Source organism: Heteronotia binoei, chromosome 13 (assembly GCF_032191835.1).
Source record: "Heteronotia binoei isolate CCM8104 ecotype False Entrance Well chromosome 13, APGP_CSIRO_Hbin_v1, whole genome shotgun sequence".
In the NCBI taxonomy this organism is placed as follows: Eukaryota; Metazoa; Chordata; class Lepidosauria; order Squamata; family Gekkonidae; genus Heteronotia; species Heteronotia binoei.
This window is the reverse complement of record NC_083235.1, coordinates 11,868,726-11,991,808: the sequence shown is the minus strand read 5'-3', so window position 1 is coordinate 11,991,808 and position 123,083 is coordinate 11,868,726. Positions and strand designations below refer to the sequence as shown.

Genomic DNA, 123,083 nt, shown 5'->3' with positions numbered 1-123,083 from the left:
CCCCTGCCCCCACCTGGGGATTGGCAACCCTATCCCCTGGAGAAAATGGCTGCTTTGGAGGGTGGAGTTTATAGCATTGTACCCACTGAGATCCCTTCCCAAACCCCACGCTCCCATGGCTGTACTCCCAAATAGGGTTGCCAATCCCCAGGTGGGGACAGGGGATCCCCCGGTTTGGAGCCCCCCCCCTGCTTCAGGGTCGTCAGAAAGCGGGGGGAGGGGAGGGAAACGTCTGCTGAGAACTCTATTATTCCCTATGAAGATTTTTCCCCATAGAAAATAATGGAGAATTGATCTGGAGAGGAGTGACAAGTGGAGTGCCTCAAGGATGTCCTTGGACCTGTTTTGTTCAACATCTTTATTAATGATTTGGATGAGGGAATAGAGGGAATGCTTATTAAATTTGCAGATGATACTAAATTGGGAGGGGTTGCAAACACAAAAGACGACAGAAATAGGATACAGCAGGGGCGGCCCACGGTAGCTCTCCAGAAGTTTTTTGCCTACAACTCCCATCAGCCCCAGCCAACATGGCTAATGGTTTGGGGCTGATGGGAGTTGTAGGCAAACACTTCTGGAGAGCTACTGTTGACTACCCCTGGGATACAGGATGAGCTTGACAGGCTGGAAAACTGGGCTAAAATCAATAAAATTAATTTTAACAGGGATAAACGTAAAGTTCTGCATTTAGGTAGGAACAATCCAATGCATGGTTATAGGATGGGGGAGACTTGTCTTAGCAGTAGTATGTGCAAAAAGGATCTAGGGGTCTTAGTGGATCATACGCTGAACATGAGTCAACAGTGTGATGCGGTGGCTAAAAAGGCAAATGCAATTTTGGGCTGTATTAACAGAAGTCTAGTACCCAGATCATGTGATGTGATGGTATCGCTTTACTCTGCTCTGGTAAGACCTCACCTGTATTGTGTTCAGTTTTGGGCACCACATTTTAAGGATATAGACAAGCTGGAACTGGTCCAGAGGAGGGCGACGAAGATGGTGAGGGGCCTGGAGACCAAGTCCTATGAGGAAAGGTTCAAGGAGCTGGGCATGTTTAGCCTGGAGAGCTACCGTTGGCCACCCGATATAGAGGATGGTGTGGAATTGTTTTCTGTGGCCCCGGAAGGTAGGACCAGAATCAATGGGTTGAAATTAAATCAAAAGTTTCTGGCTCAACATTAGGAAGACCTTCGTGACGGTTAACAGCGATTCCTCAGTGAAACAGGCTTCCTCGGAAGGTGGTGGGCTCTCCTTCCTTGGAGGTTTTTAAACAGAGGCTAGAGGGCCATCTGACAGCGATGAAGATCCTGTGAATTTAGGGGGAGGTGTTTGTGAGTTTCCTGCATTGTGCAGGGGGTTGGACTAGATGACCCTAGACGTCCCTTTCAACTCTGATTCTATGAAAACTTTGTTGGTCTTAAAGATGAAATTGACTCCTACTTTGTTCCAATGAGGAATTGCTCTGTCATGAAGTTCTTCCTAATGTTGAGCCGGAAACTCTTCCAATTTAAATTCAACCTTTTGGTTCTCATCCGACCTTCTGGGGCAACGGAAGACAATTCCACACTATCCTCTCTATGACAGCCCTCCAAGGACTTGAAGATGGTGATCCTATCACCTCTCAGCCACCTCCACTCCAGGCTAAACATCCCCAGCTCCTTCAGTTTTTCGTCATAGGACTTGGTCTCCAGACCCCTCACCATCTTCGTCGCCCTCCTCAAACTCAAACCTGGTTCTCCAGATTAGAGTCCGCCACTCTTAACCACTACACCAGGGGTGGCCAAACTCGCTTAACTTAAGAGCTGCACAGAATAAACGTCAAGATGTTTGAGAGCTGGAAGGAAGGGAGGGAAGGAGGGAGGAAGAAAGAAAGAAAGCAACTTTAAATGCATTCTCCAAGCCACTGGCTGGCTTGGCGAAGTGATTTAAAAAGAGAAATGCCTTTTCCAAGTCAGCTGACAGGGTGGTGGGGCCAGTTTGGCCACCCCCGCACTACACCAAACTGGCTCAGCATCATCTTCCATCCCACGTTCAAACCAGCCCTTCCTTCCCAACTGACCGCCCCCACCCCGCCCCGGAACAACCACGAGGGAGCCAAAAATAGACGAAGTGAATTTATTATTCTTGAGACATCTGAGCAGCTGTGGGGCAGAGGGAGCTGAGCACCCCCCCTCCGACCCCCTTAAAAGTTACAGACAGATTGTTAACCATAAAGCCAGCTTCAGGAGGGGGGGGGAGGCCTCTGGCAGAGAGCGGGCCCCCGCTTCCTCCGCTCCCGCTGGGGCCGAGCCCCTCGTCCGCACCTCGTTAAATTTGTCAGGAGTGTCGACAGACGGTTCGGACCTGCTTCATTAATAAGTTACAATAAGTTACAGCAGGTGGCAGCAAAGTGGAAAGGGAGGGGTGGGGGGACAGAACCGCCACCCCTGTCCCTATGGTCCAGCACACGAGAGACACATACACACACACAAATCTTCTCACGCTTGTAGGCTAAAAGGAACTAAGGGGAACAAAAACGGATGCAAGACGAACAGAGAGAGAGAGAGAGAGAGAGGCCTGTGGGAACCTGAAGTGGGGTGGGGACTGGCGTGAGGCGCCCGTGTGGCTGAGATATTCCAAAAAGGGTTTCTTCATGCTCTCAAACCCTCATGGCTAAGAGAGGTCGCCATCCCAGTCTCCTCTCGCTACGGAGGAGTCAAAGGCTCGCGACATGAGCGGGGCTAAACGAAAGGAAAAGGCTTGTTTTTACAGACGTTGGTCGAGAAAAGGGGCTTGCCACCGGCAAGGGTGGAATTCTAGCAGGAGCTGCCTTTGCATATTAAGCCACACCCCCTGATGTAGCCAGTCCTCCGAGAGCTTACAAGGTTCTTTTTTGTAAGCTCTCGGAGGATTGGCTACATCAGGGTGTGTGGCTCAATATGCAGAGGAGCTCCTGCTAGAATTCCACCCCTGCTCACCGGTAGAGGAAGAAGCTGGGATACTTGGGATTGGATTTGGGGGGGGGGGGCGGGAGAGGGGACTGAATTGTGAGCTACATAATAAGGAGGCACATCAGGGGTGCTGCGAGGTGAGTTTCAGATCGGCCGAGGAAGCGAGGACCGAAGGATACTTTGACTGCGTTTATCGCCAGCAATTTCTCTTTCTAGTGAGGGGTGGTTTTCCCTGCCCCTCGCTTCTGTCCTGCAATTAATCCCCCAGCCACCCGTTCCGCATCTGTTTAGAAATGCAACATCCTTAAAAACGTGCGTCTGGAATGCAGTAGGGAGAAAAGCCAGGCGGGAAGGAGGGTGCCAAAGTTGGAAAGCAAAGATCGAGGGAAAATTTATCATTCTACTACCCCCTTTCTAAATCATCCTTTTTTTCCCCTGGGGGGTAGAGGTGGAATTCTAGCAGGAGCTCCTTTGCATATTAGGCCACACACCCCTGATGTAGCCAATCCTCCAATAGCTTACAGGGCTCTTTTTTATAAGCTCTTGGAGGATTGGCTACATCAGGGGTGTGTGGCCTAATATGCAAAGCAACTCCTGCTAGAATTCCACCCCTGATGTAGCCAATCCTCCAAGAGCTTACAAGGCTCTTTTTAAAAAGCTCTTGGAGGATTGGCTACATCAGGGGGTGTGGCCTAATATGCAAAGCAACTCCTGCTAGAATTCCACCCCTGATGTAGCCAATCCTCCAAGAGCTTACAAGGCTCTTTTTAAAAAGCTCTTGGAGGATTGGCTACATCAGGGGGTGTGGCCTAATATGCAAAGCAACTCCTGCTAGAATTCCACCCCTGATGTAGCCAATCCTCCAAGAGCTTACAAGGCTCTTTTTAAAAAGCTCTTGGGAGGATTGGCTACATCAGGGGTGTGTGGTCTAATATGCAAAGCAACTCCTGCTAGAATTCCACCCCTGATGTAGCCAATCCTCCAAGAGCTTACAAGGCTCTTTTTAAAAAGCTCTTGGAGGATTGGCTACATCAGGGGGTGTGGCCTAATATGCAAAGCAACTCCTGCTAGAATTCCACCCCTGATGTAGCCAATCCTCCAAGAGCTTACAAGGCTCTTTTTAAAAAGCTCTTGGAGGATTGGCTACATCAGGGGTGTATGGTCTAATATGCAAAGGAGCTCCTGCCAGAATTCCACCCATGGGGAAAATGGAACTGTCGGGGATGGCAGGAAAAGACGTGGTCTGGCCCTAAAGGATTCGGGATTTTACCAACTTGGAACCAGCTCCAGTCATTGGAAGTCTGGCTCCCGGTGGCAGAAAAGACCCTGGGGGGCGGGGGGGGGGCAAAGGGGCAGGAAGAAAAAGCAAGCTGGGAATGTGGCTCTTTCCCCACGGTTTAAAGTGACTGGTCCCAGTTGAGAGGTCTGGCCTGGCTGAATGAGGATCAGGGAATGGCGGGGAAGAGTCGGTTCTCAGGGTGACGCATGGGACAGAGCCAGTCCAGAGTGGGGGTATGGTCCCTCGCATGGTTAAAACTGGGGGGGGGGGGGAGGGAGGAACAGATGGGGTGTGGTCACTGCTCGTCCTCGCCAAAGACATCGTTCTGGCGCCGCTTCATGCTCTCAAAGTCAAAGGGGGCCCCCGCCATGCGCCGGTAAATGTCTTTGATGTCGTCGCACGTCGTCTCAAAGTGAGTGGTGGCGTCGTACGATCGCGAGCAGAATATCTGTGGGGAGGGGCAGGGGAGAGAAGAACAAAGCCGGGTGTATGAGATGGGGGAGAGGCCTGTGAACGGGAGGGACACGTCAAAGAAGACGCAGGAACCGACACTTATAATCTGTCCATCACAGTCAGTATCGGGGCTTTTTTGTAGTGGGAGCTCCTTTGCATATTAGGCCACACACCCCTGATGTAGCCAATCCTCCGAGAGCTTACAAGGCTCTTTTTTATAAGCTCTCGGAGGAATTGGCTACATCAGGGGTGTGTGGCCTAATATGCAAAGGAGCTCCTGCTAGAATTCCACCCCTGGGCCACACTCTCCTGATGTAGCCAATCCTCCAAGAGCTTACAGGGCTCTTAGAACAGGGCCTACTGTCAGCTCCAGGAGGGCTGGCTACATCGGGGGGGGGGGGGGTGCATGCGACCTAATATGCAAAGGAGTTCTCATTACAAAAAAAGGCCCTGGTCTGTACTGTCTACTCCAGGGGTGTCAAACATGTGGCCCAGGAGCCAAATCAGGCCCCCCAGCAACTGGCTGTCATCTGCTTCCTTCTCCCTCTCTCTTGCTTCCTTCTGCATCACAAGGCTTGCTCAATTGCTCAGGAGCTACAGATCAACTGGCTCTATTGGCTGAGGCTTCTCCCCCTCCTCATCCTCTGACGAGGGAGGGAAACAGTCAGACCTTCCTTTGCCCAGTTCCCTTGATCACACAGGAGATACAAAATCTTTAATTGTGTTTGTCTGTGTCCTTTATAAAGACTGCAGATTTATACCCCACCCTTCTTTCTGAATCAGAGACTCAGAGCAACTTACAATCTCCTATAACTTCTCCTCCCACAACAGACACCCTGTGAGGTGGGTGAGGCTGAGAGGGCTCTCACAGCAGCTGCCCTTTCAAGGACAACCTCTGCCAGAGCTATGGCTGACCCAAGGCTATTCCAGCAGGTGCAAGTGGAGGAGTGGGGAATCAAACCCAGTTTTCCCAGATAAGAGTCTGCACACTTAACCACTACACCAAACTGGCTCTCAAAGTTTATATCTCTGCTACCTAATCTTAAATAGGTATACACACGGCCTGGCCCAACAAGGTCTCATTTATGTCAGATCCGGCTGTCATAACAAATGGATTTGACACCCCTGGTCTACTGAGACCAGCAGCAGCTCTCCAGGGTCTCAGGCAGAGGTCTTTCCCATCATATTCTACCTTGTCTTTTTAACTGCAGTCATTGGGGATTGAACCTGGGGCCTTCTGCTTGCCAAGCAAAGGTTCTTCCACTGAGCCACAGGCCCAATGCAGAACCTCTACCTGCGATGCTCCCCCTTCTCCAAACCTCCTTCTCCTCCCCCGGGACTCACCTGACTGTCAGTCCCATCGTCAGTTGGTTCATATATGTCACTGATGGCCACGAACCTACAGGGAGGAAAAGACATGTCAGAAAATCAACCATGCGGACCTCCCTACCTTTTGTGCCTCTTCAGCTTCTGCTTAAACATTACTGTAATCTAGCAAGGTATACAGATGGGACACTCTGTCTAGGGCAGTGATGCTCTGTCTTCTTGGTGCTTCGGGAGGGGGCAGCAGTGGAAGGCCTTCTGAAGTTCTGGCTCCACTGGAGGACCCCCTGATGGCAACAGGGTTTTGGCCAGTGTGTGACATAAGTGTTGAACTGGATGGGCCATTGGCCTGATCCAACATGGCTTCTCTTATGTCTGGGGAAGTGATGCTCTGTATTCTTGGTGCTTGGGGTGGGGGCACAGTGGGAGGGCTTCTGGAGTTCTGGCTCCACTGGAGGACCCCCTGATGGCAACAGGGTTTTGGCCAGTGTGTGACATAGTGTTGAACTGGATGGGCCATTGGCCTGATCCAACATGACTTCTCTTATGTTCTTATGTCTGGGGAAGTGATGCTCTGTATTCTTGATGCTTGGGAGGGGCACAGTGGGAGGGCTTCTAGTGTCCTGGCCATACTGGTGGACCTCCTGATGGCACCTGGTTTCTTTGGCCACTGTGTGACACATAGTGTTGGACTGGATGGGCCATTGTCCTGATCCAACATGGCTTCTCTTATGTTCTTATGTGACACAGAGTGTTGGACTGGATGGGCCATTGTCCTGATCCAACATGGCTTCTCTTATGTTCTTATGTCTTGGGCAGTGATGCTCTGTATTCTTGGTGCTTGAGGGGAGCAACAGTGGGAGGGCTTCTAGTGTCCTGGCCCTGCTGGTGGACCTCCTGACGGCACCTGGGTTTGGGCCACTGTGTGACACAGTGTTGGACTGGATGGGCCACTGGCCTGATCCAACATGGCTTCTCTTATGTTCTTATGTGACACAGAGTGTTAGACTGGATGAGCCATTGGCCTGATCCAACATGGCTTCTCATATGTTCTTAAGTCTGGGGCAGTGATGCTGTTTACTTGGTGCTGGTGGGGGGGGGGAGGAGCGACAGTGGGAGGGCTTCTGGAGTCCCGGCCCCACTGTTGGACCTCATGATGGGTTTGGGACACTGTGTGACACAGTGTTGGACTGGATGAGCCATTGGCCTGACCCAACATGGCTTCCCTTATGTTCTTATGTGACACAGAGTGTTAGACTGGATGAGCCATTGGCCTGATCCAACATGGCTTCTCTTATGTTCTTATGGGACACAGAGCATTGGACTGGATGAGCCATTGGCCTGATCCAACATGGCTTCTCTTATGTGACACAGAGTGTTGGACTGGATGAGCCATTGGCCTGACCCAACATGGCTTCCCTTATGTTCTTATGTGACACAGAGTGTTAGACTGGATGAGCCATTGGCCTGATCCAACAGGGCTTCTCTTATGTTCTTATGTGACACAGAGTGTTGGACTGGATGGGCCATTGGCCTGATCCAACATGGCTTCTCTTATGTTCTTATGTGACACAGAGTGTTGGACTGGATGAGCCATTGGCCTGATCCAACATGGCTTCCCTTATGTTCTTATGTGACACAGAGTGTTGGACTGGATGAGCCATTGGCCTGACCCAACATGGCTTCCCTTATGTTCTTTCCCAACAGCAACCTATCATGGAGGAAGGCAAGTGCTGGTGGGGCTACCAGGTAGTGATGGCACCAGTAGTGATGGCACCGGTTTGCTCAGGTCCGCAGGCCCCAGCTACGTCTGTCGCCTCCTCCCACGTTCCACTGCTGGCCGGAACAAAGACAAGCTACAGCGGTGCATGCCTGTGTATGTGTGTGGGGGGTGGCGGCTTGTGGCAGCTAGGGAGCTGTGTACGGAACATGGGCGATGATGGAGCTCCTGCATCACTCACTTCTGGTCCACGGGTTCCAGCAGTTCGAGCGCTGGTTGCACTTCACTCTCGGGACAGTCCGTCTCCACCGTGGTGCTGGCGATGGCGATGTACTTGCCCTGGGCTGCCACGTTATGGGCAGAGGAGATGAGGCAGACGTAGATATCTGGGACAAGGGGGGGGGGGGAGGGAAGCGTCAGAAGCCTCGAGGAATGCTCCTGGCCCTGCTCAATGTTTGCCTTCTAATAAAAGTCAGATGGATCAAGAGTTTTGAAGGGGATCAAAGAAACCCAGGTTCACATTCTGGATCTGCCTAGAACTGGTTGATCCAAATCAAAAAAATAAAAAACAGTCTACAAACAACGCTATAATAATGGGAAGGGAAGGTGGCTCAGTGGTAGAGCATCTGCTTGGGAAGCAGAAGGTCCCAGGTTCAATCCCCGACATCTCCAACTCAAAAGGGTCTAGGCAAATAGGTGTGAAAAACCTTAACTTGAGACCCTGGAGAGCCGCTGCCAGTCTGAGTAGGCAAGACTGAATTTGCACAATGGACAACAAAGGCGAACGAATAATTTGGAAAGCATTTGAAAAGCACATCCTTCAATTGGACTGCGTTATCAATAGATCGTTCTATTATTCTTCTTTGGACTTTGTACATTGGGAAGTTTCTGATATTATTAGATATTTGCATGATTTGATACAGAGTTACAGCGTTGTTTTTACACAGTTTTAAAGTTTTTTTTAATTTGGATTATCCATTACTGCGTTCCCCTTTCTTGTTTTTCAGCAAAATTGGTTGATGGCGCCCGTCAACATTTAAATTTTTAAAAATTTAATTTTTCAATTTATACCCTGCCCTATCCCACCGCAAGTGGGCTCTGGGTGGCTTACAACATTTAAAAGACCTTACAAAAACATTTCAAAAAAACCTCACATCCAAACTAGCCAATATCATAGTTACAAAACCTGTAAAATTACAGAATCACAGAATTAGCAAAATAATATCCAACATAACTTAAGGACCTAGATGGAAAGGTGCTGGACATCTTTTACAGCACCCACCCCAAGTGGGCGTGGCCAGATGGGGGCAGCTGCCCAGCAGAGCTTCTGACTGGCTGAGCAGATCAAGATAATGTTACTCCAGCACAAGTTGCCATCGTAGTGTTTGTTTTATTCTCTTACACCTTCCCAGTGCATTTTTAAAAAGTTACTCCCCGGTCTCCTGCTGTCCTTGGACTTCCTGTGAGCGTGTGCTTCTCAGCCTGCTGCAAGCCATTTTGTGGCTGGCTCCGCCTCCTCCAGCAGCCATTTTGTGGTTGTGCTCACCACCCTGCGTCAGAATGCCCGACGTGCCTACAGGCTCAAAAAGTTTGGTGACCCCCCCCCCCATCCTCAGAGCCGGTGCGTGGGACTCGGCAAAGTAGTGGCAGGGCCGGTGGGCGCCCCCTCCCCGCTCGCGCCGACCTGAACGTGCGCTTCAGAGGGAGTCGGGAAGAGGCCGCCTCCTTCTTTCTGAAGTGCTCAGCAAGGATAGAAAGAAGGAGGCCTCTTCCCAGCTCCCTCTGAAGAGAGAGAGGTCTGGGCAGATCGCAACCTGATGATGTCACTTCTGGCAAAAAAACTTAAGAGGAGGGGGCAGAGCGTGGCCAGAAACCTTCGCGCCTGGCCTACCTACCCTAGAAGTTCACCTGGTCCACCTGACATCCTCGACTGGGTTAAAAGACATGAACTATCAAGGCAACTGGTAATGCCACACCCGGGGTGGCCAACCTGCAGCTCTGGGGCCACATGTGGCTCTTGCGTGACTCTCAAAGACCCCACTGCCCTGTCAAATGGCTTGGAGAAGGAGTCTGTCTCTTTAAATCACTTCTCCAAGCCGAGCCGGTAGCTTGAAGGAGCAACAAGGGGGGGGGGAAGCCAGCGTACAAGCAAAACTACAAAAAGGAGGAAAGAAACCATCAGCTATGACCACTAGATGTCACTCGCGCATCTTAAATATATCAAAATACAATCTGTTCCGAGACAAAAACTCCAGTCTCTGTCTTGTTTGGTTTGTAGTCACGGCCAAGATGATATTTCAAAAATCCAATAAAAAGCCCTTTCTACGGAGGCCCAGGTCACAGCTGTTGCACGATCTGCCTTTTACCATCTTCGGCAGGCCAAACAGCTAGCGCCTCATCAGGCCCCTCGGGACCTAGCGACGGTGATCCATGCAGCAGTCACTTCCAGGCTGGACTACTGTAACTCGCTCTACGCAGGCTTGCCCTTGAGGCTGATCCAGAAAGCTCCAGCTGGTGCAGAATGCGACGGCGCGATTGCTGTCTGAATCACCTGTACGGGCGAGCAGTCGGCCGACGCTGCGCAGTCTGCGCTGGCTACCATTCGAGAACCGGATTCGCTTCAAGGTTTCCGTACTGACGTTCAAAGCCTTGCGCAGCCTGGGACCGGCATACCTGCGGGACCGTCTCTCCCCATATGAGCCCCGGAGGGCGCTACAATTGGCCAATCACCATCTTCAGACCATCCCTGGCCCAAGGGACGTCCGGCTTGCCTCGACCAGGGCTTTTTCAGCACTGGCCCCGACCTGGTGGAATCAGCTCCTTACGGAGATTTGGGTCCTCCCGGATTTGTTATCAGTCCGGAGGGCCTGTAAGACGGAGCTGTTCCGCCAGGTCTATGGCTGAGGCAGACGGGCGTCCTGACCGTCTAAACTGGCCCCCCCTGCACTGATCGGTCTCCACCATCCATGCCGCCTCAATGTGAGCCGTGCCTTAATCGCTTAATTTTAAATTGTTTTAACTGTCAAAGCTGTTTTTAGTCGTTTTAAACTGTTTGATTGTTTTGTTATGTCGGAAGCCGCCCTGAGCCCATTTATGGGAAAGGGCAGCCTATAAATCTGCAAAATAAAAAATAAAATAAAATATATAAAGAGAAAATGACTCAGTCAGTGAATGGTCTCAGTAAGGTATCATCCCAAAGTTTCAATAGTCTCACTCTAGTTGCAACACAATTTCCAATGTCCAACTCAACACGCAGTCATGAAGGGGAGTGGACTCGTGCAGTCTCTTGAAAAATCCATAAAGCCAAAGAAATAAGGCGCAATCTCTGGATGAGAAGTGCCGCATTTTGAGTAGCTCCTTTTCAAACCCAAAAGGCTAATGGGACCCAATCTCAGCAGTTTGTTCATGTAGGAAACAATTCATTCAGTCATGGTAGATCTTGGGCCCTTTCTTTCCACCTCTACCTCCCTCCTCCATCTATTTTACTTCCTTCCTTCCATCTATTTTCCTTCCTTCCCTCCCCCTCCCTCCTTTCATCTATTTCCCTTCCTTCCTTCCTTCCATTTCCCTTCCTTCCCTTCCCTCCCCTTCCCATCTATTTTCCTTCCTTCCATCCATCTATTTTCCTTCCTTCCTTCCCTCCCATCTTTCCTTCCTTCCATCCATCTATTTCCCTTCCTTAATTCCATCTATTTCCTTCCTTCCTTCCATCCATTTCCCTTCCTTGCTTCCCCTCTTCCATCCATTTTCCTTCCTTCCTTCCCCCTTCCTTCCATTTTCCTTCCTTCCTTCCATCTATTTTCCTTCCTTCCTTCCCTCCCATCTATTTTCCTTCCTTCCATCTATTTTCCTTCCTTCCCCTCTTCCATCCGTTTTCCTTCCTTTCTTCCTTCCATTTTCCTTTCTTCCTCCCATCTTTCCTTCCTTCCATCCATCTATTTTCCTTCCTTCCTTCCTTCCCTCCCCCTCCCATCTATTTTCCTTCCTTCCTTCCATCCACTTTCCTTCCTCTCTTCCATCTATTTTCCTTCCTTCCCTTCCATCTTCCCTTCCTCCCTTCCATCTATTTTCCTTCCTTCCTCCCAACATCTGATGTTCCTTTCTTGCGGCTCTCAAACATCTGATGTTTATTCCACGTGGCTCTTACGTTAAGCAAGTCTGGCTGCCCCCTGCCATACACCATCTTGCTAGATGTCCCAGAAGCCCCCAAACACTGCTGATGCATCCCACCCCACCCCACCCCACTGGCCATCTCCACACTCACCTGATTTGCGCCCGACCTGATTCTGGGGGATGATGATTTGACAGGAATTAGCATCGTTGGTGCCTCGGATCGGGTGGCTCAAGATACAGATGACGCGGACCACCTTCCCCGCCGGGCGCACTCGGTCTGGCACGTAGCTGGGGTCGCAGATCAACTGCTTGCAGCGTGCCACCTGGGTGAGAGAGCGGGCGTCGTTAGGAGAGCTACAGGAAAGGCCTGGCCTCTGGCTCTGCACGTGACCCCCATGAGGTTCTAGAAAATAATCAAGAGCTCTCAAAATGGCCCATCTGGAAAAAATGCTACACTAGAGAAGACAAGAAGAAAAGAGCTTCGCTTTCTGAAACAAATGCATAAATTCCATTGCATTGGGAGCCATGTGCTGGGTGAACTTTTTTTTTTAAATCCGCAGGAACAGGAAGGTGGTGGGACAGAAAGAACAAACATGAAGCTACCTTGGGCTGAATCAGACCATTGGTCCTTCAAGGTCAAGACTGTCTTAGACTAGCAGCAGCTCTCCGGGCAGAGAGGTCTGTCCCATCAGCTCCTTTTAACTGGAGTTGCTGGGGATTGAACCTGGGACCTTTTGCATGCCAAGCAGAGGCTCTGTCACTGAGGCAGGGTCTCAGGTCAAGGTCTTTTCCATCCCCTCCTGCCTGGTCCTTTTAACTGGAGATGCCAGGGATTGAACCTGGGACCTTCTGCATGCCAAGCAGAGGCTCTGTCACTGAGCCAGGGTCTCAGGTCAAGCTCTTTCCCATCACCTCCTGCCTGGTCCTTTTAACTGGAGATGCTGGGGATTGAACCTGGGACCTTCTGCATACCAAGCAGAGGCTCTGTCACTGAGCCAGGGTCTCAGGTCAAGGTCTTTTCCATCACCTCCTGCCTGGTCCTTTTAACTGGAGATGCCGGGGATTGAACCTGGGACCTTCTGCATGCCGAGCAGAGGCTCTGCCACTGAGCCAGGGTCTCAGTTCAAGTTCTTTCCCATCACCTCCTGCCTGGTCCTTTTAACTGGAGATGCTGGGGATTGAACCTGGGACCTTCTGCATGCCGAGCAGAGGCTCTGCCACTGAGCCATGGCTCTTCGCAGAGTCAAAGAAAGCTAAAAAGGAAGGCTTTCTGCACCTGGAAGCTATCCTCAAGAGGTCCGTCGAACAACACTGAACTAACCCCTCTAACTATTAAATAAAGGCTCAAAGGGGCAACTTGGAGGAAAGTTGGACCCCATCTAGTTTATCCCAGTATCTTGGGGAAACAGCTACATCAGGCTTTGGGATGAATGAATCGTGGCTTCTGAAAGGGCAGGCCTCTCTGTGACCTCGACCAGCTCACAGGATTCACACAGGAATGGGCAACAGGAGGGCCGCATGGGGGCCATTAAATATTGGTTGCGCATGCTTTTTAGAACAGATGATGGTTGTCTCAGTGCTCTGCATGGCTGTGCAGCATGGAGGACAAAATCAATTCAATTGGGATTAATATTGGAGATCTATTTCTATATACCCAAAAATCCGCTTTCTTATCGATTAGACAACGATCGTTGATACTGAATTGAGGGTTCTCGAAAGCCTTGCTAAAGGCAGATGTTCACCCTTGAGTTTGGGGTTTTTACCTCCTGGGTATAGGGCTGAGTATCTCACCTGCCGTCTGCCCCTTGGCAACGCAGAGCCTATTCGCTAGCTAGGTTCAAAGTGCTACCATCTGCAATCCTTCTTGGAAGATTCCATAAAACTCCCTATGCTAACAGACTGTGCACTTGTGCATGTTTATTTATATTTCAATGTATTTCGATTTACTTCTCTGCATGTGCAGAGATCAAAGCTTTAGAACACGTGCTCTTAAACTGTACTTTTTACTCTGACCTGCGCTCCATACTCATTGAGCCCCGTTTTGAGTGAGCAAAAAAATTGTCTTCTTGTTGTCAACTCGGAACCAACTGGTAATTGAAACTGTTGCAGATTTTTCATATCTGGCATCTAGGAGGCGCTTAATGTATTTGCGAATTGCCATTTGATGGATGGACTGGTTCCCTGCGATGTTCGATATCATGCCAATAAAGGTTACTGAATTGAATTGAATGGCTGCAAAGGCATCAAGCAGTGGTAGATCAAAGAACTCTTCAGACAGGAAACAGTTCTTTTAAAATGTGGCGCTCTGGCAGACTCCGTGGCCAGCCCTCCTGCTAGCGTCACTCCCGAGAGCGATGCCTGGGAAGCAACCGGCAACATCCTAGCTTTTTGCTAACCGCGCAGGAGGGAAGAGCACCGTCCAACCACCCTCACCTCGCCTTCCGATTTGACCCCGACCACCTTGCCGCCCTTCCATGACGATCTCGTCCACCGGTTTGTTGAGCATGTAGGTGCCACGTAAATAGCGCTGAGCCTGTTGGGGAAGCGGGTTAGTGAGACGATATTGGTCAGACGGGTTCCCGCAACTTCAAACGCAGTATACGAAGCTGGCTCAAATAAAATTTGAACTTCTTGCAAAAAAGGTGTAGTTCAGGGGTGCCCAACTCGCAGCTTGAGGGCCGAATCAGGCCCCTGAGCAACTGGCTGTCATCTGTTTCCTTCTGTCTCGCTTCCTTCTGCATCACAGCTTGCTTTGCCAGGCTCGCTCAATCGCACAGGAGCTACACTGCAAAACCTCTATTTTCTCCATTGGCTGAGGCTCCCCCCTTAGGGAGGAAGGGGGGGGAGGCAGAGCTTGTTTTTCTAAACTTTCTCAATTGCACAGCAGAGCTTCTGAGCGAAGTCTCTCTTCCTTCTATTGGCTGAGGCTCCTCCCTCCACCAGTCCCTAGGAAGGAAGGAAAGAGCCAAAGCTTCCTTTGCCCAGTTCCCTGGATCCACGGAGAGATACAAAGAAAGCACCTTTAAGACCAATGAGTGCTAACATTTTAGGTACCGTATTTTTCGGACTATAAGACGCACTTCCCCCCCCCAAAAAAAAGTGGGGGGGAAAGTGTGTGCGTCTTATAGTCTGAAGGTACGTACCTTCGGGGAAGGTGATCTGCTGCCTCTTCCTCCGATCCGGCGCTTCCCCGCGCCTGCTTGCCTGGCTCCATCTTCTTCAGGCAAGCGCTGGATCGCTCCACGTGGCCCCAGCGCTTTGCAAGCGCCGGCTGCGGAGGGGGCAGCCTGCTTCCTACTTCCCTGTGTGCCTGCCTTCAGCTGTGATGTTTAAAGCAAGCGCTGGGATCGCTCCCCTCCCCCCCTCCGATCCCAGCGCTTGCTTTAAACGTCACAGCTGAAGGCAGGAGCACAGGCAAGTAGGAAGCACGCTGCCCCCTCCGCAGCCGGCGCTTGCAAAGCGCTGGGGCCACGTGGAGCGATCCCAGCGCTTGCCTGAAGAAGATGGAGCCAGGCAAGCAGGCGCGGGGGAAGCGCCGGATCGGAGGAAGAGGCAGCGGATCGCCCCCCAGGAGGAAGGTGCGTCCTATCCTCCGGAGCGCCTTATGGTGCGAAAAATACGGTATGTTTTACATTTTTAAAAAAATTAATTGCGTTTGCGTCCTTTATCAAGTCTGTATCTCCGCTAGCTAATCTTAAATAGGTACATACAAGGCCTGGCCTAACATGGCCCGGCCCAACAAGGTCTCATTTATGTCAGATGTGGTCCTCATAACGAACCAGTTCAACACCCTTGATGACTGTTTTAGCCATTTAATTAAAAACCTGAATTCCTCAGCACTGGATCTGGACGAGGAAGAAAGCGAACGCTAGTAAGAAACACCCAAGTCCAAAAGACGTTGGAGACGAAGTACCTGGCAAACCCCTGCGGGAGCTCCCCCAGACCGTAGAGCGGGTAGAGGTAGGGGCTTTTGCCGTAGCGGGCCAGGGATTCGCTGTACAGCTTGATGCGGTTGATGGTCTCCAAACAGGGCTGATCCAGGTAGCTGGAAAGCAAAACAGAAAGGCTGACTTCAGTCCGGCTCAACAGAAAAGCGGGCAGATGGCAGGAGAGGGAATCGGACATCTCCTAAGGGCAGAGTGTGACTCTCCTCTCGTCTGCCCAAGGGCAGCCGACAGTCCACGCCCTTGAAAGAAAACCTCTGGTCCCTGTACAAGGGGACTTTCCAAGTGCTATGGAGGAACTGTAGATCAGTGGAAGAGCCTCTGCTTGGCATGCAGAAGGTCCCAGGTTCAATCCCCGGCAATCTCCAGTTAAAAGGACCAGGCAGGAGGTGATGAGAAAGACCTTGACCTGAGACCTGGCTCAGTGACAGAGCCTCTGCTGGGCATGCAGAAGGTCCCAGGTTCAATCCCGGCATCTCCAGTTAAAAAGACCAGGCAGGAGGGGATGGAAAAGACCTTGACCTGAGACCCTGGCTCAGTGGCAGAGCCTCTGCTTGGCATGCAGAAGGTCCCAGGTTCAATCCCCAGCTTCTCCAGTTAAAAGGACCAGGCACGAGGGGATGGAAAAGACCTTGACCTGAGACCCTGGCTCAGTGGCAGAGCATCTGCTTGGCATGCAGAAGGTCCCAGGTTCAATCCCCGGCATCTCCAGTTGAAAGGACCAGGCAGGAGGTGATGAGAAAGACCTTGACCTGAGACCCTGGCTCAGTGGCAGAGCTCTGCTTGGCATGCAAAAGGTCCCAGGTTCAATCCCCAGCAACTCCAGTTAAAAGGAGCTGATGGGACAGACCTCTCTGCCGGAGAGCTGCTGCTAGTCTAAGACAGTCTTGACCTTGAAGGACCAATGGTCTGATTCAGCCCAAGGTAGCTTCATGTTTGTTCTTTCTGTCCCACCACCTTCCTGTTCCTGTGGATTTAAAAAAAAAGTTCACCCAGCACATGGCTCCCAATGCAATGGAATTTGTGCATTTGTTTCAGAAAGCGAAGCTCTTTTCTTCTTGTCTTGTCTCTAGTGTAGCATTTGTTCCAGATGGGCCATTTTGAGAGCTCTTGATTATTTTCTAGAACCTCATGGGGGTCACGTGCAGAGCCAGAGGCCAGGCCTTTCCTGTAGCTCTCCTAACGATGCCCGCTCTCTCTCCTAGGTGGCACACTGCAAGCAGTTGATCTGCGACCCCAGCTACGTGCCAGACCGAGTGCGCCCGGCGGGGAAGGTGGTCCGCGTCATCTGTATCTTGAGCCACCCAATCCGAGGCACCAACGATGCCAATTCCTGTCAAATCATCATCCCCCAGAATCAGGTTGAGCGCAAATCAGGTGAGTGTGGAGATGGCCAGTGGTGGGGGATGCATCAGCAGCGTTTGGGGCTTCTGGGACATCTAGCAAGATGGTGTATGGCAGGGGCAGCCAAACTTGCTTAACGGAAGAGCCACATGAATAAACATCAGATGTTTGAGAGCCGCAAGAAACGAACGTCAGATGTTGGGAGGAGGGAAGAAAAATAGATGGGAGGGGAGGTCCATCAAAATCAGCATTGTCTACACAGACTGGCAGCGGCTCTCCAGGGTCTCAAGCTGAGGTTTTTCACACCTATTTGCCTGGATCCTTTTTTTCGTTGGAGATGCCGGGGATTGAACCTGGGACCTTCTGCCTGCCAAGCAGATGCTCTACTACTGAGCCACCGTCCCTCCCCAAAGTCAGTATTGTCTATTCAGACTGGCAGAGACTCTCCTGGGTCTCAAGCTGAGGTTTTTCACACCTATTTGCCTGGATCCTTTTTTAGTTGGATATGCCGGGAATTGAACCTGGGACCTTCTGCCTGCCAAGCAAATGCTCTACTACTGAGCCACTGTCCCTCCCCAAAGTCAGTATTTTTCTACTCAGACTGGCAAAGGCTCTCCAGGGTCTCAAGCTGGGGTTTTTCATGCCTAGTTGCCTGGACCCTTTTTAGTTGGAGATGCCGGGGATTGAACCTGGGACCTTCTATTTACCAAACAAATGCTCGACCACTGAGCCACAGTCCCTCCCCAAAGTCAGTCTTGTCTACTCAGACTGGCAGCGGCTCTCCAGGGTCTCAAGCTGAGGTTTTTCACACCTATTTTTGCATGCATCCTTTTTAGTTGAAGATGCCGGGGATTGAACCTGGGATCTTCTGCCTGCCAAGCAGATGCTCTACCATTGAGCCACCGTCCCTCCCCGAAGTCAGTATTGTCTATTCAGACTGGCAGAGACTCTCCAGGGTCTCAAGTTGAGGTTTTTCACACCTATTTTTGCCTGGACCCTTTTTAGTTGGAGATGCTGGGGATTGAACCTGGGACCTTCTGCCTGCCCAGCAGATGCTCTACCACTGAGCCACCGTCCCTCCCCAAAGTCAGTATCGTCTATTCAATCTGGCAGCGGCTCTCCAGGGTCTCAAGCTGAGGTTTTTCACGCCTATTTTTGCCTGGATCCTTTTTAGTTGGAGATGCCGGGAATTGAACCTGGGACCTTCTGCTTACCGAGCAGACGCTCTACCACTGAGCCGCCGTCCCTGCCCCTAACGTGGGCAGGAACTGCAAAATAGCCCACCTTCCTATCCACTCCCCCACCCCCACTCTGACTGAGTTCTTTCCAAAAAGATCTTTGCAAACCAGACTTGGGAAAGATCGAAGCCAATCAGCAGTCAGGGGACAGCATTGTGCGGATCCTAACCCACCCCACCAAATGGGAATAAAAACGAGTGTGGGGGGAAGGTGACTCGTTTGGTCTCAGTCGCGGGAGGCCACTGAAAAGGCCGAGCGAAGCCGGGATGCTGGCAGAGAGAGCCAGGGAGAGAAGGACCCCCCCCCACCCCAAGGCTACAGATCCAAAGGTCACTCACTCATCAGTGCGGTAGAGCGCCAGCGCGTGACCCGTGAAGTCGATGACATCCTGGCCTAGGTCGAAGCGTCGATAGACCTCGCGCATGGTGGTGCCGTGTGGATCCACCCCTTCCAGTGTCTTCGGGTCGTTCTCATCGAAGTTCGCCACGAAGACCAGGAACTTGCGGAAGCGGCGCTTCTCAAACATGCCCATGAGATCTGCAGGACAGAGAGGGTCATGGGAGTTATGACAGCTGGGAGGGAGGGGAGGGGTGCGCTGGAGTGTCAGGGGAAGAGTGTGCCCTCAGACTCACACAGCAGCCAACCAGTTCCTGTGGACAGCCAACAAGGCAAAGAGGCTGAGGCCTTCATAAGAACATCAGAAGAGCCCTGCTGCATCAGACCAGTGGTCCATCTAGTCCAGCATCCTGCCTCACACAGTGGCCATCCAGTTCCTCTGGAGGGCCAGCAACAGGGTGTAGAGGCAGAGGCCTTCATAAGAGAGCCTTGCTGGATCAGACCAGTGGTTTGCATATTTCAGCATCCCATCTCACTGGCCAGTTCCTCTAGAGGGCCAACAACAGGGCATAGAGGCCGAGGCCTTCATAAGAACACCAGAAGAGCCCTGCTGGGTCAGACCAGTGGTCCATCTAGTCCAGCATTCTGTCTCACACAGTGGCCAGCCAGTTCCTCTGGAGGGCCAACAACAGAGCACAGAGGCTGAGGCCTTCATGAGAACATCAGAAGAGCCCTGCTGGGTCAGACCAGTGGTCCATCTAGTCCAGCATTCTGTCTCACACAGTGGCCAGTCAGTTTATCTACACAGCCAACAACAGAGTGTAGAGACCAAGGCTTTTCTAAGGACATAAGCGTGCTTATCGGAAGGATATCTGAAGAAGCGTGCATCTGCATGAAAGCTCATACCCAGAATTAAACTTTGTTGGTCTTAAAGGAACCACTGGACTCAAACTCTGTTCAGTTCTGCATAGTTTGTGGAGGAGGACAGTGTCAATTCTCCCCGTCCCAACATCAGTTCTCGGTGGTGGTCCAGTGGCTTTAGAATGGTGTCTTTGGTCTCAGAAAGGAGCAGGCGTAAAGGTTAGAATCTAGTCGCTTCTTGGATTTCCAAATCCCAGACCACACACTCGGGATAAATAAAATATGGAATGAACTTTTCTGTTTAGGCAGACCGCTGTGACCCTAAGACAGCCCTCTGCAAGCTGCCAGACTTATGTTTGTGAAACACGGCTGCTGTAAATGCAAGAATGCACCCGCAGTGTCTCTGCATGATTCAGGGCTCTGGCCTGACTGCCTTTGAGTTAGATTCAGGGCAGCTAATTCTGCTGTGTCGCTTCATCTCGGGGTGACGGTACTTTGTACAGAGATACAGCAGAATCACTCATCCTCGGAAAAGCCATGCCCCGAACAGTGATTCATGCAGATATATACAAAGGGCTTCTCTGGGATGGGGGAGACTCTTTCTTTTACCCATTCCAAAAGTGTGAAGTTCCAAAAGTTACTTTTACACATTCCAAAAGCACCTTTGCAGGTGGGAGAATGAAGCCTCATTGGGGGGCGAATCACAGAGTTGGAAGGGGCCATACAGGCCATCTGGTCCAACCCCCTTCTCAATGCAGGATCAGCCTAGAGCACGGCTGGCCACACTGGCTTCACTTAAGAGGCACATAGAATAAACATCAGATGATTGAGAGAAGACAGGGAGGGAGGGAAGGAAGGGGGTTAAGGAAGGAAGGAAGTTCAGGGAGGGAGGGAGGGAGGGAGGGAGGGAGGGAGGGAGGGAGGGAGGGAGGGAGGGAGGGAGGGAAGGAAGGAAGGAAGGAAGGAAGGAAGGAAGGAAGGAAGGAAGGAAGGAAGGAAGAGAAGGAAGGAAGGAAGGAAGGAAGGAAGGAAGGAAGGAAGGAAGGAAGGAAGGAAGGAAGGAAGGAAGGAAGGAAGGAAGGAAGGCGGGCAGGAAGGCGGGCGGGACGGAGGGAAGGAGGGAGGGAAGGAGGGAGGGAAGGAGGGAGGGAAGGAGGGAAGGAAGGAAGTTAAGGAAGGGCATTAAGGAAGGAAGGAAAGAAAGAAGGAAGGAGGGAGGGAAGGAAGTTAAGGAAGGGCGTTTTAAGGAAGGAGGGAGGGAGGGAAGTTAAGGAAGGAAGGAAAGAAGGAGGGAGGGAAGGAAGGAAGGAAGGAGGGAAGGGAAGGGAGGGAAGGAAGGAAGGGAGGGAGGAGAGAGAGAAAGAAAGAGAGAAAGAAAGAAGAAAGAGAGAGAGAGAGAAAGAGAGAAAGAAAAGAAAGAAAAGAAAGAAAGAGAGAGAAAGAGAGAGAGAGAAAGAGAGAGAGAGAGAAAGAGAGAGAGAGAGAGAGAAAGAGAGAAAGAGAAAGAGAGAAAGAAAGAGAGAAAGAAAGAGAGAGAGAGAGAGAAAGAAAGAAAGAAAGAAAGAAAGAAAGAAAGAAAGAAAGAAAGAAAGAAAGAAAGAAAGAAAGAAAGAAAGAAAGAAAAGAAAGAGGGAGGGAGGTTAAGGAAGGGGGTTAAGGAAGGAAGGAAAGAAGGAGGGAAAGAAGGAAGGAGGAGGGAGGGAGGTTAAGGAAGGGGGTTAAGGAAAGAAGGAAGGGGGTTAAGGAAGGAGGGAGGGAGGGAGGGAAGGAAGGAAGGAAGTTAAGGAAGGGTGTTAAGGAAGGAAGGAAAGAAGGAAGGAGGGAGGGAAGGAGGGAGGGAGGGAGGGAAGGAAGGAGGCACACAGAATAAAATCAGATGTGGGGAGGGAGGAGGCACACAGAATAAAATCAGATGTAGTTAGGCAGACAGGGAGGGAAATGCCTTCTCCAAGCCAGCCAACAGGGCGTTGGGAGCTTCAAGAGCTATGTAATATATGTGAAAGAGCCGCATGTGGCTCCCAAGCCACAGTTTGGTCACCCTTGGCCTACAGCATCCCCAACAAACGTTTCTCCAGCTGCTCCTTGAAGACTGCCAGTGAGAGTGCGCTCACAACCCACCCTCGGTAGCTGATTCCACCGCTGAACAACTCTTACTGTAAAGAAGTTTTTCAAAATATCCAGCTGGAACCTCCCCCACCCTTAATTTAGGCCCATAACTGCGAGTCCTCTCCTCTGCTGCCAGCAGGAACAGTGCCCGGCCCTCCTCTAAGTGACGGCCCTTCAAACATTTCAAGAGAGCCATCATGTCCGCCCTCAATCTCCTCTTCTCCAGCTGAGAAACTGCACAGGAGGGAAGCCCAGGAAAATGCATCCGTTGTGCTTTTTATACTTGTAACAGAATGTACATTTGTTCCGTTTTTTAACGTTGGAATGGCCATCCCAGGCGGGTCTGTACAGCGAGACACGCACTTAAAAACCATAATAATCGATGCATTAGAACAAAGTTGGGAGTCAAGTTGCACCTTTAAGACCAACAAAGTTTACGTTCTGAATAAAACTTTGTTGGTCTAAAAGGAGCCACTTGACTCCTACTTTGTTCTACTGCTTCAGACCCACACGGCTGCCCACTCGGATCTATAATCAACGCACGCAAACATAAAGAGCATCAAGTCAGACAGGCAGCTTTGTGTCGCTTGTCATGCTAGGACAGGCCCACTCACTGGATGCGAGAGCCTCGGTCTCGGTCGACGGCACCTTGTAGATCTTTCCTGCCTTGTAGACGAAGCTGCCTTCCACCACTTTGAAGTCTAGATAGCGGGTCACCTCTGTGTACAGCAGCATCTTCACCAGCTGGCCTGCGGGGGAGAAGAGAAGCTTTGTCTGGGCCTGAAACCCTCCTTGTTTGCTCTATGGGTGATACTCCAGATGGGAGCCCACATTTCCTTGTATAAAAGTCCTTTCCTAAGAAGCTGCAGGGATGAGGTTACCAGCTTCTTGCACAGAAATGTCCGTCAGGACAGAAGAGCGTGGGAGGAACTGTGAGGTGTAAGAGAGCTTCAAAGACAGCAGAACAATGTTCAACCCCACACTGGATAGCCACAGAAGGTCCTTCACTCACGACAGATGCTACTTCTCTGCCCTTCAGCATTTTCCCCCGGCTCTGTTCAAGCAGACTGCATCTGGAACTTGTACGGCTGCATTCTTTGCAACACCTCTCCCACCACCAAACTCAGAAGAGAGCCAGTTTGGTGTAGTGATTAAGTGTGCGGACTCTTATCTGGGAGAACCAGGTTTGATTCCCCACTCCTCCACTTGCACCTGCTGGAATGGCCTTGGGTTAGCCATAGCTCTCGTAGGAGTTGTCCTTGAAAGGGCCACTTCTGGGAGAGCTCTCTCAGCCCCACCCACCTCACAGGGTTTGATTCCCCACTCCTCCACTTGCAGCTGCTGGAATGGCCTTGGGTCAGCCATAGCTCTCGCAGGAGTTGTCCTTGAAAGGGCAGCTTTTGGAAGAGCCCTCTCAGCCCCACCCACCTCGCAGGGTGTCTGTTGTGGGGAAGGAGATAAAAAAGATTGCAAGCCGCTCTGAGACTCTGATTCAGAGAGATGGGCAGGGTATAAATCTGCAGTCGTCTTCTTCTTCTATAAGGACTCAGGGATCTCCCTTCCCACTGAGAGTCAGTTTGGTGTAGTGGTTAAGTGTGTGGACTCTTATCTGGGAGAACCGGGTTTGATTTCCCACTCATCCACTTGCAGCTGCTGGAATGGCCTTGGGTCAGCCATAGCTCTGGCAGAGGCTGTCCTTTTAAAGGACAGCTGCTGTGAGAGTTCTCTCAGCCCTACCCACCTCACGGGGTGTCTATTGTGGGGAGGTGGAGGAGATTGTGACTGCTCTGAGACTCTGAGATTCACAGTATAGGGCGGGATATAAATCCAATACCTTCTTCTTCGTATCTGATTAAAAGAGCTTTGGCTCTTGAAAGCGCACACTACAAAAAACTTATTGCTCTCTAAAGCACTACTGGACTCAAATCTAGCTCCTCAAGGACTGCAGAAAGACTTATCTGGACGGTTATTTGCCAGGTCTGCAATTTGTTTTGTCCTGCTGTTCTTCCGAAGAATTCAAAGCAGTACGCGTAGTTCTCCCCTCCTTCGCTTTATTCTCATAGCAACCTCGTAAAGGAGGCTAGCCAACAATCTACAAAACTCACGCACATGCATCTTAAGGCGCTGCGTCGTAGGTCTGCCCTCCGATCTGGCCGCTCACCCTCCCACAGAGATGCTCTTCCTTCGGCTCATCCCTGTCCACCTTTAACAAAATGGGTCTTTGTCTTGAGGGGCCAGCTGACCAAGAGTACAAACCCCAGCTGGACTTACCATTGGCCATGAGAAATTTGGGAATCAGGTCAACGTTCCAGTCGCGGCCACGGCCCATCGATTCAGGGGGGCCCTCGGCGATCTCAAAGCGCTTGTAGAGCTGGGGACCGAGGAAAGACAGCGGATCGCACAAATGAACGGGATGTTTCGATGCAAAAATGCCTCGCTGGCATGCAGTAACCTGTCAGTGCTGCCTAAATACAAGAAGCGGCCCAAAGAAATCTGACAGATCAGCTGGAGAAAAGTTTTTACCTCCCTTACAATAGTGGATGTAGCTAATTTTCATTCATATTTACATGATTTACAGTCCATGATATATAATCCGTCTTTCTCACAAGGACTCAAGGCGGACTACAGAGAGTCAGCACAGCCAACAAAATGGGACTTTCAAATAACCAACATGTTCCCATTTCAGAAACCTGGAACCACCAGAAAGAACGGAAGCGGGTCATCAGCATTAATACGGCACACTCAGCGCTACAAGATCTGCACAATAGGATCTTCTGTACAATAAGTTATACAGAACAGTCTGGAACACAGTCCCTAAACTTCTTATCCGAAGAGTGCCGGCCCTAGGGTGCAGGGCGCCCCAGGCAGGATCCCGAGACGAATTTCTTAAAAGAAAGCCCTGATCAATAAGGGAACTCTCCCTGACCCCCAAACTCATCTTAGTTTAACCACTGCTACAATTTTGCACACTCCCTGGTGCAGAATACATAAATTATTTTTTTTTTTTTGCCATCAAGTCACAGCTAACTTACGGCGACCAGGGGTGGGATCCTAGCAAGAGCTCCTTTACATATTAGGCCACACCCCCTGATGTAGCCAATCCTTCAAGAGCTTACAGGGCTCTTTTTTGTAAGCTCCTGGAGGACTGGCTACATTAGGTGTGTGTGGCCTAATAAGCAAAGGAGCTCCTGCTAGAATTCCACCCCTGATGGCGATCCCGTGGGATTTTCAAGGCAGATGTTCAGAGGTGGGTTCCCATTTCCTGCCTCTGTGGAGCAGCCCCGGGCTTCCTTCAGTGGTCTCCCATTCAAAAACTAACCAAGGCTGACTCCACTTAAATTCCGAGTTCTGACAAGTTCTGCCTAGCCTGAACCATTCAGGTCAGGCTGGAATATAGAACAAGAAGATCAGTTATTCTTCACATTAATAATATCTAGCACTTTAAAGGTGAAAATGGTGTGCAATATACACTCTGCTTTCCCTGTGCCACAGAAACCCATCTGTTCAGAAAAAGGATCCTGAGAAATCTAAACACCGATATCACAAACTGCCACTGTTTAAGCACATAGGTGGTGCTTCCAAGTGACCAGAATCAGGGCTCTTTTTTTTTTTTTCAAAGAAAAAGCCCAGCAGGAACGCCTTTGCATATTAGGCCACACCCCTGATGTCACCATTGTTCCACACAGGGCTTTTAGTGTACAAAAAAAAAGACAAACAGGAACTCATTTGCATATCAGACCACACTCCCTGATGTCACCATTGTTTCGCGCAGGGCTTTTTTTGTGGAAAAAGCACAGCAGGAACTTGTTTGCACATTAGGCCATGCCCCCTGATGTCACCATTGTTCCACACAGGCTGTTTAGTGTAGAAATAGCCCAGCAGGAACTCATCTGCATATTAGGCCACACACCCCGGCGCCAAGCCAGCCGGAACTGCATTCCCGTTCCTGCTGGGGAAAAAAAACAACCTGCCCACAGTGCTCCAGGTAAGTCATCACAGTAACACCAACAGAAATCCTATGAAAAGGGAAGCTGGTCCTATTAGCCAGCAAATACATTGCAGTTGAGATGACTCAGGTTAAAAGACACAGGCTTGTCTCTTAGCGAGTTCCACCTAGCGAGGTCATGGTGGAAAAAAACAGTCATGCTCTTCATCCTTGCAGCATGCAGCTTCTCAGACCTGCGTTCGAAACTGACACACACAAAGCGCCGCTGGTCTCTCACCTCTTCCAGGGGGGTAATGGAGGAGCTCTCGCCCCCGTAATACGGGTTCCGGTCCATGTGCAAGACCTTCTTGCCGTTCACGGACATAATGCCCGAAAGGATACATTCCTAGGACAGAAGACAGCAGGATTATGCGTTTTGCAGAATATGAGATCAAAGTCAGGCACGGGATTTCTCAACAACATGCCCTCAGGCGCCGTGTCACTAACCAACGCCTCTCTTGGTGCCTGAGTATTTTCAGAAAGTAGGTGGGGCTTTTTGAGTTTCTATTGTTAATAATGATAGCAGCTTTATGTAAAGAGTTATGTGTCGCCTCACTCCATAGCATTTTGTGGTTGGCTCTGCCTCCCAAGGCAAGCCTTTTTGTGACCACGCCCACTGCCTCCTATCACAATCCCAAATGTGCTCTCAGGCTCAAAAAAACCCAAAAAAGTGGAACCCTTGTTTCAGGCTAAAAGCATATGCTCCCCAAACCCGCAAGCAATGTTTGGTATAGTGGTTAAGTGCGCGGGCTCTTATCTGGAAGAACTGGGTTTGATTCCCCGCTGCTCCACTTGCAGCTGTTGGAATGGTCTTGGGTCAGCCACAGATCTGGCAGCCATAGCTATTGTCCTTGAAAGGGCAGCTTCTGGGAGAGCTCTCTCAGCCCCACCCACCCCATGGGGTGTCTGTCTGTTGTGGGGAAGGAAGGTAAAGGAGATTGTGAGCCGCTCTGAGATTCGAAGTAGAGGGTGGGATATAAATCCAGTATCTTCTTCTTTAATGATCAGACTGGGTCTTTGCAAGCTCACACTTTGAGACTTAAGGCCTGCTCCCCTTAAACTGGATCACACTTCTCTGGTAACAGCGGCAGACCAAAAACCATACAGCAAGGGTGGCCAAACTTGCTTAACGTAAGAGCCACAGATGTTTGAGAGCCACAAGACACGAACGTCCCATGTTTGAGAGCCTCGACACAGAAAGGAAGGAGGAAAGAAAGCAAATAGACGAAGGAGGGAGAGGTGGAAAGAAAGCAACTTTAATTTTAAATGCGTTCTCCAAGCGGGCCGACAGGGTCTTGGGGGCTTCGAGAGCCACACAATGTGTGTGAAAGAGCCACATGTGGCTCCCGAGCCACAGTTTGGCCACCCCTGCCATATGGGAAGCTCCCATGGCAGTACCATTAGCTGCTATGGAAGGGCAGACGGGCACTTGAATTTCCCACAAAATTCATTCTTTGCAGGTTATAGCAATTATTTTTTTCTAATACCAGACTAGCAGTGGATCCAGTTCAGGGCTTTTTTTTCCCTGCAAAAAGAGGTGCTGGAACTCTCAAGAAGGAAACGAAGGGGAAACACATGGATGCTCCTCATTAACTTTTAAACATTTTTCGGGAGTTTTGTTTCCATGAAGAGGAACTCTGTTCCGCTGTGTTCCCCCCGAGAAAAAAAGCACTGATTCAGTCACGGAGGAATAGCAATCATGCTAAACCTGGAAGGGAAGAAGAGGCCTTATGCTGAAGGTCTCAATCAAGCTCCACTTGAAGGATAAGCACCAGTCACCGTGGGATCAGCATTTTGGAATGAGTGGGAATTGTGGCATTCGTAATCAGTGATGCCACAAACGCTATCCAATAGCTTCCTGTGGCATTCGCGCCGCTATATCCCTACCCATCAATCCAAATCACTACAAATGTTGCCGGTTAGAGAAACTATTGCAATTCCCCAGCAAGAATAAATTGCTTTTTTTTTTAGTACAGAGAAGTCAGCAGGAGCTCCCCGTTAACAGAAGAACTTCTGTGAAAGAACATGTCTGGATGCTCTCGGCTGACAAATTAGAAGTAACAGCACGTATGTTTTGCTATCAACAACTAAGCTGAACGGGCCCTTAGGACAGCTCTACACTACAGAATTAAATTGGATTAATAATTTTTCCTTCACCCCAGGTCATCCCAGCAGCCAGAGTTTCACGAGAGGCTCTAGCAACCTCAGTCCCTCTTTGCCAAATGACAATATCGGGGATTTTGGAGAATAGTTACAATGGTACAAAACTAATGTGCTTAGTACTACGAATCCGCGGTTAACAGACTATGCTGAAAGCAACAGAGAAGACAGTTTCCAGTGTAGGAAATCCCTATCCCTGAAGCAATGTGGAAAGAGGGGGCAAACCCAAACTGCCAGATCAGACCCAAGGACGTTGTGCAGGGAGAATGGAAAGAAATGCAAGGTATATTGAAGCTTGCTTAACGTAAGAGCCACATAGAATAAATGTCAGATGTTTGAGAGCAGCAACAAAGGAAGGAAGGTGGGGAAACGGGGGGGGAGAGAGGTGGAAAGAAAGCAACTTTAAATTTAAATTTATTGTCCAAACTGGCCCCTAGGCTGCATGTTTGACACCCCTGGCCGAGATACTTCTCTATCTCACTGGTGGGGGCTTTGAGAGCCACACAATGTGTGTGAAACAGCCACATGTGGCTCCTGAGCCACAGTTTGGCCACCCCTGGTATATTCATTTCTGCGGCAGGTCACAGAGGACGCAAAACTCAGAAGAGAATCACAGAGTTGGAAGGGAATTCCAGGGTCATCTAGTCCAAACTCCCAGAACAATGCAGGAAATGCACGAATACTCCACACACACACACACACCACAAACCCCCAGTAACCCATGCTCCATGCCCAGATGGCCAAAAAAACTCAAGGATCCCCAACTAAACTGACCTGGAAAAAAATGCTACCCAATCCCAAAGTGGCGATCAAGATTTCCCTGAGCCCTTCCTGCCTTCCTTATCTTCTGCCCAAGAAGCAGCATGGCTGTCAGATGGCCACCTAACCTCTGTTTAAGAAGAGGCCAGCACCTCCAGAGGAAGCCTGTTCCACTCTAACTGTAAAGATGTTGGCAAGAAGGCAAGAAGGCTAGTGAGATATACTCACTGTTGTCAGCTTCCTTCTCCTCTCTTGCTTCCTTCTGCATCACCGCTTGCTTTGCCAGGCTTGCTCAATCGCACAGGAGCTACAGAGCAAAGCTCCTCCCTTAGGGAGGAAGTGGGGGAAGGAGAGCTTGCTTTGCCAGGCTCTCTCAATTGCACAGCAAAGCTACTGAGGCAAGTTTCTCTTCCTTCTGTTGACTGACGCTCAACAAGCCAGTGAGGTGGATTAGGCTAAATGTGTGTGTCTATGTTCTTTATAAAGTTTATATCTCCCCTATCCGGCATTACGTTTTATGACACACATGGCCCAGCCCAACAAGGTGAAAATACGGCCCTCATAAGAAATGAGTTTGACACCCCTAATCTAGGCATAACAGAGACCACAAAGACTAGACCAGGGGTGTCAAACTCATTTGTTATGCGGGCCGGATGTGACATAAATGAGACTTTGTTGGGCCGGGCCATGTGTGTACCTATTTAAGATTAGGTAGCAGAGATATAAACTTATAAAAAACACAAACACAATTTAAAAAATTTAAAAAAACTTAAAACATGCTTACAACATCAGCACTTGTTGGTCTTAAAGGTGCTTTCTTTGTATTTCTCCTGTGGAATCCAGGGAACTGGGCAAAGGAAGCTCCGGCTCTTTCCTTCCTTCCCCAGGGGGAAAGAGTGTCAGTCAAAAGAAGGAAGAGATGCCTGGCTCACTAGCTCTGCTGTGCGATTGAGAGAGCCTAGCAACACTGCCTCCCCCTCCAAGGGAGGAGCCTCAGGCAATGGAGAAAACAGAAGTATTGGTCTGTAGCTCCTGTGCAATTGAGCAAGCCTGGCAAAGCAAGCTGTGATGCAGAAGGAAGCAAGAGAGGGAGAAAGAAGCAGATGATAGTCGGTTGCTCGGGGGCCTGACAGGAGCCCCCAAGGGCCTGATTTGGCCCCCGGGGTTGCATGTTTGACACCCCTGCACTAGGCCTTTCCTAGACTGCAAAGATCTACTTGGGGAGACACGAGCTACATTTTGCTAGTAGCAAAAGAAATGATCAGTAACTCACAACAGCTCATCCTCGGCCACGAATTGTGTTAGTTTTTAAGGTGCTACTGGACTCCAGCTCTTCAATATCTTTAAAAGTGAAAAGTGATTCATAAAAGCTCCTCCCCTGCCACACCCTTTGTTAGTCTGTAAAGTGCTGCTTGACCCTTGCCCTTTTCTGCCGCTACAAACAGACTTTCACGGCTACCCATCTTGATCTATCTCATGGGCGGCCAAAACTGTGGCTCGGGAACCACGTACGGCTCTTTCACACATATTGTGCCGCTTCGAGCCGGCTCTGTCGGGCAGCTTGAAGAAGGCAATTCTCTCCCTAAATCATTTCTCCGAGCCAAGCCGATTGGTGGCTTGGAGAATGCATTTAAAGTTGATTTCTTTCCATCTCTCCTTCCCCCCCCCCATCTATTTGACTTCCTTCTTTCCTTGTCTCGTGGCTCTCAAACACTTGATATTCATGTCTTGCGGCTCTCAAACATCTGACGTTTCTTCTCCGTGGCTCTTCTGTTAAGCAAGTTTGGCCACCCCGATCTAGCTGAAGCAGCACCTACCCTGCAAACAATGTTCCCTCTAAGCTGCAGAGTCCCGTGAGCAAAAATTCTACTTTGTGAACTACTGACATTAAAGTTGTGAGCTCCTGGCATTAAAGTTGAGCTACTGCATAAATCACTGTGCTCTGGGGTCATCCTTCCTGAGCGAAGACAAAAATGTGCGAGGTGGAGGCTAAAAATGTGTTAACTCAGCTTATGAACATATGAACATGAAGCTGCCTTATACTGAATCAGACCTTTGGTCCATCAAAGTCAGTCTTGTCTACTCAGACTGGCAGTGACTCTCCAAGGTCTCAAGCTGAGGTTTTTCACACCTATTTGCCTGGACCCTTTTTTGGAGATGCCAGGGATTGAACCTGGGACCTTCTGCTTCCCAAACAGATGCTCTACCACTGAGCCACCGTCCCTCTCCTTAGAGGGAACACTGCCTGCCACATATGTTGTTAATCCTTAAGGTGCTACTCAACTCTTCCTCTTTCCTACCAGTGGCACAAGACCTTTGATGTGCAGTCAGAAAGTTCGAAGTACAAAATGCACCGGTGTGGGAAGGTGTTGCACTCATGGAGGGTGACACAGAGGGGGGAACGGAGAGCCAGCTGGCACCCAAACATCTGTACCAGCTGCAGCGATGCTCAACAAAAGGCTGCTCAACATGTGCTGCTAACCTTCCCCTCCTCACACACAGATGGGAGCGCGCTGGGGCTGCAGAACTGACTAGGGATACTGCGGGTGGGGGCTCGACCACTATGCAACGGGATGGCACCGCAGAAGCGCAAATACCACTGAAATTCAAACCGGCCGGGACTGCCAGCTGACTGGGGAGGCGGGGTCTGCCCCACCGTCTTTACAGCCCCTTGAAACCATTAAGGAACTGGTTTTTGTTTTTAAAACAACCCCATACATACCATGCGATAGTTTTTGCATGCATCGCAAAGCCCACCCTGGGGGGGCACAGGGATGCAATTCAATCGGGAGGGGCCATCCTATCCCGCTGTTAAGGAACTCCGATGGCGTCGGGTTGCATCAGCGAAGCTGCAACCCAGACTGAAGGGAAGGGTGGGGGGGACGGGCAAGGAAAAGGAAGAGCCGCTTGGAGGAGTGACAGCAACGCTCGGGGATGAAGGGCAGGGGCAAAATGGATGCTGCGGCACGGAGGAGACGAGGCCGCCGCCAATACGCCGTGCATTAATGCACCGTGCACTAATGCAACGCACCGTGCACTAATGCACTGTGCAAGGAGCGGCCGGCGTCTGGACCGCTGCAAGGCAGCGCAGCATTGCGGGCACTTTGAGCAGGACGTGGGCCGGGGGACGTTGCAAAGGGCGATGCAGCCCTACCCGGACAAGGCAAGGCAATGCAAGGCAGGGAGGGGATGGGCGATGCTGATGCGAGGCAGGGATGTAGGAGGGTGGCCGGAGGGACTCACGGTCAGGCCGGTGCCCAGCACGATCACGTCGTAGGCCTCGTCCATGATGCCCGGTGCGGAGCCGCCGCCTCCTCCACCTCCCCCCGCCCGCCCCAGCGGAGCCAAGATGGGCCTCGCCACTCGCCGCCCCGCCAGATCCCTCCGCCGGAAAGGGGATCCCTCCGCCACCGGGGAGCCGCCCGCTCAACGCGCCGCTAGCGAGGGGCGGCGCGTGAGCGCATGCGCACTCCGTTTCCCCTTCCACGGTTTGGAGGAGAGAAAGAAGTTCCGGTCCGCTGCTCCCTTCTTGGGGAAGGGAGGCCGATCTCATGCCAGCCTCCCCCTCCCATCTTCTTCTTCTCCTTGGCAACGGTCGTAGCACCGTCGGATCCTTTTACCAAATAAAATAATCCCGTATTTTCTTTCCTAATTCTCTCTCTTTCTGTCCACACATTTTAACGCCATTCCTCTCTTCTTGGTTTATTCTGAGCTGCCTGATAGGGGGGGTGTGTGAGGCAGGGGAAAAATCCTGGTTTTCATCAATCACACCCACTCTAAAATATCTCCCCCCCCCCAAATACTATGGCAAATTCATTAGAAATGCGGCTTTCAGATACTTCCGCCATGAAAAATAGGGCCCTTTTTATGCTCCTCATAAATCGCCTTGTCAGGGTTGGGAGGAGAATGGCGGCTATTTTGTTCCACCTGTGCTATAATACCTTGCTGTCCACTCCTGAGTTGTGTTAATTCCTGTGTCAGGAGTTAAGTCCCACACTGTGTTGCTGTGGAAGGGAGATGGAAGCCATAAAGCAGAAGCTATTCTTGTCACCTCAAGGAGGGTGTGGACACACAACACAAAATAAACTTTTTTTTCAGGACTGGAAAGCTCAGAGTGGCCCGACTGAGAAAGGTCCAGTTGTTTGGTGGCTTTTATTCTTTCATAAAATGCCATGGACCCTGGGGACTAGCAATGTTCTTTCTAATCTGTGGAGTCTTGTGAGCAAAAAATTCTAATTTGTGAGCTACTGGCATTAAAGTTGTGAGCTGCTGCACAAATTAGTTTGCTCTAGGGCCATGTTTCCTAAGCTGGAGACTAAAAAATTGTGCGCTAGCTCGCACTAACAGTTTAAAGGGAACACTGGTGACTAGTAGCGTCCTTCATTTGCTACAGGAAAACAGGAGAGATGTGAAAAACCAAGAGCAAGAATTGAGTCCAGCGCACCTTCGAGAGTCCAGGGTTTAAGCTTTTGAGAGTCAGCGTTCCCTTCATCAAATATAAGGACCTTTGACGCTCAAAAGGGTACACCCTAAAAAACCTGGCTGGTCCCGGAGGTGCTCCAGGATTCGAATCCATAGCTTCTATTGCAAAACAACACAGCTGCCCTCTGAAACTATGAAAAGCAATGGTGGCTGAAGCCAAGTTGCCCTAACCTTCGTCTCTGTTAGTCCCACAATGGCAGAGACCGCAGTGTCCTCTTGTGACTTGGCCCAGGGACTGAGTCCAAGGAAATACATCCTGAACTCCTGTCAGGAGGGAGAAACACTTTCAGGCCAAAATTTCTTCTTCCAAATCCACTCAAAATAAAAGAAGGGGACAGATGCTGCTTCTTGGTTAGCATCTGGTCCTCTAGTCCTTAGAGAATTTCTGCTTTCAAACGAAATAACCATCTCAACCCATTTCCTCTTTCCCCAGGATTTGGAATGGCTAGCGATTTAGCTGTGTTTTCACTTGATTTGCTTTGAATGCTGCCATTTTCCTTTCCTGCGTTTTACAGAGCCCTTTGCCTCTGCTTTTTAAAAACACCTACGCATAAATGTCTCATTCCGCAGGAAGAAATGGGTTCTTCTAGTCCCCAAAACTTTGTCCTGGAATAAAATCTTCTGCCTCTTTAAATTGCCGCTCGCTTCCTGTTTATTTTTGTTACAGTGAAGTGGACGCCCGCAGCTACCACTTCTGGAATTATGTAGGCGGGTGATCACATCACACACCCCGTTGCAGTGGTGTTCATTAAATTATAGGGACTTTTCATTTCATGCTTAATACGCTGCCCACATGCGCAAACACACAGACCATCTTTCATTTTATAAGTACATCATCAAGTCAGTCAAGAGGGCATTGCGCAACTGTGGGCATCATTGGGCAACTGTGCAAGGTCTACTGCCGACTCTTGACTTTCCTGTGGAAAACAATGAAGAATGTTCCAGATATTTTTAGGGTACACTACAGTAAAGCTTGCTTCACAGGGTGGGGCCCAACGTCATCATGGAGCAGAACCCAAGTCCAGCTTTCCCAATGCACTCCCCCTTAACAGCTCCATCCTAGGCAGAAGTAATCCATCTTATCTGTTGAGTTATAAATGCTATGAATGAATATTATGGCATTGATTTGTATCGAAGGAGTGGTGTTGAGGAAATATCACAGAGCAAACACCTGATAGGTTTTCCAACTTTGCCAGTTCCATCGTTTTACCAACCACTGATAACAAATCAATGCAAAATACAAACTAGTAAGCAAAGCCAATGTGCTGTTTTGAGTCTCTAGTGCTTGAAGATGTGGTGGGACAGTATAAAATATCACATACGTATATATATTAACCCCCAGAATACCACCCATATTCATTTACTTCATTATACCCCACCTTTCTTTCTAATGGGAATCTAAAGCAGTTTGCAATGGTTAGAAGATGATGATGATATTGGATTTATATCTTGCCCTCCACTCCGAATCTCAGAGTCTGAGCGGCTCACAATCTCCTTTATCTTCCTCCTCCACAACAGACACCCTGTGAGGTGGGTGGGCCTGAAAGGGCTCTCACAGCAGCTGTCCTTTCAAGAACAACCGCTGCGTGGGGTTGCCAAGTCCAATTCAAGAAATACCTGGGGACTTTGGGGGTGGAGCCAGGAGCAAGGGTGTAACAAGCATAATTGAACTCCAAGGGAGTTCTGGCCATCACATTTAAACGGACAGCACACCTTTTTAAAATGCCTTCCTTCCATAGGAAATAATGAAGGATAGGAGCACCTTCTTTTGGAGCTCATAGAATTGGCTCCCCTGGTCCAATCGTTTTGAAACTTGGGGGGTATTTTGGGGAGAAGCACCAGATGCTGTACTGAAAATTTGGTGCCTCTACCTCAAAAAAGCCCCCTCAGAGCCCTCAGTACCCGCGGATCAATTCCCCATTATTCACCGCTACGCTAAACTGGCTCTGTGTGGCTAAGACATCTCTCTCTCTCCATCAGAAGATGACGACGACATTGGATTTCTATTCTGTCCTCCACTCTGAATCCCAGAGTCTCACAGTCTCCTTTACCTTCCTCCCCCACAACAAACACCCTGTGAGGTAGGTGGGGCTGAGAGCTCTCCCAGAAGCTGCCCTTTCAAGGACAAGATCTGCGAGAGAACTATGACTGACCCAAGGCCATTCCAGCAGCTGCAAGTGGAGGAGTGGGGAATCAAACCCAGTTCTCCCATATAAGAGCCCACGCACTTCACCAGTACACCAAACTGGCTCTCAAGTCTCTTGTGAGAATGTACTGTTGTGTGTTACCATATTGCTTCTTCCAATAACTCTCTTATAAGACTATCAGAAGCGCCTTGCTGGATCAGACCAGGGGAACATCTAGTCGAGCAGCCTGTCTCACACAGTGCCCAACTAGTTCTTCTGGATGGCCAAAAACTGGGCATAGAGGCTGGGCCCTTCAAAAGAACATAAGAGTCCTGCTGGATCAGACCAGGAGTCCACCTAGTCCAGCATCCCATCTCACACAGTGGCCAACCAGTTCCTCTGGAGGGACAGCAACAGGGCACAGAGGCTGAGGCTTTCATAAGAACAACAGAAGAGCCCTGTTGGATCAGACCAGTGAGGGTCCATCTAGTCCAGCATTCTGTCTCACACAGTGGCCGCCCAGTTCCTCTGGAGGGCCAACAACAGGGCAGAGAGGCTGAGGCCTTCATGAGAACATCAGAAGAGCCCTGCTGGATCAGACTAGTGGTCCATCTAGTCAAGCATCCTGTCTCACACAGTGGCCAACCAGTTCCTCTGGAGGGCCAACAATAGGGCAGAGAGGCTGAGGCCTTCATAAGAACATCAGAAGAGCCCTGCTGGATCAGACCAGTGGTCCATCTAGTGCAGCATCCTCTTGTCTCACACAGTGGCCAACCAGTTCCTCTGGAGGGACAGCAACAGGGCATAGAGGCCAAGACCTTCCCCTGATCTTGCCTTCTGGCTCTGCAATTCACAGGCTTAGTGCCTCTGAATGTGGAGGCTTTCCTCAGTCACCATGGCTGGTAGCCACTGACTCATCCTCCATTACTCTATCGAATCCCCTTTTAAAGTGGTTTATTCCTGTGGCCATCGCTACATCCTCTGACAGTGAGTTCCACATTTTAATCATTTACAGTGAATCCTTAGCCAGGGAAAATTGTCTTATGTGTGTGTGTGTACCCATAGTGATTAACACACTATATGTAGGCAGGAGTGATAACCCTGTGGCGTATCAGCATCCCTGAGTATGGATTGGTTCCTCCCATGTATGGCTAACACACACATCATCGGAATGCCGTGCTATCAATAATGGGTACCAACGCAAACTCATATAATGTGGTTATAGAGAGCCAGTTTGGTGTAGTGGTTAAGTGTGTGGATTCTTATCTGGGAGAACCGGGTTTGATTCCCCCCTCCTCCACTTGCAGCTGCTGGAACGGCCTTGGGTCAGCCATAGTTCTCGTGGAGTTGTCCTTGAAAGGGCAGCTGCTGTAAGAGCTCTCTCAGCCCCCCCCCCACCTCAGGGGCAATGTTCAATGGGGGAGTCTTGTGAGCAAAAATTCTACTTTGTGAGCTACTGGCATTAAAGTTATGAGCTACTGTATAAAATTGTGCGCTCTGGGGTCATCCTTCCTGAGCTAAGACGAAAAGGCGTTGAGCTGGAAACTGAAAATCTGTGAGCTATCTCACGTTAACGCAGCTTAGAGGGAACATTGCTCACAGGGTATCTGTTGTGTGTCGGGGGGAAAGTAAAGGAGATCGTGACCACTTTGAGACTCTGAGATTCAGAGTACAGAGTGGGCTATAAATCGACTATCATCATCTTCTTGCCTGCTACTTTGTGAGAGGTTTTTTTTGGGGGGGGGGGCCTCTTCTGCACCTGGCACCAGACACCAGCTTGAGTTATGTTGGCAGTAGTAGCTCACCAGCAACAACATACGAAGAGCACCCGGTTTCACAGTGGCCAAGCACAACACAGAGGTCAAGGCATCCCCCTGATATTATCTCTTGGCACTGGAATGCACAGCTTTACCGCCTCTGGAGGTCCCTGTTAGCCACCATGCCTAGCTGCCGCTGGTGGACTATATCTTCCACGAATCTGCCGAATCCCCCTTTTAAAGGTGTCGCAGGGGATTAATTCGACTGCTCGTTGAGTGAAGGACAAATTCTTTTTGTCGGTCCGAATGTACGGCCCGCCAACTTCATCGGCCGTCGAGTTCAAGCCTTACAGGAGGGGGAGAAAAAACATCTCCGACTGCTTTCTCCAACCCCTATGTAGTTTTATAATCCTCTTTCCCACCCCCCCACCCCCACCTCGATATCTTTAGCCTTTTCCACACAGGAAAGGCGCTTTTTAATAATCTCAGCTGACCCCTTCTACAACACTTTGAGACGCGGTGACCAAAAAAGTATTCAACGTGAGGCTACATTTTTGATCTATACAACACGCAATATTGGCTGTTTCATTTTCAGCCCCTTTTCTAATAATCCCGAGCACAGAGTTTACCTTTCTCGGTACTGTTGCCCTCCGAGTCTGCGTCTTCAACGAGCTTTCCAGAAGAAAACCACCAAAAAAAAGGCTAGCAACTTGGCGCTATTTCCCTTTTGGATTGTAACCCAGCTCCCGTTTCTCCGCTATTCTAGGGAGTGGCATTCTCGCTATAGTTTCCTCACACAGCTAAAATCAACATCTATTAACAGTAAGATGTTTCCCACTCACTAACTACCCTGTAGGCATCTAAGTGGGCAGCCGTGTTGGTCTGAAGCAATAGAATAAAGCAGTAGTCTAGGTACTCGCAATACTCCCTCTAAGCTGTGGAGTCTTGTGAACAAAAATTCTACTTTGTGAGCTACTGGCATTAAAGTTGTAAGCTACTGCATCAATTAGTGTGCTCCGGGGCCATCTTTCCTGAGCTAAGACAAAACTGTGTGAGCTGGAGGCTAAAAAACTGTGAGCTAGCTCACACTAACTCAACTTAGAGGGAGCACTGCTTAAAGGTACTACTAGACTCCTATTTCGTTCTGTCACTAACTACCAGTTGCTATGCACCTTTACAGCACAAGGAATGTGAAACTTTCGTAATATCCCATACGTGCCTTCCAAGCCAGGACTTACGGAAGGGCTTCTAGCTGCTACCACTTTACTTTTAGCAATATTTTACACTGGTACTTGCAATCAGTGTTCCCTCTAAGGTGAGTTAGTGTGAGCTAGCTCACAGATTTTTAGCCTCCAGCTCATACATTTTTGTCTTAGCTCAGGAAGGATGACCCCAGAGCACAATAATTTATTCAGTAGCTCATAACTTTAATGCCAGTAGCTCACAACTTTTAATACCAGTGGCTCACAAAGTAAAATTTTTGCTCACAAGACTCTGCAGCTTAGAGGGAACATTGCTTGCAATATTACCAGCCCTGTGGCACAGAGCGGTAAGCTGCAGTACTGCAGTCCAAGCTCTGCTCACGACCTGAGTTCGATCCCGGCAGAAGCTGGGTTCAGGTAGCTGGCTCCAGGTTGACTCAGCCTTCCATCCTTCCGAGGTCGGTACAATGAGTCCCCAGCTTGCAGGGGGGGAAGTGTAGATGACTGGGGAAGGCAATGGCAAACCACCCCGTCAAAAGTCTGCCATGAAAACGTCATGAAAACATCACCCCAGAGTCGGAATCAACTGGTGCTTGCACAAGAGACTAAAAAAAGCCAAAGGCAGTTCCCTGTGGAAGCACCAGTCGTTTTAGACTGTGGGGTGACGTTGCTTTCACAATGTTTTCACGGCAGATTTTTTACAGGGTGGCTTGCCATTGCCTTCCCCAGTCATCTACGCTTTCCCCCCAACAAGCTGGGGACTCATTTTACCGACCTCGGAAGGATGGAAGGCTGAGTCAACCTGAGCCAGCTACCTAAAACCAGCTTCTGCTGGGATTGAACTCAGGTCGTGAGCAGAGTTCAGACTGCAATACTGCAGCTTTACCATTCTGCGCCACGGGGCATTCCGTACTCCTTTACAAATTCAAAATAAAATTTATTTAAAAAAAAGAAAAGAAAAGAAAAGAAAAATACTACTATTTCTGGAGAACTCCAAATAAGTCAAGAGGAAATTGTAAGCTTGGCGAACATACATCTATAGAAAGAAACAAAGCCTATAGTTTGTATCAGGAAGACATCTGTGCATGTCTTAAAAGTTTTTTGATACACTGTATTAAGAAGTTAACTCTGAAGCCTTACGAACAGATTCCTTGGGATTCATTACTGAGATTCTTCTCTATTCAAATAAAGTTCTATCTGCTTCTGGGATCTCACCAGTCGTGTTCCTCATTGGGCATTGACACACCAGGCGATAGACCCCATTGCCTAACAGTATTAATTAACACATCTTTACCTTTAACTTGCAATATTATCATGAGGCCCGGCGGCGAGAGAGGAAGGGAGTGTTCACACTAAGTCTGTGCAGGAGGTAGCTGACAGTTCGGTCTCCACCAAGACGGCACAGGGAACCACATGATGTGCTTCAGGGATCCCTCCTCTTGAGCAGGTGCCAAAGGAATTATCATATGGCCATGGGTATAGTATAGCCAAGAGATCCGAGGATTGTCTGGCAGCCTGAAACTCTAGCTCTTTTTGCGGAGGTTTATATTCTGGGCTGAGAGAACTGTGACTAACCCATGGTCACCCCAGCTGGCTTCATGCGGAGGAGTGGGAAATCGAACCTGGTTTTCCGGATTAGAGCCTTCCACTCTTAACCACTACACCGAACTGGCTCTCTTGGTGCCAAAAGAGCACTCTATCTAGCCTTTTCTCCACAGACCTTTCTAGCGATGGGTTTAGACCAGGCAATTGCAACTATTAAACACAGGATGCTAGACACCAAACAACAGTGCGATATCAATAAAGTGCCAAACCTTTTGGCACCAGATGACATCAGGTATATCAGAGCTCTAGCAGCCTACCTTCTGTCCCTGGAGTCCCCTACCCATCAAAGAGCATTTTCTCTAGCTAGATGGCATGTACTCCCTTCCGCAGTGCTAGAAGGAAGGTATAGAAAGACTCCTTTGTTAGAAAGGGAAAGTCCTTGCAGTTCTGGCGTAGTAGAAACAACTGTACACATTTCGTTCTCTTGTCAGTTTTACCAGGAAATACGTGCTCAGGTTATTCTCTCTCTGGCCAGGGAGGTTCTAGACTCTTTTGACTCTGAGCTTTTAAGGAAGTGTCTCATGGACATTAATGTGTAGACTGCAGCTTCCTGTGCAAGGTTTTTTGCTGCTGCCTGTAAAGTTCTCAAAGATATTTTATGCAATACTTTAGTTTTTAAAAGGACTCATCTAATTTGTAACGGTCTAATTTGGTTTTATATCCCATTTAACTGATGGACCGCTTTAACGTTCTGAGCGGTGTATATAACAGTCTGTGCTGGTCGCAGACCGTAAGAAACAGGGCCGGCTTAACAATTCGGCCAAGTAGGCATGGGCCTATGGGTCCCCACACCTTTAGGGGCCATGGGTCGGCTTCCCCCTCCCCGCCCCAGTTTCCCCCCTGCTTGCAGCCCCCTGGAAGCCTGCACAAGCAGCCAGCAACTGAGCGGCTCTTTTCCTGATTTGCCTGGTGAGGCTGCTGCTGGCAAGGCCCCCCTCCCCGAGATTGTGACTGCCTAGGGCAAGGGTGTCAAACATCAGGCCCCCGGAGGGCTCCTATCAGGCCCCTGAGCAACTGGCTGTCATCTGCTTCCTTCTCCCTTTCTCTTGCCTCTTTCTGCATTACAGCTTGCTTTGCAAGGCTTGCTCAATCGCACAGGAGCTACAGAGCAAAGCCTCTATTTTCTCCATTGGCTGAGGCTCCTCCCTTGGGAAGGAAGGGGATGAGGGAGAGCTTGCTTTGCCAGGCTATCACAATCGAACAGCAGAGCTACTGAGCCAAGCCTCTCTTCCTTCTATTGGCTGAGGCGCCTCCCCCTCCTGGTTTCCTGGGGAAGGAAGGAAAGAGCCAGAGCTTCCTTTGCACAGTTCCCTGGATCCCACAGGAGAGATACCAAGAAGGCACCTTTAAGACCAACGAGGGTTAATTTTAAAGGTTTTTTTTTAACCTAATCTTAAATAGGTATCACATATGGCCCGGCCCAGCAAAGTCTCATTTATGGCAGATTAGGCCCTCATAACAAATGAGTTTGACACCCCTGGCCTAGGGGTTTCCACAGAGTTTAATCTGGCACTGGTAAGAAATGCATTGAAACCGAAATTGCACTCTGTCCAAGATTCCAATTTTTCCTCTTTTTATTCACATCCTTCCACAGTGGAGGGACAGCAAAGGGTCACAGGAAGGGACTCTGCTGGCCCAGTGTGAGGGGGAACATGGGAGTCCCAAGTACTGAATCACTGTAAACAAAACCAAATCACAGAAGTCACATCAATAAATAAGCAGGGGAAAGAGGGTGGCGAGAAGGACCACTTAGAATACAGCACAAAAGAGGCTGCAGACCGAGGATGACCAGGTGAGGCAAAACAAGAAATCTTCCATCGCAACAAGAAAAAAGTGAAAGATATGTACACCACGTCACGTTAGGAAATAGAACGACACCTCTTCCGCCAGAAAAAAAAAGAGGGGGGGGAAGCTATGGGCTGTGGCAGAGGCAGAATGTTCCGGAATAGATTTGTCCACACCCTGATGCTACATGGGGGATCTGCCTCTCCATCACACAGAAGGACGTCCCCTCCCCTCCTGCTTTCTTTGCGCCTACGTCACCCGTGAATTTTGGGAGCTGGGAAAGCTAAGGGAAGATTTAAAAGGCAGAGAATAGACGATCAGGGGAACGTTACTGAGGAAACAGCTACTGGGGAGAAGGGGCAAGGAAAGGAGAGGAAGAGAAAGATTTAATGCATCGAGCTACGGGTGGGAGAGATGCGGTGAGGGCTGGAATGACCGGAACAAAGCCAGCGTCTGAATCCCAGAGCGGAGAATGCCAACGAAGCTGCCCCCCTTATTCCGTCTGGGGCACGGAGATGGTGGGCCCCTTGGGGTCGTCGAAACGGTCCATGGTCTTGAGGCTCATGACCATGTGAAGGCCGTAGGTGAAGATGGCGACGAGGAGGAGGGAGGTCAGCAGCCCCATCCAGATCCCGGGAGAGAAGAAGCCAGCGCAGTCGCTGGCGTAGGAGAACCGCAGGCCGGTCACGTTGTAGCTCTGGAACTGAAGGGTTTGGAGGACACAAGTCAGAGATGAAGGTGGGCTACAGGATCGCTCACGCCACCCCAGCGGAAACCTCTGTTGTCTCGCAGCAGAGGGCTGCTTTAGCCATATGAACATATGAAGCTGCCTTCTACTGAATCAGACCCTTGGTCCATCAAAGTCAGTATTGTCTTCTCAGACTGGCAGCGGCTCTCCACTGAGCCATGATGCAGAGCCTGCAGATAGGGAGGATTCCCTCTGTCCCATTCCCTAGCCGGAGCTATCTACAAACACAGCCTCCCACATCTCAGTGACAGAAGAGTTTAAGGAACAGCCCTGCTGGATCAGACCAGGAGTCCATCTAGTCCAGTATCCCAGCTCATACAATAGCCAACCAGTTTCTCTGGAGGGCCAACAAGGCAGAGAGGCTGAGGCCTTCATGAGAAGAGCCCTGCTGGATCAGACCAGTGGTCCATCTAGTCCAGCATCCCGTCTCATGCAGTGGCCAACCTGTTCTTCTGGAGGGCCAACAACAGGGCAGAGAGGCTGAGGCCTTCATAAGAACATCAGAAGAGCCCTGTTGGATCAGACCAGTAGTCCATCTAGTCCAGCATCCTGTCTCACACAGTGGCCAACCTGTTCTTCCGGAGGGCCAACAACAGGGCAGAGAGGCTGAGGCCTTCATAAGAACATCAGAAGAGCCCTGCTGGATCAGACCAGTGGTCCATCTAGTCCAGCATCCTGCCTCACACAGTGGCCAACCTGTTCTTCTGGAGGGCCAACAACAGGGCAGAGAGGCTGAGGCCTTCATAAGAACATCAGAAGAGCCCTGCTGGATCAGACCAGTGGTCCATCTAGTCCAGCATCCCGTCTCACACAGTGGCCAACCTGTTCTTCTGGAGGGCCAACAACAGGGCAGAGAGGCCGAGGCCTTCATAAGAACATCAGAAGAGCCCTGCTGGATCAGACCAGTGGTCCATCTAGTCCAGCATCCCGTCTCATGCAGTGGCCAACCTGTTCTGCTGGAGGGCCAACAACAGGGCAGAGAGGCCGAAGCCTTCATAAGAACATCAGAAGAGCCCTGCTGGATCAGACCAGTGGTCCACCTAGTCCAGCATCCCATCTCACACAGCAGCCAACCAGTTCCTCTGGAGGGCTAACAACAGGGCATAGAGCCCAAGGCCTTCCCTGATGTAGCCTCCTGCCGCTAGTGTGAAGAAGCTTACCGCCTCTGAACGCAGACATTCCTTTTAGTCACCATGGCTAGTAGCCACTGACAGATCTCTCCCCTACAACCCTAATTCCCTTTTAAAGTTGTCGATGCCTGCAGTCATCACTGCATCCTCTGGCAGCCAATTCCACATTTCGGTCACTTGGCAGGTAAAGAAGCATTTCCTTTTGTCCATCCTGAATCTAGCGTTCGTCAGCTTAATTGGATACCCTCAAAAGTTCTAGTATTTTGGAAGCATGAGGGGAAAAGTTTGCCAGAAAACAAAGGGAGTTCAAATAGCGGAGCTTGGAAGGGCAGATGCTTGGTCAATCTTCCCACAGGTCTCAATCCATCAAATCGAACCTCCTTCTCCTCTTGCGGAGAAACGCCATTTTAGGCCTGCATTTAACTGGAGGCAGGCTTTGGGGCCTAGTCTCTTCCTCCTCTCCCCCCCACCCCATTGCCTCCTGTCTGGAAGCAGCAATTCTGAGGAGGCCTCCTAGAGAGACGGGAAGTCTTTCAAGCTGGTCTCCCAGAAGCAGGGCTTTTTTTTTTTGAGCAAGAACGCACAGGAACGCCGTTTCGGCTGGCTTGACATCAGAGGGTGGTGGCCTAATATGCAAATGAGTCCCTGCTGGGCTTTTTCTACAAAAGAAGCCCCACGCAAAGCAATGGTGATGCCAGGGGGTGTGGCCTAATATGAAAATGAGTTCCGGCTGGGTTCCAGTTCCCACCCAGGATCTGGTCTACCCTCCTGCAGCCTTCTGGGCAGGGCTTTTTTGGTAGAAAAAGCCCTGCCCAGAAGGCTGCAGGAGGGTAGACCAGATCCTGGGCGGGAACTGGAATTTATATTGGAGAATTTGGGCGGGAAAACAGTCCATTAAAGGTATGAGGGGAAGCTGGCAGTTCAGTCTTGGAGGACAGTTAAAGTTGGCAGTCCATTGAGTCGTCTTGGAGTGCAGACAGAAGCTATGGTCAAGCTTCCAGTCCAAGTAAGGTGACTGCCCTGCATGTCATCCAGCAAGCATTCTAATAGGGAAAGAAGGAGCATTTTTCCCTACTTTGATTTATTTCTTCCGTTCACTTTTTTAAAAAAATGCCTGTAAATAGTTGCATACTTTAAATAAATGTTACGTTTGTTCAAAGCGGAGTCCCTCTGTACCACCTAGTTCCCCCAACCGCCTGGAATACTAGGAGTGGGTTGGGGAGTCCCTAGAGTGGGGAGAAGTGGCAAAAGAGCTGGTTGCCAATGCTCCAGGGGAGCCCCAAAGTTCCATGGGAAGCCCTGAGCAGGGTTCCGAGTGAGTCCAGAGAGAGGCTAGGAGTCTGTTCCACCTAACTAGAGCCCCGGACAGGGACCGTGGTGGCAGCAATACCCTGAGGCACCAAAATGGAATGGCCCTTTCAGGTCGGTATACCGAGAAGGGCGTGGCCAGGGCCAACTAGCAGACACGAGACCGGCCCGCCACACCTCTACCCACCCAGCCTGGCCTACCTGAAAATTTGTCATCGTCAGCTTCCAGCCGTGATCGCTGCCAGGTATCAGGAGGGCCTCCGAAGCTGGAAAGCTGCTGACCTGGACGCAGCTGAACGAATAGTTGCTGGGGGCTGTGATCTGGGTGGCGGTGAAGTTCACGACGGGGCCTCCACCGTGGATCACCTCCACTAAGTAAAGGCTAAACCAGAACCGGGCAGAGACGTTGTAGCGGCGGTTTCTCACGTGGAACCTTGCAGGGCGGGAAAGCAGAAAGAGAGAGAAACGTAGAGAGAGAGGGGGGTCAAAGTAGGTGAAGGGCAGTGAGAGGAGGATCTTTTGCCCCCGCTCCGCTGTGAAGCTCGATGGATAACTTGGAGCACGGCTCTTTTTGAAGCAGGAACTCCTCTGCATATTAGGCCACACACCCCGGATGTAGCCAATCCTCCAAGAGTTTACAGTAGGCCCTGTACTAAGAGCCCTGTAAGCTCTTGGAGGATTGACTACCTCAGGGGTGTATGGCCTAATATGCAAAGGAGTTCCTGCTACAAAAAAAGCTGACCTCAAGCCTATTAATACTTTTCATGGGCCTCTTGTGAGGTTAAAATGAAGGAGAAATCTGTACACTCCACCCCAGTTTCCTTCAGTGGGTAGGGCACAAAAGTCACAGATACAATCCCAGCTGCCCAAGAGCACTCTGTCAGTTGATATCTTCAAAAACTGTGAAGGAGGAGGAGGATATTGGATTTAGATCCCGCCCTCCACTCTGAAGAGTCTCAGAGCAGCTCACAATCTCCTTTACCTTCCTCCCCCACAACAGACACTCTGTGAGGTAGATGAAGATATTGGATTTATATCCCGCCCTCCACTCCGAAGAGTCTCAGAGCGGCTCACAATCTCCTTTCCCTTCCTCCCCCACAACAGACACCCTGTGAGGTAGATGAAGATATTGGATTTATATCCCGCCCTCCACTCCGAAGAGTCTCAGAGCGGCTCACAATCTCCTTTCCCTTCCTCCCCCACAACAGACACCCTGTGAGGTAGATGAAGATATTGGATTTATATCCCGCCCTCCACTCCGAAGAGTCTCAGAGCGGCTCACAATCTCCTTTCCCTTCTTCCCCCACAACAGACACCCTGTGAGGTAGATGAAGATATTGGATTTATATCCCGCCCTCCACTCCGAAGAGTCTCAGAGCGGCTCACAATCTCCTTTCCCTTCCTCCCCCACAACAGACACCCTGTGAGGTATGTGGGGCTGAGAGAGCTCTCCTAGAAGCTGCCCTTTCAAGGACAGTTCTGCGAGAACTATAGCTGACCCAAGGCCATTCCAGCAGCTGCAAGTGGAGGAGTGGGAACTCAAACCCAGTTCTCATAGATAAGAATTCACACACTTAACCACTACACCAAACTTATTTATCGGGAAATCAGACCCTTGGTCCATCAAGAGCGATACTATCTACTCAAGACTGGCAGTGGCTCTCCAGGGTCTCAGACTGAGGTTGTTCGCAATGCCTGTTACCACGTCCTCTAAGCTGGGGACACCACGGATTGAACCTGTGACCTTCTGCACACCAAGCAGAGGCTCTACTACTGGAGCCACAGCCCTTCCCCGTAAGTCTTCTTTAGTAGGACCTAAACTCCTAACATAAGAGCCCTGTGGCGCAGTGTGGTAAAGCTGCAGTACTGCAGTCAAACTCTCTGCTCACACCCAGAGTTCAATCCTGGCGGAAGCGGAGTTCAGGGAGCTGGCTCAAGGCCGACTCAGCCTTCCATCCTTCCGAGGTCAATAAAACGAGGGCCCAGCTTGCTGGGGGGTGAGGGGGAAGTGTAGAATGACTGGGGAAGGCAATAGCAAAGCACCCCATAAAAAGTCTGCCGTGAAAACGATGTAAAAGCAACGTCACCCCAGAATCGGAAACGACTGGTGCTTAGCACGGGGGACTACCTTTTTAAACCCCTAACAGAGGCCTTCCCTGTAGACTGTTACTGCTGTTCTCCAAATGGATACAGAACCCTGCCTATGAAATCATAGTGGGTTAGGAGTCCCATGGCGCAGAGTGGTAAAGCTGCAGTATTGCAGTCGGAGCCCTCTGCTCACAACCTGAGTTCGATTTCAGCGGAAGCTGGCTCAGGTAGCTGGCTCCAGGTGGACTCAGCCTTCCATCCTTCTGAGGTCGGTCAAGTGAGTCCCCACCTTGCTGGGGGGAAAGTGGAGATGACTCAGGAAGGCAATGGCAAACCACCCCGTAAAAAGTTTGCTGTGAAAACGTTGTGAAAGCAGCATCACCCCAGAGTCGGGAACGACTGGTGTTTGCACAGGGAACCTTTCCTTTCCTAGGAATCAAGGGATCCTGGAGATCCAGGCACTGTGGGATCTTATTCAATTCCGCAGGGTCTGTAAAACAGAGCTCTTTTGTCAGGCGTTCAGCTGAGGCAGTGGACATCACTTGTTATCGGTCTCCCCACCTTCGTTCCATCCCAGTGCTATAAGACCTGCTGGACCTGGACAATAGGCCATGTCTGCAAGGCAGAATTTGCCATTTTAGCCTCTACTAGCAGAGCCAGTTTGGTGTAGTGGTTAAGTGTGCGGACTCTTATCTGGGAGAACCGGGTTTGATTCCCCACTCCTCCCCTTGCACCTGCTGGAATGGCCTTGAGTCAGCCATAGCTCTGGCAGAGGTTGTCCTTGAAAGGGCAGCTGCTGTGAGAGCCCTCTCCAGCCCCACCCACCTCACAGGGTATGTGCTGTGGGGGGGAAGGGAAAGGAGATTGTAGGCCGCTCTGAGACTCTGTCCTTGAAAGGGCAGCTGCTGTCAGAGCTCTCTCAGCCCCACCCACCTCACAGGGTGTCTGTTGTGGGGGAGAAAGGGAAAGGAGATTGTAGGCCGCTCTGAGACTATGTCCTCGAAAGGGCAGCTGCTGTGAGAGCTCTCTCAGCCCCACCCACCTCACGGGGTGTCTGTTGTTGGGGAGGAAGGTAAAGGAGATTGTGAGCCGCTCTGAGACTCTGAAAATCGGAGTGGCGGGCGGGATAGAAATCCAATATCTTCATTACATTCTGTAATTTTAGATTTCATATATTTTAAATTGGTTTTTTTTTTTACTGTAGATTGTTTTTATGATGTCACCCACCCTGAGCCTGTTCTATGGGAAGGGCGGGCTAAAAATCGAATTAAATTTAAAAAATAAAAATAAATAAGAGTTTGAAATACGGGGTGGGGGGGGAGGAGGGGGAGGCAACGTTTCAGCCACAGCCTTCTAAATATTAACCACACTGCATCGGCCTGTGTGCAAACCCCCCCCTTTACTGGGAAACATCATGAGATGCCATGTGATAGAAGCACAACAGTGCCCAGACGTGGCCTGTTGTGGCTTAGTCTCTCCTCCATGGTCCCGTTTGCATTGCGACACCATGTGATAGAAGCACAGCTGGACCTAGACTCTGGCACCCTAGGCGAGGCTAATTTCTGGCGCTCCCCCTCACTGACAACCAGTTTTCAAAAACAGATGAATTGTGGGGAAAATGAAAAGTCACATGATGGGGGTTCCCAATTTGGCACCTGCAGAAGGCTGGCGCCCTAAGCAATTGCCTAGTGAGCCGCTCACTGCCAAATCATCAGCCCTAGATAGAAGTTTCCGGTCACGCTGGAGATGGAAGAGGTTCATCTCAAAACTTGGATTGGGGCAGGGGGGGGGACAAAACAGTCCTGCTGCAGAGAAGGAGGAGGAGGAGAAGAGATTGGATTTATATCCCACCCTTCACTTGTAGTCTTAAGAGCGGCTTACGTTCTTCCCTTCCTCTCCCCACAACAGACACCCCTGTGAGGCAGGTGGGGCTGAGAGAGCTCTGAGAGAACAGCTCTTGAAAGAACAGCTCAGGGAACTTATGACTCACCCAAGATCACGCAGCAGCTGCAAGTTGGAGGAGTGGGGGATCAAACCCGGTTCTCCCAGCTTAGAATCTACGCTCTTCGCCGCCACGCTAAACAGGCTCTCAAGAAGACAACGACTGCAGATTTATACCCCACCCTTCTCTCTGAACCAGAGACTCAGAGTGCCTTACAATCTCCTATATCTTCTCCCCCCCCCCACAACAGACACCCTGTGAGGTGAGTGAGGCTCTCACAGCAGCTGACCTTTCAAGAACAACTCCTGTGAGAGCTATGGCTGACCCAAGCCATTCCAGCAGCTGCAAGTGGAGGAGTGGAGAATCAAACCCGGTTCTCTCGGTGAAGAGTCCGCACACTTAACTGCTACACCAAACTGGCTCTCGGACTCAACCCAGCTCATTATTTCCATAGATTTAAGAAGAATAAATGGCTGGGAAATTATATTTCGTAGGACAAGAGCAGGATAAGAAGAAACCCTGGTCGCAATACGTACCTGACTGTCATGGGATTCCCGCCCACATTTTCATACTTCATCTCCAACCTGAAGCAGGGAGAAAACACCAGAAGAGAGAGCATCAGCCCCAAATCATATATGAACATATGAAGCTGCCTTATACTGAACCAGACCTTCGGTCCATCGAAATCAGTCTTGTCTACTCAGACTGGCAGCGGCTCTCCAGGGTCACAAGCTGAGGTTTTTCATGCCTATTTACCTGGTTGTGATGACAACCCTCAGGTTGTGATGACAACCCTCATCTACGGCTCCGAATCGTGGGTTTTATACCGTCATCACCTGTGACTCCTTGAGCGCTTTCATCAGCGCTGCCTTCGCACCATCCTTAACATCCACTGGAGTGACTTTGTGACCAACACTGAAGTCCTCAAGCGGGCGGAGGTTACAAGCATCGAGGCATTGCTGTTGAAGACGCAGCTGCGCTGGGCAGAGCATATCTCCAGGATGGAAAACCACCGCCTTCCCAAGATTGCCCTGTATGGCAAACTTTCCACCGGCCATCGAAATAGAGGGGCAGCAAAGAAGAGGTTCAAGGACTCCTTGAAGAAATCCCTTGGTACCTGTTGCATTAACCATCACCAGTGGTCTGACCTAGCCTCAGATCGCAAAGCATGGAGGCGCACCATCCACCAGGCTGTCTCTTCCTTTGAGAACGCACGCATAGCTGGTCTTGAGGACAAAAGGAGATCGAGGAAGAATCGCACTGCTACAGCACCAATCCCCAAATCAGACTTTTCCCTGCAGCCACTGTGGCCGGACCTGCCTGTCCCGCATTGGTCTTGTCAGCCACCAGCGAGCCTGCAGCAGACGCGGACTACTGCACCTTTCTTGAATCTTCGTTCGCGAAGTCAAGCCAAGAGAGAGAGACCTGGACGCTTTTTTTTTTTAGTTGGAAGATGCCAGGGATTGAACCTGGGACCTTCTGCTTACCAAGCAGAGCAGAATCTGGCTTTTTATTGGTGCTGGAGTTGACATTCCTGCAAGAACCCTTCTCACCCATAGCTTCATTCCCGTCCAGTTCACCTCCAACCTGCACCCCACCCCCCACATGGAAACTGTTTGAATTTTGTTCCCTCAAAGCTGCAGAGTCTTGTGAGCAAAAATTCTACTTTGTGAACTGCTGGCATTAAAGTGGTGAGCGAGCGATTTGGCTACTGCATACGTTAGTTCACTCTGGGGCCATCCTTCTGAGCTAAGATGAAAATGTGTGAGCCAGAGACCAAAAAAACCTGTGAGCTAGCTCACACTAACTCAGCTTAGAGGGAACACTGCGTTCATTTCTGTGGGCAACTTTACACCTACAACCATCACCACCCCCAGAAAAAAACTCACAAGGAAAAGTCTTGAGTTGTCTTGGAACCGTCCACATTGACAGGGGTGTTATTCCCAAACGTGAGGTTCGTAAGGTCGTACAACGTCTTATTGAAGCTCAAGGAGAAATTGCTGGCCCAGAAGAGGATCTTGGGGGTCCCAGTTTTTGGGTACTGAAGCGGTGAAAGCGTCTCATCCTTCTGGAGCAGCTGCCGTCCCACCTTCTCGGGGGCCAAATCGGAGACGTCTCGGACAACCTGGGCGGGGGAGGAATGGGCAAAGATACAGGCTTGGGAGAGGTTCAGAGGGCTAGCTTGTGGAAGGTCTACACATTGTGGCTAGGCTTGGTGGTTATGTGGGATGGTCGTTATGTGGTATTTTGTACCGGTCAAGTCTCAAGCCAAGATAATAGCCTATTGCAGGGCTTTTTTTGAGCAGGAATGCACCGGAACACAGTTCCAGCTAGCTTGGCATCAGGGGCTGTGGCTTAATAGGCAAATGAGTTCCTGCTGGTTTTTTTCTACCCCCCCCCCCCAAAAAAAAAAGCCCTGGATGTACATATCCTACATCTGAAGAGGCTTGTGGCAGAATGGATTTTGTTGAGTCCAAGGTGCCGCACAATTATTTTTCACCACAGAGAACTGCTAATTATGAAAAGCTCGTCTCCAGCTGCGGAGAATGGGGACAACCCCTTTCCAAAGGTATTGGGAAGGAGAAAGTTTTTAAAAAATTAGAGGGAAACTATTTCTGGAACATGTTTGACAGGGGAAAATACTGTGCTATATTCTAATGGAGGTAGAATGCTGAGGCCTCCGACCCATTACACAGAGGTGGTGAACCAGAAAGGTCTGACGTCAGACTGTAACTCGGAAGACTTGGGTTCAAATTCCCAGGTAACCTTGGGCCAACCGCTTAACCTCACCTATCTCACAAAGTTTTTGAGAGTAGAGGGAAATGTGCAGACCACATTGCGCCATCCACACTGAGCTTCCTGAGAGGAAAGTCAGAATCAAGTATGATTAAGATAGTTATGATAAGAATGATAAAGAAACAATTAATTAATGTATGGCCTTGTGCGTAGAATAGCCAGGAGATCTTAAGATTGTCAGGCAACCAGAAGCTCTAGCTCTTTTAGTGTTACACACCACTAGAGGGCGAACTAGACTTGTTTTTAGGCAAGAGACATTTCAGAGGTGGCCTGCCATCGTCTGCCTCTGTGTCACGACTCTGGTATTTCCTTGAGGTCGCCCTTACAAATACTAGCCAGGGCGGACCCTGCTTAGTTTCCGAGATCTGATGAGATCGGGCTAGCCTGGGCTACCCGTGTCAGGGCTCAGAAGAGGTACATACCCGCGAAGGCCGCAGCGCTGTAAGGATGGCTGTGTAGGGGATGTCCTCCGATTGGAGAGCACTCAAAACCTGCCCCAGAATTTCATCTGTATGGAGAAAGGTAATTAACAAAAAAAAACAGACAACCTCCGCGCCCAGGCCCAAGGCGTGGCAGTAGGAAGCCTTATATGGCCTAGGACCTGTCTACCTCCAGGACTGCCTTTCCCCACATGAGCCTCAGAGAGCACTACAATCAAGCCCTCAAAACCTCTTAACAATCCCCAGGCCAAAGGATGCTCAGCTGTCCACTGCCATGGCAAGAGCCTTTTCGGTGGCAGCCCCTGCCCTCTGGAGTGCTCCCCCAGAAAACATCAGGGCCCTGTGGGACTTGCCACTATTCCGCAGGGCCTGCAAGACAGAACTGTTTCAACAGGCTTTTGACATCTAATGGAGGCATCCAGTACTTCGCCACCCCACAGCATGAATATCTTAACCCAACCCAAACAGAAATATAACATCCAATAACACCACAGTAAACAGCGTTAATCGAGAAGTAATAATAACGCCATCTAGGGATTAAAACTGTGTATGTCGAGATGTTTTAATAGCGTATTGCCATTTTATTGTAACAATTTCATTTTATGTTGTTTTAATTGCTGTTAGCTGCACTGAGCCTGTCAGGGGAGGGCGGGATACAAATATAATAAAATAAATAGATAAATACATAGGAGCGACCTTCTGCCCAATCCAGCAGCACCACCACCTGCCCCTCAGATTTCAGCCCTCTTTGTCTATCCTTTCTTCTCTTCCTTAGAAACCCCTGCAAAACGTCCCTACTGACATCCTGACAGGATTAACCTCTCCTCAGGTAACCATTAGGGCTCATGAAGTGACATGTGCAGGTTAGGGTGTCAGGTGACAAGCTCCTGTTCCACAAAGTTCTATAAGAGACCAAACTCCCCTGAGGCAGTGTTAACACTAGCCCAAGAGCAACATTCCAAGTAGTGGCTTTTGTCACGGAGAGGCTTTTCAGCTAAGGGTGCCAATCCCCAGGTGGGGGCAGGGGATCCCCTGCTTTGGAGGCCCTCTCCCCACTTCAAGGTCATCAGAAAGCAGGGGCGGAAATGTCTGCTGAGCACTCCGCTATTCCTTATGAAGACTGATTCCCATAGGGTGAATTGGTCTGTGGGTGTCTGGAGCTCTGGGGGGGGGGGGGGGGGGCTGTTTTTTGAGGTAGAGGCACCATATTTTCAGCACAGCATCCGGTGCCTCTCTTCAAAACACCTTCCAGGTTTCAAGAAGACTGAACCACGGGGTCCAATTCTATGAGCCCCAAAAGATGGTGCCCCTATCCATTATTTCCAGTGGAGGGAAGGCCTTTAAAAGGTGTTCGGTCCCTTTAAATGTGGTGGCCAGAATTCCCTTTGGAGTTCAGTCATGCTTGTCACAACCTTGCTCCTGGCTCCGCCCCCAATGTCTCCTGGCTCCACCCCCAGAGTCCCCAGATATTTCTTGAATTGGACTAAGTTCAGCCCAGCCAACCTACTCTAAAATACCTTCAGAGGAACGGATCCTGTGCTTACTCACCATTGCTGGTCAGAACCTCTTTCGGCGCCATCAGACTGGACCTGGTGTGGGGAGGAAGGAACAGGTGCGTGAGTAAAGCATCTCTCCAAGGTGCGAAACTAAAGTCCGCCACTGACAAGAGAAAGTGTCTTCGCTATACCGATCTGTCTAACAGTATAACTGGAGATGGAGATGTAGCAGAAGCGCCTCCCCTTCCCCAAATTTTGTTAGTCTTTAAGACTACTGGATTCTTCCTCTTTTTTGCTGAAAGTATAAGTGTCACCTTTTGCTCTGTTGTAGAATCCCAGGGCAATGGTCACTATCTGAGTGGGAAGAATAACACTTATACAAGCCAAAAGGGGGGTATCACCTGCATATCAAAGCAAAACCGCTTTCTTACTCTCAGTTGGGAGAGGGGAATCACAGAATCAGAGTTGGAAGGGACCACCAGGGTCATCTAGTCCAACCCCCTGCACAACGCAGGAAATTCACAAACACCTCCCCCTAAGTTCACAGGATCAGCGTTGCTGCCAGATGGCTGTCTAGCCTCTGTTTAAAAACCTCCACAAAAGGAACATAAGAGAAGCCATGTTAGATCAGGCCAATGGCCCATCCAGTCTAACACTCTGTGTCACACAGTGGCCAAAAACCAGGGGCCATCAGGAGGCCCACCAGCAAGGCCAGAACTCCAGAAGCCCTCCCACTGTTGCCCCCCTAGTACCAAGAATACAGAGCATCACTGCCCCATACATAAGAATGTAAGAGCCAGTTTGGTGTAGTGGTTAAGTGTGCGCACTCTTATCTGGGAGAACCGGGTTTGATTCCCCATTCCTCCACTTGCACCTGCTGGCATGGCCTTGGGTCAGCCATAGCTCTGGCAGAGGTTGTCCTTGAAAGGGCAGCTGCTGTGAGAGTCGTCTCAGCCCCACCCACCTCACACGGTGTCTGTTGTGGGGGAGGAAGGTCAAGGAGATTGTGGGCCGCTCTGAGACTCTTCGGAGTGCAGGGCGGGATATAAACCCAATATCATCATCTTCTAAGAGAAGCCATGCTGGATCAGGCTAATGGCCCATCCAATCCAACACTCTGTGTCACACAGTGGCCAAAAAACCCAGGTGCCATCAAGAGGTCATCAGTGGGGCCAGGACACTAGAAGCCCTTCCACTGTGCCCCGCCCAAGCACCAAGAATACGGAGTATCACTGCCCCAGACATAAGGAGAAGCCATGCTGGATCAGGCCAATGGTCCATCCAGTCAAACACTCTGTGTCACACAGTGGCCAAAAAAAGCCAGGTGCCATCAGGAGGTCCATCAGTGGGGCCAGGACACTAGAAGCCCTCAGGCCAGTGGCCCATCCAATCCAACACTCTGTGTCATACAGTGGCCAAAAAACCCAGGTGCCATCAAGAGGTCCATCAGTGGGGCCAGGACACTAGAAGCCCTTCCACTGTGCCCCGCCCAAGCACCAAGAATACGGAGTATCACTGCCCCAGACATAAGGAGAAGCCATGCTGGATCAGGCCAATGGTCCATCCAGTCAAACACTCTGTGTCACACAGTGGCCAAAAAAAGCCAGGTGCCATCAGGAGGTCCATCAGTGGGGCCAGGACACTAGAAGCCCTCAGGCCAGTGGCCCATCCAATCCAACACTCTGTGTCACACAGTGGCCAAAAAGACCCAGGTGCCATCAGGAGGCCCATCAGTGGGGCCAGGACACTAGAAGCCCTCCCACTGTTGCTCCCCCAAGCACCAAGAATACAGATCATCACCTCCCCTGACACAAGAACATAAGAAAAGCCATGTGGGTTCCAACAACACACTGGAGAACCCACCACATCCTGAGGGAGCCTGTTCCACTGCGGAACTGCTCTGTCAGGAAGTTCTTCCTCGTGCTGAGCTGGATACCCACCCGGTGGTGTATGGCAGTCGTACCAACAGCAGGGCGGGGAGGCTGGCGTTGAGCTTCAGCTCCTGCAGGGTGTTCTGATCCACGTGGAGAGGCGCGATGCCCAGCTTGGCTTTCAAGAAAGCGGGGACGGCACTGGCTGCAAACCAGTCGACGGAAGGAAGCACCAGGGAAGACGGAGCTGCGGCCAAGGCGTTCTAGCAGGCAATGAGGGAGAGAAAGAGACCGAATCACACCTTGCAAATGGCAGGGCTGATGGGAGTTCCCAAACGGCTCAACGTTTCATGTTTATAGCTTTCTAAGTTTGTACTTGGGAAGAGGGGGCTTGCACAGTTTTTAGTACGCTTTTTTCTTTCTTTCTTGCCATCAAGTTGCAACTGATTTTTGGCAACCCCATAGGGTTTCAAGGCAAGTGAGGTTCAGAGGTGGTTTGTCATTGCCTGCCCCTGTGTAGCAATCCTGGGCTTAGAATCATAGAATAGGAAGGGACCTTCTGCACAGTGCAGAAAACTCACAAAGGATCCTCATTGCTGTCAGATGGCCATCTAGCCTCTGTTTAAAATCCTCCAAGGAAGGAGAGCCCACCACCTCCCGAGGAAGCCTGTCCTACTGAGGAATCACTCTAGCGGTCAGGAAGTTCTTCCTAATGTTGAGATGGAAACTCTTTTGATTTAATTTCAACCCATTGGTTCTGGTCCTACCTTCTGGGGCCACAGAAAACAATACTGCACCCTCCTCTAGATGACAGCCCTTCAAGTACTGGAAGATAGTGATCCTATCATCTCTCAGCTGCCTCCTCTCCAAGCTAAACATGCCCAGCTCCTTCAACCTTTCCTCATAGGACTTGGTCTCCAGTCCTCTCATGAGCATGTAAGGGGCATGAGCACTGAGGCAACCCTTTCTGCCCTCCTTCTCATGATCTGCCTAATTCACAGGATCTTCATTGCTGTCAGATGGCCATCTAGCCTCTGTTTCAAAACCTCCAAGGAAGGAGAGCCCACCACCTCCCGAGGAAGCCTGTTCCACTGAAGAACGGCTCTAACGGTCAGGAAGTTCTTCCTAATATAATCCTAGAGTTGGACGGAACCTCTAGGGTCATCTAGTCCAACCCCCTGCACAATGCAGGAAACTCACAAACACCTCCCCCTAAATTCACAGGATCTTCATTGCTGTCAGATGGCCATCTAGCCTCTGTTGAAAAACCTCCAAGGGAGGTGAGCCCACCACCTCCCAAGAAAGCCTGTTCCGCTGAGGAACACCTCTAACGGTCAGGAAGTTCTTCCTAATAGAATCCTAGAGTTGGACGGAACCTCCAGGGCCATCTAGTCCAACCCCCTGCACAATGCAGGAAACTCACAAACACTTCCCCCTAAATTCACAGGATCTTCATTGCTGTCAGATGGCCATATAGCCTCTGTTTCAAAACCTCTAAGGAAGGAGAGCTCACCACCTCCCAAGGAACCTGTTCCACTGAGGAACCGCTCTAACGGTCAGGAAGTTCTTCCTAATGTTGAGCCGGAAACTCTTTTGATTTAATTTCAACCCATTGGTTCTGGTCCTACCTTCCGGGGCCACAGAAAACAATTCCACGCCATCCTCTATAGGACAGCCCTTCAAGTACTTGAAGATGGTGATCCTATCACCTCTCAGCCATCTCCTCTCCAGATAAACATGCCCAGCTCCTTCAACCTTTCCTCATAGGACTTGGTCTCCAGACCCCTCACCATCTTCGTCACCCTCCTCTGGACCCGTTCCAGCTTGTCTATATATCCTTCTTAAAATGCGTTGCCCCAAAACTGAACACAAGACTCCAGGTGAGGCCTTACCATCCAAGTACTAAGTAGGGTTAATCCTGCTTAGGTTCCAAGATCAGGCCAGGTTGGGCTTTCACAGGTTGGGCTGACCCCGCTTACCTTCCAAGATCTGACAAGATCGGGCTAGCTTAGGCCACCCAGATCAAGGAAGAGACAAACGGAGGTGGTTTGCCATTGTCTGTGTTTGTGTACTGACTCTGGACTTAAAGTGAAGGAATGAGGCTTTCTGTGTGTGTGCGTGAGCGGGTGTGTGTCAGATAATGCATGCGCTGGAAAGAGAAGGAAGTGGTTGGGCAAGAATGCGAACTCGTGATTGTGCTCCAAGTCCCTCCCCTTTTTCTTGCTCTCTGGACAGTCCACTGATACGGCGGCCCAACAAGAAGTACAATCATGTATGCGATGGGACAGGAATCAATGACTCACTGTGGCACACCACTCATTCTTTCTTACCTCCAGATTGGGGAAGGCGCTGTCCGGCTTGTTGCCAAAAACCCCTCCATAGGCGGTGAAATCCTCAACGCTGAGCTGAGGGAGGAGACGTTTCGTTAACCTCTTAAAGCACTTGTTTTTTGAAAGCCTTAACTGTGTAGCGGTTACTCTGCCGGCTGCCGGATTCAGAGGCAGGCTGACCCCTCCCCACGTCCTATACCGGGGTGGCCAAACTTGCTTAACGTAAGAGCCACACAGAATAAACGTCAGATGTTTGAGAGCCACAGGACATGAATGTCAGGTGTTTAAGAGAGGGAGGCAGGCAGGCAGGGAAATAGATGGGGAGGAGGAGAAGTAGAAAGAAAGCAACTCTAAATGCATTCTCCAAGCCAAGAATAATAATTAAAACAGTTTAAAAGGTAGGCATTGTACAGAGTACAGTTTAGAACAGGGGTGGCCAAACTTGCTTAACGTAAGAGCCACACAGAATAAATGTCAGATGTTTGAGAGTTGCAAGACATGTACGTCAGATGTTTGAGAGAGGAAGGAAGGAAGGAAGGAAGGAAGGAAGGAAGGAAGGAAGGAAGGAAGGAAGGAAGGAAGGAAGGAAGGAAGGAAGGAAGGAAGGAAGGAAGGAAGGAAGGAAGGAAGGAAGTATATTCTAGTTCCTTTAGCTCTCTGTTATTGTATCTTTAATTTTTCAATGGAAGGAAGGAAGGCAGATATATGGGGGAGGGAGGGAGAGGTGGAAAGAAAGCAACTTTAACTGTAAATGGATTGGCTTGGAGAAGTGATTTAAAGAGACAAAAGCTTTCTCCAAGCCAGCTGATGGGGCAGTGGGCTTTGAGAGCCACACAATATGCATGAAAGAGCCACATGTGGCTCCCAAGCCACAGTTTAGCCACCCCGGCCTAAAGCCTGGATTCCTCCAAGTGTAAAGTTCCAAGGGGTCCCTTTGGTTTGCACTTTAGCCTAATGACTAGGCTGCCGGCTTGTGCTGAGATCACTAATTGTCTCATTCAGACGGATTGGGTCATGTAGGGCTCTAAATTCTCCCTTCCTTCCCTGCATTAGGAAGGCAAAATAACTTTCTGGGAACAGCCCTCCTTCCAACTGCATGGCTTCTTGACGAGCTGTCGTTGTCCAGAGGTGGTTTTCAATCCCTTTGAGGATTCAGGATCACAGCCTTCAGAGCAGAAGGGGAAACTCAGAGTTTCCAATCTCTTCCGTACCCCCATGGGAGTCAGTGAAGGAGACGTCGCTTCTTTGCCTTGGCCACGTGATTGGAAGGCATGACTTTGCACGTCACGTCCTCATTGTCTTCCCTCTGCCTTGGAAGTTCCCTTTTGCTCATCCCTGGGTGTGATGGAAAGAAACTCGAGTGTGGAGTTTGTATTGACTCTTTGGACAGGGGTGGCCATACTGTGGCTCTCGCACACATATTGTGCGGCTCTCAAATCCCCCACTACCCCATCAGTCAGCTTGGAGAAGGCATCATTCTCTGGATTATTTATTAGATTTATATCCTCGCCCTCCCCACCGAAGCAGGCTCAGGGCGGCTCGGAGAATGCATTTAAAGTTAAAAGTTGCTTTCTTTCCACCTCTCCCTCCCCCCAACTATTTCCTTTCCTTTCCTTCCTTCTGGCTCTCAAACATCTGACGTTTATTCTGTGTGGCTCTTACGTTAAGCAAGTTTGGCCACCTTTGCTTTAGTAAGAGACCTAAGGTTAATATGCAACTAAAGGGCCAAACAATAAAAACAAACTGTAAAATAAATCATAAACAAGCATACGTGTATTTATTGTTGAAAGCTAAAACCATTTAAGGGCCCATCATAAGCCTCTATCGATGTACAATCATAAAACCACTCAACTTGACCTGACGTGTTTTGACCTAGACTGGTCTTCTTCAGAGGTCAGAAAGGTAAGTACATATATTGGTTCATAACACAGAATACAGGGGAGGGACGGTGGCTCAGTGGTAGAGCATCTGCTTGGGAAGCAGAAGGTCCCAGGTTCAATCCCCGGCATCTTCTACTAAAAAGGTTCCAGGCAAATAGGTGTGAAAAACCTCAGCTTGAGACCCTGGAGAGCCACTGCCAATCAGGGGAGGGGCAGTGGCTCAGCGGTAGAGCATCTGCTTGGTAAGCAGAAGGTCCCAGGTTCAATCCCCGGCATCTTCTACTAAAAAGGTTCCAAGCAAATAGGTGTGAAAAACCTCAGCTTGAGACCCTGGAGATCTGCTGCCAGTCTGAGTAGACCACACTGACTCTGATGGACCCAGGGTCTGATTCAGTATAAGGCAGCTTCATATGTCCATATATGTCCAATAAAACAACAGAACAATGCTGGACTACAAGGAAATTTAATGAAGTGACAAAGACTTCAAGATATCCCTGAGGCCTCTTATTCTACAGCCTTATGTCCTAATCAAGGGCATACATATTGCATCCAGCGTCTTATTGTATGCCACATGGTCCAGATTTGATCAAAGTAGGTGTAAGGTCAAGAGTTATGCGCCAAGAGTTATGTGCTTCAGGCTAAGAGTTCTCAGCACTTCCACAATAGAAGGGGTCTCAGGTGGAAGTTGTTACTCTTCAGCTTCAAATATTAACTAGGGAAGCTGCCAGACAGAGAGCAAACCACAAATACTCACTTTGTCCTGAAGCAGCAGCAGCACATTATGGGGCCCGTTGTTTAGTGCCGAGTCCAGCAAAGCCGCCAGCTGTGTTTCGGTGACCACGTGCCCCTCGTGAGGAGCCGCCAAGGGGGACCATAAAGAGCTGCCCCCACCGAAGGGAAGGGAGAGAGAAGGGGTCAGAGGGAGACAAAGACGACTACTGTTAGGCTCTCTTTCCTTACAGAGAAGGCTTCCCCTGACCTTAAGAACGTGAATGCATATAAAGCTGCATCATATTCTATCCAATGTGCACAAATATTAGGCCACTCCGCCCCTGAGGTAGCCAATCCTCTTGGAGCTTACAGTAGACCCTGTAAGAAGAACCCTGTGTAAGCTCTTGGAGGATTGGCTTCATCAGGAGGGTGTGGCCTGATATGCAAAGTTCCCGCTACAAAAAAGGCCCTGGTTGTAACAAAGGGCGAGATACTATAACGGTGCACTGCTCTCCAAAACTAGCCCTATCTTTCCACACACACTTGAGGGAAACAGGAGAACCGGATGGCCTTGCACATCCAGATATTTTGGTTCCTAGATGTCTCAAAGATGTGGACTGCTGCACCTTCAGGATCTCGAACAAGGATTCCAAACTCTTTTTAAAAAAATTCATGAGAACATAAGAGAAGCCATGTTGGATCAGGTCATTGGCTCATCCAGTCCAACACTCTGTGTCAGACTTTCCTGCGAGATTGCTGCCTCACACCGCAGTTAGGGATAGTCCATGTGAAAGAATAGTCTCGTAAGACCAAGTCCTTCAGGTTCCTGGCATTCCTTAACAGTCCATAAAGGATATAGGCTTTCCAAAAACATTAAGTCCCATTCCACCTCAATTTGACGAAACCACAGAACAGAGGAAAGTAACCAAAGCATGACGGGACAACAGAAAGGTTGAATCAGAATCAGGCACAAATTAACTCAAAAGCAAACCGAGTCAAGTCCATCTAGTTTAAGAAGAAGAAGAAATTGGATTTATATCCCACCCTCCACTCCGAATCTCAGAATGGCTCACAGTCTCCTTTACCTTCCCTCCACCCCACAACAGACACCCTGTGATGTGGGTGGGGTGAGAGGACTCTCACAGCAGCTGCCTTTTCAAGGACAACCTCTGCCAGAGCTATGGCTGACCCAAGCCCATTCCAGCAGGTGCAAGTGGAGGAGTGGGGAATCAAACCCGGTTCTCCCAGATAAGAGTCCGCCCACTTAACCACTACATCAAACTGGCTTTACTGAAGTAAGAGCATTTACTTCAACGACAGTCATTTCCCCAGAGATTCAGACAAGGGTATTTCCTGGTTTTTCTATCACAGATCCCTTTACCATGGATGCTGGGTCCACCACTGGAGAAAAGAGGAAAAACCAACAGAACAGACATGTTTATTGTTAAATCCAGGTGGGCAGCCATGTTGATCTGAAGCAGTAGAAGAAAGTTTGAATTCGGTGGCACCTCTGTATATATTAAACCATCTCTATTATGAAGTATGATAGTTTACTGATCACGCCCTCCACTTATATGTATAGTCTGGTAATTTCCGTTTTTACTTGTCTCTGTTTTGACTATAATTGGCTCTTCCTGAAAACTAAACACACACACCCCTTTCCTGTACATTCTGGTGAAGGAAATTCTGTTTCACCGTATCTGAAGGTGTCCTTGCGCACGAAAGCTTATACCTTGAATACAACTTTGTGGGTCTTAAAGGAACCACTGAATTCATACTTCGTTCTATGCTACTTGGTACTGGGCCACAATTGTAAAAAATGATTGACGGCTGCTACTCCAGAGACCAAATGCAAAGAAATAGGAGAAGATGATGATATTGGATTTATATCCCGCCCTATACTCTGAATTTCAGAGTCTCAGAGTGGTCGCAATCTCCTTTCCCTTCCTCTCCCACAACAGACACCCTGTGAGGTGAGTGGGGCTGAGAGAACTCCACAGAAGTTGTCCTTTCAAGGACAGCTCTGCCAGAGCTGTGGCTGACCCAAGGCCATTCCAGCAGCTGCAAGCGGAGGAGTGGGGAATCAGACCTGGAATCAAACCCATGTAAGAGTCTGCACGCTTAACCGCTACACCAAAGCGGCTCTCTGTCTAGCTCATTTCACGAAGTGTCATAACACAGATAGGCCCTCCTAGATAGATGCAAGGCAAGCTTTATAAACTGCTCCCCTCTGCACTAAAGTGCATCTGATTTGCATGCTGGTCTCACCTTGTCCCACCTGTGAATTTTTAGCTGGATTCACAATGCCATAAGATGACCGATTGGCTGTAGCTTCCCTACAGCTCCTCTTACTTTCCCAAAACCACATGGCTTCCCTTTCCTCATTTTATCCTAACAGCGGCCCTGTGAGGCAGGCGAGACTCAGAACCCACCACTGGTCCAAGAGAATCCAGCAAGCAAAACAAGGATTTGAACCAAGACTATAACCATTTGAGATTACTGGAAGCAATAGAATCGGTTAATTTTCAACCCCTCCAAATACTGGCTTGTCCCTGTGAGAAGCCAGGGATATACACCCCTGAACAAAGGGAAAGCAAAACCTCTCACAGTGTCAGTTCCTCATATTACCGCAGGAAGCCTAAGAATCCACTTCACCCAGCAAACAGGCATTCCACTCTCTGCAATGTCCACCCGTCACCAGGCCAGCCAAGCTACCAAGAGCTCCTATCTATCTTACAAGGTTTGTATAGGATTACCCCTAACATTAACCCAAAATGGCCCACCTTCAGACCTGGGCTGAAGTTTGATGTAGGAGAGCCAGTTTGGTATAGCGGTGAAGTGTGCGGACTCTTATCTGGGAGAACCTAGGGGTTTGATTCCCCACTCCTCCACTTGCAGCTGCTGGAATGGCCTTGGGTCGGCCATAGCTCTGAAAGGAGTTGTCCTTGAAAGGGCAGCTGCTGAGAGCCCTCTCAGCCCCACCCACCTCACAGGGTGTCTGTTGTGAGGGGAGAAGATATGGGGGATTATAAGCCGCTCTGAGACTCTGATTCAGAGAGAAGGGCGGGGTATAAATCTGCAATTCTTCTTATCTGGGTTTGATTCCCCACTCCTCCATTTGCAGCTGCTGGAATGGCCTTGGGTCAGCCATAGCTCTGCAAGGAGTTGTCCTTGAAAGGGCAGCTTCTGGGAAAGCTCTCTCAGCCCCACCTACCTCACAAGGTTTGATTCCCCACTCCTCCACTTGCAGCTGCTGGAATGGCCTTGGGTCAGCCATAGCTCTTGCAGGAGTTGTCCTTGAAAGGGCAGCTGCTGGGAGAGCTCTCTCAGTCCCACCCACCTCACAGGGTGTCTGTTGTGGGGGAGGAGGGTAAAGGAGATTGTGAGCCACTCTGAGACTCTGAGATTCGGAGTGGAGGCTGGGATATAAATCCAATTTCTTCTTCTTCTTAAACTAGATGGACTTGACTCGGTTTGCTTTTGAGTTAATTTGTGCCTGATTCTGTTTCACCTTTCTGTTGTCCCGTCATGCTTTGGTTACTTTCCTCTGTTCTGTGGTTTCGTCAAATTGAGGTGGAATGGGACTTAATGTTTTTGGAAACAAGCACCAGTTGTTTCCGACTCTGGGGTGACGTCGCATCATGACATTTTCATGGCCCTGCTGGACTTTTCACGGGGTTGTTTGCCCTTGCCTTCCCCAGTCATCTACACTTTCCCCCCAGCAAGCTGAGTCCTCATTTGACCCACCTCGGAAGGATGGAAAGGCTGAGTCAACCTTGAGCCGGCGACCTGAACCCAGCTTCCGCTGGGATCGAACTCAGGTCATGAGCAGAGAGCTCAGACTACAGTACTGCAGCTTTACCACTCTGTGCCACGGGGCTCTTTCAGAGTGAAGGGTGGGATACAAATCCAATATCTTCTTCTTCTACTACTGTTAAAGCCGCCATGAGATTTTAAGCTTCCTTTCCACACATACTGCACTATCCTAACCAGAATCAAGCCTTTCTAAGCCCCCTGACACCAACAGGTTTAGAAAGTGTTTGAACTTTACTTAGGATAGCACTGATCGTCTACTGCAGGGGTGGCCAACAATAGCTCTCCAGATGTTTTTTTTTGCCTACAACTCCCATCAGCTCCAGCCAGCATGGCCAATGGCTGGGGCTGATGGGAATTGTAGGCAGAAAACATCTGGAGAGCTACCGTTGGCCCCCCTGGTCTACTGTGTTTGTCAGCCACACTGACGGAAGCATTTGACGCCATAAGAATAATTGCGTGTTCTCAAGTTGCATCAGACTCACAAGCCATGCTCCCTCTAAGCTGCGGAGTCTTGTGAGCCAAAAAAAAATCTACTTTGTGAGCTACTGGCATTAAAGCTGTGAGCTGCTGCATCGATCAGCTTCCTCCGGGGCCATGTTTCCTGAGCGGAGACAAAAACCTGTAAGCCGGAGCTTAAAAAATTGTGAGCCAGCTCACACGAACTCAGCTCAGAGGGAACACTGCTCACAAGAGCGGGAGGCTTTCAAGGGGAGAGACGAGCAGAGGCGGTGTGCCGTGGCCTGCCCTTGGGCTTCCTCAGTTCCTCCCATCCAAGGACTAAGCAGTCTGGCCCTGTTAGGATTCCAAGGTCTGACAAGATCAGGCCAGCTTAAGCCATCCACAGCTCAAGGCAAGAGGCGGTTTTGCCATTGACTGCCTCTGCCTAGCAACCCCTGGACGTCCTTTTGGTCGTTTCCCATCCAAGTTCTAAGCAGGGCTGAACCTGCTAAGCTTCTGGTTTGATAAGACTGGGCCAGGTCGGTCATCCAGGTCAAGGAAGAGACAAACAAAGGTCGTTTGCCATGGCCTGCCTCTGCGTAGCAACCCTGGACTTCCTTGGACGGGGGGGGGGGGAGGTATCTCCCATTCAAGTACTAACCAGGGCTGACCCTGCTTAGCTTCTGAGGACTGACAAGATCCATCCAGATCAGGGCAAGAGGCAAGCAGAGGTGGGTTTGGCCATTGCCTACCTCTGCGTAGCAACCCAGGGCCTCCCATCCAAGTCATAACCGGGGCCGACCCAGCTTTGCTTCTGAAGATCTGACGAGATTTAGCCAGCCGGGACCATCCAGGCCAAGGAAGAGAGAAACTGGGGTGTGTTGGCTGCCTCTGCATAGCGACTCTGGGCTTCCTTGCTGGTCTCCGATCCAAGAACTAACCAGGGCTGACCTTACTTAGCTTCTGAAGTCTGACAAAGATCCAGGTGCAAGAGGCAACCAGAGGTGGTGTGCCGTTGCCTGCCTCTGCATAGCAACCCTGGGCTTCTTTGCTTGTCTGCCATACAAGAACTAACCAGGGCTGACTCTTTCTTTCTTTCTTTCTTTCTTTCTTTCTTTCTTTCTTTCTTTCTTTCTTTCTTTCTTTCTTTCTTTCTTTCTTTCTTTCTTTCTTTCTTTCTTTCTTTCTCTTTCTTTCTTTCTTTCTTTCTTTCTCTTTCTTTCTTTCTTTCTTTCTTTCTCTCTCTCTCTTTCACATCCTTCCCTGCCGAAGCAGGCTCAGAGCGGCTTACACATCAAAACTAGAAGAATTGCAGATTTATACCCCGCCTTCTCTCTGAATCAAAGACTCAGAGCCATTTACAATCTCCTATATCTTCTTTCCCCACAACAGACACCCTGTAAGGTGGGTAGGGCTGAGAGGGCTCTCACAGCAGCTGCCCTTTCAAGAACAACTCTGTGAGGCTATGGCTGACTCAAGGACATTCCGGTTCTCCCAGATAAGAGTCCACATACTTAACCACTACATCAAACTGGCTCTCTCATAGTAACGATATGAACCTCAATATATACCTTACCTGTTCCTCCCTCTCCAGCTTCACTCTTCCCATCCCATCCTATCTTATCCCTTTCAGTTTATTTCCCCCTCTCCCAGTATTGGTACTAACCGAGGCTGAGAATTCTCAGCAAAGTTGTAAAGTAAGCTCTGTGCTATTTAAACGTTAAACAAATACGCTTTTACTCTACTTGTACGTATGGCTCAATGAATGATTATTTTCTTGCATATTTTCACAGTTAGGCAATAATCAAACAGAATAGGACAGGTTTATTGGCTTCGGGAAGCAAAGAAGTATTGACAGGATCCTTTAAAAAAAAAAAAAAAAGACCACCCTTGATTTTATACTACATTTAGATGTTTGTAGTTTTAAGCCGCATTTTCTCTTATAACATAATTGCATTGCCTCCTGCTTCCTATTATCTGGATTCTTACCAACAAATGCCTAATAAAAGTTTCAATAGCAGTAAACCTCAATCATAAAAATGTAAAAATGCAGAAACCATTAAAAACACAAATCGTATTGGGTGCTATTTCGATTTCAGAGAAGAAAAACTTCCAGGATCAAACCAGGCTGAGCTTTCAGGCTGCCCACACAGGGCAAAATCTAGAGGCGGGGGGGGGGGGGGGGACGCCCCACCAAGTGCGCATTCCCCAGAGACAAGCAGTCAGCCCCCATTCCCGCTTTGCATGCGCGCGTCCGTCACCTTTCCCCTTTTCACTACGCGAGAGCAGCCGAAGAGCGCCCGAAGGTCAAACACCCGAGTTCAGCCACTCGTGAGAATGCAGCCAACTCGAATCTGCTGCCCTCCTCTCCAGGACTATGGAGACGCCCCCGTTCCGCTTTCCTACCTCTGGCTCGACCAGGCCAGCAAGGGGACCTGCCCTGCCCGCACCGCGGACGCCGCCAGCGCCGAGAGCAGCAGCACCAGCCGCCCCGCCGCCTCCCGCAACGCCATTTTTCCTTCCTGCTTCCTTTCGCCCTCTGCCCGTTGCCTGCTCGCCCGGCGCGCCGCAGCCAATCAAAACGCGAAAGGTGACGTCGACTGCAGCCAAGACCAATCAGGGCACGAAGGAGGAAAGGAACCGACGCTGACCAATAGGAGCCTGCGCCGGGGATTCTCTGATTTGCTTCTTATGGGTTGCAGGGTTGCTCCTCCCCGCGCTGCAAGATTGGCTGCCTTTAAGGGTTGCCAACCTTCAGATGGAACAATAGGGTTGCCAAGTCAAATTCAAGAAATATCTGGGGACTTTGGGGGTGGGGCCAGGAGCAAGGGTGTGACAAGCATAATTGAACTCCAAAGGGAGTTCTGGCCATCACGTCTAAAGGGACCGCACCTTTTAAATGCCTTCCCTCCATTGGAAATAATGAAGGATAGGGGCACCTTCTTTGGCGGCTCATAGAATTGGACCCCCCGCTCCAATCCTTTTGAAACTTGGAGGAGAGGCATTGGATGCTATGCTGAAAATTTGGTGCCTCTACCTCAAAAAAACAGCCTCTCAGAGCTCCAGATACCCATGGATCAATTCTCCATTATACCCTATGGGAATCGGTCTCCATAGGGAATAATGAAGTCCCAAGCAGACATTTCCCTCCCCACCCCTGGGGAGGGTCTTCAGAAAGCTGGAACTGCATTCCGTGTTCCTGCTCAAAAAAAGCCCTGTTTATCCAATATAAAGCCTTAAGTTCATTCAGTATGTATTTCCAGCGCAAAAATTTATCCAACTGAAACTCGAAGTCCGACTTAGCTTCTTTTAAAGTGCTTGAGCCGTGAGAATAAATACCAGTTTGCTGATCTTAGAAAATCCCCATCGTAATTTGTTCACGATTTATTTTTTGTGGTATTATCTTCTTTTCTGTGGATCTCTGTTGTGGTTTTCTTCATGGGGGTCAGCAGGTGACAGGTGGCTAGAAACAAGAGTTTTATTCCCGGAGCTATTGAGAGATTACCTGTTTTGTGCCAAATGAAAACAGTACAAGTGTGATGGGTATTTGCCAGTCATAAGGGCTCTGGCAAAGAGAAGGTGATATTGGATTTATATCCCACCCTATACTCTGAATCTCAGAGCGGTCACAATCTCCTTTACCTTCCCCCTCCCCCCACAACAGACTCCCTGTGAGGTAGGTGGGGCTAAAAGAGTTCTTATAAGCAGCTGCCCTTTCAAGGACAACTCCTACGAAAGTTATGACTGATCCAAGGCGATTCCAGCAGGTGCAAGTGGAGGAGTGGGGAATCAAACCTGGTTCTTCCAGATAAGAATCGTGCACTTCCCCACGACACCAAACTGGCTTTGGAATGACTGCCCATTGCACCCTATTTTCCCCAATATCTGATGCAGAGCACCATGTCATTTTGAAATGTGCAATAGCCTATGAAAGGACCAATGGCCAAATAAGGTACCGTGAGAAGATAAGTACAAACCAGAAGTAAATGACCATGTACTCAGTAGTGGGAGCACCTGACCCAAGAGAAAAAGTGAAGAGGTATAGTATTAAAAGAGATAAGTAAAAGAAATTTGTTTTTAAATGTAGCCAAGAGTGATACGCCCGATTTGATGGAAGAAGATCATGTTGTGACATAAAATCCAAAAAAGGAGCCCACAACTGTCGAAATTTTCGGCATGACAAATCGATCCCATATTTTGTCAAACCACGCCTGCCAAGTTGGAGGTCAAGGGGATTTTCACAACGATGCACTTGTGAGACGTACGGCAACTAATAGAATATAGATTAGATCTTTATGGTGAATATATTTGAGGTTGACTCATCCCATAGGTGCAGAGTGTTAAAGCTGCAGTACTGCAGTCCTAAGCTCTGCTCACGACCTGAGTTCAATCCCCGGTGGACGCTGGGTTTTCAGGTAGCCAGCTCGAGGTTGACTCAGCCTTCCACCCTTCCAAGGTCAGTAAAATGAGTACCCAGCTTGCTGGGGGGTGGGGAGGAGTGTAGATGACTGGGGATGGCAATGGCAAACCACCCTATAAAAAGTCTGCCATGAAAACGTGAAAGCGACGTCACCTCAGAGTCAGAAACGACTGGTGCTTGCACAGGGGACCTTTCCTTTTCCAACTCATAGGTCTAATAGAAGTTCAGGGGACAATGGCAAAAGTTGTGAAGTTATCAATGAAATTTGCTGTAGAATGTCGAACCAAAAACGTTGAATGAAGAGGTGCTACCACCAGCAGTGTAGATAAGTACCAACAAGACCACGTTTTTTTCAGCAATGCGGACTAAGTCGAGGATTGATCTGATTTAGTTTCCTGGGAGAAAAATACCAGCGTGTCAAGATCTTTAAAAACTGTATTTTAATGTCATAAATTGAGGAAAAGCTTGTAGGGGATTTTCAGATTTTCATGAATATTTTTCTGTATATAATTATTGTCACATGCTTTAATAGAGGCATTTAAACAATAAAAGCCCCGTGGTGCAGTGTGATAAAGCTGCAGAGCTGCAATCGGAGCCCTCTGCTCATGACCTGAGTTCGATTCCAGTGGAAGTTGGTTCAGGTAGCTGGCTCCAAGTTGACTCAGCCTTCCATCCTTCCGAGGTCGGTAAAATGTGTACCCAGCTTGCTGGGGGGAAAGTGTAGATGACTGGGGAAGGCAATGGCAAACCACCCCGTAAAAAGTCTGCCGTGAAAACGTTGTGAAAGCAACATCACCCCAGAGTCGAAAACGACTGGTGCTTGCACAGGGGACTACCTTTACCTTTTACTTAAACAATTATCTGTTTTCTCTTTTTTTTTTAGGTTAAAACAATTTTATTTGGTAACATATGGTAACAAATTATATTTCTTGCATCATTAATAACTTCTTTTATCTATCCCATATATTACTTTCTACCCACCCCTCCCCCCGTTACTTGACCCCCACCGGTGTTATTTACTTAAAGTACTAATGTTTAAAGGTACCCTTAACTAATAAAAACAAAAATCAATATTCTTCTTTTTCTAAGACTTAATCATTATCAAAAATTGTCCCATGTCCTTTTATTTTCCACTATTTTTCTACATATCTTCTGAACTTTTTCCACTCCATCTTAAAAACTTCTAAATCATAGTCTCTTAAAATTCTTGTTAATCTGTCCATTTCACTCCATGTCATAACTTTTACAATCCAATCCCATTTCTCTGGTATTTTCTCTTGCTTCCACAACTGCACATATAATGTCCTAGCAGCTGAAAGCAAGTACCAAATAGGGTGGCCAGACCGTCCCGGGCACCCGGGAATGTCCCGGTTCTGGCCCCCTATTCCCGCCTCCCGGGCTGGCTATACCGGGACCATTAGAGGTCCCAGTTTAGCCAGCCCCGGAGGCGGTGGGCCGCGCGCGCCGGCGGGGAAGGCGGTGAGGGAGGGAGGGAGCATCCCTGCGCGTGCGCAGGGACGCTCCCTCCCTCATTCGCCGCCTTCCCCGCCCGCGCGCGGGGCCCGGCAGCGATGGCGGAGGCCGGGGAGGCGGCGGAGAGGCCGGCGCTGGTCGCTGGAGGCCCTCCAGAGACTCCGGAGGGCCTCCAGCGACCAGCGCCGACCAGCGGAGGCCACGGAGAGGCCGGCGCTGGTCCCTGGAGGCCCTCCAGAGACCAGTGGAGGCCCTCCCCGGCCTCCGCAGCCACCGCCAGCCCCGCCAGCAGCACCAGCCGCCAGGAGGAGAGGCCGCCACCCGCCCTGGATGAAGGTAAGCAGGGAGGGAGGGGGCCGAAAGCGGGGGGGGGGCGGCTGGCGAGAGGGGCCTTCCTTCCTTCCTTCCTTCCTTCCTTCCTTCCTTCCTTCCTTCCTTCCTTCCTTCCTTCCTTCCTTCCTTCCTTCCTTCCCTTCCTTCCCTCCCTTTCCTCCCTCCTTCCTTCCTTTCTTCCTTCCTTCCTTCCTTCCTTCCCTCCCTTTCCTCCCTCCTTCCTTCCTTTCTTCCTTCCTTCCCTCCCTCCCTCCTCCCTTCCTTCCTTTCTTCCTTCCCTCCTTCCCTCCCTCCCTCCTCCCTCCCTCCCTCCCTCTGGCCACCCCTGGAGTAGACAATACTGACTTTGGTGGACCCAAGCACTGATTCAGTGTAAGGGAGCTTTGTGTTTGTGACTGGACTAGACAATGCTGATTTTGGTTGACCCAAGCACTGATTCAGTGTAAGGGAGCTTTGTGTTTGTGACTGGACTAGACAATACTGACTTTGGTGGACCCAAGCACTGATTCAGTGTAAGGGAGCTTTGTTTTTGTGACTGGACTAGACAATGCTGATTTTGGTGGACCCAAGCACTGATTCAGTGTAAGGGAGCTTTGTGTTTGTGACTGGACTAGACAATACTGACTTTGGTGGACCCAAGCACTGATTCAGTGTAAGGGAGCGTTGTGTTTGTGTCTTCTGGTGCAATTTTGTTCTCAGATCCTGTATTTACTTCATCAGTATATGGGATAAGGCACTTTCTCAACTGTGCTGCATAATGCAGCCTATTTATTTTGTCCTGTTTGCTCTGTTGGCTCTATCTGCGCCACCTTCATCACTTTCGGAGTGTGGATCCCCCAGTGGGGTGGTCTCCCGACTCCCTCCGCCAGCTGTCGGTCACTTCCGGGTTCCTGTCCTGCATCTCGACCTGTGTTATTAGTGACAGGCTGCTTCGGCGTGCCGCTGCGCCGGCCCCCTGGGTCCCACAACGATGGGACCGATGCCACAGGGACGGGCTCGAAACACTCTATAACCCCTCAAAAGAACAGTAGTCTAGCTCGCTTCCCCCAAGCCCTGCAGCCATAAGCCTCAAGGGGGCTCATTTTGCGGCATCTCCCGGCAGGAGGGTGGCACCCGCACGGGACACATATCAAATGAAAGAGGGGGCGCAGGGCTATCAGAAACAGCCGGCGGAGGGAGTCGGGAGACCACCCCACTGGGGGATCCACACCCCGAAAGTGATGAAGGTGGCGCAGATAGAGCCAACAGAGCAAACAGGACAAAATAAATAGGCTGCATTATGCAGCACAGTCTCACTGGAATCTCACTGGAATCTGACTGGCTTCTCAGCGTGGAACCCGTTCTCTCTAGTCTTCTCACTTTGAAAAAAGTAAAAAAAGAGTTTTATTTAACTTTATTTCCGCCTTTCCCTCTCTATAAATAATCTTGGTGTTTCCGGCGGTGATATTTGGGGGATTTTTGGGGACGTCACAGGAAGTGCTGTGAAGTCACTTCCTGTTTCCGGCAGTGGCATTTGGGGGAAATGATGTCATTTGGGGGAAATTATGGCACAGAAAGTGATGTCACTTCCTGCTTCCGGCAGGTGGCGCGGGGGGGAATGATGTCACGGGAAGTGATGTCACTTCCTGTTTCTGGCGGTGGCATGACATCACCGGAAGCGCCGTCACCGGAAGTGATGCCACTTCCTGTTTCCGGCAGGTGGCGCGGGAAAATGATGTCACTTCCTGTTTCCGGCGGTGGCATGACATCACTGGAAGTGCCGTCACCGGAAGTGACGTCACTTCCTGTTTCCGGCGGCGCACGCGCTCCGCACGCACACACCCCTATCTTCCCCCCCCCGCAAAGGTGTCCCTGGCTGGCCTTCAGACATTATGGCCACCCTACCAAATTATAGTTCTATCTTCTTTTGGAACTTTTTCCATTTGTAATCCCAACAGAAAAGTCTCTGCAACTTTCTTAAATTCATATTCCAAGACCCTAGAAATTTCGTTTTGAATCATCTGCCAATACTTTTTTGCTCTTTCACAAGTCCACCACATATGGTAGAAAGAACCTTCATGTTTTTTACATTTCCAACATCTGTCTGGCATCTTATTATTCATCTTTGCCAATTTCTTAGGAGTCATATACCAATACATCTATACATCATTTTAAAACAGTTCTCTTTAATACTATGATACATCGAAAACTTCATAGAGTTCTTCCACAAATATTCCGTTTCCATCTGTATTTCTTTATTTACATTAATTGCCCACTTAATCATTTGAGATTTCAGCACTTCATCTTCCGTAGACCATTTTAAAAGTAATTTATATAATTTTGAAATTAATTTTTTGTTGTCTCCAAGCAGAACTTTTTCCATTTCTGTTTGCTCTTTTCTTATTCCTTCAGTTTTAATATCATTCTCCACCAAGCTCTTTATTTGTTGCATTTGAAACCAATCATATTTATTATTCAGCTCTTCAGCAGTTTTCAATTCTATTTTGCCACTTTGTATTTTTAATAGTTGATTATATAACAATCACTTTTCTTCACCCGTCTCAGCTCTTATTTTTATCACTTCAGCTGGCACTATCCATAACGGTTTTCTCTCATCTCCATATTTCTTATATTTCATCCATGTATTTAGCAAGCTGTTTTTTATATAATGGTGAGAGAAAAAGCCGTCTATCTTTTTTTCCCCATAATACATATAAGCGTGCCAGCCAAATCTCTTTCCATGACCTTCCAACGCTAAGAGTTTTTTGTTTAATAACATTATCCATTCTTTTATCCATACTAAGCAAACTGCATCATGATATAATTTTAAGTCTGGTACTTGAAATCCGCCTCTCTCTTTTGCATCTGTTAAAATTTTCATTTTAATTCTTGGTTTCTTCCCCGCCCACACAAACTCTGAAATTATTCTTTGCCATCTATTAAATTGTTTACTGTCTTTCACAATTGGAATAGTTTGAAACAAATACATTATTCTTGGTACAATATTCATTTTAATTGCGGCTATTCCACCCAACAGTGACAAATTAAGTTTATTCCACTTTAACATATCTTCATCCATTTTACGCCATAGCTTCTCATAATTATTTTTGAACAAATCAATATTATTCATTGTTATCTCCACACCCAAATATTTTACCTTGGAGGTAACTTCACAGCCCGTTAGTCTCTGCAATTCTTGTTGCTTATTTATTTGCATATTTTTACATAGAAGTTTTGATTTGTCTTCATTAATACAAAGCCCCGCCACCTCCCCATATTCTTGTATTTTGGCTAACAACAAAGGTGTGACTCTGTTTTCTCTTTTTATTTGGAACTTTCCCCACATTAATTGCTCAGCACTGAATCCGCCTCTCTTCTTCTTATTCCCTGCTCCCTGAATCAGAAAAGGTTGCAGTTATCACAGCCAAACATTCTTCCTGAAACCTGTGAGTTAAGGGAAGGAGGATGTATTTAATTACCAAATTCTATCCTATTGCCAATTAAAAATTGTATGCTAATAAGGAATTTATAATTTACAAAGAATCAAATATAGATAAAACCAGGGGTTCCAGAAGTCATGGCTCTCAAACATCACAGCTCTGGAAAACTAACACTGTTAGAATCATGTGTCAACTTACCCCACCCCCTCCACATTGACATTTGTGGGAAAATGCATTTTTCTTCGGAGGTCTGAAGGGAGCAAAACTTTTCTCCTTGAGTTTTAAAAAGGCTCTCTCTTTCTCAGCAGAAAGGAGAGTCAATTGCTCAGTCAATTGGCTAGAGAGCCAGTTTGGTGTAGTGGTTAAGTGTGCGGACTCTTATATGGGAGAACCAGGTTTGATTCTCCCCTCCTCCACTTCTACCTGCTGGAATGGCCTTGGGTTAGCCATAGCTCCTGCAGGAGTTGTCCTTGAAAAGGCAGCTGCTGTGAGAGCTCTCTTAGTCCCACCTATCTCACAGGGGTCTCTTGTGTGTGGGGGGGGGAGGTAAAGGACATTGTGAGCCGCTCTGAGTCGCTGATTCAAAGAGAAGGGTGGGGTATAAATCTGAGGTCATAAGAACATAAGAGAAGCCATGTTGGATCAGGCCAATGGCCCATTCAGTCCAACACTCTGTGACACACAGTGGCCAAAAAAATATATATATATATACACATATATATACACACTGTGGCCAATAGCCACTGATGGACCTCTGCTCCATATTTTTATCTAACCCCCTCTTGAAGCTGTCTATGCTTGTAGCCGCCACCACCTCCTGTGGCAGTGAATTCCACATGTTAATCACCCTATGGGTGAAGAAGTACTTCCTTTTATCCATTTTAACCTGACTGCTCAGCAATTTCATTGAATGCCCACGAGTTCTTGTATTGTGAGAAAGGGAGAAAAGTACTTTTTTCTCTGCTTTCTCCATCCGATGCATTATCTTGTAAACCTCTATCATGTCACCCCGCAGTCGACGTTTCTCCAAGCTAAAGAGCCCCAAGCGTTTTAACCTTTCTTCATAGGGAAAGTGTTCCAACCCTTTAATCATTCTAGTTGCCCTTTTCTGCATTTTTTCCATTGCGATAATATCCTTTTTGAGGTGCGGTGACCAGAATTGCACACAGCATTCCAACTGAGACTGCACCATCGATTTATACAGGGGCATTATGATACTGGGTGATTTGTTTTCAGTTCCCTTCCTAATAATTCCCAGCATGGTGTTGGCCTTTTTTATTGCAATCGCACACTGTCTTGACATTTTCAGTGAGTTTTCTACCATGACCCCAAGGTCTCTCTCTTGGTCAGTCTCTGCCAGTTCACACCCCATCAACTTGTATTTGTAGCTGGGATTCTTGGCCCCAATGTGCATTACTTTGCACTTGGCCACACTGAACCTCATTTGCCATGTTGACGCCCACTCACCCAGCCTCAACAGATCCCTTTGGAGTGCCTCACAATCCTCTCTGGTTCTCACCACCCTGAACAATTTAGTGTCATCTGCAAACTTGGCCACTTCACTGCTCACTCCCAACTCCAAATCATTTATGAACAAGTTAAAAAGCATGGGACCCAGTACCGAGCCCTGCGGCACCCCACTGCTTACCGTCCTCCACTGTGAAGACTGCCCATTTATACTCACTCTTTGCTTCCTATTAATTAGCCAGTTTTTGATCCACAAGAGGACCTGTCTTTTTACTCCATGAGTCGTCCTTCTCTCACCATCCTTATCCCACCAAGACTTTTGAAATGCAAACAGTCGGCCTGGCTAGATAACATAAAGATGGTCAGGTTGCCTGCATGCAGCTCTCCAGGTGGACAGGTAACATCAAGCAGGGAACAGAGTTTTGGAGGACGAAAACCCTGGAGAAGTATTTTCCTGGAGACCTCAGGGAAAGCTAATTTGACCCGGCTGGTGGGAGGGGATAGAGAGATGATAAAACTCCGGGCACTTGGAAGTGACATCACATCTGGGACATTGCATGATGATGTCCCTGTTTGGGGGTGGGGTTTCCCCCACTGGCCAGCTGTGGGTTGGGGGATTGGAACCCTGAAGACCAGGGATCCCCTGGCCAGACCAGATAGGACTAACTTGTTTATTATAATTGTCAAATTTAATAATTTAAGATTACATTATTGTCCTATCATTACTTTTAGGCATACAATAAGAAACATCACTCAAGAAGGCCTCACAAACATTCTTTTGCCTTGTGTTATCCAGGGGCGGAATTCTAGCGGGAGCTCCTTTGCATATCAGGCCACACCCCATGATGTAGCCAATCCTCCAAGAGCTTACAGGGCTCTTTTTTGTAAGCTCTTGGGAGGATTGGCTACATCAGGGGGTGTGGCCTAATATGCAAAGGAGCTCCTGCTAGAATTCCACCCCTGGTTTTATCTATATTTGATTCTTTGTAAGTTATAAATTCCTTATTAACATACAATTTTTAATTGGTCATAGGATAGAATTTGGTAATTAAATACATCCTCTTTTCTTTTGACAGAGCTCCTTTCTTGGGCCTATATCAACTTGTATATTGTTTTTGTATAATGTTTTTTACTGTTGCATTATGAGCCCTGACGGACAGATGCCGTTGACCACCGAAGAAGGCCGATTTGGGCCCAAACGCGTCAGGTTGCAATAATTGCCTTGTGCATATATTGTATTCTTATGCCGTAATGAGGCTAAAGTTGGACCCATAAAATGTTTTCAACCATTTGATAAGAAATGCAAGTATTTCTGTTAACATTTAGGTTTTACATATCGTTTTTAATGATTCGCCCGACATTGGTTTGCAGTTAATCTTTGTGGTTCTTCATTCATTTCTTTTGGGTTAATTCCCCGCCCCACCCCTTTTTCTCTTGCTATGGATGGGGATTCAAACTTGGGTCTCCCAGATACTAATCAGCAGGGCTCTTTTTGTAGCGGCCTCTTCTTACAGGGCCTACTGTAAGCTCTTGGGAGGATTGGCTACATCAGGGGTGTGTGGCCTAACACGCAAAGGAGCTCCTGCTAGAATTCCACCCCTGGAATCCTTCTGGAGCTTACAGAGCTCTTCTTACAGGGCCTACTGCAAGAAGAGGTGTGTTTGGCCCAATATGCAAAGGAATTCCACTACAAAAAAAGCCCTGGGCCACACACCTCTGATGTAGCCAATCCCCCAAGAGCTTACAGGGCTCTTCGTACAGGGCCTACTGCAAGAAGAGGTGTGTTTGGCCCAATATGCAAAGGAATTCCACTACAAAAAAAGCCCTGGGCCACACACCTCTGATGTAGCCAATCCCCCAAGAGCTTACAGGGCTCTTCGTACAGGGACTACTGTAAGCTCTTGGAGGACTGGCTGCATCAGGGGGGGCGTGGCCTCATATGCAAAGGAGCTCCTGCTACAAAAAGAGCCTGGCTGCTCTGACATTCTTAAATGCTCTATACCACACTGGCTCTCACATCTGCTAGGGCATGTACAGAGGAAGGAACAGACGTACTCTGCTCAGACTGCTGCCATGCTGAGAAGATGCACATGGACATTTTCTTTTGAATAATCGCTCTCGGTAACTTTTAATGTGGGTAGTGGTTCTCTGTACCACAGCCGGGCAGTGGGAGACACAGGTGCACGGCGAAGGGAAGCTAGAAGCCCTGGTCCTCCCAGCCGGCAATTCCTGCAAAGGCCAGGTGGTGGCAGCGGTTGAACCGAGATGGGGCGAGATAAGCCCCTCGGGGTTTCGGGAAAGGCAGGTGGGCGGCACGTGTAGGCCTTGGACTCTCACTGGCGCCCAGAGACCTTCGAAGAGCGTGGCGGAACGTGGCTTGCAGGTCAGACGAGGGTTGTTCCGCCACAGTGTTAAAGGCAACCTTGTATATGGACAATGGGCGCTTTTCTTGCTCCACAGTGTGGCAAACCTGCAGCGGGGTCACGGGTGAAGAAAAGGGCCTGGCCAATTTGAGAGCAATCGGTCTCCACTGTGGGCGTAGGTGGGACTTTTCTCCTGGACTTGGAAGCAGAGGTGTTTCACTAAAAAGAGGACAGCTCCGTCCCTCCCTTTGCCCCTCTGCTCATAAGACCGAGGCCCCTGTGGACAGACACCTCCCGCCCTACTTCTAGCCCATTCCCACACAAACCAGTGGAGGCTGCAACAGGGCGGATTTGGAATTGTTTACTGGAAAAAGGTCGAGTATAAAAACCGCCTCTGTGCCTGCCTTCTCTAGGAAAAGAGAGGCTACCTTGAGCCCATCTAGCTTCCCAGCACCCACTGAACAACGGAAGCCAGGGAAGGGGAGATCACAGCAAGGAGAGAAGGAAAACCTGAGTTTACCCCCGCCCTTCTGCCACAAAACTCTTGCTGGTGTACATGCTCCACTAACCCCTGCAGCACCGCTGATTTTGGCAACCGGGAATGGCACACACAGTAACAGTTCTGAGTTCCCCCCCCCCAGAAGAGGCACGAAGAGAGATTATGAGGGGGAAAGTTCCGGAAGGTGCCAAGGGAGCCGCCGTCCGGCCCCTTGCATGCAATGCCAGTCCGCTGAAGGCCCGGCCTGGGTGGCAAACCAGGAAGTTCCCGCTCCTAAGAGGAGGAGTGTCCCAAGCATGGACCGCCAGCCGCCGTGTCTGGAGAGCATGCGATCCGTGCTCGTCCTGACCCCGTCGCTAGCTCTGGAGCTTGAAGGTCTGATGCAGCTGCTCGGCCTGCTCTTTCAGTGTCTGGATCTCCTCCTGGATGAAATCCGTCAACATTTTGCGCATTTCCACCTGCAAAGAGAAGGAGCGGCGGTCGATGGAGCACCGGGACACATGCCAAACCTGCCAGCTCTCCATCATGGTGCTCTGTGCCCCAAGAGGTTTTGGGCTCCAGAAATTCTCCTCCGCCTCCAGTTCACAGCAGCCAACTGTCCCAGCCCCAGAGGCATGTTTACTTATTCACACTTATTCTAGGTGCCTTTCTTCCTTACGGAGCTTGAGGTGGATTGTATTTTTAACGCTACCATTCAGGAAGGTGGCTTCTATTGAATCAGAGCACTGGCCCATCGAAGTCAGCACTGTCCACTCCAGGGGTGGCCAAACTTGCTTAACGTAAGAACCGCACAGAATAAATGTCAGATGTTCGAGAGCCGTAAGACGTGAATGTCAGATGTTTGGGAAGGAAGGAAGGAAGGAAGGAAGGAAGGAAGGAAGGAAGGAAGGAAGGAAGGAAGGAAGGAAGGAAGGAAGGAAGGAAGGAAGGAAGGAAGGAAGGAAGGAAGGAAGGAAGGAAGGAAGGAAGGAAGGAAGGAAAGCAAACAGACATGGGGGAGGGAGAGGTGGAAAGAAAGCAACTGTAACTTTAAATGCATTCTCCAAGCCAGCCAATGGGGTAGGGGGGCTTCAAGAACCACCCAATATGTGCAAAAGAGCCACATGCGGTTCCCGAGCCACAGTTTGGCCACCCGTGGTGTACTCAGACTGGCAGCAGCTCTCCAGGGTCTCAGACAAACTGGGCACAGTGTAATGCCTTGAACTCGGCAGGGATTAAAAACTGCCTGCAGCCTCCTTCATTTTCCCACCGTACTCACAGTCGACTTGTTCTCTGCCCGCAGTCGCTCCAGTAAGGGCCGGACGCTGAACGGCTTCCCAATGAGCACAGTGATTTTCTGGAACAAAAAAGAAACGACAACGAATCGGAGGTGGGGGAAGTTCGTTCGTCTTCATCGAATCTTCCAGATCCCTTGTGCTCGGGCGCCGTCCTAACCCCCCACCGTGAAAGCCAATGCCACCTCCGTCTTTGATATAATTTGCGATTTATACCCCGCCCTATCCCGCAAAGCGGGCTCAGGGAGGCTTACAACGTTAAAACACTGCAATAACAATCAATTAAACCAGGGGTGGCCAACGGTAGCTCTCCAGACGTTTTTTGCCTACAACGCCCATCAGCCCCAGCCATGCTGGCCATGCTGGCTGGGGCCGATGGAAGTTGTAGGCAAAAAAACATCTGGAGAGCTACCATTGGCCACCCCTGAATTAAACATATCAAATTAAACACAACAAATTTAAAATCTCATAAACATAATACATACCGATTACAATTTTAAAAAAGGGTAAAAGGTAAAGGTAGTCCCCTGTGCAAGCACCAGTCTTTTTGGACTCTGGGGTGACATCGCTTTCACGGCAGATTTTTTACGGGGTGGTTTGCCATTGCCTTCCCCAGTCATCTACACTTTCCCCCCAGCAAGCTGGGTCCTCATTTGACCGACCTCGGAAGGATGGAAGGCTGAATCAACCTTGAGCCGGCTAGCTGAACCCAGCTTCCGCCGGGATCGAACTCAGGTCGTGAGCAGAGCTTAGGACTGCAGTACTGCAGCTTTACCACTCTGCGCCACGGGGCTCTTAACAGATTACAACAGAGGATCATAACTCCGACAACAGTACAGCCAGAGGCCATGGTTCAGCAGTTGGTACGAATTCGTCTAATTAACACCACTTAGCACAGCTTCAGGCTGTGCTTGGACTCTTACCTGCCCGGTGCGAGGCACATAAGGCGGTGCGTTGGGGAGGACGTCATTCAGTCCTAGGGAAATGGGGAGAAAGCGTCAGTCAGCGCTGATGCTGGCGCAAGTGTACATGCCAACCCCGAAGGCCAGATCTGTCACGAGACAAGATTCCTGTGAGTCTCCTGACGTGTTGGTCCGGGAGAGGGGGGATTTGGGAAAGGGCTGGAAGAGACACCAAGGGTGCCCACACTCTTGATGGGGTGAGTAAGGTGACAAGAAGACGCTGATGCTCCTAGGAGTTTTGTGGCACCTTATAGAGCAGAGGTAGTCAAGCTGCAGCTCAGGTGCCACATGTGGCTCTTTCACACGTATTGTGTGGCTCTTGAAGCCCCCACTGCCCCGTCGGCCAGCTTCGAAAAGATATTTGTCTCTTTAAATTGCTCCTCCAAGCCGAACCGGCTGGTGGCTCGGCGAATGCATTGAAAGTTGAAGTTCCTTTCTTTCCCTCTCTCCCTCCCCATCTATTTGCCTCGCTCATCTGATGTTCATGTCTTTCATTTCTCAAATGTCTGACATTTATGTGCTGCTCCTGTTTTGCATTAGCTGTTTTTATTGTATTGTTGTTCGTTGTTGTTTTATTGTTGTGAGCTGTCCGGAGCCCGCTTGTGGGATAGGGCGGGGTGTATAAATCTAAAAATTAAATTAAATTATACTATGTGGCTCTTAAGTGAAGCAATTTTTGCCACCTCTGTTATAGAGCAGGGGTGGCCAACGGTAGCTCTCCAAATGTTTTTTGATTGTAGGCAAAAAACATCTGGAGAGCTACCATTGGCCACCCCTGTTATAGAGGAACACTTTCCTAGCCAGAGCTTTCAAAGGACTCAAGCTCCTGTTCGGGTTGCCAGGTCTGGGTTGGGAAATACCTGGAGGCAGTGTTCCCTCTAAGCTGAGTTAGCGTGAGCTAGCTCACAGATTTTTAGCCTTCAGCTCACACATTTTTGTCTTAGCTCAGGAAAAATGGCCCCAGAGCACAATAACTTATGCAGTAGCTCACAACTTTAATGTCAGTAGCTCACAACTTTAATGTCAGTAGCTCACAACTTTACAGTACCTCACAACTTTAATACCAGTAGCTCACAATTTTAATACCAGTAGCCCACAACTTTAATGTCGGTAACTCGCAAAGTAGAATTTTTGCTCACAAGACTCTGCAGCTTAGAGGGAACATTGCCTGGAGGTGGGGGGGGGGGGACTGGAGAAGGCAGGATTTGGGGGGTAGCCTCAGCAGGGTCCAATGCCCTAGAGTCCACCCATCAAAGCATCCATTTTCTCCAGGGGGTGATCAAAACAACTGGAACTGGTGTAATCAATGGAAATAACCGAAAAACCACCAGAAGCAACGAAATTTACACGGAAACGTGTATAAATACGTTTTGGTGCAAGCTTAAACGAAACTTGAACAAAACAAAACTAAGGAACACTGAGCTTTCAACATACATATTTCCCCACACGGTCTTTCAGTAGCCCTGTAAATCGGCTTCCTTCGAGTAGACTCAGTTGTGGGTGAACGCTTTTTCCCTCAGTGCCCGACTCCTAACGATGCGGAGAGAGTAAGGAAGGCCAAAAGCCTCACCTACTTTTAAACGCGCTTAAGAGGCACCAGCAAAGGTGTCAGCGGCCACCCTGCTGGGGACCGCTGTGTCAGACCAACACTCTTAACCAGGGCCTTTTTTTTTGTAGCAGGAACCCCTTTGCCTATTAGGCCACACACCCCTGATGTAGCCAACCCTCCTGGAGCTCCCAGGGTTCTTAATACAGGGCCTACTGTAAGCTCCAGGAGGATTGGCTACATCAGGGGGTGTAGGCTAATATGCAAAGGAGTTCCTGCTACAAAAAAAGACCGACTCTTAGCGATGACACCACATTAGTTCTGACAAGCAACATCATGGTGGGACATTCATCAAATGCCGCCAACCTCTCTGATCTTCCCTCAGGCTGCAGTTTTTGCTGCCGACGCTACGGCAGTGTTACAAACGGTGAAAAGCAGGGCTTTTTTTTGAGCAGGAACGCACAGGAACAGTTCCGGCTGGCTTGGTGTCAGCGGCTGTGGCCTAACATGCAAATGAGTCCCCACTGGGCTTTTTCTACAAAAAAAAAAGCCCCCTGGGAAACAATGGTGGTGTCGGAGGTGTGGCCTAATATGCAAATGAGTACCTGCTGGGCTTTTTCTACAGAAAAAGCCCTGTGGGAAACAATGGTGGTGTCAGGGGGTGTGGCCTAATATGCAAATGAGTACCTGCTGGGCTTCTCTCTTTTTAAAAAGCCCCATGGGAAACAATGGCGGTGTCAGGGGGTGTGGCCTAATATGCAAATGAGTACCTGCTGGGCTTTTTCTACAAAAAAGCCCGCGGGCAACAATGGTGGTGTCAGGGGGTGTGGCCTAATATGCAAATGAGTCCCCACTGGGCTTTTTCTACAAAAAAAAGCTCGTGGGGAACAATGGTGGTGTCAGGGGGTGTGGCCTAATATGCAAATGAGTACCTTCTTTTCTACCAAAGAAGCCCTGGTGAAAAGCCTTAGCCGCATGTGCCCCCCTCCTGCATGAGTATTGACGGAACTAAAGCTGCGGGGCCCACCTGGCGTTCCTAATTTACTTCAACTGCTTCTTTCCTTGCTAGCTACCCCCTTCCCCGATTTTGTTCCTCTTCCCCGATTCGGGTCTCACCTACATGCCAAAGCGGCAGGATGATGGGGTGCAGGCGGCATTCGGCCAGGAGACGCCCGATGCCTGAAAGAAGAAACGGGGGGGAAAGGGATTGGAGAGGACGGATCGTTCCGGAAGTGCTCTTTTCCGTCCTCCAAAGGTACCTACCCCATTTGAAGCGCATGAATTCCTGGGTCATGTTCACCTTGCCTGGAAGTGGAAGATGGAAGCTGGTGAGGGACACTGGTCAAGCTGACTGCTGATGCCAAAGGCCGTCCCTGGAAAACGGCGGGGCCCTTGCCCCGTCACACCACCCGGTGTGCTGACACCCCCTGCTCCCAAGCATAACTACCTTCAGGAAACACGTGAACCCAGTCTCCGTGATTGAGTTTCTCGAGTATGTAGTCCATGCCTTTCTGGTAGACACCGTCTCCTGCAGAAAGAAGAGCCCTCGCCCTTAACCACTACGCCAAACTGGCTCGGGTCTCTGCCACCCAGCTCCAGAGTTCTTTCCATTCGTCTCACAGTCCTAGAATTCCATCCCTCATTACCGCCCTTTAACTTGGCTCTTTGAACACCCTTCCTGAATACGGCAGCTCTGGCATGGGGAAGAAGCTGCCTTATTTTGTAGCCCTGCTGGCTTTCCCAATCGCGTCAAAGAAGAAACGTACCCCGACAGACAGGAACACACTGCCCGAGGCTGAATAAACGGGAATGCAGCTCCTGGGTGAAGCAGATGTCGGCTGCCGTTGGGGTCCTGAGAGAGAAAAGAGAGGGTTTTATTTATTTATTTATATTTATTTAATTCGATTTTTAGCCCGCCCTTCCCGTAGAACAGGCACAGGGCATGTTATGTCATGAAAACAATCAACAGTAAAAAAAAAACAATTTAAAATATATAGAAATCTAAAATTACAGAGCAACAATAGGTACTAAAACGGCAGGATTGTCCTTGAAAAAGTTCTGGGTTCAGGTTGGCATGGAGATGACAAAGGTTATGGGAAGAACAATAAGTATATCTAAAGCAATGGCTTTTATTAATTTGGATGGTGTAGGGTCAAGATCAAAAGAGGACAGTAAATGGATTAATTTGATGTTAATAGCAGCAAGACAAGTGATAGCAAGGAATTGGAAAGAAGCGGAGGAATTGACAATTAATCATTGGAGGGACAGAATGAATAATATAATAATTTTGGAGTATTTAACGATGAAGATACGAAGAATGAATGGATTAAAGGGTTAGGGAACAGGAGGAGGGCTGGTTTAGCAAGATGGCGAGGTATTTGGAAAAGTTTAAACAATTTAAGATGATTGGTTGGTTAAATAAGAAAACGAATGGTTAAGAAGTTTAAATAGAGTGGTGGAATTGTACTTGGATGGAACGTCAATGGTTATACATATATGGAATATTATTATGTATCTATGGCCTGGGATTCTCACGCAGGTGGAGTGGTGTTGGAATATATAACAATAAAATTATTATTAAAAAAAAAAAGGTACTAAAACGGCAAATTCTGCCTCGCAGACACGGCCTGTTGTCCAGGCCCAGCAGGTCTTATAGCACTGGGAGGGAACGAAGTGGGGAGGCCGGTAATGAGTGACGCTTACTGCCTCAGCTGAAAGCCTGGCGAAAGAGCTCTGTTTTACAGGCCCTGCGGAACTGGAGCAGATCCCGCAGGGCCCGGATCTCCAAGGGGAGCTCCTTCCATGTCCAGATGGACATCTCTGGGCCTGGGTATCACCAGAAGTTGTTGGGTTACCGATCATAAAGACCTACGGGGCTCATACAGGGAGAGACAGTCCTGTAGAACCACATCACAACATGTTTCAGACCGACTTGAATATTCCAAGCTTTCAGATTTCAGTTCTGCTCTCTGGAACATGTGGGGAGCCCAAAGAGAATGGGAGAGATGGTCCCTCAGGGACCGAAGATCGCAAGAGGCATTAGCCAGCAGAAGGGCTGCTGGGCGCCCTGACCTGGATAGCCCAGGACAACCTCATGTTGTCAGATCTTAGAAGCTAAGCAGAGTCAGCCCTCAAAGATTTCAGGTTTTCACGGCTGGTAACATCATTAGGGTTTGTAGAATCTTTCGGGATCAAGTGCCGTGTTCTACTGGAGAAAGTTTCTCCAGTAGAACACGGCACTTGATCCCGAAAGATTCTACAAACCCTAAAGAGTCAGCCCTGGTTAGCACTTCGATGGGAGAGCACCAAAAAAACTCCAGGGTTGCCTCGCAGAGGCAGGCAAGGGCAAACCACCTCTGTTTATCTCTGCCTTGACTTGGATGGCCTGATCGACTCAGATCTCAGATGCTAAGCAGAATTGGCCCTGGTTAGTACTTGGATGCAAAACGAGTAAGCAAGTCCATCCGGGGTTGCTACGCAGAGGCAGGAAATGGCAAACCACCTCTGAACGTCTCTTGCTTTGAAAAACCCATGGGAGGGTCACAATAAATCATAGAATCATACAGTTGGAAGGGACCTCTAGGGTCATCTAGTCCAACCCCCTGCACAATGCAGGAAACTCACGAAGACCTCCCCCCCAAATTCACAGGATCCTCATTGCTGTCAGATGGCCATCTAGCCTCTGTTGAAAAACCTCCAAGGAAGGAGTGCCCACCACCTCCCGAGGAAGCCTGTTCCACTGAGGAACCGCTCTAACGGTCAGGAAGTTCTTCCTCATGCTGAGCCGGAAACTCTTCTGATTTGATTTCATAGAATCATAGAGTTGGAAGGGACCTCCAGGATCATCTAGTCCAACCCCCTGCACAATGCAGGAATCTCACAAACACCTCCCCCATAAATTCACAGGATCCTCATTGCTGTCAGATGGCCATCTAGCCTCTGTTGAAAAACCTCCAAGGAAGGAGAGCCCACCACCTCCCGAGAAAGCCTGTTCCACTGAGGAACCGCTCTAACAGTCAGGAAGTTCTTCCTCATGTTGAGCTGGAAACTCTTCTGATTTGATTTCATAGAATCATAGAGTTGGAAGGGACCTCTAGGGTCATCTAGTCCAACCCCCTTCACAATGCAGGAATCTCACAAACACCTCTCCCTAAATTCACAGGATCCTCATTGCTGTCAGATGGCCATCTATCCTCTGTTTCAAAACCTCCAAGGAAGGAGAGCCTCCCAAGGGAGCCTATTCCACTGAGGAATCGCTCTAACGGTCAGGAAGTTCTTCCTAATGTTAAGCTAGAAACTCTTCTGATTTAATTTCAACCCACTGGTTCTGGTCCTACCTTCCAGGGCCACAGAAAACAATCCCGCACCATCCAGTCTATATGACAGACCTTCAAGTACTTGAAGATGGTGATCCTCTCACAGCCTGGTGACTGGCAGGGGGAATTACAGGGAGGGAGGGGCCTTGCTGGTGATGTCCAATGATGACACTTTTGGAGACATCAGTGAAATGCTGGGGACGCTCTGGAATTTGGGCAAAATTCTATAGTTTAACCACAGAATTTTGTCCAAATGCCTGAATATCCCCGGCATCACATTGATGTCACTTCTAGATGCACAGGGAATTAGATCAAGGAGACACCGGATTTATATCCTGCCCTCCACTCTGAATCTCAGAGTGGTTCATAATCTCCTTTACCTTCCCCCACCTCCACAACAGACACCCTGTGAGGTGGGTGGGGCTGAGAGAGCTCTCCCAGAAGCTGTCCTTTCAAGGACAGCTCTGTTAGAGCCTTGGCAGACCCAAGGCCATTCCAGCAGCTGCGAGTGGAGAGTGGGGAATCAAACCCAGTTCTCCCAGATAAGAGATCATGCACTTCACCACTACACCAAACTGGCTGGCTGGTTAGCTGGCAGGCAGGAAGGAAGGCAGGCCGTAGATTTATACCCTGCCCTTTTCTCTGAATCTCAGAGTCTCAGCGGCTCACAATCTCCTTCACCTCCCTCCCGCCCCACAACAGACACCCTGTGAGGTGGGGGGGGGGCTGAGAGAGCTCTCCCAGAAGCTGCCCTTTCAAAAACAGCTCTGCGAGAGCCATGGCTGGCCCAAGGCCATTCCAGCAGCTGCCAGTGGAGGAGTGGGGAATCAAACCCTGTGAGGTGGGTGGGGCTGAGAGAGCTCTCCCAGAAAGCTGCCCTTTCAAGGACAACCTCTGCCAGAGCTATGACTGAAAAGGCCATTCCAGCAGCTGCAAGCGGAAGAGTGGGGAATCAAACCCTGTGAGGTAGGAGGGGCTGAGAGAGCTCTCTCAGAAGCTGCCCTTTCAAGGACAGCTCTGCAAGAGCTATGGTTGACCTAAGGCCATTCCAGCAGCTGCAAGTGGAAGAGTGGGGAATCAAACCCGGTTCTCCCAGATAAAGAGTCTGCACACTTCACCACTGTACCAAACCGGCTCTTGCATTGAGACACTGCCAGCAAACCCTCCCACCTTCCCCGCTGGGTGACCTTCAAAGTGGGGAAATGGCCGCCCCAGCCACTGTTCCCTCTCTTACCACCGCATCTTCCTCAAATTCCAGACGTGCCGTAATTTCAGAATACCTGCAGGGAAACACAAACACATGAAAGCATGAAGCAGGTGATCCAGCAGACCTGCCCCGGGAAAACACAGCGTGTTCAGATTGGGCTCAGGGCTTGCTTTTCCCTGCCTTTCTCAAGCCTCTAATAGGGAAGAAGAAGAAGAGCTGGTTTTATACCCTGCCTTGCACTACCTGAAGGAGTCTCAGAGCACCTTGCAATCCCCTCCGCTTCCTCTCTCTGATTCGCTGCCACAGGAGGTGGTGGATCAACCTATGGAGCAGAGGTCCATCAGCGGCTATTACCCACAGCATATTGATGGAACTCTGGGGCAGTGATGCTCTCTATTCTTAGTGCTTGAGGGGGGGGGACAATGGGAGGGCTTCTAGTGTCCTGGCCCCACTGATGGACCTCCTGATGGCACCTGGCTTTTTGGGCCACTGTGTGACACAGAGTGTTGGACTGGATGGGCCACTGGCCTGATTCAGCATGGCTTCTCTTATGTTCTTATGTCTGGGGCAAGTGATGCTTTGTATTCTTGGTGCTTGGGGGAAGGGGGGGACAGTGGGAGGACTTCTAGCGCCCTGGCCCCACTGACGGACCTCCTGATGGCAACTGGGTTTTTTGGCCATTGTGTGACACAGAGCGTTGGACTGGATGAGCCACTGCCCTGATCCAACATGGCTTCTTTTATGTTCTTATGTTTGGGGCAGTGATGCTCTGTATTCTTGGTGCTTGGGGAGGCACAGTGGGAGGGCTTCTAGTGTCCTGGCCCCACTGATGGACCTCCTGATGGCACTTGGGGTTTTTGGCCACTGTGTGACATAGAGTGTTGGACTGGATGGGCCACTGGCCTGATTCAACATGGCTTCTCTTATGTCTGGGGCAAGTGATGCTCTGTATTCTTGGTGCTTGCGGGGGGGGGGGGGGGACAGTGGGAGGGCTTCTCGGGTCCTGGCCCCACTGATGGACGTCCTGATGGCACTTGGGTTTTTTGGCCATTGTGTGACCCAGAGTGTCAGACTGGATGGGCCACTGGCCTGATCCAACATGGCTTCTCTTATGTTCTGTTCTTATGTTCTCCCCTACAACAGACACCCTGTGAGGCAGGCGGGGCTGAGAGAGATCTTTTGAGATCTGCTCTTGAGAGAACAGGGATGGTCCCAACGGTCATCCAGCTGGCTTCACGTGGGGGAGTCTGGAATCACACTCATGTCTCCAGATTAGAGTCCACCACACTTAACCACCACATCACAGCTGGCTCCTCACAACAGCCCGAGAAATCCCCTCCGGCAGGCAATCAGCCTCCGGAAGAATGGCCAGGTGCAATATCTGCCCTAGCCACCAGGTGGCAGCCCTTCCCACCCGGCGCCGTACCCCACAGGTGGGGGTCATCCATGCAGGACTGGTGGTTGCAGACCGTGAGGAGGGGGGTCCCCGGCTGGCGCTTCTCAATGAGCTCGTAGAGGACTTCTTCGTTGTGGACGTTCAGCTGGTTCATGTACCCTGAAGGGAAGACGGCAAGAAGGGAGGCTGGTCAACAGCGAGACAAGACGGAGATGCAAAAAACCTGGAATTCTTGGGCGGGATCTGACCACCCTATCCTGGCATTTTGCCGGCCCATCAGTCATAATTGGAATCATCATGAACTACTTGAGTGTTCAAAGCAGCCATTATTTTTGTTGCCTGCCTCAAAACACCTATGTAAGGCAGGGCAGTACAATTATCACTGCATCACAGATAGGGGCTGAGTGAGAGAGAGACAGAGACAGAGAGAGAAAGACAGAGAGAGAGACAGACAGACATAAAGAGAGACAGAGAGAGAGAGACAGATGGAGAGAGAGAGAGAGACAGAAAGAGACAGACGGAGAGAGAGAGACAGACAGAGAAAGATAGAGACTGACGGAGAGAGAGACAGAGAGAGACAGACAGACAGAGACAGAGACAGACGGAGAGAGAGACAGAGGGAGAGACAGAGACAGACAGACGGAGAGAGAGACGGAGAGAGAAAGTCAGAGAGAGAGAAAGTCAGAGAGAGGCAGAGACAGATGGAAAGAGAGACAGAGAGAGAGACAGAGAGTGAACCTTGCCTCATGACAGGGGTCCCTGATGTTTTTCAGTCTGTGGGCACCAGGGCCTTTTTTTTGGTAGCAGGAACTCCTTTCCATATTAGGCCACATATGTAGCCAATCCCCCTGGAGCTTACAGGGCTCTTCTGACAGGGCCTACGGTAAACTCTTGGAGGATTGGCTACCTCAGGAGGGTGTGGCCTAAAATGTAAAGGAGCTCCTGCTACAAAAAAAGCCCTGGTGGGTACTTTTGGGCTTAAGACACAGGATGGTGGGCAGAACCACAAAATGGCTGCCACAAGAGGTGGAGTCACACAGGCACGCACGCACACAGAGGAAACCCAAGTGCAGGGGACAGGAGGAGTCATTTTTTAAAAACACATTATGAACACGAAGCAAGCAAGAGGATAAAACCAACAGGAAGGTGGCTGCTGCCACCAACACAACGTTGTTTTCATCTGCTCAGCCAATCAAATCTCCAGTGGCCAATCAGACGTTCTGCTGGGCGGGAGCCTCACCGAGCCCTGCCCACTTTCTTAAAAAATAAACTCTCAGTGGGCACCCAGGTGTCCATGGGGGCCACGTTGGGGAACCCCTGCCTAGGGCTTTTTTTGCAGCAGGAACTCCTTTGCATATCAGGCCACTCTCCCCTGATGTAGCCAATCCTTCAAGAGTTTACAGTAGGCCCTGCACTAAGAGCCCTGTAAGCTCCGGGAGGATTGGCTACATCAGGGGGCGTGGCCTAATATACAAAGGAGCTCCTGCTACAAAAACAGCGCTGCCCCTGCCTATCAGCCAAGGCATCAGATTCAAGCGTGGGACACATCCTTACTCATAGCGCTCGAAAGGCCAGCAAGATTTCCAGGGTCTAAGCTTTTGAGAGGCAAAGCTCCCCTTGTCAAGCCCAAAAGATTTATACCCTGCAAATCCAGCTGCTGGTTTCTACGGCTCTCCCTGCCTCGGATCTCGGATCTTCTGCCGGAGACCCCAATGGCGACCCACGTGAAGCAATCTTGCCTCACAGCTCAGCCTCCAAGCCCCTGGGGACCAGCAGAAAGGCTCCAGGACCTTCGTGCCAATCACACAACAAGGCTGATCGGGGAGACACTCATCCACGTCGGGTAGGGCACATTAACGTGGGAGGTGGATGCCCCTCCCCCACCTGGTATACATTCCAGCCCTTTCCCACTAACCCATTACCCACTCACTTTGTTCACCTGGTACTGGCCCTAGGAGCTGAGCAAGAGGAGAGAACCCATGAAAACGGCGCTATACTGAATCAGAGTCTTGGTGGATCAAGATCAGAGTGGTCCATTCAGACTGGCAATGGCTCTTCAGGGTCCCAGGTCAAGGTCTTTCCCTGGTCCTTTTAACTGGAGATGCCGGGGATTGAACCTGGGACCTTCTGCCTGCCAAGCAGAGGCTCTGTCACTGAGCCAGGGTCTCAGATCAATGTCTTTCCCATCACCTTCTGCCTGGTCCTCTTAACTGGAGATGCCGGGGATTGAACCTGGGACCTTCTGCCTGCCAAGCAGAGGCTCTGTCACTGAGCCAGGGTCTCAGATCAATGTCTTTCCCATCACCTTCTGCCTGGTCCTCTTAACTGGAGATGCCGGGGATTGAACCTGGGACCTTCTGCCTGCCAAGCAGAGGCTCTGCCACTGAGCCAGGGTCTCAGGTCAAGGTCTTTCCCATCACCACCTGCCTGGTCCTTTTAACTGGAGATGCCGGGGATTGAACCTGGGACCTTCTGCCTGCCAAGCAGAGGCTCTGTCACTGAGCCAGGGTCTCAGATCAATGTCTTTCCCATCACCTTCTGCCTGGTCCTCTTAACTGGAGATGCCGGGGATTGAACCTGGGACCTTCTGCCTGCCAAGCAGAGGCTCTGCCACTGAGCCAGGGTCTCAGGTCAAGGTCTTTCCCATCACCACCTGCCTGGTCCTTTTAACTGGAGATGCCGGGGATTGAACCTGGGACCTTCTGCCTGCCAAGCAGAGGCTCTGTCACTGAGTCGGGGTCTCACGTTAAGGTATTTCCCATCACCTCCTGCCTGGTCCTTTTAGCTGGAGATGCCGGGGATTGAACCTGGGACCTTCTGCCTGCCAAGCAGAGGCTCTGTCACTGAGTCAGGGTCTCAGGTCAAGGTATTTCCCATCATCTCCTGCCTGGTCCTTTTAGTTGGAGATGCCAGGGATTGAACCTGGGACCTTCTGCCTGCTAAGCAGAGGCTCTGTCACTGAGTCAGGGTCTCAGGACAAGGTCTTTCCCATCACCTTCTGCCTGGTCCTTTTAACTGGAGAGGCTGGGGATTGAACCTGGGACCTTCTGCATGCCACTGAGTCAGGGCATCAGGTCAAGGTCCTTCCCATCACCTTCTGCCTGGTCCTTTTAAATGGAGATGCCAGGGATTGAACCTAGGACCTTCTGCATGCCAGGCAAAAGCTCTTCCTCTGAGCCACAGCCTCTCCCCGTATAATCCACTCCCAGGGTAAGGCACAGAGGAAATGAAAGCAAGATCCCTCCAGAAAGCCTGGAGTCTCTTGCCCCATCCTGCCTTCTATCCACAGTGAGTGAAAACAGTAGCCCAAGCAGCCCTGTGGTCCTTCCTTGCGTCTCCATCCCCCATCAACTCAGAAAACCCGGAGCACCATTCATACACGCAGCGGAGACGAGAAGTACTCACTGGTCCAGAAGCAGCTGTAGGAACCCACCAAGCCCATGACCACCCTGCTAGCCAAGTTCCAGGGCAGACTCGGGGCCCGCGGAAAGGGCCACTTCACCTCCAGGGGCATCTTCCCATTCCCGTCTGTCCTCTGGAAGCGAACGGTGCCAGTTGCTCCCGCCCGAAAGAAAACCTCCGAGCGGCTACAGCCTTCCGCATCTATCAGGTCTCTTGGAGCACCCGGCTCTCAGCCTCCTCTTGCGCCGGCTCTTCTCCTGCCTCGGAAGTTCTGCTCTGACTTGCGGCTGGCACCACGCCCTGCTAGCTGGCCTCCGCCCAAGGATTGCCACCACGCATGAGGCGGGGCACCCTGCCTCTGCTTCCCGGGGCGACTTTGACCTACAAACAGAAAAAAAGTTCAGTAATTTAGAAGGCCCCGGATTGCCGGGGCGCCCTGTATCAAAATCTCTCATCAGCACGCGGTAAAATTAAATAAGAACTCGGCGCCGCAGGACAGCTGAAAGAGAGAGAGAGAAAAAAAATCATATTGCAAAGACGCACCTGACACACGCAGACGATTGGCCAATGGTGCAGGCAGTGAAGAAACCACAGTCGAAATTCCGGGGTTGTGAGGGGGGGAATACTATGACCAATACACTTCAGTTGCCTTGATCCACCCACTCCACTTTGGGAAAGAGTGGTGGACCAATCAGGGGAGCAAGCTGAGGCAAAGCCCTGAGAAAGCGACTTTCACAAGTCTGAGGGGGCAGGTCGAGCTCAGCGGGCAAAGCGCCTTTTAGCATCTATCTCCTTTTGCACAACCTCAGTTAGGGTTGCCGAGTCCAATTCAAGAAATAGCTGGGGACTTAGGGGGTGGGGCCAGGAGATATTGGGGGTGGAGCCAGGAGCAAGGTTGTGACAAACATGATTGAACTCCGAAGGGAGTTCCGGCCATCACATTAGAGGGACTTCACACATTTAAAGGCCTCCCCTCTATTGGAAACAATGAAGGATGGGGGCACCTTCTTTTGGAGCTTATAGAATTGGACCCCCTGGTCCAAACATTTTGAAACTTGGAGGGTGTTTCGAGGAGAGGCATTGGGTGCTATGCTGCAAATTTGGTGCCTCTACCTCAAAATTTAGCTCTCCCAGAGCCCCAGATACCCACAGATCAATTCCATTATTATACCCTATAGGAATCGGTCCCCATAGAGTATAATGGAGTGCCCAGAAGACATTCTACCCCCACCACCACTTTTTGATGACCTTGAAGTGGGGGGAGAGCCTCCAAACCAGGGAATCCCCAGTCCCCACCTGGGGATTGGAAACCCTAGTTCTTATGTTTGTGGCAGTGATGCTCTTTATTCTTGGGTCTGCGGAGGGAGCAGTGGGAGGGGGTTGGACTAGATGACCTTGGAGGTCCCTTCCAACTCGATGATTCTATGATTCAACTGAGGCAGGAGAAAAGCACAGGTTTCCCATCATAATCTTCTCCGGAGTCTCCGATTCTCCTCCTACCATCATTTGGAGTGCTCGGGGCAGTTAGCTCCGGCAAGTGGGAATCCCCTCTCTACATTCATCCACGTGGCGCTGAGCCTCTTTCACTCCCTGGCTTCAGGAGAGAACGTATTTATCTTTCCCAGACGTCCTGATGATTCTAGCTTCAGGGAGGGCCTGTGGCTCAGCGACGAAGCATCTGCTTGGCATGCAGAAGGTCCCGGGTTCAATCCCTGGCATCTCCAGATTAAAAGAAGCTACCCTGTGGCAGAAAGCTTACCAGTCTGGGACTTTTCAGCTTAGAAAAGAGACCACCAGGCCTTGAATTCAGCAGGAGCTCTCAGGGGCTTTCTGACATCCTTCCCCCACCTACCTTGTCCACTGAATAGCAGGTGCAGCTGCATAACAATCCCTGGATTAGGAGAGCGGGCAGCCAGTCAGCCCCCAGGGGCTTTGCCACACCCCCAGCAGCCCTCATGAACCCCTGGAGAAGCCTGCACCACCCTTTCTCCACTTCTTAGGTGATTTTGGGCAGCGGGTGGCTTGTTGGCCTTTTGACTGGGTGTGTGTGTGTGTGGCTCAGGAGAGCCCCAAGCGAGCGAGGCCTGCTTGGGTTAGCTGGATCTCTAGCCAGCCCAAGCAGGTCTCACTCACCTGGGGCTCTCCTTTCTTGCATCAGGTTGCTTTTGGTGGGCCGGGGTGACATATGTTAATAAGTCGTGCTAATGAGCTCCACCACCTATTGTCCTACAAAACGACCCCTGGAGACAACTAAGGGTGGGGGGACTTGAGAGAGGCTCATACAATTACGCATGAGGTGAAGAGAGGTGATAAAGAGAAAATTTTCTCCTCCCAAAATACAAGAACTCCAGGACATCCAATGAAGAAGAAGAAGAAGAAGAAGAAGAAGAAGAAGAAGAAGAAGAAGAAGAAGAAGAAGAAGAAGAAGAAGAAGAAGAAGAAGAAGAAGAAGAAGATGATGATATTGGATTTATATCCCGCCCTCCACTCCGAAGAGTCTCAGAGCGGCTCACAATCTCCTTTACCTTCCTCCCCCACAACAAACACCCTGTGAGGTGGGTGGGGCTGAGAGAACTCTCACAGCAGCTGCCCTTTCAAGGACAACCTCTGCCAGAGCTATGGCTGACCCAAGGCCATTCTAGCAGGTGCAAGTGGAGGAGTGGGGAATCAAACCCGGTTCTCCCAGATAAGAGTCTGCACACTTAACCACTACACCAAACTGGAAGCTGAGGGGCAGGGGGTTCAGGGCAAACAAAAAGAAACACCACTCGACCCACAGAGGGATTAAAAGGTGGAATTCGCTGCCAGAGGATGCAGTGATGGCCACAGGAATAAGCAGCTTTAAACGGGGATTAGACAGATCCATGGAGGATGTCTGTCAATAGCTCCGAGCCATGGTGGCAGAGAGGAACCTCCATATCCAGAGGTACTAATCCTCTGAATCCCAGAGCCGGGAGGAAACATCAGGGGAAGGCCTCAGGAGAGGGAAGGAGGGAGAAAGGGCGGAAGAGGAAGGAAGGAAGGAAGGAAGGAAGGAAGGAAGGAAGGAAGGAAGGAAGGAAGGAAGGAAGGAAGGAAGGGAGGGAGGGAGGGAGGGAGGGAGGGAGGAAGGGAGGAAAATAGATGAGGGAGGGAAAGGTGGAAAGAAAATAATTTTAACTTTAAATGCATTCTCCAGTCTGCTGGCTGACTTGGAGAAGGGATTTAAAGAGAGAAATGTCTTCTCCAATTCGGCCAACGAGGTGGGGGTGGGGACTCCAAGAGCCGCCCAATATGTGTGGAAGAGCCACATGTGCCTCAATTTGGCCACTCCTGGACCAGATGACCCTGGAGGTCCCTCCCAGCTCTTTGATTTGAACCTCCCATGAAGCTACCTTATACTGAAACGGCAAGCACCAAATGGGAAGAGAGGACCCAGTAGAAAAACAAGCCAGAAAGAACTGACTATCTTATGCATCGAAGACAACTGGTCTGAGAAAAGATTATCCGCTCAGATGGATCACGGTTATCTCTCTTCTCGTTGCTACAACAGCAAACACTTTTGATGACGTCTTAGTCTAGATTTATGTGGCAAAATATGACCCACTTATATCATCTCCAATTAATGGAAAGGTTTAAAACAAATGGAGGATTTCCTTTCAAAACCAGGAACACCTGGAAGTTCATCGTACTGAATTTCCATAACTTTCCTATGTAACCTTAAAATGTGTTTTTGAGTTTTGTACAGGTCTTTTTAGGGGTAGAAAAAGCCCAGCAGGAACTCCTTTGCATATTAGGCCACACCCCGATGTCACCATTGTTTCATATAGGGCTTTGTTTGTAGAAAACGCCCAGCAGGAACTCCTTTGCATATTAGGCCACACACCCTGGTGCCAAGCCAGCCAGAACTGCATTTGTGTGCACTCCTGCTCAAAAAACCCCCTGGGTTTGCATATTGGCACACAACTACTTACAATGCTTTTACTTCGGATTTCTGTGTTTATCACATGAAAATTATAAACACACACATTATATTTATGTGTGGTTATTATTTAACTGTGCCCCGTGGCGCAGAGTGGTAACGCTGCAGAACTGCTGTCCTAAGCTCTCTGCTCACGACCTGAGTTCGATCCCTGCAGAAGCTGGGTTCAGGTAGCCAGCTCAAGGTTGACTCAGCCTTCCATCCTTCCACGGTCAGTAAAATGAGGACCCAGCTTGCTGGGGGGAAAGTGTAGATGACTGGGGAAGGCAATGGCGAAACCACCCCATAAAACGTCTGCCATGAAAACGTCACAACGTCACCCCAGAGTCGGAAACGACTGGTGCTTGCACAGGGGACTACCTTTACTTTTATTAGTTTAGTTTAGCACGTCTGAGGAAAAGGGCTTGCGAGTCATGCTTAACACTTCAAAACAGCAGGCAAGTTTTCAAGTTCTCCAGAGCTTTTTTATTAGGCTGAATGTTTTTTTTTAAAAAAAACGCTTCCTTATGTTATAAAGGGGCTGGGATGAAAACACCGAGGGTGCAGTGAAGGGAGGGGGTGTAGGAGAGGACAAAGGCGCTCGACTTCCTGGCATGAAGCCTGCACCTGAGGGAAGTGCCCAGATTCACCCATCCTCCAGCAGTGGCAGTTTCGAAGTACAAACCACCTGCCAACAGCAAGCCCCTCTGGGCAAATGTAATGCCCGCTTTCCTGAAACACAGGGCAGGTGCAACGCTGAGGGACGATACTCAGAAGAACCCCCTGCAGGTGGCACCTCAAAGCGCTGAGTGAGTACCAAAGCTTTAAATTTTATTTATCCCCATTGGCTGCTGCGGAGAACAAAGCAGGAGAAGCAACCAAACATTCAAGTCAATAATGTAACTTCCCGCAAGATCTCTCCTACCTGCTTCCCTGGAGATAAACCAGCCTCCGCTCACCTTGCCCAAAAATGTTGCCATAGCGCTTCTTGAGAGCACGGGGTGGGGATGGGTGTATGCGTGTGTGTGCATCAGAACAAGGTATGGGGCAGAAATGCAATCGGGCGACCCCCACCAACGATACCTCCTTTGATGATATAGTTGCCAACCTCCAGGTGCAGCAGGGAGATCTTCCAGAATTACAACTGATGTCCAAGCTACAAACATTGGTTCCCTGGGGGGGGATGGTTGCTTTGGAGGGTGGACTCGATGGCATTGTTCCCTGCTGAGGTCCATCTTTCCCCTAACCTAGACCCTCTCACCTTCCCTAAATCTCCAGGAATTTCCCAACCAAGAGTTCCAGAGGAGTTAGCCATGTCAGTCTGTTGCTGCAAAATAGTAAAGAGTCCAGTAGCACCTTGAAGGCGAACAAATTGTATCATAGCCAATCCTCCCTCTAAGCTGTGGAGTCTTGTGAGCAAAAATTCTACTTTGTGAGCGACTGGCATTAAAGTTGTGAGCTACCGCAAACATTAGTCTGCTCTGGGGCCATGTTCCCTGAGCTAAGACAAAAATGTGGGAGCTGGAGGCTAAAGAACGGTGAGCTAGCTCACACTCACTCAGCTTAAAGGGAACACTGATCGTAGCGTAAGCTTTCGAGAAACACAGTTCTCTTCGTCAGATGCACAGAGGCTACCCTGCATACATCTGACCAAGAGAGCTGCGTATCTCGAAAGCTTATGCTACAATAAAATGTGTTAGCCTCAAAGGTGCTACTGGGCTCTTTACTATTTTCCAACCCAGAGTTGGCACCTCTTGAACGTGCATATCACACAAACAAAGCAAAACCCCTTGCAAATCTGAGCTGTCTTCTCTTCATTGTTCTGCTACCAACTTTAACCCTCCCCACAATGAGACCCCCTCAATTGCAGACTTCCAGAACCCCACTCACCTCTCCTCCTTTGTCTTCCTCCTCTTCCTTCAATGCCTGCCTGGCTTCTCTATGCTCAGTTCCCTTAGGAGACCCCCATAGCCGCCCCCCTAGAAACAGCCCCAGTTTTTGCACCCTTAGATTCCCTATGACGCTAGATTAGAGTCGGCCGTAAAGCACCCTGCAGCCTTGTTGCTCGTCAGTGTCGTAAAAGGGTTTTCCGGAGTGGCGCGCTTTACGGCAACCCTGCCTGAAATGGAGCAACGGCAAGAGAAGAGCGGCTGCCAGACCATAGAGTGGGAGTTGAACAAAGCAGGAGTCCAGTGTCACCTTTAAGACCAACTAATTTGTGCACTTTCGTGCTCTTAAGCACACTTCATCAGACGAGGAATCCAGCACAGTGAGCAAAGCCATACATGGCTGAGCAGAGCCAGACATAGGCATGGTAGGCAGTCGCCCAGAATGCAACACGGTACAGATTTAAGAACCAATGACAGTGAAGTAAAATCATCTGGTAGGCAGTGGTTTAGAAATGGTACAATGACAGAAATAGTAAAATTAACAAATTGCGCAAACCTTTGATCTGAGTAGCATGATCATGCGAAAGCAACAAAACAGCAGTATGCAGTAAAATTAACAAACTGAGCAAACCTTTGATCTGAGTAACATGAGCATGCGAAAGCAACAAAACAGTAGTATGTCAAAATGTGAGATTGTCTGTCAATGACAATGGGAGATGGGTTCAGTATATGTAATGGGATAAGCAACCAAAGCCCCTGTTTGAGTGTGTCAATACAGCTAAAAGAGAAATACATTGGGTAGTGATGTTCTAGTCCGCCTAATTTACTTTTTAACATGTAAACATAATTCTAGTTTGCCATAGGAAAAAGGAATACAATAAAATATAGTGAAAATGGGTAAAGATATACAGCCAATATCCCTGTTTTGAGTATGCCAATACAAATAAGTATACTGATACACAATTCTAAAAGAGAAACATGTTCTAAATAAAAATTGGTTGGTCTTAAAGGTGCGACTTGACTCTTGCTTTGTTCAACTGCTTCAGATCTACACGGCTACCCGCTTGGATCTATCTACATAGTGAGGAAGGCAGGAGAAGATGGACGCTGGAAGACCGAGTACGGCCAATATTAAAAATCCAATTTAATAAATAAGAAACGTCCCACCCACCCCCGCCGAGTTTTTAGTATTGTTAGGGCTCTTTCCAGTTCTGACAAGTTTGTTTAGCGGAGGTTTGTTGGGTTGCCAATTCCCAGGTGGTGACTGGAGAAAATCCAAAGGTTCTGTGACAACCAGCCTCAGAAGAAAAAATACTTTAAAAGAATAGAAATTATTAATACTTATAGACCCTCTCATGTACCAAAAAATACTCAGTTTTTTAACCTGATGTACAGAATACCCATATTGTGCACCAGGACATAAATGAAATCATTTAAAGGCACAGTCTTAATGTATATATCCAAAAGTCCTTCAGCTTCAGAGGAATCCTCAGTCCTGCAACTCCTGATAAGTTCTGATAAGTCCAATATGTCTTGTACCAGGGCTTTTTGTAGAAAAGGCCCAGTAGGAACTCATTTGCATATTAGGCCACACACGCCTGACATCACCATTGTTTTGTGCAGGGATTTTGGGTAGAAAAAGCGAGGAGGGACTTATTTACATATTAGACCACACCCCCTGACACCATGCCAGCCGGAACTGCGTTCCTGTGCATTCCTGCTAAAAAAAAGCCCTGTCTTGTACACAGCGGTCTTGAAACCCAGCAACACAACAGTCTTGAAACCCAGCAACACAACAGCCTTGAAACACAGCACTTGCTGTGTTTCAAGACTGCTGTGTACAAGACATACTGGACTTATCAGAACTTGAACGACTACGTGGTTGGAATCCAGTAGCACATTTAAGACCAGCAAAGTTTAATTCTGGGTGTAAGTTTCCGTGTGCCAGCATGCTATTGCTACACATCCGAATTAGTCTACAATAATATCCCCGCTTGGGAGAAAACATTTTCAAAGCTGGGAATTTACGCTTATAATTTCTGTGACCACCTGGTTTGTACATTACATTTGTCCAAAGGAATGGGTGTTACCGGCTGACTTACAACTGGCTCCTTTCCCAATAGATAAGCGTGTGAGTCACCCCCTCCTACCACGAGTCATTGAAAGCATGCTCGTTCATCAACACAAAGTGGCATGATGTTTGCCATCGACTTTCTATGCTGTTGATGTGGGTGTTTTCAATTGTGCGTGGAGGGCATTCCACATTTTGTGTCATGTTTTCATATAGGTATATAATTTCAAGTGGTTTCGCCACTTTGGATCACACCTCCACGTGCCATTCGCTTGATTTCACTTATGGGCACAGGAAGCTGACTTATACTCTCAGAATACTGTCAGAGCAGGTCTCCAAGATCTTAGATGGAGGTTCTTCGGATCATCTGCAAGGTCAGTATATTGTCTCTGAGCAGCTCTCCAGGATCTTAGATCATCAGTCTGTCTCACATCACTTGCTACTTGATCCTTTTAACACGAGATGCTGGGGATTGAACCTGGGACCTGCTGCACGCCAAGCAAAGGCTCTGCCATTGAGCCAGGGTCTCGGGTCAAGGTCTTTCCCATCACCTCCTGCCTGGTCCTTTTAACTGGAGATGCCGAGGATTGAACCTAGGACCTTCTGCATGCCAAGCAGAGGCTCTGCAACTGAGTCAGGATCTCAGGTCAAGGTCTTTCCCATCACCTCCTGCCTGGTCCTTTTAACTGGAGATGCCAAGGATTGAACCTGGGACCTTCTGTATGCCAAGCAGAGGCTCTGCCACTGAGCCAGGGTCTCAGGTCAAGGTCTTTCTTGTCACCTCCTGCCTGGTCCTTTTAACTGGAGATGCCGAGGATTAAACCTGGGACCTTCTGCATGCCAAGCAGAGGCTCTGCCACTGAGCCAGGGTCTCAAGTCAAGGTCTTTCTCATCACCTCCTGCCTGGTCCTTTTAACTGGAGACTTTGACCTGAGAACCTGGCTCAGTGGTAGAACCTCTGCTTGGCATGCAGAAAGTCCCAGGTTCAATCCCCGGCATCTCAGAAAAGAACCAGGCAGGAGGTGATATGAAAGGCCTCTTCCGCCTGGAGAGCAGCTGCTAGTCTGAGTAGACAATACTGACCTTGATGTGATTCAGTAGAAGGCAGCTTCATGTGAAACCTGAAATGGCCTCAGAGAGCTGACCATGTAAGCTTAAGTTTAGCCCACACGAAACTGCCTTCCACTGAATCAGACCCTTCGTCCACCAAGGTCAGCATTTTCTACTCAGACTGATAGAGGCTCTCCAGCTTCTCAGGCTGAGGTCTTTCGTATCACCTAGTAGTTGATCTTTTGTTTTTGTTTTTAACTGGAGGGGCTTGAACCTGGGATCTTCTAAATGCCAGGCAGATGCATTACCAAAGAGCCACAGGCTCTCCCCACCTGTACACATGCAACCTACCTGAACCCATTCAGGATAGCAGCAACCGAAGTCAGCATTTATTCATTTGCGTTGCTTCATTTGTCGTCCTCCTGAGAATCAAGGTGGATGATATCATGAAAGCCATGCAAATTAGGACAATATAAGACGTGCAGCAAAACCGGATTGCAAAATGCAGAACTAGCAGTATCGAATATAATGCGATACAGGTTCTGAACGCTGCCTTTCAGGTAAAGATACTCAAAAGCGGTAAAGTGTTTTGTCGTGTTCTGTTCTTTCTCCACTGAAGTCCTTGAGATGTGTCTGTCTTTTTGGAATGAAAAAGATCAGGCTTTTCTCTCCCCCCCCCCCCTTCTTTCTTTTAAGCAGGAACACACAGGAACGCTGTTCCGGCTGGCTCGACGGCGGGGGTGTGGCCTAATATGCAAATGAGTTCTTGCTAGGCTTTTTCTGCAAAAAAGCCTGCGCGAAACAATGGCGATGTCAGGGGGTGTTGCCTAATATGCAAATGAGTTCCCGCTGGTCTCTTTCTGCAAAAAAAAAGGCCTGTGCAAAACAATGGTGACATCAGGGCTGTGGCCTAATATGCAAATGAGTTTGTGCTGGGCTTTTTCTACAAAAAAAAAGCCCTGGGAAGGACCTTTGGTGATGCCTCTTTGATAAAGACCTGGAAACAGCCATTTAGTTGACAATACCATCAAAGGCTTAATGCTCCAGGTCCATGCCTTATTGTTGAGAAGCAAGTTACCAAGAATTCTACTACATCTCAAGATGGGAATAAACTTTATTGACTATTAGGACGGTTCAGTTTGATGTAGTGGTGAAGTGTACGATCTCTTAACTGGGAGAACCAGGTTTGATTTCCCACTCCTCCACTTGCAGCTGCTGGAATGGCCTTGGGTCAGTCATAGCTATCACAGAGTTGTCCTTGAAAGGGCAGCTTCTGTCAGAGCTCTCTCAGGCCCATCCACCTCACAGGGTGTCTGTTGTGGGGGAGGAAGGGAAAGGAGATTCTAAGCCACTCTGAGATTCAGAGCAAAGGGCAGGATATAAATCCAATTATTTCTTCTTCTTCAAGCACTCTGCCTGTAAGCATTGTAAGAACTGAGAGCACAGAAAACAGACTTCTTCAAAACCTTGGACTGATGTCAAACATTATAGAAAAGCCATTTGTGTGAACTTTGCTATTAAATATGTTTTTCAGAGTTTAATGAAGTTACATGTTGCTGTTGTAAGTGTTGCTTCCTAGTTATTTGGTCACAGATGTTGTTTGGGGAGGGACGGTGGCACAGTGGCAGAGACTCTGCTCGGTAAGCAGAAGGTCCCAGGTTCAATTCCCGGCATCTCCAACTAAAAAAGGGTCCAGGCAAGTAGGTGTGAAAAACCTCAGCTTGAGACCCTGGAGAGCCGCTGCCAGTCTGAGTAGGCAATGCTGACTTTGATAGACCCACGGTCTGATTCAGTAGAAGGCAGCTTCATATGTTCATATGCTTGTCTTTACCCACTTCTGTAACTTTCTTCTGGCTAATCCTCCAGGTGGGGCCTGGAAATCTCCCACTCTTGCAACTGATCCAGCAGAGCTTTTTAGCAACCCTGAAGGCCTGAGCCAAAGAAAGAGCAGGGGAGACTGCTGTCTAGATCAGGGGTGTCAAACATGTGGCCTGGGGGCTGAAAAAGGCCCCCGAGGGCTCCTATCAGGCTCCTGAGCAACTAGCTGTCATCTGCTTCCTTCTGCATAACAGCTTGCTTTGCAGGGCTTGCTCAATCACACAGGAGCTACAGAACAAAGTCTTTATTTTCTCCATTGGCTGAGGCTCCACCCTTAGGGAGGAAGGAGGGGGAGGGAGAGCTTGCCCTGCCAGGCTCTTTCAATCGTACACCAGAGCTACTGAGCCAAGCCTCTCTCCCTTCTATGGGCTGAGGCTCCTCTCCCTTCTGGTCCCCTGAGGAAGGAAAAAAACAGAGCTTCCTTTGCCCTACCCTTCCTTTGCCTGATCCAACATGGCTTCTCTTATGTTCTTATGTTCAGTTCCCTGGATCTCATGGGAGAGATAAAAAGAAAGTGCCTTTAAGACCAACTAGTGCAAGCCCACACTTTTCGCCACTGCCACCGGCCAGGCATGACCCATACAGCACCTGCATTGCTACCTGGCTGCATTGCTGCTGCCTGGTTACAATGCTGCTGCCTGGCTGCCAGTGGCTCTCCGGGGCTGCAGCCCACTGGGACATTTCCAGGTGAATTGATGGACCGGTCCATCCCCGAATCCATGTGATGATGAGAGATCAGCGCTTTGTGTGGAAAAAGGAAAGAAGAAGATAAAAAAAGACCAAGTGTTTTAAGCATGTTTTATTTTTAAGGGTTTTTTTTTAATCTTTGTGTTGTGTCCTTTGTAAAGTTTATATCTGTCAAGCATCGATATTTCACAATAATCAAGCTTTTGTTCTTTAATCAAAGATTTGTTTTATTGAAAACTCCCATGACTTGCTCCAAGGACGGATTCCTTAGAAGTAATGGCATACATAGTACTGAATAATCTCTTATAGACAGACTTCAAAAGGCAGGGTTAGAGATAACTTCAAAAGAATCACATAAGGATGCAAATTGAGTTGAAGGTTCAAAGGCTACTTTCTAGTATCTCTTTTATGGCTACGGAATGTTAACATCTCCATTTCTCACACGTTCCCTGCTAGTTGATAAGGCATGGCTGTGTGAATCTGGGGGAGAGGCATTCTACACCATTAATACAAGGTTACATCCTGGATCCAGATGGATTTATTATGCATTCACTGTGGGGAGGGAGAGAAGGGGGGAAGAGAAGAAAGGTATAGATAAAACCAACACTTAGAAATAGCATGCTTTGGGTACAAATTGAAAAGGCTAGCATACCTAACTTACTCTTACATGAGTTCATTTGGTGCTCGAGAGCAGACAGAAGAGAGTATACCATCTCAAACCCTTTTCTGAAGTTCACCCTACAGCTTTGGGACCAATGGAGGAATGTTATCTCTCCAGCTTCATCACCAGTTATGGCATTCCTAGGCCAATCTTGGTTCCCCCCGGGTAGAGACAAGACTCAATTTAGAATTTGGAGGGAGAATAACATTTTTAAACTCACGGATATTACAATCAATGGGAAATTGTGTTCTCACCCTCAATTGGAAAATAAAATCAAGACCTCTATTCCGTGGTTTCAGTATCTTCAGGTGCACCATGCATTGCATCAAGTAATACCTATTGTAATGCACAACAGACCACTAAACCCGGTTGAGAAACTGATAAAAAAAGGCATCTCCTCTATTAAAGGTGTTATTTCTTTGCTATATACCCTTTTAAATCAAAATATTTGGAACTGCTCCTCCAACCAGCAAAACAATTGGCAAAAAGACTGTCTAATTTCAATCAAACACTTTCCGCATTGGTTAGGGTTGCCATGTCCAATTCAAGAAATTAAGATCAACTATAGGGTATAATGGATAATGCATATATGTTATTCAAATGTTGATCTTAATGAGATTGAGAGTAAAGCATTGTAGAGTGGAGAAGGATATGTTTTGTATGAAATAAGCTTTTGCTGGGACAAAGTGTTGGAGCGAAACAAGATCATTTAATCGATAAACCTGTTGCGCTATTGATTAATCTGCTGCAGGAATGATATATATGCACGCAATTGGAGAAGACGAATGTTTTTTTGTGGCTGTAGGGCATTTAAACCTGTATCAGTCCGCACTTTTCGAAGGCTTATTACTATATGAAAGAATAAATTGGATTTGCAACATGAGAGTGTTCAACAATACTTTATTGAAGATACAAAAGTCATTGTTGCTTCCCACGAAAATGGACTTGGTGGGAAAAATTCTGGAAACAGCAGAGCTGGACTTTCTAGCCGAGCTGTTGGCTGGGAAATCTAAAGAAGAAGCAAGAAAATATTGGATGAAATTTTATGCCTGGTTAGACACTCAAGACTCTTAAGATTCTCTGGTGTGAACTTATTTCTCCCCCCCCCCCCCCCGCCCGTATTTTATATCATAAAATTGCCTTTACTGGAATTGTCAAAACTAATAGATAACTTTAACAAAAGATTTATGTTATAAAATTTTAAGATGTGGATGATGTTTAGTTTAGACATAATAATATGGGACAATTTATGTAAAGAAAGTATTGTAGAATTAAGCTTGTACTTTCTGAAAGTATTTTTACACAGAACAAGGTTAAAATGTATTGTGCTTTCTACTCTCCCTATCCCCTACCCTCAAAGTCAGTTTGGTGTAGTTGTTAAGTGTGCAGACTCTTATCTGGGCGAACCGGGTTTGATTCCCCACTCCTCACAGCTGCTGGAATGGCCTCGGGTCAGCCATAGCTCTGGCAGAGGTTGTCTTTGAAGGGGCAGCTGCTGTGAGAGCCCTCTCCAGCCCCACCCACCTCACAGGGTGCCTGTTGTGGGGGAGGAAGGGAAAGGAGATTGTGAGCCCCTCTGAGACTCTTCGGAGTGGAGGGCAAGATATAAATCCAATATCTTCATCTACCTCACAAGGTGTCTGTTGTGGGGGAGGGAGATAAAGGAGATTGTGAGCCGCTCTGAGATTCTTCAGAGTGGAGGGCGGGATATAAATCCAATATCTTCATCTACCTCACAGGGTGTCTTTGTGGGGGAGGAAGGGAAAGGAGATTGTGAGCCCCTCTGAGACTCTTCGGAGTGGAGGGTGGGATATAAATCCAATATCTTCATCTACCTCACAGGGTGTCTGTTGTGGGGGAGGAAGGGAAAGGAGATTGTGAGCCGCTCTGAGACTCTTCGGAGTGGAGGGCGGGATATAAATCCAATATCTTCTTCTTCTTCTTCTCTTTTCTGAAACTAATAAAACTTTTGAAAATGTGAAAAGTCATTGTTGCTGAGAGGTGGTGAAGCTGGTTATACATGGAGCTTTACGGTTTTCTCTCCATTCCCCCCTTCTGTGTGACTTTTTTGTGTCTGCCCACCTGGGGATTGGCAGCCTTAGCATTGGTAGTGGTAAGGGAAGGTACACAAAGAACAAATCCTGCATGGAATGCAGCCAGGAGCAAAGGTTGCAGTTTTCTTGGTTTCCTTTTACCGGAAGGCCAAAGATACAAGCTGATGCAAATGCCTCCTAATGCCTGGTAAGTTCACAGGGCTTTCTACACAGGATGCAGATTAAAAAGCCTCGAGATCTTTGCCTGAAATGTACTCTTCCTGCCCTACCGTTTAAAACAAACAAAAAACTCCAGCCGGGTGAAGAGTTCTGGAGAATTTGAAAGCTTGTGCCATTTTCGTTAAACCGGAAAAAGCATTCCATGCCTTTTCTTCTGGGATTTTTCATCAAACCCAGGGGGGGCCCTGCCCCTAGGCTAACCAGGTGATTGCCTAGAGCACCAGCCTTTTGGGCACGCCAAGCTGGGTGTCTCCCATGCATAAGAACATAAGAGAAGCCATGTTGGATCAGGCCAATGGCCCATCTAGTCCAACACTTTGTGTCACACAGTGGCCAAAAAATTTAGGACAAAAGGAGATTGAGGAAGAATCGCACTGCTACAGCACCAACCCCAAATCAGACTTTTCCCTGCAGCCACTGTGGCCAGACCTGCCTGTCCCGCATTGGTCTTGTCAGCCACCAGCGAGCCTGCAGCAGACGTGGACTACTGCACCTTTCTTAAATCTTTGTTCGCGAAGTCAAGCCGAGAGATATACACACACACACACACACACACTGTGGCTAATAGCCACTGATGGACCTCTGCTCCATATTTTTATCTAAACCCGTCCCCTCTTGAAGGTGGCCATGCTTGTGGCCGCCACCACCTCCTGTGGCAGTGAATTCCACATGTTAATCACCCTTTGGGTGAAGAAGTACTTCCTTTTATCCGTTTTAACCTGTCTGCTCAGCAATTTCATCGAATGCCCACGAGTTCTTGTATTGTGAGAAAGGGAGAAAAGTACCTCTTTCTCAACTTTCTCCGACTTGGTGACATTATCACATGCGCGTGTGTCTGTGTGTGCCAGAAGTCAGTCTTGCCAGACAATCTTGGTCTGGCCCTGATCAGACAGACATGGCTACCTGGAACCTAAACTAAAAGTGCATTTCAACTCTTTGATGGGGCGCCCGCTGGCTTTTATTGCTGCTGCTGAAGTCATCTTGCCTAATGGAATCCAGGACGGCTGCCAGATCCGTTTTAATCAACATCAGCCCACAGGGTGAGAACCCTCTGAGTACATTGGTTGGCTATGCTGTCATCGGCATAAACCGATACACTTTCAGGGCATAAATACCTCAGGGGCAGGCTAGAGAGGAGAGAACCTGGTGTTCTCTCTACCAGACCCTATCCATCGTGCTTTTAAGTTAGGGCTGGGAACATAAGACTATAGGAAAAGCCCATCTAGTCCAGCATCCTGCCTCACACAGTGGCCAACCAGTTCCTCTGGAGAGCCAACAACAGGGCAGAGAGGCTGAGGGCTTCATAAGAACATTAGAAGAGCCCTGCTGGATCAGACCAGTAGTCCATTTAGTCCAGCATTCTGTCTCACACAGTGGCCAACCAGTTCCTCTGGAGGGCCAACAACAGGGCAGAGAGGCAGAGGCCTTCATGAGAACAACAGAAGAGCCCTGCTGGATCTGACCAGTGGTCCATCTAGTCCAGCATCCTGCCTCACACAGTGGCCAACCAGTTCCTCTGGAGGGTCAACAGTAGGCAGAGAGGCTGTGAGCCAGTTTGGTGTAGTGGTTAATAGTGCGGACTCTTATCTGGGAGAACCGGGTTTGATTCCCCACTCCTCCGCTTGCAGCTGTTGCAATGGCCTTGGGTCAGCCATAGCTCTGGCCTTAAAAGGGCAGCTGCTCTGAGAGTCCTCTCAGCCCCACCCACCTCACAGGGTGTCTGTTGTGGGGGAGGAAGATAAAAGGAGATTGTGAGCAGCTCTGAGACTCTGAGATTTGGCGTGGAGGGTGGGATATAAATCCAATATCTTCATCTTCTTCTTCATGAGAACGTCAGAAGAGCCCTGCTGGATCTGACCATTGGCCCATCTAGTCCAGCATCCTGTCTCACACACTGGCAACCAGTTCTTCTGGAGGGTCAACAGTAGGCAGAGAGGCTGAGGCCTTCATAAGGACATCAGAAGAGCCCTGCTGGATCTGGCCAGTGGTCCATCTAGTCCAGCATCCTGTCTCATGCAGCAAACATCAGAAGAGCCCTGCTGGATCTGACCAGTGGTCCATCTAGTCCAGCTTCCTGTCTCACTTAGCAGCCAACCAATTCCTCTGAATAACCAATAACAGAGCAGAGAGGCTGAGGCCTTCCCCTGATATTGCCTTCTGGTGACCATCTATGAATAATTGTAAAAAACAAACAATACTCACAGGTCACCTGTTTGAGTCCAGTGGCACCTTTAAGACCAACAAAGTTTTATTCTGGGCATAAGATTCCATGTGCATGCACACTTCTTCATATACACTGAAACAGATTTTCCTAAGCCCATGGGAGTGATGGGGCGGGTAGTTGCCATGAAGGCCTAGCTAGAGTCAAGCTGCATACGTAAATTAAATATAGCTACAATTGGATTAATGGAGCTGGTAAGATCTGTGAATAGAAGATGAAGATGAAGATATTGGATTTATATCCCGCCCTCCACTCCGAAGAGTCTCAGAGCGGCTCACAATCTCCTTTCCCTTCCTCCCCCACAACAGACACCCTGTGAGGTGGGTGGGGCTGAGAGGGCTCTCACAGCAGCTGCCCTTTCAGGGACAACCTCTGCCAGAGCTATGGCTGACCCAAGGCCATTCCAGCAGCTGCAAGTGGAGGAGTGGGGAATCCAACCCGGTTCTCCCAGATAAGAGTCCGCACACTACACTTAACCACTACACTTAACCGCTACACCAAACTAGCTGCAAACCACCGTCTCTGAGAGGCGCTTTTTGTGTTCATCATTCATTTTCTCCCTCTGGCATGCCTGTTTTTCAGGGGAGAGCACAGAAAATGTGAACAGTCATATAGGAAGTCTTTCTCCCAAACTAGCTGCAAAACAGCATACAAATACAAGAGCTAACAAACAGACGTGAGAACTAAGTTTGAGTTCGGCTGGGTTGGTGTCAGGGGTGTGGCCTAGTATCCAAATGAGTTCTACAAAAAAGCCCTGTGTGAAACAATGGTGACATCTGCTATAAACCATGTTGATGGGACGTTTTTCGGGGTCACGTTCTTGAAATGGAAGGGGAAAAAACCAAGGGGGAGGGTCTGGGTTTCAGCGTCGCATCACACAGACACAAAGTCCTCGCGTTTGTTGGGGAACAGCACGAGGCAAGGTTGCCAACTCCAGGTTGGGAATTTCCTGGGGACTTGGCAGTGAATGTTGCAGGGTATATAAGGTTTAGGGGGGAGAGGGCCCCAGCAGGGTATGATGCCACAGAACTCACCCTCCAAAGCAGCCATTTCCTCCATGGGAATGCATCTCTGCCATCTGGAGAGCAGGTTAGGGTTGCCAATCCCCAGGTGGGGGCAGGGGATCCCCCGGTTTGGAGGCCCTCCCCCTGCTTCAGGGTCATCAGAAAGCGGGGGAGGGAAATGTCTGCTGGGCACTCCAATATTCCCTATGGCAAACGATTCCCATAGGATCTAATGGAGAATTGATCTGCGGGTATGTGGGGCTCGGGGGGGGGGGCTGTCTTTTGAGGCAGAGGCACCAAAATTTCAGCATAGCATCCAGTACCTCTCCTCAAAACCCCCTCCAAGTTTCAGAAGAATTGGACCAGGGAGTTCAATTATATAACCCCCAAAGAAGGTGCTTCTCTCCATTATTTCCAATGGAGGGAAGGCATTTAAAAAGTGTGGGGGGAAAAGGAAAGGGAAAGGTCCTCTGTGCAAGCACCAGTCGTTTCCGACTCTGGGGTGGCATTGCTTTCACAACGTTTTCACGGCAGACTTTTTACAGGGTGGTTGGCCATTGCCTTCCCCAGTCATCTACACTTTCCCCGCAGCAAGCTGGGTCCTCATTTTGCTGACCTCGGAAGGATGGAAGGCTGAGTCAACCTCGAACCGGCTACCTGAAAACCCAGCTTCCGCCGGGGATCGAACTCAGGTCGTGAGCAGAGCTTAGGACTGCAGGACTGCAGCTTTAACACTCTGCACCACGGGGCTCTTGCTTAAAAGGTGTGCAGTTCCTTTAAATGTGATGGCCAGAACTCCCTTTGGAGTTCAATTAGGCTTGTCACAGCCTTGCTCCTGGCTCCAACCCCTATGTCTCCTGGCTCCACCCCCAAAGTCCCCAGATATTTCTTGAATTGGACTTAGCAACTCTAGATCAGATGTAATTCCGGGAGATCTCCAGGCCGCACCTGGAGGCTGGCAACATTTGCACGAGGACTTTGCCTGGCCCCTGATTTCCGGGCTGGCGGTCGGCGGAGACGACTGTGCAGGCTTAGAGACGCACAGCATTCCCTTTGCAGGCCTACCAGACGAAGGGCCCGCCTGCGCTCCCCCCACCCGGGTCTGGACTTCCAGGGGCGGAGATTCCCTTGGCGGTTTGGGCTTGTCCTTTCCCGAGCCCGCCCCGTCCGGGGCTCTCGCCGGCGGGAGGAGGAACCAGAAACGGATCTGGTGCTTTTCAGAACTGGATGTGGACGTGAGTAGAAAGTACGCCGGAAGAAACGGACCCTGGGAGGTGGGGGGGGGGCAATTTGAATGGCAGGCGAACAGGGTTGTTGCCAACTCCCGGTTGGGAGATTCCTGGAGATTTGGGGGGAGAGCCTGGGGAGAGCAGGGAGCTCAACAGGGGACGAAATGCTCTCTCCAAAGCTACCATTGCCTCCAGGCGAACCGATCTCTGTAGCCTGGGGATCAGTTAGTAATTCCGGGAGATCTCCAGGCCTCGCCTGGAGGCTGGCAAACGTAGAGCCTCACTCGGGAGGGTCAGCCTCGAAGACTGATCTCCTAGAAAAGGGCCTGAACCAACCCCGGGGGAATCTCGCAAGATCCGATTTAGCAATTTTCCCCACCCCCGCTCTATTTAAATATACGCAAGTATCATCCAGGCTACAATCTTACACACTTTATTTCCGTGCAAGAAACTCAATTGCAAACCGAAGCACGTCTTCCCAGGCAGATCGCTGGGTCTTTACTGCCGAGTCTTCGGGCAAACGATGGGACTTCCTCTTCAGAGTAAACGCCGCTTGGAGTCAGGTTGGGAGAATGGCGTGGCTGTCATTGGACTGCCTTAGCCGGCTGAAACAGCTGGCCAGATGTGGCTTCAGGGCGTCAGATAATTCCAGGAGGCCTTCCTGGCCAGCAGTTTCCACAGCCAGACTTAAGGGGAGGGGAATGCAGGACTCTTGGGTCATTCGGAATATGATCATGGCTATAAATAAATCAGGAATCCAGGTACTCTTGCTTTGCTGGCCCAATTATAATGTTGTTGTTGTTCCCTAAAATACTAAATCAATCAAAATGCAGTCTGAAATAAAAACTTCAATTCCTCCTAAAGATTTAAAGTGAGGTGGTCAGGTGCACTTCCCTGGGAAAGGTGCTTATGAGGCTGCCACCAAAAGGGCCCCGTCTTATGTACCCACCAAATGAGGTTCTTTGGTTAATAGGAAAGTCAGGAGGACCTTCCCCCCATGTTAATCTCAGGCAAGAACATTATGGCAGAAGAGTGCCTGCTCTCATGTGCAATCTCTTCCAGAATCTACCAGCAGAAGTCTGACTTCCAAGGATGGGATGCCCCAACCTGCTGCCTGCCTTCCTGTTCTCACTGCTGTGGGTGACGGGAGCCCCGTTCCGGATCTGTGCCTTCAACACTCAGACACCCCAGTCCCAAGCAATACTCCCTCTAAGCCAGGGGTGTCAAACATGCAGCCGGGGGGCCGAATCAGACCCTCAGAGGGCTCCTATCAGGCCCCTGAGCAACCGGCTGTCATCTGCTTCCTTCTCCCTCTCTCTTGTTTCCTTCTGCGTAACAGCTTGCTTTGCAAGGCTTGCTCAATCGCACAGGAGCTACAGAGCAATACCTCTATTTTCTCCACTGGGTGAGGTTCCTCGCTTGGGGAGGAAGAGGGGGAAGGCAGAGCTTATTTTTCCAGGCTTTCTCAATCGTACAGCAGAGCTACTGAGTCAAGCCTCTCTCTCTCTGCTATTGGCTGAGGCTCCCTCTCCCCATCCCCTGGGAAAGGAAGGAAAGAGCCAGAGCTTCCTTTGCCCAGTTCCCTGGATCCCATGTGAGAAATACAAAGAAAGCTACTTTAAGACCGAGTACTAACGTTTTAAAAATGTTTTAAGTTTTCTTTTAAAAATATTGAATTGTGTTTGTCTGTGTCCTTTATAAAGTTTATATCTCTGCTACCTAATCTTAAATAGGTACACACATGACCCAGCCCAACCTGACATGGCCCAGCCCAACAAGGTCTCATTTATGTTGGATCCAGCCCCCATAACAAATGAGTTTGCCACACCTAAGCTGTGGAGTCTTGTGAGCAAAAATTCTACTTTGTGAGCGACTGGTATTAAAGTTGTGAGCGAGCGAGTTGGCTACTGCATAAATTATTATGCTCTGGGGTCATTTTTCTTGAGCTAAGACGAAAAAGTGTGAGCCGGGGGCTAGAAAACTGTGAGCTAGCCCACACTAACTCGGTTTAAAGGGAACACTGCTGGTGCCAAGCCACGTAGGGCTTTTCCATCCTGCTCTCATGTGCAATCTCTTCCAGAATCTACCAGCAGAAGTCACCCCAGTGACTTCCAAGGATGGGACGCCCCAACCTGCTGCCTGTCTTCCTGTTCTCACTGCTGTGGGTGACAGGAGCCCCGTTCCGGATCTGTGCCTTCAACACTCAGCGTTTTGCCCAAGGGAAGGCGGACAAAGCAGACGTCATGGGCGTTTTTGTCAAGGTGAGGCCTACTCAGGAATCTCAGGCAGAAGCCCAGGTAAATACCTTCTGCATTCCGAGCAGAGCCTCTGCCACTGAGCTACAGCCTCTCCAGTAGGAGGAAGCTCTGAGGTAATTTCACAGAGGACTAGGCCCAGGCTTCCGCAGGCTAATGTGTCCCCCTCTGTCCTGTCCTTTCTGGTATCCCACAGATTCTGTCTCGTTGCGATATCACTGTACTGCAAGAGGTGATGGATGCAAAAGGGAAGGCCGTTCCCGCCTTGGTGGCAGCACTGAACAGGTGCGTGTGAAGAAATACAAAGGGTGTGGTCTAAATAAATGAAAACGGTCTTGGGACGAGGGATGGTAAAGCTTGCAATGTGACCAACACTATTGTGACCAAGTTTTCTTCCCTCTGGCTAGCAGCAAGACAAGGCTGATTTCCCATTCCTTATCAGTTCTATGTCCTAACCTGGACAGCCTAGCTGGCCTCATCTCATCAGATCCTGGAAGCTTAGCAGAGTCAGCCCTGGTTAGTATTTGGAATGGGAGACCACCAGGCTCTCCTGATCTCATCAGAACTCAGAACTTAAGCATAAGAAAATAAGAGAAGCCATGTTGGATCAGACCAATGACCCATCCAGTCCAACGCTTTGTGTCACACAGTGGCCAAAAAACCCAGGTGCCATCAGGAGGTCCATCAGTAGGGGCCAGGACATCAGAAGCCCTCACCCTGTTGCCCCCAAGCACCAATAATATAGAACATCACTTACCCCACACAGAGACTTCCAACAATATGCTGTGGCTAAGAGCCACTGATGGACCTCTGCTCCAGATGTTTATCCAATCCCTTCTTGAAGCTGGCTATGCATTCTGAACCACTGCCTACCAGCTATGTATAGCTCTGCTCAGCTATGTATGGCTTTGCTCACTGTGCTGGATTCCTCGTCTGATGAAGTGTGCTTAAGAGCACACGAAAGCTTACGTTCTAAATAAAAATTGGTTGGTCTTAAAGGTGCAACTTGACTCCTGCTTTGTTCATATGTTTGTAGCTGCCACCACCTCCTGCGGCAGTGAATTCCATGTGTTAATCACCCTGTGGGTGAAGAAGGACTTCCCTTTATCCATTCTAACCCAACTGCTCAGCAATTTAATGGAGTGCCCGCGAGTTCTTGTATTGTGAGAAAGGGAGAAAAGGACTTCTTTCCCTACCTTCTCTGTCGCATGCGTAATCTTGTAAACCTTTGTCATGTCACCCCTCAGTCAACGTTTCTCCAAGCTAAAGAGCCCCAAGCGTTTTCACCTTTCTTCATAGGGAAAGTGTTCCAACCCTTTAATCGTTCTAGTTGCCCTTTTCTGGACTTTTTTCCAAAGTTATAATATTTTTATAATATCTTTATAATATTTAACACTCACTCTTTCAGCAGCACACCTTTCCCGCTCTCTCCTATAGAGGGTCAACCCTGGTAAGTACTTGGCTGGGGGCCACCAAGGAATACCAGGGTTGCTATGCACAGGTAGGCAATGGCAAACCAACCTCTGAATGTCCCTTGCCTTGAAAACCCTAAGTCGCTATAACTGCAGTTTGTTAGCACTTTACACACAACTGTGACTTGACAGCAAAATATATATTTTGTTTGTTAGGTTTGTATCCTGCCCTGCAAACAGTGCTCAGGATGGCTCATAACGATTAAAATACCATTAAAACAACCGATAAAACCTTCCACAATTATATAATAAATAATCCAGATGACCCATAAATATAGAGCATAATGCTGCTATTAGTTTAAATAATACACGCAGAATTGAACAATGGGTAGTGGGCAGTCACCCCGCAAAGTCACTGAAAACGTATTAATCCTATATTGTTTCCCTCGTGACTTGGTCGACTTTGGGTGGAATTGGGTCATCCGGGTCATTCCATTCCTCAAGTGAACAAGCAGAGATGATGGGTGGGATTTCAAATGCCTTTGGCTCAGCCTATACCCAGCTTGCTGGGGGGAAAGTGTAGATGACTGGGGAAGGCAATGGCAAACCACCCCGTAAAAAGTCTGCTGTGAAAATGTTGTGAAAGCAACGTCACCCCAGAGTTGGAAACCACTGGTGCTTGCACCTTTACCTTTTTATACTTCAATTGTAACACTCTGAGCCATTCCAGTTATGAGGGAAATTAGCGGGGAGGGAGCGTGAGTGGACTTGTATAACCACACAAGCCTTTCCTACTTCCCTCATTTCCTTTTCTTCTCTGTGTTGCCACAAGAACATGGTGGGTGAACCCCCTTGCCCCTTATCAGTTGTTGGCAACTTTAGGGATAGCAGGAAACTTTGAATAAATATATACCATGAGGGAGAAATGACTGTAAGAACATTTGAATTGTATGAGTGGAGAGCTGGCCCAAGATTTATTGGTTTTATTGTATGTGACTGGTTTTTATTTGTATGTGATCCGTCCTGAGCCCGTCTGGGAAAGGGCAGAATATAAATGGACCAAATAAATAAATAAGATGGCCGCCCTTTTGCTCTGTGCCGCCACTGGGTACAGTTCACTCAGACATTCTTCTACTTGGGCCTCGCTGAAATGAATAGGAGCTGTGCGTGACAAGGGCTACCATTTATTTTCAATGAGGAGAACTTCCTGGACAGACTGTGTTCAAGACACATCAGATTTGTCTGCCCCTTAGTGTGCCGCCATTATTGGCACCCCAGCTCAGCTGCCTCAGGTGAGGGCAACGTCCCTCTGAGGAGATGTGAGGGAACAAGTGTAAGGCTGTATGTGTTGCCACTAAGGAATTGTGGAAGATATATGAATTGTAGCATGAATAGAATACTAATTATGCAGTCCCTCATTCCAGGGAGGTAGTATTAAATGCTCAGGTTCGTGCATCTGGGGTGTGGGGGAAACTCAAGATGGAGGAATTACGTAGCAGTCTCCCATGGGAAGAACAGCCAATGCTGAGGGACAGTTCAAGAGGGGTATCTGCGTTAGTCTCTTTCTAGCACAGGGGTGGTCAGACTGCGGCTCAGGAGCCCCATGTGGCTCATTCACACATACTGTGTGGCTCTCAAAGCCCCCCCCCCCACCACATCAGCTGGATTTGAGAAAGCATTTGTCTCTTCAAATCACTTCTCCAAGCCAACCTGCCGGTGTCTTGGAGAATACATTTAAAGTTGCTTTCTTCCCACCTCTCTCTCCCTCCTCTCCCTCCATTTTCCTTCCTTTCTTCGTGTGGCTCTCAGACATCTGATGTTTATTCTATGTGGCTCTTACGTTAAGCAAGTTTGACCACCTCTGTTCTAGCAGTTGAAAAGAGCAAGAGTCCAGTAGCACCTTAAAGACTAACAAAATTTGTGGCAGAGAAGGAGCTTTCCCAAGTCACTGCTCACTTAAGAGCTTTATGGCAGGTAGTGATAAGAGAGTGGTTTCCTATTATCCTGGATTTCCAGGGGAATTCTGAGTAATAACGATAATGCCCAGGAATGAGCCGTCTCATGGCCAACAGTTCTGGACATGACACCTGAAAACCAGAACCTGACTCCTAGATTCCTTGGTGCCACGGTTGCTAGCCAGGAGGCTCTCTACCTGGGGTGGGCAATTGAGGTCCTATCTCCATTTAATACTTTGTTTTACAGCTAACGTGTAATTGCATTGATATGATTTGTCTCTTTCCCGCCAGTTTTGATAGTTCTGGACCCTATAACTACCTCACCAGCCCTCTTCTAGGTCGGAGCAATTACCAAGAACGCTACGTGTTCGTATACAGGTGAATACCTTCCCCTTTTTCATATGTTTTGTTGTGAGTGTTCCTGTGGTACTTTTTCAGAGTTTATTTCTGCTTTGTATGGTACGGCCATAGCTTGTATAACAATATTGTAACGCAGGAAGATCCAAGTGGGCAGCAATTGAACGAAGTTTGAGTCCCTTGGCACCTTTACGGCCAGCAAAGTTGAATTCTGGGTATAAGCGGAAGAAGTATGCAGGCATATTAAAGCTTGTACCCAGAATTAAACGTGGCTGGTCTTAAAGTTGTCACTGGACTCGTTCCTTTTATTTAATAACTTCCTTGACCGACGGTCTTAAGCTGAACTGAACTCAAACTTTGTTCTGCAGTCAAATAGGTTGATACTTTCATTTATTTAGTTAATTTATTTCTTTTCTGCCCTACCCCACAAGGGGGCTCAGGGTGACGTACAAGTTTCATCAGATAGCGGTAACAACAGACTAATTAACAATACAATTAGCAATTAAAACAGTAAAAGCAATAAAACAATTAAAATTATCTCCGTACTGAAAGCTAAGAGGCTTGGGATTCCCTAACATGTGTCGCAGTTTTTAAAAACCTCTGTAATCATTCTTCCATAACACTTCATGCTTATTTTGACGAACGGGACTCCTTCATTATAACTGTATAGTTTTCTTCTTCAGTCCTCTCATTGTTTTATTCTGCTTGGTTTCGACCGGCCCTTGCCCAAGGCAAGTTAGGTTAGTTTGTCAGGCTCCGTAAGATGTGGGGATGATCATACCTCTCTTTCCATCTATAACATGCAAATTGTGGGCTTATACAACCTCAGTTTGCCTTGGGGGCGATGCTGAGAATAAATGTAACCCTTCAAGCTCCAGTCTATAATCAAATCAGTTCGTTGTCTCTGCTGTCAGTATTTTAAAGGACAAGAGGTGAACTTATGCAGCCTCAGTTGCCCTTGGGGGTCATGCTGAGACTAAATTTAACTCTTCAGATTCCATACTATAATCAAAGCCAGTTTGCTGTCTCTGCAGGCACTATTTTAAAGGGGGTGAGGCGAGTTCTTTAAAAAACACTGCCCCCCTTTAAAATGCTAACAACAGCAAAATTAGGGTTGCCAAGTACCTCTGTGGCTCCGGCGGGGGGACTATCTTCTACTGTACCATAGAGTTCCCTTCCCAAATGGCTAGAGTGTCTGGGAAAACCATAGAGTTTTCTCGGAAATGCCTAGAGCTGACGCTGTGTGATGGCGCCAATGCGATGATGTCACTTCCGGGTGACATCATCGTACCGGCGGCATCAGTGGAGATTAGGGACGGGGGGTTTGGCAGCTGTAAGCGAAATAGTGCAGTTTTAATTTGCAATTTGAGTGCCTAATGAAGAGCTAACATTTCTCCTTTCTCTCCAGTGTCTTTCTTTCCACACTAAGCAGTGTCTTCTCATGTACTTAGAACAAGCTGCAGGGCTTCCTTTCAGGGCAGAGGTCTAAACCCCAGTGCTTCTTTTTTGAGAAGTTAAGCGCCACCTCCCCCCTCCCTTGACAGCATTTTGAGATTGAGCAATACCTCCTTATTCCCGTCACCAGATATAGACTACACCTTCCCTTCCTCTTTTTTATGTTACATGTTTCTTCCACTTCCTCTTTTTGCCTCCTTAAAATGTATGTATTCAGGCCTTATTTTGGGCAGGAGCTCATAGGAAGAAGAAGAGAATTGCAGATTTATACCCCACCCTTCTCTCTGAATAAGAGCCCCATGGTGCAGAGTGTTAATAAGAGCCCCATGGTGCAGAGTGTTACACCTTCCCTTCCTCTTTTTTATGTTACATGTTTCTTCCGCTTCCTCTTTTTGCCTCCTTAAAATGTATGTATTCAGGCCTTATTTTGGGCAGGAGCTCATAGGAAGAAGAAGAGAATTGCAGATTTATACCCCACCCTTCTCTCTGAATAAGAGCTCCGTGGTGCATAGTGTTAAAGCTGCAGTACTGCCATCCTAAACTCTGCTCATGACCTGAGTTTGATTCCCGGTGGAAGCTGGGTTTTCAGGTAGCTGGTTCGAGGTTGACTCAGCCTTCCATCCTTCCAAGGTCGGTAAAATGAGTCCCCAGCTTGCTGGAGGGAAAGCGTAGATGACTGGGGAAGGCAATGGCAAACCACCCCATAAAAAGTCTGCTGTGAAAAAATTGTGAAAGCAATGTCACCCCAGAGTCAGAAACGACTGGTGCTTGCACAGGGGACTTTTCCTTTTCCTCTCTCTGAATCAAAGACTCAGAGCGGCTTAAAATCTCCTATATCTTCTCCCCCTACAACAGACACCCTGTGAGGTGGGTGGAACTGAGAGGGCTCTCACAGCAGCTGCGCTTTCAAGGACAACTCCTGCAATAGCTATGGCTGACCCAAGGCCATTCCAGCAGCTGCAAGTGGAGGAGCGGGGAATCAAACCTGGTTCTCCCAGATTAAGAGTCTACGCACTTAACCACTACACCAAACTGGCTCTCCACGCGGAGCTCTGGAACGTCTAAATTTTATTGTGCTCTGTCTTTCTTACCTTCACCCCGCAATACTTGCTTCTAGGCTCCAGTGTTCAACCTCCCCTGTGAGAATTTTGCTGAACTCTAAGATTTGACAAATTTTCTAACAGTTTTCCCTACAAAAATTGGGGAGATAACCAAAACTTATAAAGCAGACAGATGGAAATCCTCATCATGCTACTGTGGCCACATAACAATTTAAAAAGCATGATGAGAGTAAGGTGTCATGATGACAGTTCTAATTCAGGAAGCATTTTAAGGTAGATGCTGAGCTGATCTAATTGAGTCCACCTTCCGGTGATGTCGGGGTGTGTGTGGCAGATGCAAACGAGTTGTGCTAATGAGCTCCGGCACCTCTTTTTCTACAAAATGACTCCTTTATGTATTTAATTAATTTCTACTCTGCCTTTCTCCCCAGTGGGGACTCAAACCGGCTTATACCGTTCTCCTCACATTTTATCCTCACAACAACCCTATGAGGTAGGTGAGGCTGAGAGAGTAAGACTGGCCCGAAGTCACCCAGTGAGTTTCCATGGAACAAGTTGGGATTCGAAGCTGGGTCTCCCAGATACTTTATTTATTTTATTTTCGTATGTTTCTATTCTGCCCATTCCCCGTATGGCTCAGGGCGGAGTACAACATACGATAAAACAATAAAATGCAATAAAAAACGTTTTAAAAACAGGCAACTCAACAGCACTCAGAGAAGTTTACCGTATCGTCACATTTTGCCCAGTCTGGCCGCCTCACATCATGATATCTCATAGAGAAGGCAGATGAGAATCCATTTTATAGCACAGGTGACAGTGCCGGAGGGGAGGCCAACCAGATCAAGGATAGACGCCCGCAGCCTCAACTAAAAGCCCGGAGGAACAACTCTGACCGTTTTCGCACACAGTTTACCACGCAGTCATAATCCTGTTCCCTCCACAGCATCCGGTCGGATTTCCCACCATCTGCGCCAGAGTTACAGGAAGTGCCGCGGCTTTTGCGTAGCAAACGTAAACTGGGTCTTAGCTACGCAAAAGCTGTGGCACTTCCTGTAACTTCGGCGCAGATGGTGGGAAATCCGACTGGATGCTGCGGAGGGAACAGGATTGTGACTGTGTGGTAAGCTGTGTGCGAAAACGGTCTCCGTTTTACAGGCCCTACGGAAGGCTAATAAACCAGGTAGGGCCCGGATCTCTGTAGGGAGCCTGATTCTACCAGGTTGGGGCCAGGACTGAAAAAGCCCTGGCCCTAGTTGAGGCAAGGCGGGTGTCTCTTAGGCCGGGGACGGCCAATGGATGTTGAGAGGCCGAACGTAATGACCTCCTGGGCATATATACTAGTCTGACACTCTTAACCACTACTATACACCACACTGTATTTACCCTTACTTAATGTATGTTAGTTACCCTTAACTCAGGGCTTTTTTTGTAGCAGGAACTCCTTAGCATATTAGGCTACACACCCCTGATGTAGCCAATCCTCCTGGAGCTTAAAGTAGGCCCTGTACTAAGAGCCCTGTATGCTCTTGGAGGATTGGCTACATCAGGGAGGTGTGGCCTAATATGCAAAGGAGCTCCTGCTAGAATTGCACCCCTGATGTAGCCAGACCTCCTGGAGCTTACAGTAGGCCCTGTACTAACAGCCCTGTAAGCTCTCGGAGGATTGGCTACATATGGGGGTGTGGCCTAATATGCAAAGGAGTTCCTGCTACAAAAAAAGCCCTGGACTCCTGGATGCTAAAATGATTCCCATTATTCAATATCAGAGGGATACCTCTAAGATGACGTGCCAGTGCATGTGGTCTCATTTATACCTTGGCACAATAAAATGTGACCGATCATACAGAATGAAACAACTGTGTCCTAAAACCCTTCTGTGGGCTTTGCCTTCACTTCTTTCCTGGGCTCTGATCCTCTCTGTATATTTGTATCCTCCCTTCTCATAGAGCTCACAAAACTCGGTTGTTGGATTCCTACACATACGAGGACAATCACCCAGACCGGCCCGATGTCTTTGCGAGGGAGCCCTTCATTGTCCGCTTCACGGTGCCGAGCAAAGGTGAGAGCCCAGAAGTTCTGTTCTTAGTTGCGGCATCAGATGGCCTGAAGAAGAAGAAGGGTCTCTCCCATCACACTTGAAGAAGAAGAAGATATTGGATTTATATCCTGCACTCCACGCCGAAGAGTCTCAGAGTGGCTCACAATCTCCTTTATCTTCCTCCCCAACAACAGACACCCTCTGAGGTAGATGAAGAAATTGGATTTATATCCCGCCCCCCACTCCAAAGAGTCTCAGAGCGGCTCACAATCTCCTTTATCTCCCTCCTTTATCTCCCTCCCCCACAACTTGTAATTTTATGAACCCAATTTGCAAAATCCCTACTGCAGATCTCGTGTTTACTAGGAAACAGAGTCCCACACCGCCTTCCGAGATTGAGGCCCTCCTCCATCTCTGTGTTGTCCCATTGCCTGGAATGTGTTAAAAGAGTGTTTCACAACCACAACCCTGCGAGGGAGGCCAGGCTGAGAGTGTGTCATGGATCCAAGGTCACCCGGCGAGCTTCCCTAGTAGCCCATTCCTGGCTGTGGTTTTGAAGATCGCGTCTTGATTCTAGCTTTTATATGCCGCTTCAGACATGTAGCTTAGGGTTGCCAGGTCCAACTCAGGAAATACCTGGGGACTTTGAGGGTGGAGCCAGGAGCAAGGTTGTGACAAGCACAATTGAACTCTAGAGGGAGTTCTGCCATCACATTCCTTTTCAGTGCCTTCCCTCCGTTGGAAATAATGGAGGATGAGGGCACCTTCTTTTGGAGCTCATAGAATTGGACCCCCCTGGTCCAATCTTATTGAAACTTGGGGGGGGGGAGTTGAGGAGAAGCACCAGATGGCATGCTGAAAATTTAAGAACATAAGAGAAGTCATGTTAGATCAGGCCAATGGCCCATCCAGTCCAACACTCTGTGTCACATAAGAACATAAGAGAAGCCATGTTGGATCAGGCCAGTGGCCCATCCAGTCCAACACTCTGTGTCACATAAGAACATAAGAGAAGCCCTGTTGGATCAGGCCAGTGGCCTATCCAGTCCAACACTCTGTGTCACA

At 49.2% G+C, this 123,083-nt stretch overlaps 4 protein-coding genes across 5 annotated transcripts in view; 1 reads left to right on the top strand and 3 right to left on the bottom strand.

Annotated features, from left to right (window-relative positions):
• Positions 1 to 4,395: 4,395 nt before the first annotated feature.
• On the bottom strand, positions 4,396 to 31,937 carry GDI1 (GDP dissociation inhibitor 1). The gene is given in 13 exon segments (XM_060252498.1): positions 4,396 to 4,657; positions 6,007 to 6,061; positions 7,947 to 8,091; positions 11,970 to 12,141; positions 14,252 to 14,287; positions 14,289 to 14,335; positions 14,338 to 14,351; positions 15,732 to 15,863; positions 18,683 to 18,881; positions 22,262 to 22,396; positions 23,919 to 24,018; positions 25,871 to 25,978; positions 31,795 to 31,937. Coding segments are annotated over 13 exon segments (1,341 nt in total). The 5' UTR covers positions 31,840 to 31,937; the 3' UTR covers positions 4,396 to 4,504.
• A 9,342-nt stretch (positions 31,938 to 41,279) lies between these two features.
• Positions 41,280 to 67,027, bottom strand: ATP6AP1 (ATPase H+ transporting accessory protein 1). The gene is made up of 10 exons (XM_060252487.1): positions 66,909 to 67,027; positions 60,292 to 60,418; positions 57,658 to 57,732; positions 55,397 to 55,590; positions 53,509 to 53,549; positions 51,943 to 52,028; positions 50,614 to 50,849; positions 49,261 to 49,308; positions 44,896 to 45,127; positions 41,280 to 42,211 (listed from the first exon to the last, which is right to left on the bottom strand). The coding sequence occupies exons 1-10, from the start codon at positions 67,013 to 67,015 to the stop codon at positions 42,002 to 42,004; spliced, it is 1,356 nt and encodes a 451-aa protein (XP_060108470.1). The 5' UTR covers positions 67,016 to 67,027; the 3' UTR covers positions 41,280 to 42,001.
• Positions 67,028 to 78,325: 11,298 nt separating this feature from the next.
• TAFAZZIN (tafazzin, phospholipid-lysophospholipid transacylase) lies at positions 78,326 to 98,597 on the bottom strand. Of its 2 annotated transcripts, XM_060252494.1 has the most exons (11): positions 98,410 to 98,597; positions 92,583 to 92,960; positions 89,208 to 89,336; positions 87,809 to 87,854; positions 84,025 to 84,110; positions 83,706 to 83,786; positions 83,522 to 83,563; positions 83,375 to 83,437; positions 80,674 to 80,726; positions 79,735 to 79,812; positions 78,326 to 78,934 (listed from the first exon to the last, which is right to left on the bottom strand). In XM_060252494.1, exons 2-11 carry the CDS (start codon positions 92,689 to 92,691, stop codon positions 78,833 to 78,835), a joined length of 789 nt encoding a protein of 262 aa, XP_060108477.1. In that variant the 5' UTR covers positions 92,692 to 92,960; positions 98,410 to 98,597; the 3' UTR covers positions 78,326 to 78,832. The 2 variants fall into 2 exon arrangements, with proteins under 2 accessions (XP_060108477.1, XP_060108476.1); XM_060252493.1 differs by lacking the exon at positions 98,410 to 98,597 and having other exon boundaries at positions 78,782 to 78,934; positions 79,726 to 79,812; positions 92,583 to 92,783.
• A 15,002-nt stretch (positions 98,598 to 113,599) lies between these two features.
• The window catches only part of LOC132581841 (deoxyribonuclease-1-like 1), a 16,366-nt gene continuing 6,882 nt past the window's right edge, over positions 113,600 to 123,083 (top strand). The window contains exons 1-4 of the mRNA XM_060253258.1: positions 113,600 to 113,743; positions 113,934 to 114,022; positions 117,396 to 117,482; positions 121,927 to 122,039. Of these exons, the coding sequence (XP_060109241.1) occupies positions 113,600 to 113,743; positions 113,934 to 114,022; positions 117,396 to 117,482; positions 121,927 to 122,039 (433 nt within the window). The remainder of the gene's footprint in view (positions 113,744 to 113,933; positions 114,023 to 117,395; positions 117,483 to 121,926; positions 122,040 to 123,083) is intronic.

What these genes read in the sequence shown, in the direction of transcription:
- ATP6AP1 (XM_060252487.1), bottom strand. Translation starts at nt 67,015, where the DNA reads ATGGCGTTGCGGGAGGCGGCGGGGCGGCTGGTGCTGCTGCTCTCGGCG. An exon ending in TGCTGCTGCTTCAGGACAAA is followed by an intron (nt 57,733 to 60,291) that starts GTGAGTATTTGT and finishes CTCCTCCCTCAG; the next exon opens with CTCAGCGTTGAGGATTTCAC. An exon ending in ACAACTCAAGACTTTTCCTT is followed by an intron (nt 49,309 to 50,613) that starts GTGAGTTTTTTT and finishes TCCCTGCTTCAG; the next exon opens with GTTGGAGATGAAGTATGAAA.
- TAFAZZIN (XM_060252493.1), bottom strand. Translation starts at nt 92,691, where the DNA reads ATGCCCCTGGAGGTGAAGTGGCCCTTTCCGCGGGCCCCGAGTCTGCCC. An exon ending in CTACAGCTGCTTCTGGACCA is followed by an intron (nt 89,337 to 92,582) that starts GTGAGTACTTCT and finishes TCTTCCCTTCAG; the next exon opens with GGTACATGAACCAGCTGAAC. An exon ending in GTGTGTTCCTGTCTGTCGGG is followed by an intron (nt 83,787 to 84,024) that starts GTACGTTTCTTC and finishes TTCTTTCTGCAG; the next exon opens with GAGACGGTGTCTACCAGAAA.